At 41.1% G+C, this 144,179-nt stretch overlaps 1 long non-coding RNA gene across 2 annotated transcripts; it reads right to left on the bottom strand.

Moving 5' to 3' along the window:
• Nucleotides 1-41,697: 41,697 nt before the first annotated feature.
• On the bottom strand, nt 41,698-96,184 carry LOC142740878 (uncharacterized). Of its 2 annotated transcripts, none has more exons than XR_012880904.1 (3): nt 96,082-96,184; nt 48,706-48,755; nt 41,698-41,784 (listed from the first exon to the last, which is right to left on the bottom strand). It is a non-coding gene; the product is annotated as an uncharacterized LOC142740878 (long non-coding RNA). The 2 variants fall into 2 exon arrangements; XR_012880903.1 differs by lacking the exon at nt 96,082-96,184 and adding an exon at nt 86,148-86,204.
• Between the last annotated feature and the right edge of the window lie 47,995 nt (nt 96,185-144,179).

The raw sequence follows: 144,179 nt of genomic DNA, 5'->3' as shown, positions 1-144,179 counted from the left end.
CCATATGGTAAAGAAATGGATGGGTGCAAGCCTAAGGATAAAGACTATATCCTACGTAATACTATGCAAAAAATAGGCAGCACTCCTGGGTATCAAAGCGAAAAAATTGAGAACTTTAATCCATAAGCGACGTTTTGGGCATAACTGACTATTTTTTGCTTTTGTAAATATATATATATATATATATATATATATACATATGCATATATGTACATACACACACACACACACACACACACACATACACACATACATATGTATATAAATATATATATATAAATATATATATACATATGTATGTGTGTGTATATATATATATATATATATGTATATATATATATATATACAGTGAAGGAAATAAGTATTTGATCCCTTGCTGATTTTGTAAGTCTGCCCACTGTCAAAGTCATGAACAGTCTAGAATTTTTAGGCTAGGTTAATTTTACCAGTGAGAGATAGATTATATTAAAAACAAAACAGAAAATCACATAGTCAGAATTATATATATTTATTTGCATTGTGCACAGAGAAATAAGTATTTGATCCCTTTGCCAAACAAGACTTAACCCGTTAGTGACCGCCAATACGCCTTTTAACGGCGGCCACTAATGGGCTTTATTCTGATGCATACGCCTTTTCACGGCGCTGCATCAGGATAAAGTAAACAGAGCAGGGAGTGTCAAATCTCCCTGCTCTCAGCTGCTAGAGGCAGCTGAGGGCTGGGAGCGTCCCTGCTCTGCCGGGTGAGATCGATATTAGTATCGATCTCACCCGTTTAACCCTTCAGATGCGGTGCGCAATAGCGTGCACCGCATCTGAGTGGTTTTGGAGAGAGGGAGGGAGCTCCCTCTCTCTCCCACCTACACCCGGCGATACGATCGCCGAGTGTCTGTGTCTCTAATTACAATAGCGATCGGAGAATCGCATATTATAGTCCCCTAGTGGGACTAGTAAAAAAGTAAAAAAAAAAGTTTAATAAAGTTAATGAAAAAAAAAATTTGAAAAAAAATGAAAAACCCAGCTTTTCCCCTTACACAATGCTTTACTATTAAAAAACCAAAATAAAGTAAAAAAGTTACACATATTTGGTATCGCCGCGTCCGTAACGACCCCGACTATAAATCTATAACATTATTTAACCCGCACGGTGAACGCCGTAAAAAATGTAATAAAAAAACTATGGAAAAATTGCTGTTTTATGTGAATCCTGACTTTAAAAAAATGTTATAAAAAGTGATCAAAAAGTCGCATCTACTCAAAAATGGTACCAATAAAAACTAAAAGTCGTCCCACAAAAAAAAAGCCCTCATACAACCGCATCGGCGAAAAAATGAAAACGTTACGGCTCTTCAAAAAAGGAGGCACAAAAACAAATAATTTTGAAAAAAAAGTGTTTTTACTGTGTAAAAATAGTAAAACATACAAAAACTATACAAATTTGGTATCGTTGCAATCGTAACAACCCGCTGAATAAAGTTATGGTGTTATTTATATCACACGGTAAATGCCGTTGATTTAAGACGCGAAAAAGAGTGGCGAAATTTCAGGTTTTTTTCTATTCCCCCCCAAAAAAAAGTTAATAAAAGTTAATCAATAAATAATATGTCCCCCAAAACGGTGCTATTAAAAAGTACAACTTGTCCCGCAAAAAAACAAGACCTTATACAGCTATGTCGACTCAAAAATAAAAGAGTTATAGCTCTTGGAATGCGACGATGGAAAAACGTAAAAAATGGCTTGGTCATTAAGGTCTAAAATAGGCTGGTCATTAAGGGGTTAATACTTGGTGGCAAAACCCTTGTTGGCAAGCACAGCAGTCAGACGTTTTTTGTAGTTGATGATGAGGTGTGCCCACATGTTAGATGGAATTTTGGCCCACTCCTCTTTGCAGATCATCTGTAAATCATTAAGATTTCGAGGCTGTCGCTTGGCAACTCGGATCTTCAGCTCCCTCCATAAGTTTTTGATGGGATTAAGGTCTGGAGACTGGCTAGGCCACTCCATGACCTTAATGTGCTTATTTTTGAGCCACTGCTTTGTTGCCTTGGCTGAATGTTTCGGGTCATTGTCGTGCTGGAAGACCCAGCCACGAGCCATTTTTAATGTCCTGGTGGAGGGAAGGAGGTTGTCACTCAGGATTTGAAGGTACATGGCTCCATCCATTCTCCGATTGATGCGGTGAAGTAGTCCTGCGCCCTTAGCAGAGAAACACCCCCAAAACATAATGTTTCCACCTACATGCTTGACAATGGGGACGGTGTTCTTTGGGTCATAGGCAGCATTTATCTTCCTCCACACACGGCGAGTTGAGTTAATGCCAAAGAGCTAAATTTTAGTCTCATCTGACCACAGCACCTTCTCCCAATCACTCTCAGAATCATCCAGATGTTCATTTGCAAACTTCAGATGGGCCTGTACATGTGCCTTCTTGAGCAGGGGGACCTTGCGGGCACTGCAGGATTTGAATCCATTACGGTGTAATGTGTTACCAATGGTTTTCTTGGTGACTGTGGTCCCAGCTGCCTTGAGATCATTAACAAGTTCTCCCCGTGTAGTTTTCGGCTGAGCTCTCACCTTCCTCAGGGTCAAGGATACCCCACGAGGTGAGATTTTGCATGGAGCCCCAGATCGATGTTGATTGACAGTCATTTTGTATGTCTTCCATTTTCTTACTATTGCACCAACAGTTGTCTCCTTCTCACCCAGCGTCTTACTTATGGTTTTGTAGCCCATTCCAGCCTTGTGCAGGTCTATGATCTTGTCCCTGACATCCTTAGAAAGCTCTTTGGTCTTGCCCATGTTGTAGAGGTTAGAGTCAGACTGATTAATTGAGTCTGTGGACAGGAGTCTTTTATACAGGTGACCATGTAAGACTGCTGTCTTTAATGCAGGCACCAAGTTGATTTGGAGCGTGTAACTGGTCTGGAGGAGGCTGAACTCTTAATGGTTGGTAGGGGATCAAATACTTATTTCTCTGTGCACAATGCAAATAAATATATATAATTTTGACTATGTGATTTTCTGTTTTTTTTTTTTATATAATCTATCTCTCACTGGTAAAATTAACCTAGCCTTAAAATTCTAGACTGTTCATGACTTTGACAGTGGGCAAACTTACAAAATCAGCAAGGGATCAAATACTTATTTCCTTCACTGTATATATAAAAGTAGAAAACAGCAGCACTCACAGAAAAGACTATTGCACGGGTGCCCAGCAAAGCGTCCTGATCCAGGGACGAAATATCATGTATAGGAAGAGAAAATTTGCAGCACTCCAGTGTGAAGAAAATGGTGGTTTATTCAGCCAAACAAAAAGCGACGTTTCAATCCAACAATAGGATCTTTATCAAGCATAGTGACACATCAAATACTGCAAACATATACAGGGTTGAGATTAATTTGCATAACTAATCTCATTAGAATACAAATAAAGTGCATAGTGCAAAAAATCATTGTCAACAAATAGTATAAGGTATCAATAAAAACGTCAGTTTGATACATAAGGTACAATTGTGCATATTAGATATCGTGAACAACAATATACAATACAAAATTTATTAAAATCAAGTGATTAGGACATAATCACATATGCCTCAGTTGTGTTGGAGTAACATCTCGTAGATCCGTTCACCAATCACAAAGTTTGAAGGAGAAAATTATTATTTGAAATAAAAATCATTATTTCTAACCTTGTCAATGTCTTGACTATATTTTCTAGTCATTTTGCAACTCATTTGATAAATATAAGTGAGTTTTCATGGAAAACACAAAATTGTCTGGGTGACCCCAAACTTTTGAACGGTAGTGTATATTTATACATACATGTACACATATACACATTCATACATATACATACACCTATACATTTATGCGCATATATATATTTTATTTTTCTAAAAAATATTAACTGTATGACCTGTCAGGTCACTCACAGGGGAAGGGGGGCACCCACTACTGTATCCGCATTCTTAGGATGTGGATACAATTAAAAGCGCGGGCAACTCAAGAGAGTAATCAGTTCCCTGCCTCGCCACTCGCTGGTTACTAGCTGGTTACTAGAGATTATTTACTTACTTTCGAAAGTAGGTGAATGACCACTAATAACTCCTAGTGCAGGGACTAGTTTGTATCTGAAGTAGTCCCCTACCTAGGTTCATTTAGTGGCATACGACCCCGGGATGCACCAACATTTTGGCACATCACGGGTGATCCTGAGCCCCTTACAAGCTTCAGAAAACTAAGCAGTGACAGCTCTAAACTGTTATTAATGAGTTTACATCAGTTGGTGCCCGGTTACCCCATTGGCCTACTTGATTGGCCTTATTGGTTCATTGGCCTACTTTTAAGAGAACACCCCATGTCAGTTTTTTTAAGAAAAAATTTCTGAAAAAAACAACCTTTTGGTCCCCCCATCTTTTATAACCAGCCAGATACAACAGTGAAGCAGCAGCCTAGCATTAGCAGGATGGAAGGGCCACAGTGTTTGGACCATCCCTGCTTAACAATACCAGCCTGAGTCCTCCACAGTGCCTGACCATCAATTCAGATGGTCGGGTACTGGATTGTACCCAACTCTTTCCGTTACCCCCGGTGGCAGTGGGTACCGGGGTAATAATGGGTGGTTAGTGTTAGACTTTTTTACTAAGCCCCGCCTCAGTAACAAACCAAAAGAGACCCAGATAGGAGCATAGAAACCAGAAAAGTTGTCATGTATAAATTAAAAAAATTATTTTATTTAGACTTCTTTAAAAACAACATGAATGTAAGACAAATGTAAATATAAAAAGTATCCAAGATAACGTCAACACAAGAGAAGTACAACACTGCCATTGATAGTAAGTAATAATGAATAGAACTGACTGAAAATACATAATTAATCCTAGTATGATGCAAAGAACCCAAAAAGAAAAAGAAACCTATATCTTGTACTACAATAGTGGTTAATTAAGTCAATAGCCTAAATTCAAATACAGATAAAACTGTATATTAGTATGAGTGTAAGAAAAGAAATGTAACATCCCAAACAAATGGATGGTAACTATTCAATGCAGTACAAAAGATGTTTTGTATCAAACGTAAGACTTTGCAGGGGGCGGAGCCTGACCGCGGAGAGTGATGGCAGCTTAGTCTCTCGGCTCCTCACACACATCCGGGATCACTAAAATAGCAAGGCACGAACTCGAGAATGGTGAAGATTGGTAAGCCTGATACCAGGGAACACTCAGGGACGCCAAAAACCCACAAAGGTCAGGCAGACCTGGACAAATTCTTAAAAATGAAGCCGTCCCAGAAAGCCAAAATGGCGCCGCCCGCGACTATAGAACCCAGACAGGAAGATGACTCGGATGAGGATAGCGATCAGGAGTCCGTCGCTGCCTCCACATCCTCACGCCAGGAGAAAGCTCCGATCTCCCGAGCATACCTAAAGAAAACTATAGTACAGGCTCTAACGCCGATGATGAAGGAACTTGCAGATATCAAGGCGGACGTCCGCCATATTGGAAACCGTGTGGAGCACCTGGAGTCCGTGGTCACTGACTCGGTCAATTACAAGCGGTGGCCAGGAAAATATTTGCCTATATGTTGGGACCGGAACGTGCTTCCGCAATTGTGATCGAGCGGATCCACAGGGCACTACGCCCTGCACCGAGGGCGTCGGAACCCCCAAGAGATGTGGTATGTGGCTTACTCAGCTTCGTAGATACCTCGGCTATCCTACAAGCAAAACAGAGCATGTGCGGACATCGTGCTGCCCTAGAAAAGATTCACAAAAAATCAGCAGCACAGGACGCCCACGCCCACGTTGAACTTGGCACCCTGAGAGTGCAACTAAAAGATTTATTGAACCTGAAAATGGCCAAAAATCTGATGTACTATAGACAGAAGATATATGCACATGGGGACAAGGGGGGCAGACTCATGACGGCCCTTATTAAAAAACAAAAGGAAAAATCTTTTATTTCAAGAATTAAGGGAACTGATGGGATAATACGCACCTCCACGTCCGACATAGCTAAAGAATTCATGTCATTCTATTCCTCCCTTTATAACATCAAGGAGGTCGAAACTAGAACTCAGTCTGATCAGAGGGACACACGAGTATTTGACTTTTTATGGTCACTCCAATTACCAACCCTCTCCTCAGAAGAGGCGGACACTCTCATGCGCCCCATTACAGTAGAAGAAGTGAAGAGTGTCATCTCCTCCTTCCCACCTGGTAAAAGCCCAGGTCCGGATGGCTTCTCTCTCACCTACTATAGAAAATTTCTAGACTCTTTGTTGCCACACATAACTCGCATGTGTAACGCACTCTTAGAAGGCACCCTCTTCTCGAAACAATCCTTAGAAGCGTTCATCACCATAATACCGAAGGAGGGGAAAGATGCCTCCCTCTGTACTAGCTACAGGCCGATATCCTTATTGAATATCGACTTGAAGATATGGGCCAAACTTTTAGCACTAAGAATTGGGGCCTTATTGCCTAAACTGGTTAACCTGGATCAGATGGGGTTTGTGCGAGGAAGGGAGGGCAAACATAACGCGAGAAGACTGATAAACTCTATTCACTATGCTAAACACTTTAAACTACCTTTGATACTAATGGGCACAGATGCTGAGAAAGCGTTCGATAGAGTGGCCTGGGATTTCATGAAACACGTGCTAGCTAAATTTCTATTCCCACCTCAGTTTATAATGGCAATTTTCTCACTTTATACAGAACTGCATGCACGGATACGGGTCAACGGGGTCCTATCCCCGTCCTTCACTATCACGAATGGTACTAGACAGGGATGCCCACTGTCCCCCACCCTCTTTATTCTGACTTTGGAGACCCTTCTGCAAAAAATTAGATCAGACTCTCTAATAAGAGGGCTACAGATAGGAGAGCATACACATCTAGTGGCAGCTTTTGTAGATGACATACTCCTCATGGTTATTAACCCGCACCAAGCCCTGCCACAGCTCCAACATATTTTTGCTGAGTATGGAGGGGTCTCCAACTTCAAGATCAATTATAGCAAATCCGAAATACTTAACATTTCCCTTCCTCCCTCTCTGGCACAAGAACTACAACGAGACTCACTCTTCTCATGGCCCTCTCACTCTATTACATACCTAGGCGTCCAAATACCAGGTCAATTACAAGATCTATATAAGCTTAACTACCAACCGATATTAAAGAAATTGTCGACACAACTTACTTCTTATCACATACCCTTCATGTCCTGGATGGGTAGTAAAAACCTTTTACAGACATACATATTGCCGATACTATACCAAAGACCTTATTTACACTTGTGCGGCGTCTTGTTTCCTCCTTCTTGTGGAATCAGCGCAGGCCCCGCTTGTCTTATAAATTATTATCGCAAAAACGGGATAAAGGCGGTTTGGGGCTGCCGGATGTGGAGGTGTATTATAGAGCAATTCATCTACAGAGATGGTTGGATTTGGTATCGCCTGGGTTAATGGACTGGTGTATAGCACCGGAGACAGCACCTTTGGGTAGGGAATCTTTGCGAATGTTGTGGCTACCCGACCAGGGGGACCTAAAATCCATTACAAACCCTCTTCTAAGGGGAACACTTTCGGTGTGGAGATCTCACAAAGTCATGACTGTGCCTCCCCTAACGCCCTCGCCGATTATGCCTGCCTCCCTGTTCCCTTATAATGTCGCGTGTAAGGACCCCCCTCCAGACGATATATGGGATTTGTTCTGTCATATGACCATTTCGGACTTATTAGAAGCTAATACGGTTCCCTCTCCGACTAAAATTAGATCACTGGTCTCACCGGGCTCCCTCAATTTCCTTCAAATGAACCATGTGCAACATGTTTGCACGAACTTCCTATCTTCTCAAAAAGGCAATAGGGACCTAGGCGACTTAGAGAAAATGCTCCTCGCCAAGTCGGTGACTAAATGCAAATTATTTAGATTATATCCTATGCTACTGAGCTTAGGCACACCTGGGACCCCAACTTTTCTAGTGTCCTGGGAAATGGAATTAAACAAGAAGTTCACAGACCAGGAACAGAAATGGATCTTGAGACACTCCCACGGATTTTCTAGGTGTGTCAAGCTTCAGGAGAGCCATTATAAATTGCTAACAAGGTGGTACAAGACGCCGGAGCGCATGTACCACTTGGGTCTATCGGTCTCCAAGTTGTGCTGGCGTTGTCAGGGAGCTGTGGGAACATTGTCTCACATCTGGTGGTATTGCCCGCTGGTCACAGACTTCTGGAAAAAGGGATCTATGGAGATTAATAAGATTTGTGGGTCTGATATACACCCCTCCATGGAATTGATAGCTCTGGCATTGCCCTCAAAGACATTTAAACCCTCTAAAGCGCATCCAGCAGCTCACCTGATAGCGGCAGCCAAATACTTAATCCCCCTTTGCTGGCTTCAGACTGCCTCCCCATCCAAAATACAATGGTTGGATAAGGTTCATCAGATTTGTAGTTTGGAGGAGTTGACCAGTTGGCAAGACCACACTCATACACAATTTTTAAACACTTGGAAACCATGGCTACACTATAGAACCGGTGTATATTGAATATGCATAAACTTGCTTATGAGATGCAGAGACTACTGTATACTTTTCAATGCAATGAGACTGATAGGTGATGTCTGACAAATAACTGTAGGATGCATAATCTTGTTACCCACTTCCCCCCTCCTCCCTTAGTTTTTCTCCTCCCCTATTGTGCCATGGCTTCTCTAACAATGAAACTGTACCTATATGTACCTGAAATGCTTGTTTTTTCTCGATGATGTATGTATATTCAAAGCTATTGGCCTGCATGTATGTTTTAAACCCATGTTACACATGGGCGCAGTTATGTTACTATCTCTGTATGTTTGTTCTTTTCTTTTTGAAAATAAAAAACAGATTTGACAAAAAAACAAAACATAAGACTTTGCATCAAACAGAAAAAGGTGAAACAAACAATAAATCAGCTGTAAGCTAGAGTCAGTTCATGTATGGACTTACTTAGAAATGTTACTAGATAGTTCTGCATATGTACTGTGCCTCGATGCACGTTTCACTAGGTGTTCCTCAGGAGGCGTTGCTAAGGCAACAGTAATAAAGTTTAAAAATACACAGACACACAGAAAAAATATTTTATCAAAATAAAACCCCCCACAACCTTCGTTAACCATTTTTTTTTTTTTTAAAAAGCCGTCATCGAAGGAGTCCTCGAATCCGTAGTAGTCCAACAACCGAACCTGTAACTTAACACAAACACAAAATAACATTAGTAATAAAAAAGCAAAACAATGCTAAGGCCCCATTCACATCACGTTATTAGCCTATGTTTATCGTGTATGTCGAAAAAGCTACCGACGTACACAATAAACGTGTTAATAGGACTCAATTATCCCAACGAAACCCAATAGGGTGTCATTTTTGCCTCCGTCTGGCTGGTATATGTCGGTATACCTTTTTTTTAGGGATGGAATAGCGTACTAGACTGCGCTAATCCATCCTGAGGGATCCCACAATAAAACTTATAATACATGAAAGCCTATGGGTGATGGATGGCAATGTATGGCATATGGCACTATAAGGACAGTGATGTCAGGGGCTTCCCCAGAGCTGGAGTCCTGGAGTAGAGCCTATACTAGTGCTCTGCCTGGGACGTTAGCTCTGCTCCTGACATTATTATTCATTTATGAACAGTGATGTCAGGGGCTTCCCCAGAACCAGAGCTCCAGAACAGAGCCTACACTAGCACTCTGTCCGGGACTCCAGCCCTGCTCCTGACATCACTATCCATATATGGACAGTGATGTCAGGGGCTTCCCCAGAGCCGGGATACCCAGGCAAAGCGCTAGTATAGGATCTGCCCTATAGTCCGATCCTGGGAAAGCTCCTGGCATCACTGTCCATGTATGGACAGTGATGTCGGGAGCAGTGCTGTGAATGGGGGCTTAGAGAGATGAGGCTCGGAAGCACGCACGTTAACGTAGTGCCTTCCCCTCAGCAACTGTTCTTCATAGAATCCATAGCCAGCATCGGATGTTGATGGCTACAGATTATAACTGAGAACGAGCTGGGACTGCAGAAGTAAAAGAGACGTAGGAGCAGCAAGAGAGGCAAGAAGACTACAGCCTAGCAGGCTTGCAATAAGGTAAATATTATACATTGAAAAGTTTTATTATTTTGTTAAAAGGAACACATATAAAAAAGTTTTTTTAATCTTTTACAGGTACACTTTAATGATCATTGTGTATTTGATAATTACTGTGACATTTACTAACGACACTTAGTAGATGTCAGTGGAAAATAAAGATGTTGGTTCTTTTTAGTTGCAAATTTACACTGTTCTACTAGCATATTAAGCCTCAAAATCACTGAAAACCACTTACTACTTGTTATTTCTAGCACTGAAAGCCAGTGACCACATGACTCTGATGTTGTTATGGGAGAATAACAATCTGCAGACCTTTATATATAAATAATCATCACTAAATCAAAGGAACAAATGCATAAAGGGAAAAGTGAAATTGGTTCCCCACACAAATATTTTCATTTGAGGAATGTTAAAATGCAGAACATAAAAGTGCTGCATGTCTCTTTTTGCTGTGACCTTGTAACATTTAACCTGTGAGCTAAAAGGCAGAAATGGTATAAAAAATAATATGTTTTTCCCATTACCGACCATCACACCTTGCACATTTTTTACATAAACCACAGACTCCATCTCAATATGTATTGCCTCATTTGCACAATACCCTAGGTTGTGCTATATTGGGCTTTGCTTTAGTCAGCATACAAATAATGGATTCAGAACCAGTAAAAAAAAAAAGACCTTTCCAACTAAACAAAAGATTAGCAAACTGAGTTTGTAAATGAGCCTGGATTTCACATTTACTTCTGTTCATGCCAAAATGATCTAGTTTCAACCTCAACCTTTGCTGAAGAGGCAAATTTGTTTTATTTTATAGCTTACTATGTTTTTTTTTCTCTGTAACAATGGATGCCGTTGAAAGTATGTTTATAATTCTTTCGTTCCACTGGGCACGTTTCAATTTACTTTAATACAGCAATAGAAATACACTTAAAAGAGAGGAGGGAAACACATGTAGGACAAGCAGCAAGACCATTAAAATGCAGAGGGGAAAAGGTCTACGCCTCATAGTGGTTACTATCTAATTAGGTGAACGTGAAATAGAAACATAAAATGAATATGTGGTATTTAATGAAGCACCAGGTTTCGTCGTACTACCACTTAATGGAAGGTTGCATTGAACAAGCTGGAATTTGGAATATAGTTGTCTTTCTAAAAATTGAGTTTCATCCTGGAAAACCATTAAGTAAGAGGTAGACGCTGCAGACAGCAAGCATCACATGTAGTTCGAAATTGCATCTCGCAAAGTAACCACCATTATTTGGCTCATCATAAATAATTCTCTACTATGGTTCTTTACTCCAAGTTTTACATTGAATTAACTGTAGTCTTAGTTATTTGCTTTGCTTATGTCTAGTATAGTTGAATATGTTTATAATACATCACTTTATCCTTGTGCTCAGAACAATTCATGAGCATCCTCAAGGGCTCCCTCTTTGTATAACCTTCTGTGTTAAGGCTCCTTGACTTCCCAATCATGCCCATAGAGAGACATATTACAAATCAGAAGCCGTCTCATTGTGAAAAGATTACATTGCCAAGCTGTTGTATTGTGAGGTAAATAATATCATATTAGACCTCAGAAAAAGAAGCAACAGAAAATGTAGTCACCTCCTAAAATGGTATAGCTAAACATAATACATAATTCAGCTATTACTTTACTTTCCAGCTTTTTCTCTATGTATATTCTATTGTGATATAATGCAATATATAACATTTAATAGAGCCTACTGTTAAATTGGCTTGAGCCTTTGCATAGTCCATGTAACAGGTAGATGACTTCCTTGTGAGAAACTCTGCAGATTAACCTGAAAAAACGGCTCCATTACGCCTACAATTATCTGCCCATTGCTTTCAATGGGTTTTATGGTGTTCTGTTCCCACGAGGTATTATTTTACGCGTCGCTGTCAAAATACGGCGCGTAAAAATACGCCCGCGAAAAAGAAGTGCATGTCACTTCTTGGGACGTTTTTGGAGCCGTTTTTTATTGACTCCATTGAAAAACAGCTCCAATAACGTCCGTAAAATACACCACGAAAAAATGCTGCAATAATGAAGCTCAAGCTCCTAGCAAAAATGCTCACTACATTATAGAGACATCAAACTCTTGTGAGCCTCAGACTGTTAGGGCCGATTTCAGACTGAAATTAGTTAGATCGGTAAAAGCTCACGTTGCCTTATTACATATATTTAACAAACATTTTATATAACTTTCTGAGGTAACTTTATGAGTGAAAGGTCCTTTTTAAGCTGTCACCAAAGAGATGCATGTCCCATAGCATATATATATATGGCTCAGAGAACTTTTGGTACTTGAAAACATGGTTTAACCCCACCCCATGTAAATTAATGGGATGCAGCGCTGGTCCTTGTGCCTGCAGCCCATTAATTTACATGTTCTCCTAACAGAGCGCACAGGCATTCCCCTATGCCAGTCATCTCTCAGTGCTGGCTACTACTAGCAGCCTTAGTACTGAGAGAGAAGCCATCAGAAACGGATCATAGCGGTGATCCCGCCGATTAACTCCTTAAATGCGCCAGTCAATAGTGACCACCAGCATCTAAGGGGTTACAACACCATCGACACCACCGCAAAGCGATCGTGGGATGCTGATGGTTGCTATTGCAACCGAAAGCCTAACAAAGGCTTCCGGGTCTGCCATCTACGAATGGCGATTAGGCCCTGGCAAAGGCTGGACCTAATAGGCTGCCTGTCAGTGTGAAACTGACAGGTATAATATGCTGCAATGTATACAGTGAAGGAAATAAGTATTTGATCCCTTGCTGATTTTGTAAGTTTGCCCACTGTCAAGACATGAACAGTCTAGAATTTTTATGCTAGGTTAATTTTACCAGCGAGAGATAGATTATAAAAAATAAAAAAAGAAAAAAAAGAAAATCACATAGTCAAAATTATATATATTTATTTGCATTGTGCACAGAGAAATAAGTATTTGATCCCCTACCAACCATTAAGAGTTCAGCCTCCTCCAGACCAGTTACACGCTCCAGATCAACTTGGTGCCTGCATTAAAGACAGCTGTCTTAAATGGTCACCTGTATAAAAGACTCCTGTCCACAGACTCAATTAATCAGTCTGACTCTAACCTCTACAACATGGGCAAGACCAAAGAGCTTTCTAAGGATGTCAGGGACAAGATCATAGACCTGCACAAGGCTGGAATGGGCTACAAAACCATAAGTAAGACGCTGGGTGAGAAAGAGACAACTATTGGTGCAATAGTAAGAAAATGGAAGACATACAAAAGGACTGTCAATCGACATCGATCTGGGGCTCCATGCAAAATCTCACCTCGTGGGGTATCCTTGATCCTGAGGAAGGTGAGAGCTCAACCGAAAACTACACGGGGGGAACTTGTTAATGATCTCAAGGCAGCTGGGACCACAGTCACCAAGAAAAGCATTGGTAACACATTACGCCGTAATGGATTCAAATCCTGAAGTGCCCGCAAGGTCCCCCTGCTCAAGAAAGCACATGTACAGGCCCGTCTGAAGTTTGCAAATGAACATCTGGATGATTCTGAGAGTGATTGGGAGAAGGTGCTGTGGTCAGATGAAACTAAAATTGAGCTCTTTGGCATTAACTCAACTCGCTGTGTTTGGAGGAAGAGAAATGCTGCCTATGACCCAAAGAACACCGTCCCCACTGTCAAGCATGGAGGTGGAAACATTATGTTTTGGGGGTGTTTCTCTGCTAAGGGCACAGGACTACTTCACCGCATCAATTGGAGAATGGATGGAGCCATGTACCGTCAAATCCTGAGTGACAACCTCCTTCCCTCCACCAGGACATTAAAAATGGCTCGTGGCTGCGTCTTCCAGCACGACAATGACCCGAAACATACAGCCAAGGCAACAAAGGAGTGTCTCAAAAAGAAGCACTTTAAGGTCATGGAGTGGCCTAGCCAGTCTCCAGACTTTAATCCCATCGAAAATTTATGGAGGGAGCTGAAGATCCGAGTTGCCAAGCGACAGCCTCGAAATCTTAATGATTTACAGATGATCTGCAAAGAGGAGTGGGCCAAAATTCCATCTAACATGTGTGCAAACCTCATCATCAACTACAAAAAACATCTGACTGCTGTGTTTGCCAACAAGGGTTTTGCCACCAAGTATTAAGTCTTGTTTGCCAAAGGGATCAAATACTTATTTCTCTGTGCACAATGCAAATAAATATATATAATTTTGACAATGTGATTTTCTGTTTTTTTTTTAAAATATATAATCTATCTCTCACTGGTAAAATTAACCTAGCCTAAAAATTCTAGACTGTTCATGTCTTTGACAGTGGGCAAACTTACAAAATCAGCAAGGGATCAAATACTTATTTTCTTCACTGTAAGTATTGCAGGGTATTATAACAGTGATCAGTTAGTTGGAACTTCAAGTCCCTAGTAGGACTAAAAAAAAAGTTTAAAAAAATGTTGTACAAAAATAAAAAATGTAACGTTTCATATAATAAAATAAAAAATCTCACTTTTTGCCTTATCAAGTCCTTTTTATAATTAGAAAATGTGTTGGGGAAATATATGACATGCTAAATACTACATGTGCTTACGAAAAAATTATGGCATATAAAGATCACAGATACCCGCAGTATGTAGAGATCTGGAAGAATTGGCATCTTTTTCCTCAAAATTGTATATCACTGTAATGCATGTCTTGTTTTGAAACCGATATATTTAACCCCTTAGCGCACCAGGACGCACCGGTACGTCCTGCATTGAAGTGCTTTAAGGCACAGGGACGTACCGGCGCGTCCTGGCTAAAAACTGTCACCCTGTCAAAGGACAAGGTGACAGAACTGTGCCGTCAACTGTTTATGACAGTTGACCGTCACAGTAAGACGGCAGGGTACCATTCACAGCGGTCTCCTGCCGGCGATCGCTGTGATTGGTCAGTCAAAGCAGACTGACCAATCACAGCTCCATGACGTGTGTATGTGATGGCGCTGGCTCACAAGCTGAGCCAGCGCTATCACCGCCGGGAATCAGCTGTCCGACGCCCCTCTGCAATGGCCAGGACCGGAGCTAGGCTCCGATCCGGCCGATTAACCCCTTCGATGCATCGATCAACGTGATCGATGCATCGAAGTGTCTTGTAGCCTGTCGGCAACCACGATGGTTGCCACGAGCGCGGGTGTCAGCTGTGTGTCACAGCTGACATCGTGCCCTAACGGCCAGGACCGGATCAAGGCTCCGATCCGGCCGATTAACCCCTTAGATGCAGCTATCGCTGCATCTAAGTGATTAGATCGTACCCTATGGTTGCTAATGACAACCATCGGCACCCGCGGGTGTTCCGATGGTTGCTATGGCAACCATAGCCTAACAATCGCTTTCTAGTACGGAAGCCTATTAGGCCCCGCCGGGAGGCAAAGCCTAATAGGCTTGCTGTCAGTTAATAGCTGACAGCTCTAATACATTGCACTATGTAGGTAGTGCAGTGTATTAGAATAGCGATCAGGGCTTCATGCCTTCAAGTTCCCTAGTGGGACAAAAAAAAAAGTTAAAACAAGTTCATAAAAATGTTGTAAAAAAGTTAAAAAAAACAAGTTTCATGTTAAAAAACACTATAACAGCCTTTTTTCCTATAATAAGTCTTTTATTATAGGAAAAACCAAAAAACATAAAAAAAAGTACACATGTGGTATCACCGCGTCCGTAACAACCCAAACTATAAAAATATCATGCTATTTTACCCGTACGGTGAACACCGTAAAAAAAATTTAATAAAAAAACTATTCCAGAATCGCTGTTTGTTAGTCGCTACCCCTCACAAAACAGAATAAAAAAAGGGATCTAAAAGTTGCATGTACCCCAAAATTATACCATTAAAAAACGTGTTGTTTTTTCTCCTATTACCCTTTGTGGGAAAAAAATTGGGTGCAAAACTAAATATTTTTGGGAAAAAAAATAATTTTTCATTTTCACTGCCTCATTCTAATACAATCTATGAAACACCTGTGGGATCAAAATGCTCGGTACACCCCTAGATGATTACCCTGAGGGGTAAAGTTTCCAAAATGGAGTCACTTCTCAGGGGTTTCTACTGTACGGGTACCTCAGGGGCTCTGCAAATGCGACATGGCGCCCAAAAAACAATCAACCAAAATCTACATGCCAAGTAGCACTCCTGCCATTCTGAGCCCTGCGGTGTATTCAAGCAGCAGTTTATAACCACATATGGGGTATTGCCGTACTCGGGAGAAATTGCTTTACAATTGTTGGGGCGCTTTTTCTCCTTTATTCCTTGTGAAAATGAAAATAATTCAACATTTTAGTGGAAAGAATGTAGATTTTCATTTTCAATGCATAATCCCGAGGGGTATAGTTTCCCAAATGGGATCACTTTTGCCGGGTTTGCACTATTTTGCCCCCTCAGTGGCTTTGCAAATGTCACATTGGGCCGCAAACCATTCCAGCAAAACTTGAGCTCCAAAAGTCAAATGGCGCATATGGGGTATTTCTGTGCTCAGAATAGTTTGCTTTACAAATATTGGGGTGTTTTTTCTCCTTTATCTGTTGTAAAAATGAAAAAATCTGAGCTAAAACTACATTTTATTAGAAAAAATGTAGATTTTCAATTTCACAGCATAATTCCCAAAAATTCAGCAAAACCCGTGTAGGGTCAAAATGCAAACTATACCCCTAGAAAAATTCCTTGAGGGGTGTCGTTTCCAAAATGGGGTCACTTTTGGGGCGTTTCCACTGTTATGGTCTCTCCAGGGCTTTGCAAACACGACATGGCACCGAAAACCAATGCAGCAAAATCTGCGCTCCAAAATCCAAATGGCCCTCGTTCCCTTCTGAGCCCTGCCGTGGGTCCAAACAGCAGTTTATTACCACATATGGGGTATTGCCGTAATCGGGAGACATTGCTTTACAAATGTTGGGGTGTTTTTTCTCCTCTATTCCTTGTAAAAACTAAAACATCGTATGTTTTTTCAGAAAAAAAGTAGATTTTCATTTTCACAGACCAGTTCCAATAAATTTAGCAAAAAACCTGTGGGCTAAAAATGCTAACTATAACTCTTGAAAAATTCCTTGAGGGGTGTAGTTTCCAAAATGGGGTCACTTTTGGGGGGTTTCCACTGTTTTGGACACAAGACCTCTTCAAACCTGACATGGTGCCTAAAATATATTCTAATAAAATAGAGGCCCCAAAATCCACCAGGTGCTCCTTTGCTTCTGAGGCCAGTATTTCAGTCCATTACCACATTAGGGCCACATGTGGGATATTTCTAAAAACTGCAGAATCTGGGCAATAAATATTGAGTTGCATTTCTCTGGTAAAACCTTCTGTGTTACAGAAAAAACTGTATTACAAATGATGATAAAATTCCAGTCATTGACACAAGGCCTCAATCTAACACCAGGATTTATGAGCCACTACATGGACACACGTCACCTCCCCCATCAGACTGACTCCAGATGCCTTAACTCCTAAGTCATCACCCCTATAACCTCAGTTTTATTGCCCCGGCTTATCTTAATGATGTATCACCTCATGTACTAATTGTCTTTGTGTAACATCTAAATGTTGTGCTTTTTTCTAAGTCATTCATTTGTAAACTGCCTGAAGAAGGGGCCTCTGTGCTCTGAAAGCTTGCATATAGAACTTTTATGGTTAGCCAATAAAGGTATCATACCTATTATACTTTTGTCTTTTTTGACACAAAAGTATTTAACATTTCGTAAAAAAAAATTGAAATTTGTAAATTTCTCCTCTACTTTGCTTTATTTCCTGTGAAATGCCTAAAGGGTTAAAATAATTTCTGAATGTGGTTTTCAATACTTTGAGGGGTGCAGTTTTTAAAATGGGGTGTTTTATAGGGGGTTTCTAATATATAAGGCCCTCAAAGTCACTTCAGAACTGAACTGGTCCCTGAAAAAATAGCCTTTTGAAATTTTCTTGGACTGACTCCAGATGCCTTAACTCCTAAGTCATCACCCCTATAACCTCCGTTTTATTGCCCCGGCTTATCTTAATGATGTATCACCTCATGTACTTATTGTCGTTGTGTAACATCTAAATGTTGTGCATTTTTCTAAGTCATTCATTTGTAAACTGCCTGAAGAAGGGGCCTCTGTGCTCTGAAAGCTTGCATATAGAACTTTTATGGTTAGCCAATAAAGGTATCATACCTATTATACTTTTGTCTTTTTTGACACAAAAGTATTTAACATTTCATATTGTCTCTGGCTAACACGGTACTACACTATTTTTTACTGTACTTCGTGAAATTTTCTTGAAAATGCGAGAAATTGCAGCTAAAGTTCTAAGCCTTGTGAGGCCATAGAAAAATAAAAGCACGTTCAAAAAACGATGCAAACATAAAGTAGACATATGGGAAATGTTAACTAGTAAATATTTTGTGCGGTATTACGATCTGTTTTACAAGCAGAATCATTACAATTTAGAAAAATGCAGATTTTTGCAAATTTTCTCAAAATTTTGGTGTTTTTTACAAATAAATATTGAATTTAACGACGAAATTTTTCCAGTATCATAAAGTACAACATGTCACGAGAAAACTATCTCAGAATCGCTTAGATAGGCAAAAGCATTCTGGAGTTATTACCACATAAAGTGACACATGTCAGATTTTCAAAAATCGGCTGTGTCCACAAGGCCAAAATAGGCTGTGTCCTTAAGGGGTTAAACCTGAAACTCTCTATTTTTGTTTTTTTGTATATATGTTTTTGCCCTATTTTCAGGGCATTTTGTGTGTGTTGACCACATGCAACATGTTTTAATGTATTTTCTCTCTCCGCATGGTTAGTACTATGTATAAATGTGGGGGTGCCTAGAATGATTCTGAGTTGCCAATTTACGACACTATGCTAGTTCTATGTACTAAGTATATTATGTGCTATACTGCATTTTGTACAACCATGCGTTTGTGGTTATTGTGTATTATATTTGTCATTTTGAAAATTTTTCAATAAAAATACTGATGGTATAATTAGAAAATGAAAAAAATTAAATCAACTATGCATAACAGCTGTAACTATAAAAATATTATGTTATTTATTACGTGTGGTGAGCGGCGTAAAAATAAATAATAAAAAACAATACAGAATCGCTATTTTTTTAGTCACTTAACCTCCCAAAAAATGGAATATAAAAGGATCAAAAAGTTGAATGTACCCAAAAATGGTACCAATAAAAACTACAATTCGTTTCACAAAAAAACAAGCCCTCACAAAGCTTTCTTGATATAAAATTATAAAAGTTATGGCTCTTGGAATATAGTAACACAAAAATTAAATGATTTTTAAAAAAGTGATTTTATCGCACAAACACCATAAAACATAAATATATACATACGATATTGTCGTAATCGCATCGACACGCAGAATAAATTAAATATGTAATTTATACTGCAAGGTGAACGCAGTAAAAAAAAATGATAAAATACTATAGCAGAATTGTTGTATTTTGGTCACCATGCCTATCAAATAAACAGAATAAATAGTGATCAAAAACATGCATGTACCCTAAAATGGTACCAATAGAAACGACAGATTGTCTTGCAAAAAATAAGCCATTACACCGCTCCGTCGCAGAAAAAAAAAAGTTATGGCTCTCAGAATATGGCGACACAAAATGTGCAGTGTGTGTTCCAAAAGGGGGATTAGATTGGGCACCATTTATCAGTGCGACACTGGCCACACATCTGTGAAATATTATTTATTTACCCCATTATTAAACCACCTTATTATGCCCTGATGTACTCCGCACAGCTTACATATGCCCCCACATTATAACAGTAAGACCCCAAACATAACTACCACCAAGCAAAATCCGTTCTACAATAGCCAAATAGGCCCTCTCACTTCTGAGCCCTACAGTGTGCCCAAACAGTGGTTTAATGCCACATATATGACATTACTCTGTCTGGGAGAACCCACTTAACAGGTTATGTGGTCTTTGTCTTCAGTGGCACAAACTGGGCACAACATATTGTGCTCTAAAAAGGAAAATCGCAGGAAAATCCACTGCACATTATTTTCTAGTAGAATAGTATTGAGTCAAAATACTCACTGCACCCCTTAATAAATGCCTTGAGGAGTATAGTTTCCAAAATGGGGGTCACTTCTTTAGGGTTTATTTTACTATTTGACCTCAGAGCCCTGCAATTGTGGGCCAATGCTGTGTAAAATCACCAATTAGACCTCAAATGCACACAGCGCTCTTTCGCTCCTGAGCCCTCTCATATGTCCAGGCAAATTATAAATGCCTTGAGTGGAGTAGTTTCCTAAATGGGTTCACCTCTCTGGGTTTTCCACTATGCCTTGGTACTTCAGGGGCTTTGCAAATGCAACATGGCGCCCAAACAGCAATCCAGCAAAATCTGCGCTCTAAAAGCCAAATGGCGCTCCTTCCCTTCTGAGCTCTGCCGTGTGCCAAAACAGCAATTTAGGGCCACACATGGGGTATTGACATACTCGGGAGAAATTGAGTAACAAACTGTGTGGTGTTTTTTCTCCTATTACCTCTTGTAAAAATAAAAATACAACATACTTTTGGAAAAGATGTAATTTTTCATTTTCACTGCCTAATTCTAATAAAATCTATGAAACACCTGTGGGGTAAAAATGTTCACTACCCCCTAAATAAATGCCCTGAGGGGTGTAATTTCCAAAATGGAGTCACTTCTCAGGGGTTTCTACAGTACTAGTACCTCAGGGGCTCTGCAAATGCGACATGGCACCCAAAAAAACAATCCAGCAAAATTTGCATGCCAAACAGAGCTCCTGCTTTTCTGAGCCCTGCCATGTATCCAAACAGCAGTTTCTGACCACATATGGTCATTGGGAGAAGTTACTTTACAAATGTAGGGGTTCTTTTTCTCTTTAACCCTTGTAAAAATGAAACAATTTTACATTTTACTGTAAAAAATAATTTTCACGGCCGAATTCCAATACATTTTGCAAAAAACCTGTGGGGTTTAACCCCTTAATAACGAAGGTATTTTAAACCTTAATGACCAAGCAATTTTTAAAGATCTATAACTTTTTTATTTTTGCGTCGACATAGCTGTATAAGGACTTTTTTTGCGGGACAAGTTGTATTTTATAATAGCACCATTTTGGGGTACATATAATTTATTGATTAACTTTTTAATAACTTTTTTAGTGGGGTACTGGAAAAAAACCTGAAATTTCGCCAGTTGTTTTGCATCTTAATTTTACACCGTTTACCGTGTGATATAAATAACATAATAACTTTATTCAGCAGGTCGTTACAATTGCGGCGATACCAAATTTATATGGATTTTTTTATGATTTAGTACTTTTACATTGTAAAAACAATTTTTTTTTCAAAATTATTTGCTTTTGTGTCGCCATATTTATAGAGCCATAACTTTTTTAATTTGTAGACCGATGCAGTTGTATGAGGGTTTTTTTTTTGCGGGATGTCTTGTAGTTTGTATTGGTACTATTTTGGAGTAGATATGATTTAGTTTGATCACTTTTTATCAAATACTTTTGAAGGCAGGATGAACAGAAAACAGCAATTCTGGCATTGTTTTGTATTATATTTTTTACGGCGTTCACCGTGCGAGTTAAATAATGTAATCATTTTATAGATGGGTTCGTTACGGACGTGGCGATACCAAATATGAGCAATTTTTTACTTTTTTTCATAAAGTATTTTGTAAGGGGAAAAAGTGTTTTTTTTTATTTATTTTTTTACTTGGGACATTTGTTTATTTATTTCAAACTTTATTTAACTTTTTTTTAACTTTATTTTTAGTCCCACTAGGGGACTTTACTGTGCAGACTTCTGATCGCTATTATAATACACTGTAATACTTCTGTATTGCAGTGTATTATTGCCGGTCAGTGTAAAACTGACAGGCACCTGTTAGGCCATGCCTCTGGCATAGCCAAACAGGCAATCACTAAAGGCAGACCTGGGGGTCTTTGTTAGGCCCCCTGGCTGCCACAGAACCCATCAGCACCCCGCGATGCACGCGGGGATGCTAGTGGGATGAGAGAGGGAGCCCCCTCCCTCTAAAATCACTCATATGCGGCGCTCACTATTCAGGGGTTAAATATGATCGGAGACCACTGCTAGTGGTCTCTGATCGTTGCCCTGAAGCCCGAGGCTGTTACTAACAGCCCGGGTTTCAACAGCACCCCGCACGATGCGGGGAAAGTTCTTCTGAAGTGCCGACGTGGAAACACGTCGCTTCAGAAGAACTACCCTGAACGGCCGACGTAAAAACACTATACGCCGGTCGTTAAGGGGGTAAATGCTCACTATTCTCCTAGTTAGATTCCTTGGGTGTGTAGTTTCCCTAATGGAGTCACTTTTGGGCATCTCCACTGTTTTGGTCCCTCAGGGCTTTGTAAATGCGACACAGCACCGAACAACCATTGTAGCAAAATTTGAGCTCCAAAAGCCAAACAACGCTCCTTACCTTCTGAGCCCTGCAGTGTTATCAAACAGCAGTTTATGACCGCATATGGGGTATTATCGAATATTGGGGTGCTTTTTCTCTTTTATTGTTCGTGAAAATGTGAGCTAAAACGACTTTTTGCATGGAAAAAATTTATTTTACGGCTTAATTCCAAGAAATTCAGCAAAACACCTGTGGGGTTATAATGCTCACTGCACCCTTAGGTGAATTCCTTGTGCGGTGTAATTTCTCAAATGGTGTTTTTTTGTGTGGTTTCCATTGTTTTGATACCACAAGCCCTCTTCAAACCTGACATGGTGCCTAAAATATAATCTAATAAAAAGAAGGCCCCAAATCCTCTAGGTGCTCCTTTGCTTCTGAGGCCTGTGTTTGAGCCCAGTAGCACACTAGGGCCACATGTGGGATATTTCTAAAAACTTCAGAATCTGGGCAATAAATATTGAGTTGTATTTCTCATGTCAAATCTTCTGTGTGAAAGATTTTTTTTTTATTAAAATGGAATTTCTTCAAAAAACAAAAATGTGTATATTACTTTGCTTTAATTCCTGTGAAAGGCCTAAAGGGATAAGAAACTTTCTAAATGCTGTTTTGAGGGGGGTGCAGTTTTTAAAATGGTGTGTTTTATTGGGTTTCTAAAACATAGGCCCCTCAAAGCCACTTTAGAACTGGTTCCTAAAATAAAAGGCTTTAGAAATGTACTTAAAAATTTGAGAAATTGCTACTAAAGTTCTAAGCCTTGTAACGTCCTAGAAAAATAAAACACATTTTCAAAAAACTATGCCTACATAAAGTAGACATATGGGAAATGTGAACTAGTAACTATTTTGTGTGGTATTACTATCTGTCTTACAAGATACATTGACATTTTCTCTAAATGTAGGTGGTTTTCACAAATAAAAACTGAATGTATCGTCCAAATTTTACCACTAACATAAAGTACAATATATCACGAGAAAATAATATCAGAATCGCTTGGATAAATAAAAGCATTCGAAGTTATTACCACATAAAAGTTATTACCACATAAAGTGACACGTCAGATTTGAAGAAATTGGTCTGGTCCTTAAGGTCAGAACAGGCAACGTCGTCAAGGGGTTAAACTAGTGCCCTGAGCACTGAAGTGTTGGGTGCATGTGCTTGTGAGTACCTCAGACAGCATGGTAGTGTGGAAACTGTGGTTGGCATTTGTTGGACATGCTGTGGCTGGCCTCTGTTATGGACATTATGTTGTTTTCTGCTGGGGCCACTGTGTCTTGCAAAAGTTAGGGACACTATTGTGGCACTTGTGGGGGTATTTTGGCAGGCAATTCTGGGGTATGTGGCTGGCACTGTTATGGAAATTTTTGTGCCTACCACTGTTATAAAAGGGCACTGCAACTGTCAGTGTTATGTGGAACTACGACCGTAACCAGAGTTTTAGTACCAAACAATACATTTGGTGACACAGTACCAGTCATAATAAACCAGTAGATGAAATAAACTAGCAGTTTAGTCCATAAAAAAGCTTGATCAGAATGTTAAATCAACTATAAATTGCACCATGATCTGCAGTGGAAATTGCTTTCACTAGAGACTAAACGCCATTCAGAGATCTAAGATCCTGGCCATCGTACATCATTCTTTAGGACTGCCCATCTAAGTGAGGAACATGAGAGACTATACCCTTTCCTCACATGTGGCAGATCCCCCCTGCAACAGCTCCGTATACCACATGAGAAGGAAGGAGGGTGTATTTCACCTATTTTTGCCTCAGTTTTGCAGAGTATGCACTAGCTAAGAAAAAAAACTAGAAATAAAGACAACATAGGTATGATCATAAGATACAGACATCTGGAATGGTACAGATATAGCAGACATGAATTTGTCATTCAAGTTCTTATATTTGCCACTTGACTTTATGAGTCAAAATAAATTTTTCTGCAGCACTATGTAAAAGTAAAAATAACACATTATAATTTAAGTACCAAATCTTAGAGGGGAAAGTATTTTGTTGTTGAGTTGTTTTTTTTTGTTTATTTTACATAAAATTTACAAAATTGTGGAATTTCTGCTTGACGACCATCTTCATTCTCCTTAGTGAATCAAAAGTGATGTCACGTCCTTTCCTAAAGAGCGTTCTAATATTTCTTTATGTTATGTAACTTATAGAAATCAGGGTTCCCTACATCATTCCCATAAATACCCTAATGTTCACAAATGTCATTCGCATCAGGTCTACGCAGTTGGAATAGAAGTTGCTTTTTAATGCTACCCCAGAGTCAATTAAAATACAGTAATGCTGACATTTGCAGCATACTGGATGATCAAAGTAAAGAATGCCCGTACAGCTTCTGACATAAAAGCAGTGTGTTTGGCTGTGGAGTGACATAGTGTAACAGGTCAGGTAATTATCTAAAAAAATCTATGATGTATCTGTTGCAATTGCTTATCTTGTTTCCATTATCCAAGCTATCAAACAGAACAGCACTCTCACTTCTCCTGATGGATCGTAAAGCTGGTGACACCCTCTCTCTCCCGATGCAGATGGCATCTTAGAATCCGCTGAATTAATTTGACAATAAATAGATGATAACAGTTGCTGTCTTCTATTTTTTGTGGCTTGGTTTTAATTGCACCAGGACAGGTTTTAACACTTCTGGGAATTGCTCAGAAGCTGGTTGTACGATTAGCAATTCCCCCCTCTCTCTCAACCTGTCTCTACTTTGTTCCTATGTTATTTGCATGATAATTGCCGGATGAAAATACATTTTATTTTTCCCTCAACCTTCCATCCAAATCTTTGTGCATTAGTTATGTAGATTAAGGTTTGTTTTTCCATTTTGCCTTGATGTGTTTATTAATTTGATGAAGGATTTTGACAGAAACGTCTGCATGCTGAGGCTACATTGAGGCTAAGGCCATGGGTATAGTCTAACTGGCTACATATTTTCTGCTTCACTAACATTATAATTGGCTTAATGGCTTTTCTGTTATGTACATTGGCTTTCTTCTTCCTATCTAAAGCAGACTAATTACAGCTTTTTACATTAAAATCGGATGGATTTCAATTTATCTCCTCGAAATTATCACAATAATTACAGTAATAAATTAGGCATATGGATGCCATTAATCACGCCAATTTAAACCCTGGCCTCATAGCAGCAGAGCACAGAATGTGTTTTCTGAATGTGCATTCAAATGTATGCGATGCTGGTGTGAGGGATTTCAATTCCCCAAGCAACTTAGTGAATATATGGGCGCCTAGGGCTGTGGGTGCATTGAAAAAAATATTGATTTGCAACAGCAGTGTTTATTTTTATTCCTCTTTATCCTAGGACTTAAGAATAGAAAGAAAAAAAAACAACAATATTACTTTATTTTTTCACAGTTTTGTAAATAGTATTTTCTTCTCAAGACAAAAAATAGGCCTTTTTTCATATTTTAATAAATAGTGTATATGTAAAACGACTTATGATACAGCAAATTGGAATCTAATATGAATATAAATGTAACAGTCTCCTGGAATGTTATTCCAGCTATTTATAACTGAAGATCTGTGACACAAACACCCGCTGCGTCTAGGTCAATGTTGAAACATCCGTTTCCTAATAAAGAAGAGATACAGGTAGTATAAATGCATCAGAAATCAAGCAACAGTTACATAATTGGGGCAGACTTACAGGGACCATATCTGATGATTTTCATTTAATGTCTTTGAAGACTAGCTCCTAAGTCACATCGCTATTTACTCTGCTTACTTTATATTGTCAGTTTTTATTTTATCTTTTATCATGGACCAATAAGTATGTGTACTAGGCAATTTTAATAAATCATAAGAAATAAAAATTTTGAGTAACACTTATAGAGTCATATGGCAAGGCACTGCCGATAGCAATGTCTGCACCCTATGTCAGAATGGGGTGCTTTGGGTCCACCATATATCTATACATGCATGTCCACTTTTAAGCAGCGGAATTACTGTTTGTGGATTTTGTGGTCTAGTTGCTGCAGATCTCTGTTGCAGATTTCAGCACAGAATTTCACATTGCATTTAAGTCTGTGATGAAATTCTGCATCCAAATTCCGCAACACATACAGAAAACGCTGTGGAAAATAATCTGTGTGGAATTTGTTACCATGAATATGATTTTTTTTTCCACTTGTAGGGACATATGGTGTAAATTTCCACAACAGATTTTTCCACTCCGAAAATTATGGCAAGTGTGAATTCATCATACTAGGTTATTTGTGAATAAGTCTATAATAAGAGGCCGTAATGACGTGATTGGTTCCAAAATCAGTTCCAAATGGGTTTGTCTTCTGCTGGAACTTTGAGATAAACGCCCCCTAAATACGCCTATAAAAAAAAAGGTAGCTGAACGCCCACAAACATCTGCCAATTGAATTCAATGGGAACAACTGTGTTTCACTCAGACGGGGCGTTTCTTTACGCCACCGTTTTTAAAAAAACGGCGCGTAAAAAATCGCCCCGTAAAAAATAGAAGAAGCATGTCACTCCTTGGGCCGTTTTTGGAGCTGTTTTTCATTGTGTCAATAGAAAAACAGCTAAAAAAAAACGGCTCCAAATAGAGCCTCAAAAAAACATTTTCAGCTTCAAAAATGGCTGAACATGAGAGGCTGTTTTGCCTGAAAACAGCTCCATCATTTTCAGCAGTTTTTGACTTTGCATGTGAACATACCCTTAATTTGAAGCTTCTTTTGAGGCGTTTTTTGAGGCGTTTTTCATAGTGTTTAATGGAAAATCAGCTCCAAAGATCGCCTCAAGAAGTGACATGCTACTTCTTTTTACGTAGCGTCTTTTTATGTTCCGTTTTTTAAAACCGCAGTGTAAAAAGACGCCCCATATGAACTAAATGGCATTCTTCCCATTGACTTGACTTGATATTTTCAAGTGTATTTTGTGGCAATTACACACCGAAATACGCCTGAAAACACAGCGTGTGAACATAACCTTTGGGTCCAACAGATATTTCTTAACCTTAAGGCCAGATTTACACGAGCGTGTGCGTAAAAGGTACTTAACAGCTCCGTGTGTCAGCCCCGTATGATGCTTGGCTGCGTCATTTTCGCGCAGCCGTCATCAATATGACACTCTGTTTGTATGTTTGTAAACAGAAAAGCACGTGGTGCTTTTCTGTTTTCATTCATACTTTTAACTGCTGTTGCGCGAATCACGCGCGTCACATGGAAGTGCTTCCGTGTGCTGCGCGTGATTTTGACGCACCCATTGATTTCAATGGGTGCGTGATGCACAAACAACACACAAATATAGGACATGTCGTGAGTTTTACGCAGCGGACACACGCTGCGTAAAAATCACTGACAGTCTGCACGGCCCCATAGACTAACATGTGCGAGCGCGTGAAAATCACACGTGTTGCACGGACGTATTACACGTTCGTCTAAATAAGCCCTAAATGCGACATTGCATATTTATAATGGCCAGAAAAGGCAGGATATTTGTACGTTAGGTTATTTATATATCAGAGTGTGGTATAATTTATTATGCACTGTCTCTTTAACATTTGCTGTTGTGCAGTTTTGTTCCCCTAGGTGGGGTAATACTGGAAGAGTGGTCAGTCCAGCCTGACTGTTTACTTGTACGCGTAAGGATTTTTGGCTTACTGGCAATATAAATTGTAGGCGATAGGATGTACAACCCACACGTCATTTTTTGTTCCCACACCATAACAGTGCCAGGACGACCCAGTGTGGCTATTTGATTATTGTAATTGATACCTTCCTTCTCTCATATGGTTGTGACATTTTACAGAGTGTAAAGGTCCTTTTGCACTGGTAGATATATGCCGGTAAATGAGTGCCGATCGACGCTAGTTCCCGTTCATCAGCCTGTGTAACATGCCCAGCGGTCAGCTGACAAATGATTTTGTATGTCGGCTGATTGAATCTTTTATGCGGGCATTAAAATCATTGGTTGTTGGCAGGACTTCTCCCTGTGTAAACAGGAATGTGCTGCCAACAATAATGAAACTAAATGTATGTAATGACGGGGTAGGGAGACAGACAGGTGAGCCCTAATCTACCCGCCACTCAGTCCCTGCCTACTTGCAACGGCCCGTCCTAGTCGACGGCATACAACTGGGCGATGGTCCCTACTCTCACTATGTGCATGACAGACAGACAGTCAAGGGTACAAAGAAGCTAAGGGAAAAGGGGCAGATGCCCACGGCAACACCGTGAGCTACAAGAGTAGTGAACGAGCCGAGTTAAACCAGGAGTGTACGAGGTACCAAACGCAGAGCAAGAGAGTAGTCAGTAAAGCCAGGGTCAATATGAAGCAGAGCACAAATAGTACAAGCAGCAGCAGCAGAGCCAGGAAACAAACAGAATTACAGGCAAAGGAGAAGCAGGAAATGAAGGTATAAATAGACAGAGGGCGGGAGCTAGCTACGTCTGGTCAGGCTGTGATAGGCTCTCCCACTCCTCAGCCTCCCAGCCTGAGTGGTAGACGAAAGAGTCACTCTATCAGACTTAGGAGCAGGTGCAGACTGACTAACCACGGGCGTCGACACAGAAGCTGTGTCTGGCAGATCCTTTACAGTACCCCCCCTTTTATGAGGGGCCACTGGACCCTTTCTAGGTGGACCTGGCTTATTGGGGAACCGAAGATCGAACCTCTTGAGCAATACCCCAGCGTGAACATCCCGGGCGGGTACCCAAGTCCTCTCCTCAGGCCCGTATCCTCTCCAATGGACCAGGTACTGGAGGGAGCCTTGGACCGTCCTGCTGTCCACAATCTTGGCCACCTTGAATTCTACCCCTTCAGGGGTGAGAACAGGGACCGGAGGTTTCCTCGAGGGAGCCAAGGACGGGGAGCAGCGTTTCAGGAGGGAGGCATGAAACACGTTGTGTATTCGAAAAGACGGGGGTAACTACAGTTGGAAGGAGACAGGGTTAAGGAATTCAATGACCTTGTACGGCCCTATATACCGGGGAGCAAATTTCTTGGACGGGACTTTAAGGCGCAAATTTTTAGAAGACAGCCACACCAGATCCCCGACCACAAACAAGGGGTTAGCAGAATGTCTTCTATCTGCCTGAGTCTTTTGTATGCTCTGGGACGCCTCTAGGTTCTTCTGAATCTGGGCCCAGACTGTGCACAGTTCCCGATGAACGAAATCTACCTCGAGATTGTTGGAACCACCAGGTGAAACGGAGGAGAATCGTGGATTAAACCCAAAATTACAGAAAAAGGGGGAGACCCCTGACGAGTTACTGACCCGGTTATTAAGGGAAAATTCAGCGAGGGAAATGAAGGAGACCCAATCATATTGACAGTCAGAGATAAAACACCTTAAATATTGTTCTAGAGACTGATTAGTCCTCTCAGTTTGGCCATTAGTTTCAGGATGGAAGGCCGAGGAGAAGGACAGATCAATCTCCAACTTCTTACAGAAGGCTCTCCAAAACAATGAAACAAATTGTACCCCTCTGTCAGAAACAATATTGACAGGAACCCCATGGAGACGCAGGATGTGTTTGACAAACAAGGTAGCTAACGTCTTAGCATTGGGTAGTTTCTTGAAAGGCACAAAGTGGCACATCTTACTGAAGCGGTCTACTACAACCCACACCACCGACTTGCCTTGAGATGGAGGTAGATCGGTGATAAAATCCATGGAGATTTGGGTCCAAGGTCTCTGGGGAATGGGCAAAGAACATAGTAAGCCCGCTGGTCGGGACCTGGGAGTCTTGGACCTAGCTCAAATTTCACAAGCGGCGACGTAGGCCTTAACGTCTTTAGGCAACCCAGGCCACCAATAGTTTCTGGCAATGAGGTGCTTGGTACCCAGGATGCCTGGATGGCCAGATAGTGCGGAGTCATGATTCTCCCTGAGTACCCTTAGCCGGAATTGCAGGGGAACAAACAGCTTGTTTTCAGGAAGGTTCGCGGGAGCTGAACCTTGATCAGCCGCAATTTCGGAGACTAAGTCAGAATCAACAGAGGAAATGATTATACCTGGGGCAAAACACAAGCAGGATCTTCCTCCGAAGGAGGGCTGGCCATGAAGCTACGCGACAGTGCATCAGCTTTAATATTTTTAGACCCAGCCCTATAGGTGACCAAAAAGTTTAATCTAGTAAAAAATAACGCCCATCGAGCTTGTCTCGGGTTTAGCCTCCGGGCAGATTCTAGGAAAACCAGATTCTTGTGGTCGGTAAGGACCATTACCTGGTGCCTAGCCCCCTCCAGGAAGTGGCGCCACTCTTCAAATACCCATTTAATGCCTAAGAGTTTGCTGTTGCCAATGTCATAGTTACTCTCAGTGGGTGAGAACTTCCTGGAGAAGTAGGCACAGGGACGGAGATGGGTGAATGACCTGGTACCCTGGGACAAGACAGCACCCACTCCCACCTCGGAGGCGTCAACCTCCACGATGAACGGCTCCATTTGGTTTGGCTGAATCAGCACTGGGGCCGAGATAAAGCACTTCTTAAGGACCTCAAAAGCCTGGAGGCTTAGCGATGACCGAGAAGTTAGCAATAAATCTCCTGTAATAATTAGCAAACCCCAGGAAGCACTGTAACGCCTTCAGGGAGGCAGGTCGGACCCATTCCGCCACAGCCTGGACCTTGGCGGGGTCCATGCGGAATTCATGAGGAGTGAGGATTTGACCCAAAAATGGTATCTCTTGCACCCCAAACACAAATTTTTCGGATTTAGCAAACAGTTTTCTTTTCCCGAAGGACCTGGAGCACCCTCCTGACATGCTCAATGTGGGAGGACCAGTCCTTGGAAAACACCAGTATGTCATCAAGGTACACTACAAGAAATACCCCCAGGTAGTCTCTTAAAATCTCATTTATAAAATTCTGGAAGACCGCGGGAGCATTACGCAACCCAAAGGGCATGACGAGGTATTCTAAATGACCTTCGGGCGTGTTAAACGCAGTCTTCCACTCATCCCCCTCTTTGATGCGGATAAGGTTATAAGCCCCCCGTAGATCAAACTTAGAGAAACATTGGGCCCCCTGAACCTGATTGAAGAGATTAGGAATCAAAGGAAGGGGATACTGGTTCCTTATAGTGACCTTATTCAAGTTTCGGTTATCGATGCATGGCCTAAGACCACCATCCTTCTTCCCTACGAAGAAGAAGCCAGCACCTACCGGAGAAGTAGAGGGGTGAATGTAACCCTTGGCCATGCATTCCTGGATATACTCTCTCATGGCTTCACGTTCGGGACAAGAGAGATTAAATATCCTACCCTTAGGGAGCTTAGCTCCTGGTACCAAATTGATTGCGCAATCGTACTCTCTATGAGGAGGTAACACTTTGGAGGCCTTTTTAGAAAAAACATCAGCGAAGTCCTGAATAAACTCAGGTAGAGTGTTCACCTCCTCAGGGAGAGAAATAAAATTAACAGCAAAAAAAATGACGTCATGCATTCATTACCCCATTTGGTAAGGTCTCCAGTATTCCAGTTAAACGTGGGATTATGCATCTGCAACCAGGGTAGGCCTAAAACCAAATCGGACGATAATCCCTTCATCACCAGTACAGAGCACTGCTCCAAATGCATGGAGCAAAGAAGGAGTTCAAAAACAGGGGTATGCTGCGTAAAATAACCATTAGCAAGAGGAGTGGAGTCGATACCCAGTACCGGGACAGGTTTAGGCAATTCAATCAATGGTATAGCTAGAGACATAGCAAATTCCACAGACATAATATTAGCAGAAGACCCTTAATCCACGAAGGCATTGCCGGTAGCAGACCTACCACCAAAAGAGACCTGAAAGGGAAGCAAGATCTTATTAGGTTTCATATTCACGGGAAATACCTGTGCGCCCAAGCGACCTCCCCGATGGTCACTTAGGCGCGGAAGTTCTTCCTGCTGCTTATTCTTACGCCCAGGACAGTTGGGAGAAGACATAGCACTATCTGCCTGGACACACATAGAGGGAAAATAGGAGGTTTCCCAGTCCCCAGCTACAGGATCAAGATGTGTCGACGCCCGTGGTTAGTCAGTCTGCACCTGCTCCTAAGTCTGATAGAGTGACTCCTTCTTCTACCACTCAGGCTGGGAGGCTGAGGAGTGGGAGAGCCTATCACAGCCTGTCCAGACAGAGCTAGCTCCTGCCCTCTGTCTATTTATACCTTCATTTCCTGCTGCTCCTTTTCCTGTGATTCTGTTTGTTTCCTGGCTCTGCTGCTGCTGCTTGTACTATTTGTCCTCTGCTTCATATTGACCCTGTCTTTACTGACTACTCTCTTGCTCTGCGTTTGGTACCTCGTACACTCCTGGTTTTACTCGGCTCGTTCACTACTCTTGTGGCCCACGGTGTTGCCGTGGGCATCTGCCCCTTTTCCCTTAGCTTCTTTTTACCCGTGTCTGTCTGTCTGTCGTGCACATAGTGAGAGTAGGGACCATCGCCCTGTTGTACGCCGTCGCCTAGAACGGGCCGTTGCAAGTAGGCAGGGACTGAGTGGCGGGTAGATTAGGGCTCACCTGTCTTCCTCTCTACGCCGTCATTACATATACATCCACTTACATTATTGATACGCTCCATTCCCCCTCTATCACTGTCCACTGTTCCTAGTTCTATCTGTATAGAAAATGTATGTGAAGACATAATGTCCATGTGAATGTTTTTTTGCAATTTCTGTGGGAATCCGTGAGGAAAATATGTGGCGTGCTCCATGGCATGAAGTTTTACTGAGTTTTTCTCTCCTAGAAGCATTGCTGCTAGGAGAGAATATGGTGCCTCATGGAGGCACCATACAGCGGCACACAGAGTTTATATGGGTGTGTACTATGAACCCATAGGTACTCTGTGTTCTGAAATACAGGGTCTGTGCACTAGGCACAAGACATCTGTCTTGTATCCCCATACATAGCACCATACAAACTGAAGAAGATTAATATTTGTATGGTATTAACTAGTTTTGAAGAAATAACTAAGCAATAATTGTCATGGAAGTAGAAGTGCTCTTCTACTTCTTTTTATTTTTGATTAACACCTGTTTGCTGTTTTTTTGTAACTTGGATAATGGATAGCAAGATTGGAGGTTTTCTTCAGTGCACAGTTTGCCATATGTATGCACGACTGGAGCCGGAGTTCCAGGGTGAATATCTCTGTGGCAGATGTGAGCATGTTGTTCACCTGGAATCTCGTATTAGAGATCTGGAGGAGCAGAATGCAACACTGAGGAGGATAGACAATTTTGAGCGGAGCTTGCTGCTCACAGAGCATGCAGTTAGTGGGTTACAACTGGAGGGTGAAGACATGGGTGAGCAGGATCAGGTAAGTAGCTGGGTTAATGTAGTTAGGGGCAGTAGAAAGGGGTCAAAGACAAGGAAGGCCGATCCGGTTTCTGACATTCCAGGCAAAATTGCCAAGTTGGGTGATGATGCGGGGGTGTCAGTCTCAGAAATGGCAGCCCTAGTGGATACTGATCTCCCTAACAGCCGGGAGAACAGCCCAGCTAGTAGTCGGCGGGATGGTAATGCAGGTAAGCCAAGACAATTGATAGTCGTAGGGGATTCTATAATCAGGAAGACGGATAGAATAATTTGTCGCCAAGACCACCTCAACCGAATGGTTTGCTGTCTCCCTGGTGCCAGGGTTCGGCATGTGGTGGAACGGGTGGACAAATTGCTGGGAGGGGCTGGTGATGATCCAGCTGTCGTGGTCCATGTCGGTACCAACGACAGAATAAATGGTAGGTGGAGGAGCCTTAAGAATAATTTTAAAGAACTAGGCTACAAGCTGAAGGGAAGGACCTCCAAAGTAGTATTCTCAGGAATACTGCCTGTGCCATGCGCATCACAGGAAAGACAGCGGGAGCTCAGGGAGTTAAATGCATGGCTGAAGTCTTGGTGTAGAGGAGAAGGATTTGGGTTCCTAGAGCACTGGGCTGACTTTTCATTGGGGTACAAACTGTATTCTGCAGATGATTTGCACCTAAATGGAAGGGGGTCCGCTGTGCTGGGGGAGAGAATTCTAGCTGGGGTGGCGGAGTATTTAAACTAGGGCTGAGGAGGGAGGTCAATGTAGAAAAAAAAGGGGTAGCCAGGTTAGAGAGGGGTCAGACTATATTGGTGGGGGGAGAAACAGAATGTGGGGAGAGGACTAGACAACAGGATAAGGAGATCCTTTCGTTACAAAACATCAGTGTAAATAAAAAGGCCCGATTAATGTCAAATCACATTTCTGATAATAAAAGTGAAAAACTGACAGGAAAGTTAAAGTGTATGTTCACAAATGCCAGAAGTCTAGCAAGCAAAATGGGGGAGCTGGAGGCCTTGATACTGGAAGAAAATATAGATATAGTTGGTGTTGCTGAAACATGGCTGGACTCTTCACATGACTGGGCTGTAAATCTACAGGGTTTTACACTTTTTCGGAAAGACAGGACAAATAGGAAAGGTGGTGGTGTATGTCTGTATGTGAGAAATGATATGAAGGCGAGTGTGAAAGAGACAATAGTGGGTGAATACTGTGAGGAGGTTGAAACCTTGTGGGTGGAACTAGAAAGGGAGGTAAACACTGAAAAAATTACTTTTGGTGTAATCTATAGACCCCCCAATATAACTGAGGAGATGGAAGTTCAGCTATATAAACAGATTGAGCGGGCTGCACAGGCGGGTACTGTAGTGATAATGGGAGATTTTCATTTCCGGGATATTAATTGGTGTCATGGTTCGGCTTCAACTGCAAAGGGGAGACATTTCCTCAACCTGTTGCAGGAAAATTTTATGGGCCAGTTTGTGGAAGACCCGACTAGAGGTGAAGCTCTGTTGGATCTGGTCATTTCTAATAATGCAGATCTTGTTGGGAATGTCAATGTTCGTGAAAACCTCGGTAACAGTGATCATAATATAGTTACATTTTACCTATACTGTAAAAAACAAACACAGGCTGGGAGGGCAAAAACATTTAATTTTAAGAAAGCCAATTTCCCCAGGATGAGGGCTGCAATTCAGGATATAGACTGGGAAGAACTAATGTCAAATAATGGAACAAATGATAAATGGGAGATTTTCAAATCTACTTTGAGTTATTATAGTGCAAAATTTATTCCTACAGGTAACAAGTATAAACGACTCAAATTAAACCCCACATGGCTTACACATTCTGTGAAAGGGGCAATACATGACAAAAAAAGGGCATTTAAAAAATACAAATCTGAGGGTACAGCTGTAGCCTTTGTAAAATATAAGGAGCTTAATAAAATCTGTAAAAATGTAATAAAATTAGCAAAAATACAAAATGAAAGGCAGGTGGCCAAGGATAGTAAAACAAATCCCAAAAAATTCTTCAAGCATATAAATGCAAAAAAGCCCAGGTCTGAACATGTGGGACCCCTAGATAATGGTAATGGGGAGTTGATCACAGGGGATCAAGAGAAGGCAGAGTTACTAAATGGGTTCTTTAGCTCTGCATATACAACTGAAGAAGGAGCAGCTGATGTAGCCGGTGCCAGTGCTGTTAATATATCAGTTGATATACTGAATTGGATGAATGTAGAGATGGTCCAAGCTAAATTAAATAAAATAAATGTGCACAAGGCCCCGGGACCAGATGGGTTACACCCTAGAGTTCTTAAAGAGCTTAGTCCAGTTATTTCTGTCCCCCTTTTCATAATATTCAGAGAATCTCTAGTGACTGGTATAGTGCCAAGGGACTGGCGCAGGGCAAATGTGGTGCCTATTTTCAAAAAGGGCTCTATGTCTTCCCCGGGTAATTATAGACCAGTAAGCTTAACATCCATCGTGGGGAAAATGTTTGAGGGGCTATTGAGGGACTATATACAGGATTATGTGACAATAAATAGCATTATAAGTGACAGCCAGCACGGTTTTACTAAGGACAGAAGTTGTCAAACTAACCTAATCTGTTTTTATGAAGAGGTGAGCAGAAGTCTAGACAGAGGGGCCGCTGTGGATTTAGTGTTTTTGGACTTTGCAAAGGCATTTGACACTGTCCCCCATAGACGCCTAATGGGTAAATTACGGACTATAGGTTTAGAAAATATAGTTTGTAATTGGATTGAGAATTGGCTCAAGGACCGTATCCAGAGAGTTGTGGTCAATGATTCCTACTCTGAATGGTCACCGGTTATAAGTGGTGTACCCCAGGGTTCAGTGCTGGGACCCCTACTATTCAACTTATTTATTAATGATATAGAGGATGGGATTAATAGCACTATTTCTATTTTTGCAGATGACACCAAGCTATGCAATATAGTTCAGACTATGGAAGATGTTCATGAATTACAGGCAGATTTAAACAAACTAAGTGTTTGGGCGTCCACTTGGCAGATGAAGTTTAATGTAGATAAATGTAAAGTTATGCATCTGGGTACCAACAACCTGCATGCATCATATGTCCTAGGGGGAGCTACACTGGCGGATTCACTTGTTGAGAAGGATCTGGGTGTACTTGTAAATCATAAACTCAATAACAGCATGCAGTGTCAATCAGCTGCTTCAAAGGCCAGCAGGATATTGTCGTGTATTAAAAGAGGCATGGACTCGCGGGACAGGGATGTAATATTACCACTTTACAAAGCATTAGTGAAGCCTCATCTAGAATATGCAGTCCAGTTCTGGGCTCCAGTTCATAGAAAGGATGCCCTGGAGTTGGAAAAAATACAAAGAAGAGCAACGAAGCTAATTAGGGGCATGGAGAATTTAAGTTATGAGGAAAGATTGAAAGAATTAAACCTATTTAGCCTTGAAAAAAGACGACTAAGGGGGGACATGATTAACTTATATAAATATATTAATGGCACATACAAAAAATATGGTCAAATCCTGTTCCTTGTAAAACCCCCTCAAAAAACAAGGGGGCACTCCCTCCGTCTGGAGAAAAAAAGGTTCAAGCTGCAGAGACGACAAGGCTTCTTTACAGTGAGAACTGTGAATCTATGGAGTAGTCTACCGCAGGAGCTGGTCACAGCATGGACAGTAGATGGCTTTAAAAAAGGGTTAGATAATTTCCTAGAACAAAAAAATATTAGCTCCTATGTGTAGAAATTTTTCCTTCCCTTTTCCCTTCCCTTGGTTGAACTTGATGGACATGTGTCTTTTTTCAGCCGTACTAACTATGTAACTATGTAACTATGTAACTATGGCAATTTCTTGCTTTTTCAATACATAAGCATTAATGAAAATATATAGTCCTGTATAGCAGCAGGAAAAATCCCTATCTGTCCTGAAATAAAAGAGTTTTAGAATGAAAAAGATTCAGTTATTGTAGATAAAACCAATAGAAAACAAAATACGAAAAAAATGGTCTGGCTACCAGGTGTACATATTTAAATTGGTCATCTGACAGCACAAGGGTTAAGCTTTGTCCAACGGCAATTCAATAAAATATATTTAATAAAAATATGTGTTAATTGCAATTAATATTGTAACATTTTCATGAAGGATTGGACCCAGTTGTTAAATATGTATGGTTGTAAGTTGTGGGAATTGTGCATAGGGATACAACATTAAACAACATGAGGCATAAACATTTATTATTCTATTTGTGGATTTCAGTTTCTGCAGGAGATTCCCAACATACAATTCTGATCTCTGTTTCTTCTTAGATCTAGTGTGTATTTTATTTTTATTTTTTTCCTTATCTCACTCTGTAGGAAGATACATTGAACTAGTGCATTTATATCATAACAATATTTAATGCATGCTAGACCAGATTTAGGAAAAGACTAGGAAAATCCCAGTGGTGTTGTACAACTGCATCTTGAAAAAAAATCTTACAAATATGACTACATGCACAGTTGGCTAACTGTTAAAAGATTGATTACAACTTAATAATTTAGGCTGAATTCACACACAGCGTTTTGCTGTGGTTTTTTTGGTGCCATTTTTGTTGGCTTTTCTCATGGCATTATTTTTAGGTAACAAACGCTGCGGCCATATGTTACTTTAAAGTCTATTGTGATTGAAAGAGCTACATATAAAGTGTTTTGGTTTATAGGATTTTTGTAGCGTTTTAAGGGTCAGTGGCATTTTTTTCAAAACGCAGCATGCTCTGGGTATGGCATATTTTCTGGCATTTTTTCCAAAAGCTTCTCTATAGGACTTAAAAATGGCAGGAAAAACGCATTTACAAAATGACACTAAATTTATGCTTTTAAAGACTAATGTAAAATCTGATAAAAAATACTTCACATTTAAAAAAATGCTTGCGTTTTTACATGCATGTTTTCATACAGTTTAAAATACCAGTAAAAAAAAAACAGAGTGAAGACATTGATGCTAAAATAGTCAGTCACAAATGCTCTAAGGTTGTCTGAGATTAGAAAAAAAAACCTTTGCTTTTTTCTCCCAGAAACAGAGGCACTCTTGCTTATGGGTTTTATCTGATATTGCAACTCAACCCTATTCAAGTGAATAGGGGCTGACCTATAATACAAGAATTCCACACACCATCCATGGAGAAGAATAGGGCTGTTTCTTGGCTATTTTTCTAATTTCATAAAAACACCTTAACCTTAGAGAGGTGGAGATCTACCATAGTAACTTGGGAACGCTTGAGTATCTACTTGGTACAAAGTTGTGATAGGACCATGAGGGGAATGATTCTTAAAGGGATTGTGTCGCGAATGAAACCTTTTTTTTTTTTTTTAAGTAAGCTACTTATTTCTATTATATTTTTTACGTTTTTTGCTGTATTTTTTTTCTCTTCCAGTATTAAAAATGTAATAATAATTTGACATGTTTTCCTATGTTGGCCACCTGAGGGAGCACTTCCCAGAATTACAGCAAGGTGAATAAGGCAAAGCAACCTGAGTCACAGCTGCCGCAAATGTGGGAGGGAATCTCACCCCCTCCTACAAGCCTGGAAAAGGTGTCTTCAAATTTCTAAGCAGTGTCCGGCTGCCATTTTCGGTGTGATTGTTGAAATGCAGCTCGCAGAAGCTATAGGACCAAAAGGTTAAGGGTATTTTCACACGCTTAGGGAAAATAGCTCCTGATTTTCTTAAATTTTTTAATCAAACTTGCATTTTTGGCTGCGTTTCTTACGGCCGTTTTTGGAGCTGTTTTTCTATAGAGTCAATGACAAACGGCTCCAAAAACGTCCCAAGAAGTGACAAGCAGTTCTTTTGGCGGGCGTCTTTTTAGGTGCCGTTTTTGGAAAATGGCCGCGCAAAAAAACGCCCTGTCGGAACAGAACGCCGTATTCAATGGGCAGATGTTTGGAGGCGTTCTGTTTCTGATTTTTTCAGCCATTTTTCGGGAAGTTTACAGCCCGAAAAATTGCTGAAAACACTGCGTGTGAACATACCCGTAGAATGATGAAAGTGAAGTGAATGACTTTTCAGTTGACAGGTTCACACGGCGTGTATTTGACACGTTTTTTTGCGCATTTTACATGCCCCTCCTGCTAAATGTCTTTATCCCTCCATCCTGCTGACAGTCTCCTCCAGGATCACCACCCAATACTGCTGACAGTTTCCTCCAGCGTCACCATACAATCCTGCCGACAGTCTCCTCCAGGATCACCACCCAATACTGCTGACAGTCTCCTCCAGCGTCACCATACAATCTGCTGACAGTCTCCTCCAGCAATACCGCCCAATACTGCTGACAGTCTCCTCCAGCGTCACCATACAATCCCGCTGACAGTCTCCTCCAGCATCACCGCCCAATACTGCTAACAGTCTCCTCCAGTGTCACCATACAATCCTGCTGACAGTCTCCTCCAGCATCACTGTCAGCAAGATTGTATGGTGACGCTGGAGGAGACTGTTAGCAGTATTGGGTGGTGATGCTGGAGGAGAATGTAAGCAAGATTGGGTGGTGATGATGGAGGAGGCTGTCAGCAGGATTGTTTGGTGATGTTGGAGAAGACTGTCAGCAGGATTGTATGGTGACGCTAGAGGAGACTGTCAGCAAGATTGGGTGGTGATGCTGGAGGAGACTGTCAGCAGGATTGTATGGTGACGCTGGAGGAGACTGTCAGCAAGATTGGGGGGTGATAATGGAGGAGACTGTCAGCAGGATTGGGTGGGGACGCATAACCATACAATCTTGCTGACAGTCTCCTCCTGAATCACAACCCAATACTGCTCACAGTCTTCTCCAGCGTCCCCTTACAATCTTGCTGACAGTCTCCTCCATCGTCCCCAAACAATCTTGATGACAGTCTCCTCCACAGTAGAGGAGACTGTTACACCACTCTGTGATAGGAATAACCATCTGCTGCTGACAGCCTCCTCCCCGACCTCCTGCTGATGGATACCTCACCTCCTCACCCGATCACATTCCGCACACTGTCCACACTGACAATACATCTCACACTCAGCACTGCTACATACATACACACACACTCAGCTGTACTACACAGACACACACACACACACCCTCAGCTCTACTACATCTGACAAGCTTAGCTCCGCACACCGTCCACACTGAGAATACATATAGCGACAGGGGGGGGGGCTGCCCGTCGTGGGGGCCCGTCAGGTGGGGGGCCCGCCGGGTGGGGGGCCTGCCAGGTGGGGGGCCCACCAGGTTGGGGGTCCGCCGGTTGGGGGGGGCCCGTCGGGGGTCACAACAGCGGGGGTCTGTGAAAGAGAGAGAGGGACAGACAGAGACACACACCTTACATGCAGTGCAGCTGGTCTTCATAATGGCACCTGCTATCTCCTTACAAACCGGTTTCTCTGCTGTGTGACTCTGACCTGCATCTGCGCAGTACAGCGCTAGATAGCAGAAGCAATGAACGGCTCACGTTCATTGTGCCCTATGCCCTGTAGCTGCCATATTCCATCTGTGTATGTGTCGTTAATCGACACATACAGAGATGAAAAAAAAATGGCAGCCCCCATAGAGAAGTAAAAGTATGAATACATTAAAAAGTAGAAAGTGACAACACAAATAAATAAAAAAATTGTTAACATTATATTAAAAGCAATATAATAAAAAAAAAAAATCATGACACCTTCCCTTTAAGTTATCACGCTAGGGTCTTAAATTACATGGTCTCTTAAAATACATGGTTCCTGGATAGAGATTAATTAAAATTTAGAACTACAGAACATACAGGAGAATACAGCACTGATCAGATGCAGTCACAGACAAAATGTAGAACAAGCATATCCAGTGACTCACAGGTGACCTCTTCTCTGATTGTAGGTGTTCTCTTTACTCATGCTCTCCATTCAGCCCAGACCGCCATAAACGCTTATTCCAGCAACAATTCATCTCTGCAGATATTAAACTCAATCAGTAATAATGCCAACATAATGCCCACAAAATAATTGTACCAATCAGAGTGCCCTCATACTTAAACCTTGCAGCTTTTAATGAACGGAAAGTGGGACATACCTGGTCACAGCTATTTTTATTTTTTTTGTTAAAATATACATCTAATCACTTTGAATCCCCACCCATGAAGTTGAAGTTTGGATGGAAACACAAAAATAACAATGGATCACTGTTTTCTTCAGTAAAATAGATTTTGAATGGAGCGGTAGGATGCATGCTCGACCACCGCTCCATTCAAACTCCTCCTAGCCGAGATCTTACAGTGGAGGGAATAGGGAAACTGAGTCCCCAGTTCTGGCGATCATTGGTGTTCCAGCGGTCATACATTCACTATCTAGAATATATCATTTATCTGTTGAATAGGTGAAAAATTATTTACACCGGAATACCCCTTTAAAGTTGCTGCTTGGTAGATGGGTGAGGGGATAGTACCATAAGATGGGAGGGTTTGGATGCTAGTACACTCACCGTTACAGGGGTGTTAGTGGCTGCCACTCAACTAGTTATATTGGCGTTAATGGCTGGCAATAATGATTATGGGGCATCAGTGACTGGCACACACCCTTCTTCATGGGCATCAATAGCTGGCACATCTTGCTATGTGGCCATCTTTGGCAGGTAATGTATAAGGGGATCATTAGCTGGTGCCACCACCTAGGGGGGAAATCAGTGGCTACTGCGCACATTATTACAAGAGAAATCAGTGGCTGGCACTTACCATTGTGAGGTCATCTGTGAGTCACTTTCAAGAACTTTATAAATAGTTTTAAGAGTCAAGTGTGGGTAGCATCAGTGTGCATAACCTTGCTCAATTATATAGAATCTATTGAGCTGGGAGATGTGTGAAATCCCGTACCCTTCCCAGACTCCACTATACTAGCATCAGTAGGTCGACGCCATGTGCCTAGGACCTGGCACTCTATGGCAACTAGCAAGCCAGGCAGTCAGCACTGCATAATAATCTGTAATCTGCAGTCTTGACTAGTTGAAATTTACTGGCTGCACCCTTCCAACTCTGGTTGCCTACAGATCAGGGGCGTAACTAGGAAAGACTAGGCCCCATAGCAAACTTTTGACTGGGCACCCCCATCCCTAGGGTGCCACACACAGCCCCCCTTATAAAGAGTGCACCCCTGTAGATTATGCCATACAGCTGGCCCTGTAGATTCTGCCATACAGCCCCTCCTGTAGATTGTGCCATACAGCCCCCCTCTAGATTCTGCCATACAGCCCCCCATAGACAGTGCTATACAGCCCCTCCTGTAGACAATGTCACCTCCTTGTAGACAGTGTCATACAGTGCCCCTTGTAGATAGTGCCCCCACGTCCCCCTTGTAGATAGTGCCATACAGCCCCCTGTAGATAGTTCCCCCACCTCCCCCTCGTAGATAGTGCCATCCAGCCCCCCTGTAGATATTGCCCCCCCATTGTACATAGTGTCCTCACCTCCTCCTTGTAGATAGTACCATACAGCCCCGCTACATATAGCACCCCCACCTCCCCCTTGTAGATAGTGCCATACAGCCCCCCTGTAGATAGTGCCCCCTTCCTCCCCCTTGTAGATAGTGCCAAACAGCACCCCAGTAGATAGCACCTTACAGTACCCCTGTAGATAGAGCCATATAGCCCCCCTGTAGATAGTGCCATACAGCCCCCCTTGTAGATAGTGCCAAACAGCCCCCTGTAGATAGTGCCATAAAGCCCCTCTGTAGATAGTGTCATACAGCCCCCTGTAGATAGCCCTCCACCTCCCCCTTGTAGATAGTGCCAAACAGCCCTCTGTAGATAGTGCCACACAGCCCCCCTGTAGATGGTGCCATACAGCCCCCCTGTAGATTGTGCCATATAGCCCCCCTGTAGATAGCGCCCCCACCTCCCCCTTGTAGATAGTGCCAAACAGCCCCCCCTGTGGATAGCGCCAGGAAGCCCCCCTGTAGATAGCGCCATACAGCCCCATATAGATAGTGCCATACAGCCCCCTTGTGGATAATGCCAAACAGCCCCCCATGTAGATTGCGCCATACAGCCCCCTGTAGATAGCGCAAATACAGATCCCCTATAGATTGCGCCCCACCTTCTCCCTGTAGATAGTGTCATACAGACCCCCTGTAGGTAGCGCAATACACCCCCCTGTAGATAGCGCCATACAGCCCCCAAACAAATAAAACAAAGATATGTTATACTCACCTAGGCGCTGTTCTCGCAATAAACAGAGCTGCTCCAAAGCATCAACATCAACGGGATCATTGCATAGACCGGCGTTATCCAGTGATGTCATCATGCCGGCTCGCGCAGGGATCCTGTGCCTGTGCCTGATAGACTGCAGGCCGAAAATGGCCTGTAGCCTAGTAAATGGCAGAGTAGGTAGATACCTCCCTTCTTTCCCATAGTTTTCAATAGTATCTTCGTCCTAAGGACTATTGAATGTGGCGTTGCTACCGCTGTAGCCCTCAAAGCGGGCAGCATGGTTCCCCTCATGCCACGGGCACCGTAGCATCCGCTATAGCTACTACAGCGGCGGTTACGCCACTGCTACAGATGTAGCAAAGTTTATTTTGACTATGATAACTTGCTGCAGCGTGATATCACACAACAAAAGCCATTGAAAGTCATTGAAAAAGTCAAGTGAAAGTTTCTTGCCATTGTGTATTTAATGTGGTAAGAGTCAGATAAAAATGTCTACATCTGTACCTCTTATTAAAATCTTATAAAATTGCTCTTTTTCTATATAAAAAAAATTCCATTGAGGACATCCTTATTTTAGATTGTTCATCTTCCTATTGGAAATGGATTATAGGTTATCTAACTGTTTCTGCCAATCAGTGATTTCTGGCATGGGAACTGAAATGGTTAAAGGGAATGTGTTGCCAGAAAAACATGTTTGTTTTTTTTTAATTAAACATTTAGTGTGTAGGTGATTAAACATTGTTCAAATTTTTTTATTTTTTTTCACGAGTCAGGAAATATTATAAATTAGATTCTAATTTATAATATTTCCCATTGCTGGTCACTAGATGGAGCTATTCCCAAAATTGCAGCATTGCAAAATTGGGTAAAAAGCCCTCGCTCTAGTGAGCTCTCAGCATCCCCCCCCCCCCTCCTTTATACTGGCTAGTGCCGGGATAAACGAGGGGTTTGAACGGTCTAACCTCCTACACTGTGTGTCGCCATTTTTTGAGCTAACACACAGTGTAGTAGGTTTACATACAGTAGTAAACGTACACAAACACGAACATACATTGAAATCTCTTACCTGCTCCTGCCGCCGCGGCTCCCTCCGGCCCGTCCGCTCCGTCTGATGCCGCTGGTCCAAGTGCACAAGTCCGGAAGCCGCGACCGGAAGTAGTAATCTTACTGTCCGGCCGCGACTTCCGGTCCACAGGAAAATGGCGCCGGACGGCGCCAATTTCAAATTGGACTGTGTGGGAGCGGCGCATGCGCAGTTCCCACACAGACGGCGTACACAGAAGTGGATGGGACGGGACCCGTTCGCAGTCCCTATGGGACTGTGGTTGCCGTATTCCATGTCTGTATGTGTCGTTAATCGACACATACAGAAATGGAACAAAAAATGGCAGCCCCCATAGGGAAGAAAAAGTGTAAAAATAAGAAAAAGTAAAACACAAACACACAGATAAATATAAACGTTTTTAATAAAGCACTAACATCTTTAACATATTAAAAAAAAAATTGTGATGACACTGTTCCTTTAAGCTTAATGTGCTGAAATCAATGGATGTCCTTGTTTAACATGGTTATTTTCAAGGTCCTCCATGCCAAGGGCCACATTGGATGCAGGTCCCAGGTCCCTAAACAAACCTGAAGTCAGACATAAGTACTGCATTATTTTATTCTATTATATATAGTAAAGTATTGCATACATAAGAAGATTATATATTGGATAACGTATACCCTACTGCAAATTTTTAAAATGTTAGTCATCAGGGATTTCTTTGACCATATAAAAGCAAGATGCCGCTGGCAAAGTGCCATTACACAGGTCATAGAACTCCAAAGTGACTTTTAATAATCTTTTTATAATACAGACCTCAACTAATAAGGAGTAAAGGGGGATTTCTGTCAACTTTGACTGAAATTAACTGTATAAAACATTCTGCAGCTGCTGAAGAACCCCTTGTTAAATAGAGAGGGAGCCCTACATATCAGTCGATCGGCGGTTGGCACAGAAGAAGAAAATTCCTACAAAAATAATCTGTGATAGATTTCTTCTTCAGGAAGAGATATGTAATTCCTACTGTATGTAGGGCCACCCATCACTTTATAGTTGTGAGCTTCTAATATCAGAATGGGATGTTTATACAAATAAAATTTTACATTGTGTATTATATTTTAATTAATATTTGCTGCTAAGTTGTTACATTTACAATTTCTATGGCCAGCAAAACATCATTGATGCCACAAAAAAATATGAATATGTTAAAAGTTTCCATAGATAATGTATATATCCATCAGTGAAAAAGGATTGCCATTCATTTACAGATTACTAATACATTGTAAATTAATTCACATCATGATAAAAATGAACGTGTGTATAAAAACATACGATTAAAATGGTTCATGACCCAGTTTACTGACAAGGGTCCAAGGTGTAAATATCACCATGTAAAACGCAAATAAGACTACCCCAATGTCAAGCATGAATACCCTTTAATAGATTATAATACAAGAATAGTATTAGATGTCTCACTAGAGACATATCTAATGTATCAATTTGGTGCTTCTGGTAGAAAAGTCTCATAGTAATGTTGCATGTGCTCCTTAGGCAAGTCATACTTTCCATTGTTCTGTTTCCATTTTTCTTCATCATTGTGTAACATTGCAGAGCTGGAAATGTGAAATTAAACATCCTATTGTAGAGGGAAGGTGTCCAGTTATATTCGATCACTTGCCATAGTAAAAAAAGGAACAATCCATTTTCCCTTATAGAAGGGAACAGTCGGTAAGAGGTTTGAAATGATTGTGAGGATACAATTTGCCTTAAGAGTGCCTGAGGATCAAGACAACCTGACTTTCCACGGAATGAGTCTGTCAGCTGGCATCTTGCAGTAATTGCTTCCCATGGCAGGACCTTACCAGCCAAGAGGGGACTGCTCTCGTCAACCCAAGAATCAATTTCAACAGCAGCTGAATGATAATTGTTTTTTAAAGCTTAGGGAACTTGTTGCCAAGTCTGAACGGGGACCAAATGGTTATTGCCTGATTGGCACTGATTATTCAAGGATTTGGGCATTTGAAAAGGGAACATGAAGAATAGCTTCCTATTAAAGAGACTCATATTTTACATTTCGATAATATTTCCCTTTATCAGACAAAATGCGTGGATAGTTTCTTGTCATTGCAGCTGAGCAGTTACATGACATCTTTGTGTGATAAGATGACCACAGGAAATACATTTTTAATTCTTCTGCACATTTATACGTCTGTATTTTTTTATATATGTTTACGCAGCCCCTAAATACGATAGTGACAGATTTACTACTGTATATAGTTGACATATAGTCCTACTGTATATAGTTGACATATAGTCCTTCAAATTGTTTCCTAAATAATCTCCTGATACTACTCTACTGTAAATCTGCAGACACTCAACACATTCTATACAACACACGCCAAATTGTTAAATATTTTGAAAAACAAATCCTCATTTACAGGGTAAAAAGTAAAATAATAGTTTGGTGATTTCTGCTCCTCTCTCATAGAAATTGCTCCAATAATTTCTTCTGCTTAAAGTTTAACTCCAGACAAAAAAATTTGTTTTAGGCCTCATTTACACGAGCGTATTATACGCGCGTGCGACGCGCGTGCTTTTCACGCGTGTCGTACGCACCTATAATAGTCTATGGGGCTGTTTAGACGATGCGTGAATTTTGCGCTGCGTGAGTGCGTTGCGTAAAACTCACGACATGTTCTATATTCTTGCGTTTTTCACGCAACACGCACCCATTGACTTCAATGGGTGCGTGAAAACAACGCATGCCACACTGACGGTCCTGCGTTGCATGCGCGAAAATCACGCAAGAGCTGTCAAACTCCTGAATGTAAACAGAAAAGCACCACGTGCTTTTCTGGTTACAAACATCCAAACGGAGTGTCAAATTCGAGATGAGCGCACCGAACTTCACCGGGTTCGGCCAAACTCGTTTTGACCGAAACCGGTAAAAAATGTTCGGGTACGCGACGTCAGGAGACAGTCACTGTCCACGGTGCTGAAAGCGTTAAACTGGTTCAGCACCATGGACAGTGACTTCCGCTCCGAAAATCCATGAACCTGTAAAAAAAAAAAAAGTTCTGACTTACCGATAACTCCGGTCCGACCTCCCGGGATGACAGTTAAGTCCAAGTGACAGCTGCAGCCAATCACAGGCCAAGCACAGGCTGCAGCCAATCATAGGCTGCAGCGGTCTCATGGACTGCGGCGTCATCCTGGGAGGTGGGGCCGGATGACAAGAGTGGGACGCAACACCAAGGCAACGGCCGGGAGCCCGGACTGGGGGAAGCAGGAAGTTCTTGGTAAGTATGAAAGTCTTTTTTTATTCACAGGTTGGTGTATATTGTGTTCGGCATTCACTGTCGAGGGTGCTGAAAGAGTTACTACCGATCAGTTAGCTCTTTCAGCACCTTGGACAGTGACGGGCGTCGACTAGCCTCATCTCTATGATGGCGGCTGCGCGAAAATCACGCAGCCGCGCATCATACACGGATGACACACGGAGCTGCCAAGTGCCTTTTGCGTGCGCAAAACGCAGCGTTTTTTGCGCGCGCAAAACGCACACGCTCGTGTAAATGAGGCCTTAAGCTGTACCCATGCACCATAACATTTTCAAAAAAGCTTTACTTACATGCATGCTGCCATTTTAGAAATTCCCCATTGTTCTCTAGTAGGCTGCCACTAAATCATGAAAAAAAAAAACACGTAAAAGTCAACGAGGAAAAATCACACTGGAAAGATTAGGCCACAGTTTAAAAAAATGCAGCATGTTCTAAAAAAAACAAAAATATACTTTTATCTGAGATAGGTCAACTGTCATAGAGGGAATACCTGTTTTTAAACACATCAAATATTAATTTGTAATTCTGTTACAATGCCTCCCCAGTTACATGCCTCCCCAATGCTGAGTCGTTATGTCGGTGGCGAATTAAATAGACCAAAGGCCCTTGACTGTTCCGTAAACTTGGGCACGCTTTCCCCACCTCTACCTTGCCACGCAGTGTCCACAGTAAACACCACATTTGTGTGCTGGCCTTGATAGCTGGGTGTTATTAATCCCCTTGTCAAGGACTGTATCCCTACATACTCGCAGTCTTCAATCATCGCTGACAGTATTGGGTTCACACGACCTATTTTCAGACGTATTGGAGGCGTTTTACGCCTCGAATTACGTCTGAAAAAACACCTCCAATACGTCGGTAAACATCTGTCCATTACTTTCAATGGGCTTTACGATGTACTGTGCCGACGACCTGTCATTTTACATGTCGCTGTCAAAAGACGGCTCGTAAAATTACAGCCTCGTCAAAAGAAGTGCAGGACACTTCTTGGGACGTTTTTGGAGCCGTTTTCTCATAGACTCCAATGAAAACAGCTCCAAAAACGGCCGTAAAAAACGCAGCGAAAACGCCGCAAAAAACGCGAGTTGCTTAAAAAAATTGTCTGAAAATCAGGGGCTGTTTTCCCTTGAAAACAGCTCTGTATTTTCAGACGTTTTTGGTCACTACGTGTGAACATACCCTTAGACTGTGTTGGGACACATCCTCTTGACAAGGGGAATAGTAATATCCAGTAGTCAATTAGGCCTGGGCTACACATGGATTTTTTTTGTGGAACACAATAATATACTATATCAGACACACACATCCAGAGAAGTGACAGTGACTCACAGGTGATGTATTCTCTGATTGTAGATGTTCTCTTTCCTTTTCTTTTCTATCCGGCCCAAACCGCCTTGACGACTTCTCCTGATGACTGCTGATTTTGCTACTGAAACATCTTTGGCCTCTCACTTCTGCAGCCATTTCCAGCCTCTATAGCAAATAAATTCAGATGCCAGACCAGATCCCAAAATTAATTCAGAATCCAGACTCCTACATTAATAAAGACCCCATACCAGACCCCTAAATATATTGATCAGACCTTAGAATAAATACAGGCCCAAGAATAAACACAGATGCCACACTTAAACTATCACAGTCCCTAGACCAGACCCCCTAAACAAATAGAGAACCCAGAAAAGACTCCCTAAATAAATAAAAACCCCTTAAATACAGACCAATACCAGACCCCAAAATAACTTCAGATGCCAGACCCCCTAAATACACATGCCAGATCACCTAAATTATTGCAGACCCAGATGATACCCCTAAATACAGACCCCAGACCAAACCCCCTAAAGTAATATAGACCCCAAACCACCTAAACTAATACCAAATCCAGACCATAACCCCTAAATACAGATCCCAAACTAGACTCCCTAAACTAATACAGACCCTAGACCTGCCAAACTATTAAAGTCCCCAGATCAAACCCCCTGAACAAATGCAGACCCCAGAAAAGATTCCCTAAACAACTACGGACCTCAGGCGACCTCAATACAGACCCAGACCAGACACCTATGTAATTTCAGATGCCAGACAAAACACTCTAAATACAAACCCTAGACCACACCTCCTAAACTAATACAGACCCAGACCACCTCAACTCATACCGACCCCAGATCAGAACCCCTTAAAGGAGATCCCAAACCAGAACCGCTAAACTAATACTGACAAAAGACCAGAATCCTTAAATACAGACTCCCATACACTTACACAACAGCTCATATGCTACTCCTGTGGAGCCTTGCTGCTCTGCCCTCTAGCTTCAGGACCTTTTCTGTGGAAGTCCTTTTGCAGGTCCTGCACAAAATAGCTTTGTTGTTGCGATTTTTGCAATAAGGGTATGTGCACACACACTAATTACGTCCGTAATTGACGGACGTATTTCGGCCGCAAGTACCGGACCGAACTCAGTGCAGGGAGCCGGGCTCCTAGCATCATAGTTATCCCCCCCGTACTGTAATCATGTTTTCAGTACGGGACAGTAGTTCCACGGAGAGGCAGGGACTCCTAGCGTCGTACATAACTATGATGCTAGGAGCCCGGCTCCCTGCACTGAGTTCGGTCCGGTACTTGCGGCCGAAATACGTCCGTCAATTACGGACGTAATTAGTGTGTGTGCACATACCCTAATTCAGAGCAGAAAATGTGCCAAATATGCATTCTGCATCAAATTTTTTGGCCGCCCAAACCACCCATATGGAAATTCACTACTGCATTCTGTCCCTGTTGCACAACGATTTTTTCTAGGCTATGCTTTGTTGTAATGCAACAGAAAGACTACTACTGGGCTGCTTCTAATGATGTCATGGCTTGCAATTTAGACCAAGTAAAGATTCTCATTCATTGGCCGAGTATCAGTTTGCCATTCTTGGACAATGCCTCTTGATTTTCTTGATTCCCTATTAACTCCCTGAGTTCTGACACTGCTCTGTTCCTGGGCTCTGCCTACTGCCTTGTCCTTTGGATGGACGTTCTTAGGTGTATCTTCTGGATTTGACTCCTGGCCTGAACACTAAATCTGCCTTTATTTGCTCCTTCTCAATTGTCTTCTGGGTCTAACTCACAGCTCCATCTGACTACTCTCCAGTTTTCTTTCCGTCATCATTGCTGGCAACCGATAACTAATTTGAGTACCTGTGGCCTAGAGATCTGACCGGTTAATTCCAAATTTGCTTGCAGGGATCCCTAGTGCAGCATGGGAGGATCCCTAAGGGTTTTTCCCACGAGAGACTTTTATGACACATCCACAGGATATGTCATAAATTTCAGATAGATGCGGGTCCCACCCCTGTCTCATAGAACTTAATGTACTTACGGACACAGCTACGCTGCTTCTGTAACTGCCGTTCACTACTATTGGAGTTACGGAAACACTGTAGCTCAGCGAGTTACGCTGTTTACGTAACTCACGACCATATAACCTTTTTCATGGTCAGAAAAAACACCTCATTCAGCCACAACACACAGCGGCTGAACAGGGTTTAGGGGGCCCCGTTCTGGAGATAGGTGCTGGTCCCAGAGGTGGGACCCGCATCTATCTGACATTTATGACATATCCTGTGGACGTGTCATAAATGTCTCTCGTGGGAAAACCCCTTTAAGGTTCATCATTGTCACTGACATTCACTAGAAGACTAGAAGCACTGGCAAATTTGCTATATAAGCTTGTTGGACTTCCCATTTCAAAACCATGGGCATTAAAATAGATTTTTTTTGTGGCTATGACAGCCCTCACTCTTCTGGTAAGGCTTTCCACTAGATTTTGGTGTGTGTCTATGGAAATCTCTGCCCAATCCAAAAGAGCATTTGTGAGGTCAGGCACGGATGTTAAGAGAGAAAGTCTACCCTGCAATTGACGTTCCAATTCATCCTAAATGTGTTCGATAGGGTTGAGGTGAGGGCCATGTGCAAGCCACTCAGATGCCTCCACACTAAACTTGTCAAACCATGTCTTTATGACACAGTGACACAGTGATACTGGAAAAGGTAAGGATATTCCCTAATCTGTTGTCACAAAGTTGGAAGCATACAATTGTCTAAAATGTCTTTGTTTGCTGCAGCATTAACAATACCCTTCAGTGGAAATAAAGTGGCTACCCAAAACCCTGAAAAACAGTCTCAGACTATCATCCCTCCTCCACCAAATTTTACAGTAGACAATATACATTCCGTCTGGTTATGTTCTCCTTGCCGATTCATCACGCATGGTCCCCAACCTCTTTTTAACCAAGGACCAGTTTCATGCAAGACAACTTTTCCACGGAGCGGCGGGGGGGGGTGGCAGGTTTCGGGGTTTCGGGTCAAGTTCACACAATGTGTAAATACTGCGGATTTCCTCAACGGAATTCATTGCGGAAGATCCACAGAATAATACAGTAGCAGCAAAGTGGATGAGATAGAACAAATCTCATCCACACGCTGCGTAAATACTGAGCGGAAAAAACACTCAGAAATTGTTATACGGTGCAGAGTTTTATTCCACAGCATGTCAATTGTATTTGCGTAAACGCTGCTTATTTGTTGCGGGTTTTCCCCATTTAATTCAATGGGAGGTAAAACCCATAACAAATAGCAGTTGCTGCTTTTATTGCGGCGGAATCACAGCGATTCCGCCGCAAAAGACGCAACTCAGAGAAAAAAATCTTATACTTACTCAGAAGTCTCTTTCTTCCTCCAGGCCGGCCTCCTGGGATGACGATTCATCCCATGTGACCGCTACAGCCAATCACAGGCTGTAGCAGCGATCACATGGGATAAAACGTCATCCCAGGAGGCCAGCCTGGATGACGTCAAAGGGGCCGAACTCCTGTGATGCCGCTTCATCCCATATGACTGCCGCTGCAGCAGTCTCCTGGGGTAAAACATCATAGCATGCTAGCAGGCCGGCTGAATGATCAGCAGTTTTCCGCAGAGGACATTCTGGGCGAAAAACTACACCACAATTTGGTGCGGTTTTTTACCCGGAATTCCCTGCAGCAGCTGGGACGGATACCAGATACCATGGCTCGGTACCAAATGATCCACGGGCCAGTATTGGTCCGCGGCCCGGTGGTTGGGGATCACTGCTTTAGAGAGCACATTTCTATTGCTCCAGAATCTAGTGGTGGCATGCTTTACACCACTCCAGTGGACACTTGTCATTGCACATGGGAATCTTGGAGTTGTGTACAGTTGTTCAACCATGGAAATCAATCTCATGAAGCTCCCGATATAAAGTTATTGTGCTAATTTCACTTCTAGAGGCAGTTTGGAACTCTGTAGTGAGTGATGCAACAGAATATAGGAAATTTTCATGAGCCACACACTGTAGCCCTCGGCGGCCATGCTATGTGAGTTTGTGTGGTTTACCGCTTCATGGCTGAGCTGTTGTTACTCGTAGAGTCTTACACTTCACAGCAATACCACTTACAGTTGATTGGGGCAGATTTATCAAATCAAAAATTTAATGAACTGACTTGTGATAAATATGTCAACCTATGACAGTGTCCAATTTAATGCCACTGAGTTTTTCAGTACAACCAATAATAGGAACAATTTTTGTCTATGGAAATTGCATTGCTGTGTGCTGGATTTTATGTATCTGTTTGCAATGAATGTGGCTAATACACCTGAACTTAATAATTAGGAAGGGTTTCCACCTACTATAGGCCTTATAGTGTATATGCAGACACACCACCTGAAATGCTAAATTTTTCTGTTGATGCAGTCGTATAATGGCTTGTTGTTGTTGTTGTTTTTATTGGCACCAGTTTGGGGTACATATAATTTATTAATGAACGCTCTTAAAAAAAATTGTGGTGGAATGGAAAAAAATGCAATTCTCTCATAGTTTTTTTTACCTTTATTTTTTTTAGATGTTTAACAAGTGGTATAAATGACATGTTAACTTTATTCTACAGGTCAGTACAAATACACCAATACCAAATCTGTACAGCTTTTTATGTTTTAGTACTTTTGCACAGTAAACACAGGTTTTATGATAAAAAAAAAAACTATCATTTTTGTGTTGCAGGATTCCGAGCATCCTAACTTTTTCATTATTTTATAGATATAGCTGTATGGTAGCTTCATTTTTGCTGGATCAGTTTACGTTTTTATTGGTACCATTTTTTGGGTACATATCATTTATTGAATAAGTTAGATCATTTTGGGGGAGTATTAGGCTAAAAGAGGTAAATCTACTGTTTTTGTTTGCTTTTATATGCCATGCGTTATAAATATTTTGTTAACTCTATACTATGTGTCCTTATGATTGCGATGGTACCCTATATGTATTTTTTCATTGTTTACTATTTTGAAACCAAAAACATTTTTTTCATAAAAAATTGATTTCTTTGTCCCACTAGGCAACACAGTTTTCCAAAGCATTATTGCCTATCAGTGTATAACAAACAAGCAAAATATTATGCAACACATCTAGCATGGCCTAATAGGCAGATACCTATGGTAGACCCAAAGGCCCGCATTTGGCATTGTAAACCATCGATGTCCCGCAACACGAGGGAGTCCCCTTTATCTGTCCAGCTTTTTAGATACCAAGGTCACTATTGACCACGGAATCTAAGGGGTTAACGTCCGTAATCAGAGGTTTCTCTGATCCCGGCCATTACAGCAGAAGACCATCTGTCACTCACGGCCGGGCTTCTGCTGTTAGTCACGCGGGAACAGCTCCTGTGCCTGAGCGGTCACCATGACGTACATGTACATCATGGAGGCTTTAGTTAAGGCAGTACATAACATACATGTAAGTCATGAAGACTTAAAGGGAATGTGTCGCTAGAAATTTATTTTATTTTTTTCAGTTAAACAATTAGTATTTAAGTGATAACACATTGTTTTAATTTTTTCACAAGTCAGGAAATATTATAAATTAGATTCTAATTGATAACATTTCCATGCGCTGGCCACTAGAGCGAGCAGTTCCCAAAATTGCAGCATGGTCACTGTGGTAAAGCAACCTCATTGATGTATGCTTCAAATTTGGGGTGGACACACTCTCCTCTAGTATCCTCACACAATCCTCCCTCCCTTCTTCTGGCTAGTGCCAGGAGAAGGAAGGGTTTGAATGTCTTCAAACTTCCTACACTGTGTGCCGCCATTTTCTGTGTGAACGCACAGTGCTAGGAGGATTAGATACAGGGCTCAGCAGACAGTATCACACGAACATACACGAACATAATACACACTAATATAATACACACGAACATAATACACACGAACATACACGAACATAAATTATCTGCTCCGGCCGCCACCTCCGCTGGTCTACGCTCCACTTCCTTACGCCTTAGCTTCGTTGAACATATAGCCGGAAGTCGTCATCTTACTGTCCAACAGCAGCTTCCAGTCCACATGAAAATGGCGCCGGATTTCGCTCTACGAACTAGCTTTGTTTTGGTCTTTGTGGGAGCGGCGCATGCGCATACGCAACTGAGAATGGAACGGCTCCCGTTCACATTCTCTATGGGGTTGTATGTGCCGTATTCCATCTCTGTATGTGTCGTTAATCGACACATACAGAGATGAAAAAAGAATTGCAGCCCCCATAGAGAAGTAAAAGTGAGAAAACATTAAAAAGTAAAACATGAGAACACAATTAAATAACATTTTTGAAAATATTATATTAAAAGCATTATGATGAAAAAAAATAAATCATGACACCTTGCCTTTAAGGATTTAAGCAAACTATTAATGAATATTCTAACATTTCTTTATGTAAGTTAAATGAGCTTAAGTGTCAGATATTTCCATTCAATCTGCCGGAGCAGCAGCAGGAAAAAACAAAAAACAAGAATACGTTTTGAATGAATATGGCTGGCTTATTTAGGTATTCATATTGCGCCAGGTGCAGAACTGTGCAACACTTTGATAGTAACTAAAGAAGATTTACCTAACTTTTGTAAAGGTAAGTCATCATTAATAGCTAAAATCACTGCAATAAAGATATTTGTTCTTAGTAGTGATAGTGACATGGTGGACGGAGGATTAGCATGTACCCTGGGCCCAAAAAGAGCAAGGTATGGAATTTTGAAGGAACTGCTGCTCTTATATAAGTTAGCCCTCCCACACCTCCTGTAGTTATTGTACGATTATTGACTCGGAATGTGGAATTATTTTCATGTGGAGGAACACTAGGCTAAACTGGAGCTTATTATAAGATAATGTTATTTACAATATGTTATCCCCTACTTTGTTCCATAAGATATAATTTGTAAAATGTATTCAGTCACTTGCAGATATATCAATTTATTCACAATTATGCTCCTCTGGGAAATTAAGAATTAAGTATGACATAAATGCTTCAGATATGAAGAATTAATAACTGCTATCCAAAATATAATGTCTTTCTGAGGAGTAATTTGAAAGTTAAAGGGGGTATTTTTTTACTATGTATAGAGAGATAACCGCTAAAACATTAAATGCAAAACGTCCATATATGAGAGAGTGGGAACGAGATCTGAAGCAGGAATACTCATTGATGAGCTGGCATGGGGCCGTAGGGCAGTTGATTCAAATACTTATTGTATTAATCACATTTAGACTGTGGGGATAGTATAACTAAGGTGGTATCATTATCCTGCCAGATTGGGAAAATTTGTACCAAATCAGTCCATGCTCTGTTGAAAGAGTTGTGTGGGGGTGGGGGACTTACTACAAAGCTGGTGGAACTGCAATGGAGTTAAATCGTTTTGGTTAGATATTTTCTCATTAATTTCAAGAATCCGTAAGAAGTCCATCACCTCAACTTCGCAACTGGTTCTGCTCAACGTTAGATCCAAGGTTATTTGATTGTAGATATAATCTTATGTGCTGCCTGAAAGGAAATACTTCCAAGAAAAGATTCCAAGGGAGAGAGCCGTGATCTATAGAGTTGATACATACTTGCAGTGCAGAAATTAGTTGGGAAGGGAGAGCTATAACAAGGAAGTAAGTCATTATAGCAGGTTTTGTTTAAGGGATACAACCTATTGGCATGCAAAGTGATTTTTAGGACTGATATATATTGTTGGTATGAATCTTGGCTAGGTGGGTAAGCTATGATAAGAGAGAAAGTCATCATAATGATGACATCTATGCTGGAAAGATGACTTCTTGTTTAATGGATATACTCTATTAGTCTCTTCACTCATACATTGGTGGGTATTAATATATATAAGAAAAAAAAAAAAAATATATATATATATATATATATATATATATATATATATATACAGTGAAGGAAATAAGTATTTAATCCCTTGCTGATTTTGTAAGTTTGCCCACTGTCAAAGACATGAACAGTCTAGAATTTTTAGGCTAGGTTAATTTTACCAGTGAGAGATAGATTATATAAAAAAAAAAAAAGAAAATCACATAGTCAAAATTATATATATTTATTTGCATTGTGCACAGAGAAATAAGTATTTGATCCCCTACCAACTATTAAGAGTTCAGCCTCCTCCAGACCAGTTACATGCTCCAAATCAACTTGGTGCCTGCAGTAAAGACAGCTGTCTTAAATGGTCACCTGTATAAAAGACTCCTGTCCACAGACTCAATTAATCAGTCTGACTCTCACCTCTACAACATGGGCAAGACCAAAGAGCTTTCTAAGGATGTCAGGGACAAGATCATAGACCTGCACAAGGCTGGAATGGGCTACAAAACCATAAGTAAGACGCTTGGTGAGAAGGAGACAACTGTTGGTGCAATAGTAAGAAAATGGAAGACATACAAATGACTGTCAATCGACATCGATCTGGGGCTCCATGCAAAATCTCACCTCGTGGGGTATCCTTGATCCTGAGGAAGGTGAGAGCTCAGCCGAAAACTACATGGGGGGAACTTGTTAATGATCTCAAGGCAGCTGGGACCACAGTCACCAAGAAAACCAGTGGTAACACATTACGCCTTAATGGATTAAAATCCTACAGTGCCCGCAAGGTCCCCCTGCTCAAGAAGGCACATGTACAGGCCCGTCTGAAGTTTGCAAATGAACATCTGGATGATTCTGAGAGTGATTGGGAGAAGGTGCTGTGGTCAGATGAGACTAAAATTGAGCTCTTTGGCATTAACTCTACTCGCTGTGTTTGGAGGAAGAGAAATGCTGCCTATGACCCAAAGAACACCGTCCCCACTGTCAAGCATGGAGGTGGAAACATTATGTTTTGGGGGTGTTTCCCTGCTAAGGGCACAGGACTACTTCACCGCATCAATGGTAGAATGGATGGAGCCATGTACCATCAAATCCTGAGTGAAAACCTCCTTCCCTCCACCAGGACATTAAAAATGGCTCGTGGCTGGGTCTTCCAGCACGACAATGACCCAAAACATACAGCCAAGGCAGCAAAGGAGTGGCTCAAAAAGAAGCATATTAAGGTCATGGAGTGGCCTAGCCAGTCTCCAGACCTTAATCCCATCGAAAACTTATGGAGGGAGCTGAAGATCCGAGTTGCCAAGCGACAGCCTCGAAATCTTAATGATTTACAGATGATCTGCAAAGAGGGGTGGGCCAAAATTCCATCTAACATGTGTGCAAACCTCATCATCAACTACAAAAAACGTCTGACTACTGTGCTTGCCAACAAGGGTTTTGCCACCAAGTATTAAGTCTTGTTTGCCAAAGGGATCAAATACTTATTTCTCTGTGCACAATGCAAATAAATATATATAATTTTGACAATGTGATTTTCTTTTAATATAATCTATCTCTCACTGGTAAAATTAACCTAGCCTAAAAATTCTAGACTGTCCATATCTTTGACAGTGGGCAAACTTACAAAATCAGCAAGGGATCAAATACTTATTTCCTTCACTGTATATTGATTTTATATATATATATATATATATATATATATATATATATATATATATATATATATATTGATTATATATATATATAAATATATATATATATATTGATTATATATATATATATATATATATATATATATATATATATATATATATATATATATATATATATATATATATATAATAAACTCATATGTTGTATAGTTTCATTACACACAGAGTGATCTATTTCCAGCATTGTTTTCTTTTAATGTTGAAGATTATGGCTAACGGTTAATGAAAATCCAAAATTTAGTCTCTCAGAAAATTATAATATTAAATAAGCCCAATTTCAAAAATGATTTTTAATACCGAAATGTAGGCCTAGTGAAAAGAATGTGCAGTATATGCCCCCGATACTTGGTTGGGGCTCCTTTTGCATGAATTACTGCATCAATGCGGCGTGGCATGGGGACGATCAGCCTGTGGCGCTGCTGAGGTGTTATGGAATCCCGGTGGCTTTGATAGCGGCCTTCAGCTCATCTGCATTGTTGGGTCTGGTGTCTCTCATCTTCCGCTTGACAATACCCCATAGATTCTTTATCGTTTTAGGTGAGGCGAGTTTGCTGGCCAATCAAGCACAGTGATATTGTGGTTATTAAACCAGGTATTGGTACTTTTGGCAGTGTGGGCAGGTGCCAAAAAATGAAAATAAAATGAAATGAAAATGAAATCAGCATCTCCATAAAGCTTGTCAGCAAAGGGAAGCATGAAGGGCTCTAAAATTTCCTGGTAGACGGCTGCGTTGACTCTGGACTTGATATGGGTCCCTGCCCACGCTGTCAAAAGTACCAATACTTGGTTTAATAACCACAATATCACTGGGCTTTATTGGCCAGCAAACTCGCCTGACCTAAACCGATTCATTAACTGTTAGCCATAATCATCAACATTAAAAGAAAAAAAATGCTGGAAATAGATCACTCTGTGTGTAATGAATATATAATATATGAGTTTCACTATTTTAATTGAATTACGGAGATAAATTCACTTTTTGATGTATTCTAATTCATTCAGAAGGACCAGTATATATATATATATATATATATATATATATATATATATATATATATATATATATATATATATATATATATATAAATAATGTTCTCTGTATTTATACCTGTGTGTTACTATCACTGTTTGCTTGAAAATGCCTCCATTGAGGAAGTGAAACGTCGCATTTGTTGGGTGAATAAACTTCACGTTTTCTTTGAGTGCTGCTTCCGTGCTCTTATTCTCTTGTTATATACTATATGGGGAGAAGTCACTCCTACTTATTGAAGCTTAGCGCCGACCATTGACTTGGTATTTTTGCACTAGTGCTGCTCCTACCTGTTTTACAATTGTGTATATATATATATATATATATATATATATATATATATATATATATATATATATATATATAATAAACATATATATATTAATATTAGTGGTAGTAATTGTATAATTTGTTTTTCTTCCCCTACTTTTTTTTAACCTCTCTATACTTTAATAAAAATAAATATATAAACTCTGTAGTGTAGGGGCAGTTTAGTAAGTTTCCGTAGTGCAAAAGTTGATGCATAACAAGTTAATTAGTTAATAAAATAATTTCATGTTCTATAGATAGTTGTAGTTCACTGCAGGAAGGAGTTAATTAGTGTAAGTCTCTAGTAGTTTAGCATTTTCTACAGAGTAGTGGGGGTGCTCACTTTCCAGAAAGTACCTGCAGTATATACACTAAAGTATTCCAGCCAATACTGCTGGTGAAAGTTCATCCCATGTAGTGGCACAACAGACTTTACACCTAATCAGTCATGTCACACTGCATTATTGGCATAACCATGGCATCATAATGCTGACTCCACATGATCATGCAGTAGGGTAGAGCTGGTGTGGGGAGAGTAATTGCACTGGCAAATCCTCACATGGTTGATAGCTATAGAGACTGCTTGTTGACATATTTGAGTTGACTGTGTACATATTATTGAAGATAGTTTTAGGTAAATATAGAAGTAGCTGTTATAGAGCACTGGTTTACTCATATCCAAACCTTTCTCACTACAACAGATCAGGGATATGGCCAAATTGTGAATCTAAATATGTTAAAATTACAGATAGATACAGTGAAGATGCATTTTAATACAGTAACTTGTTGAATTAAGTTAACTCAGTTGCTTTATCTATAGACATTTGTAAAGACAGCACAATGAGTTTGTTACATAAGATTTCCACTCAAAGTGTAAAAAAATCCATATATTAGTAATTCAGTAGTTAGAGCAGTAGCCAAAGTTTGTTAATATTGTGCCTTTAACCCCTTCCCTCTTTAGCCACTTTTGACCTTCCTGACAGAGCCTCATTTTTCAAATCTGACATGTTTCACTTTATGTGGTAATAACGTCGGAATGCTTTTACCTATCCAAGCGATTCTGAGACTGTTTTCTCGTGACACATTGGACTTTATGGTACTGGCAAAATTTGCTCGATATGTTCAGTATTTAATTGTGAAGAACACCAAAATTTAGCGAAAAATTGCAAAAATTAGCATTTTTTTCAAATGTATCTGCTTGTAAGACAGGCAGTTATAACACACAAAATTGTTGCTAACTAACATCCCTCATATGTCTACTTTAGATTGGAATCGTTTTTTGAACATTCTTTTATTTTTCTAGGACGTTACAAGGCTTTGAACTTTAGCAGCAATTTCTCACATTTTCAAGAAAATTTCAAAAGGCTATTTTTACAGGGGCCAGTTCAGTTGTGAAGTGGCTTTGAGGGCCTTATATATTAGAAACCCCCAAAAAGTCACCATATTTTAAAAACGTCACCCCTCAAAGTATTCAAAACAGCATTTAGAAAATTTCTTAACCATTTAGACTTTTCACAGGAATTAAAGCAAAGTAGAGGTAAAATTTACAAATTTCATATTTTTTTGAAGAAATTATTTTTTAATCCAATTTTCTTTATAACACAGAAAGTTTTACCACAGAAATGCAACTCAATATTTATTGCCCAGGTTCTGCAGTTTTATGAAATATCCCACATGTGGCCGTAGTGTGCTACTGGACCGAATCACCGGCCTCAGAAGCAAAGGAGTACCTAGAGGATTTTGGGGCCTTATTTTTATTACAATATATTTTAGGCACCACGTCAGGTTTGAATGGCTCTTGCGGTGCCAAAACAGTGGAAATCCATCAAAAGTGACCCCATTTCGGAAACTACACACGTCAAGGAAATTATCTAGCGGTATAGTGAGCATTTTGACTGCACAGGTTTTTTACAGAAATTATTGGAATTAGGCTGTGAAAATTAAAATCTACATTTTTTCATAGAAAATGTAGGTTTAGCGATTGTTTTTTTCTCATTTCCACAAGGACTAAAGCAGAAAAAGCACCACCAAATTTGTAAAGCAATTTCTCCCGAGTAAAATAATACCACACATGTGGTAATAAATGGCTGTTTGGACACACGGCAGGGCTTAGAAGGGATGGAGCACCATTTGGCTTTTGGAGTTCACATTTAGCAGGAATGGTTTGCGGAGGCCATGTCACATTTACAAAGCCCCTGAGGGGACAAAACAGTGGAAGCCCCCCACAAGTGACCCCATTTTGGAAACTACACCCATTGAGGAAATTATCTAGGGGTATAGTGAGAGTTTTGACCCCACAGGTTTTTTGCAGAAATTATTGGAAGTAGGCCCTGAAAATAAAAATGTACATATTTTTCAAAGAAAATGTAGGTTTAGCTAATTTTTTCTAATTTCTACAAGGACAGAAGAAGAAAAAGAAATTTCTCCCGAGTAAAACAATACCCCACATGTGGTAATAAACGGCTGTTTGGACACACGGCAGGGCTTAGAAGGGAAAGAGCGCTATTTGGCTTTTGGAGATCACATTTAGCAGGAATGGTTTGCGGAGGCCATGTCACATTTACAAAGCCCCTGAGGGGACAAAACAATGAAAATGCACAAAAAGTGACTTCATTTAGGAAACTACACCCCTTGAGGAAATCATCTAGGGGTGTAGTAAGCATTTTGACCCCATAGATGTTTCATAGCATTTATTAGAATTGGGCAGTGAAAATAAAAACAATGATTTTTCTTCAATAAGACGTAGTTTTAGCGCAAAATTTTTCATTTTCTCAACAAATAAAGGAAAAAAATAACCCAACATTTGTAAAGCAATTTCTCCCGAGTACGGCAATACCCCATATGTGGTCATGAACTGCTGTTTGGGAACACGGCAGGGCTCAGAAGGGAAGGAGCGCCAATTGGAGTGCAGATTTTTCTGGATTGGTTTCTGGGCGCCTGTGAGACCAAATCAGTGGAAACCCCCAAGAAGTGACCCCATTTTTTAAACTACACCCCTCAATGCATTTACCTAGTGGTGTAGTAAGCATGTTAACCCTGCAGGTGTTTTGTAGAAATTAGTGTGCACTCGATGTTGCAGAGTGAAAATGGGATTTTTTCCATAGATATGCCAATAAGTGGTGCCCAGCTTGTGCCACCCGTAATGACAGGGTAGGGAGACAGACAGGTGAGCCCTAATCTACCCGCCACTCACTCCCTGCCTACTTGCAACGACCCGTCCTAAGCGACGGGGTACAACTGGGCGACGGTCCCTATGCTCAGTAAGTGCAAGACAGACAAACAGACAAGGGTACACAGAAGCTAGGGAAACGGGGCAGCTGCCCACGGAGACACCGTGAGCAACAAGAGTAGTGAATGAGCCAAGTCAAACCAGGAGAGAACGAGGTACAAAACGCTGTGCAGGAGAGTGGTCAGAAAGCTAAGGTCAATAACAAGCAGAGGATGAGTAGTACAAGCAGCAGCAGCAAGCCAGGAAACAAGCATATAAGACCCACAGGCAAAGGAGGAACAGGAAAGGCAGGTATAAATAGACAGTGGGCGGGAGCTAGCTCTGTCTGGCCAGGCTGTGATAGGCTCTCCCACTCCTAAGCCTGCCATCCTGAGTGGTGGAAGATGGAGTCAGTCTCACAGACAAAGGAGCAGGTGCAGACTGATTGCCCACGGGCGTCGACACAGAAGCTGTGTCTGGCAAATCCTTTACACCACCATAACAAGACAGCTCTCTAATTATTATGCTGTGTTTCCCGGATTTAGAAACACCCTACATGTGGCCGTAATCTTTTGCCTGGACATTCGACCAGGCTCAGGAGTGAAAGAGCACCATGTAAAATTGAGGCATAATTTGGCGATTTACAAAGTATTGGTTCACAATTGTAGAGGTTCTGATGTGAAATAATAAAAGAAACCCCTGAGAAGTGACCCCATTTGGAAACTACACCCCTCAATGCATTTATTAAGGGGTGTAGTGAGCATTTTCACCCCACAGGTCTTTTCCATAAATGAATGCACTGCGGATGGTGCAAATTAAAAATTTATATTTTTCCCTAGATATGGAATTTTTGCCTAGCTTATGCCACTGGAGACACACACCCAAAAAATTGTTAAAAGGGTTCTCCCAGGTATGACGATGCCATATATGTGGAAGGAAACTGCTGTTTTGGCACGCTGTAGGGTTCAGACCGGAGGGAGCGCCATTTGGATTTTGGAGAGCGGATTTTGCTTGGTAGTAGATTTGTTTGAGTATTGCTGGTGTTTCCATTTATAATGTGGGGGTACATGTAAGCTGGGCAGAGTACATCAGGGGCATAGTCAGGTGGTATAATAATGGGGTAAAAAAACAATAAAATGATCCATAGATGTGTGTTACGCTGTGAAGCAATCCTTTCTGCACAGGCCGGTGTCGCACTGATATATGGCGTCCTTTCTTATACCCCTTTTGATCCACACTCCGCACCTTTGCAGTTTGGGGAATTTTGCTGGGAAAGTGTTGTCCTGGTATAATACGGGCACCGTCGCTTCCAGCGGATATGTTTGGGCCCTCCCCTTCCTGGTTCCCTAATTTTAGGTCCTTGATAAATTGCCTCTTGAAACAGAAGAAATGTTCCCCTCGGGCCGGCACAACTGCATATTTTTTATTTCCTGACTAATTGGAGTCATAACTAATTTTATTTTTTCATAGACATAGTGGTATAAGGGCTGTTTTTTTGCGGGATGAGCTGTAGTTATTATTGGTACCATTTTGGGGTACATGCGACTTTTTGATCACCTTATAACCTATTTTTTGGGAGGCCTGGTAAACAAAAAAACGCAATTCTGGCATAGTTTTTTTTGTTTTTTTTATAGAGTGTTCACCATGCATTATAAATTACATGTTATCTTTATTCTGCGGGTGAGTACGATTCCGGCAATACCTAATTTATAGAACTTTTTTATGTTTTACTACTTTTTGCACAATAAAATTACATTTGTAAAAAGAATGTAGTTTTTTCTGTCGCCAAGTTGTGAGTACCATAACTATTTAACTTTTTGGTTGACGGAGCTGTATGAGGGCTTGTTTTTTGCGAGACGAGCTATAGTTTTTATAGGTACCATTTTTGGATACGTGCCACTTTTTGATAAGTTTAGTTAGTATAGTTTTTTTACGCTGTTCACCGCGTGCAATAAATAATATAATATTCTGATACCTCAGGTCGTTACGGTCGCGCGATACCAAATACGTAAGGTTTATTTATTTATTTTTCATAATAAAGGACTTGATAAGAGAAAAAGGGCGATTGTGTTTTATTTTATTACTTGAAACTTTTATTGTTTTCAAACTTTGATTTTTTTCACTTTTTTTTACACTTTTTTATACTTTTTTGACACTTATTTTCAAGTCCCAATAGGGGACTTGAAGGTCCAACTGTCTGTTGTTTTTTTTCTAATACATTGCACTACCTACATAGTGCAATGTATTAGATCTGTCAGTTATTTACTGACAGCAAGCCGACTAGGCTTCGCCTTCCGGCAAGTCCTAATCGGCTCCCATAATGGCAGAGCAGGAGGCCATAGTGTCTCCTGTTGCTATAGCGGCAGTCGCCAGTCCTGATTGCCTGTCAGGGCTGGCGATCTGCTAGCAACCGCAAAGATGCAGCGATCGCTTTCGATTGCTGCATCGAAGGGATTAATGGCAGGGAGCTGTAACATACAGCTGACTTCCACCGCTGATGATGCCGGATCAGCTCCTGAGCCGGCGCCATCTTGCTGGCAGCTACGGAAGCTTCTGAGCTGGTGCCAAACATTTGGCGTATGGATACACCAATTTGCGGAAGTCATGGCTTTCCATGGCGAACCCATACGGCCAGGGCCGCCATCAGGGGGGTATTAGGGGTACTGATGTGAGGGGCCCGGCCAAACCTAATTGAAAGGGGGGCCCGGCAACTGCCGCGACTTGCCTTTGGTAGAAAAAAACAGGCCCCTGCAAAAGGGCTCGTTTTTTTCACCAAAAGAATGTCGTGAGCTGCGGGCCCCCCATCTCGTCATGGGGGCCGTCAAACATTGCCCGCACGCGCCTGCAAACTCCCGTGCGTGCACACTCGCGAGCGTCCGCGAGCCAACGCCCGCACTCACGACCGCCCGCACACGCGAAAGCCCGGAAGTGCGCACCCGCGAACGAAGCGCGCGCAGCCGCAGACACACATGGACACAACTTAACTGGAGCCTGGCTGGAGGTGAAGGACTGGACGTCTGGACCGAAGACATCGCCTAACGAGGACTGGAGTGCGAGCCAGCAGCACTTCTGACACAGTGAGTAAAGTGTCTCAAAGTGCTGTATGGCCCTGTTCACACAGAGTATTTTGCAGGCAGAAAAAAAATCTTGACGCAGATTTTGACCTGCCCACACTATCTTGCCGCGTTTTTTTGCTGCGTTTTTTGCCCGCGGCGATTGTGGACAGCAGACAAAAAATGCAGCGAAAAATGCATTTTCTGCCTCCCATTGGTTTCGATGGGAGGTCAGAGGCGGAACCGTGGCAAGAAAGGACGTGCTGCTTTTTCTTTTTTCCACGACTGGCTCCCATTGATTTCAGATTAAATCAATGGGAGGCGGTTTTGGAAGTTGTTTGGTGCTGATTCTGACGCAGTGTCTGAGTCAATATCAAGGCCCGAAAACTCTGTGAACTGGGCCTTATTGTTAAGGCTTATTCAGACGAACGTAATACGTCCGTGCAACGCGCGTGATTTTCACGCACCTCGCACGGACCTATGTTACTCTATTGGGCCGTGCAGACTGTCAGTAATTTTCATGCAGCGTGAGTCCGCTGCGTAAAGCTCACGACACGTCCTATATTTGTGCGCTGTTCGCGCATCACGCACCCATTGAAAATCACGCCCAGCACTTCCGCAGCAGTATAAACTATGAATGAAACATACAAACAGAGTGTCATAATGATGGCGGCTGCGCGAAAATCACGCAGCCGCGCATCATACGCTGCTGCCACACGGAGCTGTTATGGACCTTTTGCTTGCACAAAACGACACGTTTTTTGCGCGTGCAAAAAGCACACGCTTGTGTAAATCCGTCCTTAGGATAGCAACACACTAGGCATGAACACTGCAAATTTTATGCAACACTTTTTATTGCGGAAAATCCGCAGCGTATTACAGTCGCAGCAGAGTGGATGAGATTTGAACTAATCTCATTCACACGCTGCAAAAAAAATGGACCTGCAGTGTGGCTTTTTAAGCTGCAGCATGTCAATTTATTCTGTGGAATCGCTGCTTCTCTGTTGCGGAAATGCTGCGGTTCTGCCGCAAAAATCACAAATGAGAAAAAAAAGGTACTTTTTTAAATTTATAAAAAAGTTTAGACTTACCCCGGCCATAGTCCTGGTGACGCGATCCTCTATTCTTAGCGCAGCCCGGCCTCCTGTCATGACGTTTCATCCCATGTGACTGCTGCACTACAGGACTACGTGGCGTTTTGCGCATGCAAAAGGTCCATAACAGCTCCGTGTGGCAGCAGCGTATGATGCGCGGCTGCGTGATTTTCGCGCAGCCGCCATCATTATGACACTCTGTTTGTATGTTTGTAAACAGAAAAGCACGTGGTGCTTTTCTGTTTTTATTCATAGTTTATACTGCTGCGGAAGTGCTGGGCGTGATTTTTCACGCACCCATTGACTTCAATGGGTGCGTGATGCGCGAACAGCGCACAAATATAGGACATGTCGTGAGCTTTACGCAGCGGATTCACACTGCATGAAAATCACTGATAGTCTGCACGGCCCCATAGAGTAACATAGGTCCGTGCGAGGCGCGTGAAAATCACGCGCGTTGCACGGACGTATTACACGTTCGTCTGAATAAGCCCTAACAATAAGGCCCAGTTCCCAGAGTTTTTGGGCCTTGATATTGACTCGGACACTGCGTCAGAATCAGCACCAAACAACTTCCAAAACTGCCTCCTATTGATTTAATCTGAAATAAATGGGAGCCAGTCGCGGAAAAAAGAAAAAGCAGCACGTCCTTTCTTGCCGCTGTTCCGCCTCTGACCTCCCATCGAAATCAATGGGAGGCAGAAAATTCATTTTTCGCTGCGTTTTTTGTCTGCTGTCCTCAATCGCCGCAGGCAAAAAACGCGGCAAGATAGTGTGGGCAGGTCAAAATCTGCCTCAAAATTCGATGCACGGGAGTTTGCGGGTGCGCGCGATCGGTCGCACGGGCGGTGTTTGGCGGCCCCCATGACGAGAGGGGGGGCCCGCAGCTCACGACATTCTTTTGATGAAAAAAACGGGCCCCATTGCAGGGGCCTGTTTTTTTTCTACCAAAGGCAAGTCGCGGCAGTTGCCGGGCCCCCCTTTCAATTAGGTTTGGCCGGGCCCCTCACATCAGTACCCCTAATACCCCCCTGATGGCGGCCCTGGGTAGCATGATATAGTGCTGGACGGAGTACCGTTAACAGGCGGTGCCACAGTAGGGGGGCCCAGAAAATGTAGCTGTATTGTAAAGGATCTGCCAGGCACAGCTTCTGTGCCCACACCCATAGGTAATCAGTCTGCACCTGCTTCTATGTCTGTGAGACTGACTCCATCTTCCACCACTCAGGATGGCAGGCTTAGGAGTGGGGGAGCCTATCACATCTTGGCCAGACGGAGCTAGCTCCCGCCCCTGTCTATTTATACCTGCCTTTCCTGTTCCTCCTTGCTTGTGATTCTTCTCTGTTGGTTTCCTGGCCCTGCTGCATCTTCTTGACTACTCATCCTCTGCTTGTGATTGACCTTGGCTTTTCTGACCACTCTTCTGCTCTGCGTATTTGTACCTCGCTCATCTCCTGGTTTGACTCGGCTTGTTCACCTCGCTTGTTGCTCACGGTGTTCCGTGGGCAACTTCCCCATTTCACTTGCTTCTTTGTACCCTTGTCTGTTTGTCTGTCGTGCACCTATTGAGTGTAGGGACCGTCGCCCAGTTGTACCCCGTCGCCTAGGGCGGGTCGTTGCAAGTAGGCAGGAACTGAGTGGCGGGTAGATTAGGGCTCACTTGTCTGTTTCCCTATACCCTCCATTACATGTATGGGGCCCTGAAATTCCTGATGGCGGCCCTGCATACGGCAAATGTCGGGAAGGGGTTAATTACAGAGATATTGCCTTATTGATGTTTTGTTGTGGTAGGCATTTTTGCAACACTGACAACAAGAAATGCAGCCATATTGGTTGTCACTTTTGAATTAAACTTGCTGCACCTAATGGCAAAACTGTTTCTTTCCAATGAATACAAGAAGCTAATAGAATAACTGTATATCACCAGTTGCTGAGAAGCTAATTCTAAAGTGACAACCAATATGGCTGCATTTCTTTTGTCACTGCTGCAAAAAATTGTGCCATTACAAAGTAGAAAAATTACAATAAACATATGTAAACAAATATAATTAACACTTTATGGCCATATTGCATGAGGAATGTGCGTGCATTGTTGATGAACCTCTACATTTTCTGTTTCATTTAGACCAGACGGTAGACAGCAGGGTGTACAACCAATGTTCACACTAAGTCTTGGCAGCTCCTGGGCGAGGCACTTAGGGAGCAGGGTGAGTCTCCATCAATGGTGGGCGATCTGATGACCAAAAGTAATACCCCCGGTAAAGGCTAATATGGCGACTAAATAAGAGAATAATAAAACGTATTTTAAATAACTTTTTTAAATACTATAATATTACAGGTCTAGCAGTAAAATAGTTATAAACACCAATTATATGCATCAATGAAAGAATCCCTCATTACACCACTGCCCCTATAGATCACGCCACACACACCCCCTGTAGATAGCAACGCACGCACACACCCAGTAGATAGTGCCACACAGACCCCCCTGTAGATAGCGCCACCCAGCCCTTGTAGAGAGCGCCACACAGCCCCTGTAGAGAGTGCCACACAGCCCCTATAGAGGGCGCCACACAGACCCCCTGTAGATAGTGACACACACATCCCCCTGTAGACACCTTCACCCCCCCTGTAGATAGCGACACACACACAACCCACCATGTAGATAGCGCCACAAGCAGACCCCTGCAGATAGCACCACACGCAAACCCCCCCTATAGATAGCGCCACACAGACCCCCCTGTAGATAGTGCCACACAGACCCCCATGTAGATAGTGCCACACAGACCCCCCTGTGGTGCCACACAGACCGCCTTGTATTGCCTCACAGACCCCCCTGTAGATAGTGCCAAACAGACCCCCCTGTAAATATTGCCACACAGACCCCCCTGTAGATAGTGCCACACAGACCCCCTGTAGATAGTGCCACATAGACCCCCCTGTTGATAGTGCCCAAGCAGGGTATATAGGGGCAGCATGATATATAGGGGGCAGCAGGGTATATAGGAGGCAGCAGGGTATATAGGGGCAGCAGGGTATATAGGAGACAGCACAGATATATTCATTTTATCTGTTCTACTTTAATATTGAATACACACTCTTACACAGAGACAAACACATGCAGAGACAGAGACACACACACACACACACACACACACAGAAACATAAACACATACAAACACAGAGACACATACTGTATACACAGAAACACACACACACTGTAACATAAACACATACAAACACAGAGACACATACTGTATACACACAGAGACACACTGTATACACACAGACACACATACACACAGATACACACACACATACATACATACATACATACATACATACATACATACATACATACATACATACAAACATGCATGCATACATACATACATACATACATACATACATAAATACATACACTCACCATCTCTCCTTGCTGACAGGATGACAGACTTCTTGCAGGATGGGCTGGGGGCGGAGCTTCCTCCTCTGCTTCTCGGCTCTTATTTACTCTGTGTGTGTGTAGAGGCAGAGCCCAGTGGCGCCCCTACATGCTGGGAGGGTGCAGCGCCCTGCCTGCAGCCTATAGTATTCATTAGTATGTGCGTCCTGAGGATGCACATACAAGTGAATGTGGCTGTCGCTAGCACCGGAGCCCCCTCCAATGCTAGCGACGCCACTGCATTCGCCCACCGCCCATGACAGTGCGCGGGGTTTAAAGTTTAGTGAGCAGGCGGATCGTTGAAGGTGCACGGCCGCGCAGCCGTGCACCTTATAGGGAACACTGTGTACAACCACCACTCATGTTCCTCAAACCATTCCTAAACGATTTTCGTCGTTTGCCAGAGGACATTATCCTACTGCAAGAAGCCACTGCCATTAAGGAATACCACTGCCATGAAAGTGTGCATTTGATCTGCACCAACGTTAAAGATAAGTGGTAGGTGTCAAAGTAACAACCACATGAATGCCAGGACCCAAGGTTTCACAGACTAACATTGACAAGAGGATCACATTGCCTCCGCCGGCTGGCCTCCTTCTCATAGTTCAGCCTGGTGCCATCTCCTTGCCCGGTAAGTGATGCACATTGTTATATGTCATCCATGTTATCTATCTGTCTATCTATCTATCTATCTATCTATCTATCTATCTATCTATCTATCTATCTATCTATCTATCTATCTATCTATCTATCTATCTATCTATCTATCTATCTAAATATCTATCCATCCCTTCATTCCATGTTGATCCTACACGTAAGAGTCAACCAACTGTACTAACAACATTACAGTTTTTATTGGTCTTTTTCAAATGTGCAAACACATTTTTTTTTTGTCTTTCTATATAAATGCACAGGCATTTCTTTACATAGTAGCTTGGTGATAATCTGCTATCTATTCGAAGTAGGTACAGTTTTCATCACAGCCATTATCATTTCATATTTTGCTCATGATTAATATTTTCTATTGATCCCTATAACTATTTTTATTTCTAACACAAATTGTTAAGATTAAAAGACTTCATTTAGGCTATAAAGATCCTCTGCTTAATCCTGACCAAGGTTTCATGTAAACAAAATGTTTGCAACAAATGATCGGATCCATTGTATTATGTTACAAATGAAAATTAAATTACACTACCTATGCTGTACCAGAGTTGAATCTTAAATTTCTTACGGAAATGGAATGTTTGCTGCAAGTCTTCATTGGACCTGATGAGAGCCTCATTATTTTTGTACCAGCAGTACACACTCGGTATAGCATAATCAAAGCCTGGGGGTACGTATTAATTATCTTTTTGAATAGTGATGAAATTTTAAAAAGATCTCCTTAAGGCTCACATCATCAGCAGATGAAGCAAAGCTTTGCACAGCTTGCGACCAGTGGTTCACATGTGTTTTTACATCTGTTCAGGATATTTCAATTTGAAGAGCAACAAGCCGAGTTCGGGATTAAAAGAAAATGCATAAAAAAAGAGATACAGAGATATGTCTGCAACAAACATGCATCACCTTCTATTTCATCCACATGACTAGCACGAACACACTGATTTCTTTCTTCAATATATTCACAGCTAGTCCCAGTATTCGAATAGTAAAGAAATCTTTAACATTTGCAACATGCGTGGCCTATTGTCTAGCTTAATGCCACAGATGATTAGCAGTTCACCTGTTATTTTTACTCCCACTCGTCAAATTCCTCAATTGGTTTATTCTGTGCCACATCTGCTCAAATTTTTAGTTTGGCTATTTTTTATGCAAAACATTCAAGTTTTAGCTGCTACCCAGAGAACAGGGGAATAAAAGCTACATTTGAAGCTCTGTCTCTCTATAGTATGTGTCAACATACATTTATAGATTTATTTTTCATTACATTTTGCTTTGAATACCATCAAATTGACTTTGTTTTCTACTTCTATTATTTGGCATTTGGAATAAAATAAATATTAAAGAGATGTGCTCTCAATATCTTAACTGACACATACGAGCATTTGCACCCGTAATATAAACTGTATGCACTCCAACTGATGGCTACAAGTTTAAGTACTTAAATTTTGATTTGTGTGTGTGTGTGTGTGTGTGTGTGTGCGCGCGCTTGCGTGCACAGCACTAGAACCAAGCTCCAGAAACAAGCAGCAGAACTAAGCACCAGAACCAAGCTCAGTACATATATACAACACCAGAACCAAGCTCGGTATATATATACGGCACCAGAACAAAGTTCAGTACATAAATACAGCACCAAAACAAAGCTCAGTACATATATACAGAACCAGAATTAAGCTCAGTACATAAATACAGCACCAGAACAAAGCTCAGTACATATATACAGTAGCAGAATTAAGCTCATTACATAAATACAGCACCAGAACAAAGCTCAGTACATAAATACAGCACCAGAACCAAGCTCAGTACAAATATAGTGTACCAGAACCAAGATCAGTATATAAATATAGCTCCAGAACCAAGCTCAGTACATTGGTCAGGATTTGCTGGGAGTTGGTGTTTCACAAAAAAAAATGATACCGCCCATCATCTCGCTGTAGATCATACAGTGACTATAGTACTGATTAGTTAGAGACAGAATAAATATTTACATTTAGTGACTCATAGGTGACGTCTTCTAAGATTCTAGTCATTCCTTTTCTGTCTTCTTCTCCATCTTGTCGAGACCTCTATAATGAGTTCTCCTGGCCACGGCCCATTTGTGCAGTTTGCTTCTGAGATGTCTTCAGCTTCTCCCTTTTCAAGCATTTCTGCACCTATAAATAAAGATAAAATTCTTATGGTCCCACACACTATGCCCCTAAATATAACAGTACCATACACTGTTTCCCTGAATATAATAATACCATACAATGGTGTCACACATTGTAAAGTAAAGCACCACACACAAACACACACACACACACACACACACACACACACACACACACACACACACAGTGCCTCCTCTAGATAATTCCCCAATAGAGCCCACTGCAGATAGTGCCCCTCATAGATCCCCCTGTAGATAGTGCCCTATAAAATCCCCTGTAAATAGTGCCCCCCATAGTGTCCTCTGTAGATATTGCACCTCATAGAGCCCCCTGTAGATAATACCCCACATAGATCCCCTGTAGATAGTGGCCCACATTGGTCCCCCTGTAGATAGTGCCCCCCATATACAGTGACGTCCATAGAGACTACTGTAGATAGTGCCCCCATATGGCCCCTTGTAGATAGTGCCCCCATAGAGCCCCTTGTAGATAAAGCCCCCTGTAGATGGTCTCCTGTAGATAGTGTCCCCATATAGCCCCCTGTGGATAGAGCCCCTGTAGATAGAGCCCCCTGTAGATAGAGCCACTCACACTATTCACTGAAAAAATATATACTTTACATACTCACCTGATCCCATTCCTGCTCCATCCTCTAGCAAAAGAGACCTGGTCTCTTCTCTTCAGGTCTGCTGTAGCTGAACAACATCATTAAAAGCCACTGCATGGCAGGGCAAGGAACTAATGATCCATTCAATTGTATCCGTGTCCTATAGACGCCGATACAATTGTAGTGCAGGAGGGGGTGACAGCGGACGGTTTCAGTGACGCCACTGCTCCCTCAACCGTTGGGGCCCCAGGTGGTTGTACCACCCACCCAGTGCTAGAGATTGCAGTGGGTGTCATAGATACATGCCTGCATTAGGTGAAAGATATATCTGAGTAAAACAGAGTTCCAGTATAGAGAAATAGGTTTGACCACAATCTGTGAGTGTGGGTGGAGGTACTGTATAAGGATGAGGTGACCAGAAATGCAAAACCAAATATGAGGGCTTTGCCCAGACTAAAGCATAATGTAAAAGAGCAGAAACCCATTAAATATGTAACGCCAATGGCCACGGACCATCGGGATTACTCAGCTCCCGACAGCCGCAGCCATGGATCTGTGAGAGAGAGCTGGCCCGCATCTTCTCCTCAGGAGAGGCCAGCGCTCACTTCCGCTTCACTCTGTTGTGTCCCGTAGAGTGCAAGTGCACGCTCATGCCCGGCCTTAAAGGACCAGTGTGTGCACCTGAAAAATGTGTTTAATTAGCCCATGATCACATTGGTATATAAGAAGGGCCCTGCCCCTTTGTTCATTACCTGAGCGTTGTTGTGTTTACCCGTGTTAGTCTTTGCAAATGGTCCCTTAGTGTTTTCCAGTTCCCACTGTTCCCGTACCTGTATCCTGTATCCCGTGCTACATTATTCCTGTGCCATAGAGAGTTGGAGTCGTGTTGTGCCGTATACTACGCCTGCTGCGCTATACCGTGCCTCGTGTCTGCCTGCTGCCAAGGTCCCATCCGAGCCTAACCATTGTTACTGTCTGAATTACCAGAGGTACCCATATTCGAACTATAGAGATTGACTTGGTATCCTGTTGGCCAGCTGCTATCCCGCTCCGGCGGTACGGCCCAGTGGGTCCACACACTCATCGTGACAGAATACAAGTACTTACATATACTTAAATATATAAAGGATGGCTTTAAAGTGTCTCCTCTCTTAAATCCAATTCTGTTTTTGGCGTGAAAAATGTATGCAACATCTTCATCAAATCTGCAGTGTCTGAACAAGACCTTGTCGTTTAAATATTTGTATGGGTTTTTTTTATTACATGTCACATACTGTTTGGTACATTAACATGGGCTTAATTTTAACAGACACACCAGAGTGCACATAACAGTGTTCATGAGGTCACCCCCAATATTTTCAAAAATATCCTATAAATGCCTCCAGCTGCATTTCTCTACAAGTAGGAACATGATCCCTTTCTATGTGACTCAGTTGTCTGCTCTCTAAATGTTAACTAATGTTGCTTACAATTATGCTGTAAACCCATATTCTTATCTCTGCCATTAAATGTCCCAAGCACCAGCTATAACAGGAGACCTGGTTTGCCTTGCCTAATGTTGCCTCTTAGGGTATGTGCACACACACTAATTACGTCCGTAATTGACGGACGTATTTCGGCACAAAGTCCCGGACCGAACACAGTGCAGGGAGCTGGGCTCCTAGCATCATACTTATGTACGATGCTAGGAGTCCCTGCCTCGCTGCAGGACAACTGTCCCGTACTGTAATCATGTTTTCAGTACGGGACAGTAGTTCCACGGAGAGGCAGGAACTCCTAGCATCGTACATAAGTATGATGCTAGGAGCCCGGCTCCCTGCACTGTGTTCGGTCCGGTACTTGCGGCCGAAATACGTCCGTCAATTACGGACGTAATTAGTGTGTGTGCACATACCCTTAAATTCTAGGGTGCATGAGAATAAATTATTTACAGGAAACTGGGACAGGAGACAAAGTTTGATATGATGACTCTAGGCACTGGATGTCAAGTGCCTAGGGCAGAGCTTACTAAGGCCTCATGCACACAACCGTATTTTTTCCCACCCGTAAATACTGGCGTAAATACGGGTCCGGTGTCACACGTATTCCACCCGTTTTGCACCAGTATTTACGAACCCGTGCCCATAAATATGGGTCTGGTGTCACCCGTATTCCACCCGTATTTACGGGCACGTTTTTGGCGGCAAAATAGCACTGCACTAATCGGCAGCCCCTTCTCTCTATCAGTGCAGGATAGAGAGAAGGGACTGCCCTTTCTGTAATAAAAGTTAAAGAAATTCATACTTACCCGGCCGTTGTCTTGGCGACGCGTCCCTCTCTTCACATCCAGCCCGACATCCCTGGATGACGCGGCAGTCCATGTGACCGCTGCAGCCTGTGATTGACCTGTGATTGGCTGCAGCGGTCACATGGCCTGAAACGTCATCCAGGACGTCGGGCCGGATGTCGAGAGGGACGCGTCACCAAGGCAACGGGCGGGAGACCGGACTGGAGGAAGCAGGAAGTTCTCGGTAAGTATGAACGTCTTTTATTTTTATTTTTTACAGGTTTATTCTGATCGGTAGTCACTGTCCAGGGTGCTGAAAGAGTTACTGCCGATCAGTTAACTCTTTCAGCTCCCTGGACAGTGACTATTTACTGACGTCGCTTAGCAACGCTGCCGTAATGACGGGTGCACACATGTAGCCACCCGTCATTACGAGAGCTCCATAGACTTCTATGGACTGTCCGTGCCGTTATTACGGCCTGAAATAGGACATGTTCTATCTTTTTCAACGGCACGGGCACCTTCCCGTGAGAAAACGGGAAGGCACCCGTCGCCAATAGAAGTCTATGAGCCCGTTATTACGGGTCGTAATTACGACCCGTAATAACGGGAGTTTTTACGGTCGTGTGCATGGGGCCTAAGGGGTGGCATTGAATGGTAAAAAAAACTTTTTTGTACTTTTTTTTTTTTTTTTTTTTTAAACTGCTTCCCCACCTCTCACTCGGATCCTGTGGGGGTTTTGTAATCCATTTGATGGCAAGTGCAAGGAAGCTGTTTGCGCCCTGCCCTACCATTCACTCTGTAGGCTGTGTTGTCCTGCACTGACTGGTATGATGTTATGATGTTATCATGCCAGCATGAGGCTGCAGACTAGCAATATGAAAGATGGGGTGAACCTGGACTGCTCGTATGAACAGAGATAGGTAAGTGATTTGAATTGCCACTATTTATTGGGAGGGGGCATCTTCCATATGGAACAGCTGTACATGGGGCTCTAAGAGGGGCCAGATTTTAGATGTTTCACTAACTATATGGCATTCCTTTATATGTGGCACTTAGTGGAGTACTATACATGGCACAATTTTACATGGTGAATTAAGGGGGACACTACCTATAAGGCTAAATTTTATATGGTGCACCTAGGCAGTGCAACATACTTGCGGGATCTAATTTGGGGCACTTTGTGGCACACTATCTAGCACTATTTGTTTGAGGGTACTTCGGGATGCAGTATTTATATTTAGGCACTATGTGAATTATGTTATTTATTATGGAGCACTATCTGTATGGAGATATTAACTATGAGGCCCTTTCTTTTACTATATTTTACTATAGTACAACATTGGGGGGCACTGGGCAGGAAAACAAGCACAGGATGGAACTACTAAATGGGCAGCAGGATGGGGAATTTGCGTTGCTATTGAGGGTGAGATTGTGCTTGAAAAGCAAGGAGTCATAGATGTCTATGCAGCAAACTGCAGACAGCAAGTTGGAAGAAGTCGTTATGGTGTTCTGGGGCAGATGAAGAAGGAAAGGGAAATTGAGGGACTACAATCAGAGAAGACGTCACCTGTGAGTAACTGGATGTAATTGTGATCTATTTTGTTTGTGACTTTTATTAGTACTCTATCTATTTTTCCAGTCTGTAGTGTAATAATACTCTACAAACGCCCGTGTGGTATCTGACCACTATATGGTCACTGTATTAAAAGTATTGTGAAGTTTAGAAAACCCATTTCAATATTTGCTACTAGGGAATTCTCAGTTTATCCCCTGTATAAACTCCTGTAGAATCCTCTGTTCAGAATGCTCATCTTATTGGCCAGAGTGGAAAGCGGTTACAAGAAATGTCTGACGCTCTGTAGCGTCTGTCCTCTATTACAGGGATAGCACATTGATTTGAATGGACACAGTGTAATGCTTAGTTTCCCCTGCAGAGGCACTTACACATACTGCCATGTTTTCACATAGATTACAGTTTATTGCTGGGGGTCTCTGCAGGGGGAAACTTTGTGATCAGATTCTTGTCACTGGACCTTTCTAACAAGTAGGGTTTGTCCAAAACAGACAACTATTTAAGTTGCTTCAGTTTGTTGGCAATATTAACTTACAGTATGGTGGTAATAGTCACTTAGATTATGGTGGTAATATTGGTGTTCATGGTTTTTCTTCAGCAACAATATGGTGGTTTTTTTCAGTCACTGTGTGGCAGTATTACCCTATCACTGTAAAAATATTAAAGCCATACTTTTACTAAATACCAGTCCCTGTGTGGTGCTATTGCTCAGCCACGTTATGGTGTTATCATTAAGTAACCATATTTAGGGGTATTCCATCCAATAACACTTATCAGCTATCCACTGAAGTGAAGCTCTCAGCTATTTCTGTCACTTCAATAGAGTTTGAATAGAGAAGCAGTATCACTCGTTGCCATGGGTAAAAGGGGCGATTTATCAGAGTTGCAAAAAGGGATGATTATTGGCTTTCGGGCCAAGGGTGGCAGTATTTCTCAAACAGCGCAGTTTGTGAACTGTTCGCGTGCTGCTGGGGTAAAAGTGTATTGTGATTGGACAGATGGCATCATTAAGAATAACCGGTGTGGAAACTGCAGAGCTCCACGTGCTATTGATGTGAGAGGTGAACGTGACTCTGAAGGTGCGCGAGGGCCGTACCACACACTACAGTGGAGAAATCGTGAAAAAAAAAACAGGGGGCTACCAGACGTGTGTCTAAAACAACAGTTCAGTTATCCCTGCTGCGTATGGTGCCCCGAAGCAGACGGATGGTCACTGCTCCTCTGCTAATAAAGGTGCATCGGGAAAAAAAAGGCATCGAATGGATGGACGTTGGCGTGTCTGGCGAGAAACATCAGAGAACAAACACCAAACATCCATTGCTGGAAGAACACAAGCTGGTGGCGGCAGCGTTATGGTCTGGGGAATTTTTTCGTGGCATTCTCTGGGCTCACTCATCCATGTGGAAGGCTCTCTGAACCAATTTGGGTATGAATCCATCGCTGCAGAGCACGTCCACCAATACATGCTGTTTGTCTTCCCTGGGGCAGATGGAATCTTCCAGCAAGACAATGCGACATGTCACACGGCTAGAAATGTCCGACAGTGGTAGGAAGAGCACGTCCAAGACATCCAAGTATTTCCCTGGCCCCCTAATTTGCCAGACTTGAACCCAATTGAGCATTTGGGGGACGACTTCGATCATCTTGTTTGCTCTTTGGATCCTTTCCCACGCAGTCTCCAGCAAATGTGGGATGCACCACAGTCAGCATGACTCCAGATACCGGAGACAACCTACCAGCACTTTATTGAATCACTCCCAGCCCGTCTAGCTGCTTTCCGGGCTGCACACTGCGGTTACTCTGGATATTAGCTTGTGGTTATAATAATGTTACTCGACTGTGTTGTATGTGACAAATAGAGTGGAGAGCAGAATTCTCCTTTTCTATGTCCAATGTGTAGAAGACATAGCAGTTAGACTCCGCTTACTATCTCAGAGACAACTGAGAATTAGAGAGGAGCCTCAAAAGATCAAAAGATCATGTACACACATATGACAGCTTATTCGCAAAAGTCACCTGAAAAGTTTGGTACGCTTTGAGGGTAATTTGATCCAGTCACTCGCAAATACGTCAAATAGGAAGACTGTACTCCTTTTAAATGATGCAAGTAACATAAGTTTACTTGTCTACAGATAGCCCCCTCCCTGCATCACACAATAGAGTATCTATTCGTTTGCCAGGTTAATATAGCCTATTTGTAGAAAGGATTGCTCGATGCCTGTTTTGTAGCCTGTGAATACGTGTAGAGACAAAGCAGAGGAGACTGCAAACTATACAATTAAGCGAACTATACATGAGTATAACTACAGTTTGAGAAAAGTCCATCACGACATTTGATGCTTAGAAAATAATATTATTGGTGCTTTTTATAATAATTTTTCAGGTCAAAGCTGATCTGCACCCAATGTGCAAGTAGCTACATTAAGATATATTAAAGGGGTTTTCTCATCTTGGAAATTTATGGCATATTCCCATTATATGCCATAAATGTCAGGGAGATGTGGTTCCCACCTCTGGGACATACACCTATCTCTAGAGCAAGCCCCTTAAACCCCGTTTTACCTTGCTCGACTCCCGCTGCTTCCTGCCCACTTCCTCTTGAGGTGGCCTGGAGCTACGGAAACAGCCAAGCTCGCTGAGCTATACTGTTTCTGTTACTACCATACAAGTGAATGGGAGTTATGTAGCTCGCCGTGCTACACTGTTTCTGTAACTCCCATTCATTTCTATTGGAGTTCTGGAAACAGTGTAGCTCAGCAAGGTCAGCTTTTTCCTTAACTCCTGACTACCTCATCAGGATGTCAACGGGATGCAGCAGGAGCCAAACAAGGTAGAACAGGGTTCAGGGTGTCCCATACTAGAGATAGGTGTGGGTTCCAGCAGCGGGACCCACATCTATCCAACATTTATGGCATAGCCTGTGGATATGCAATACATGTCCAAGATGGGAAAACCCCCTTTAACTACATAAAGTCCATGTATTAAAATTCTCACAGCTGAAAATTATTGCAATAGAATACAGTCTAGGTAATCTTCTTTGAGCTAAAGAGCCTGGGCTCCAGGCTGATAGCACTTTGTTGCACTTATACATTGTAGCAAGCCCTCAGACACATTGGGTTGTTAACCTATGGCCTTAAGAATGTAAGAATGTTTTTACAGATAGCAAGTAGAGATCCTGAAAATAGTGGGTAAATTAAACACAAAATGGCATCGAATTTCATTATACAATAATTAAGCTTTATTTATATAGTATGGAAAAGTTTATTGTAGGTTTATTATGGGATTATCTGCTTTTCTGTCACGAGATTTCAACATGTCCCATGTATATTTTTATTTAACTGATCATTGCAATCGAAATTTTGCAACCTATAAAATGTCTATATTTCAAACTGACCTTATCCCCTTAACGATAAGCGATGGATATATCTGTCACAATTGGGGGCTAGTTCCCACATCATAATGGATATACCCGTCGCTCGTATCTCGTGGGTGCTGCCACTGTACCCATAAGATCAGCGGCTGGAGTATTGCTTTTACATACAGCCAGGCTCCTGCCGCAAGTGCCGGAATCGAAGAGTACTCTGATTTCAGCAATTTAACCCATTAGATGCTGCAGTCAATGGCGACTGCAGCATCTAAGGTGTTTGACAGAGGGAGGGAGCTCCCTCTTTCACCCCATCGGCACACACGCGACGCTATTGCGGGACGCCTATGGGTTTTTATGGCAGCCGTGGGCCTAATAACAGTAAAAAAAAAAAAGATTACAGTAAGGCTGGATTCACGAGACCATGTTACGTCCGTAATGGACGGAACGTATTTTGGACGCTAATCCCGGACCGAACACACTGCAGGGAGTTGGGCTCCTAGCATCATAGTTATGTACGATGCTAGGAGTCCCTGCCTCGCTGCAGGACAACTGTCCCGTACTGTAATCATGTTTTCAGTACGGGACAGTTGTCCTGCACTAGGCAGGGACTCCTAGCATCGTACATAACTATGATGCTAGGAGCCCGGCTCCCTGCACTGTGTTCGGTCCAGGACTTCCGGCCGAAATACGTTCCGTCCATTACGGACGTAACATGGTCGTGTGAATCCAGCCTAAAAATAAAAATGGTTTATTTAGTAAAAGTGTAAAAAAAATACACATATATTATATCCCTGTGATCATAACGACTCGAACAATGAAGTTAACACTGGGTGAACTGCGTACAAAAAAACCTGCAAAAACACCTGCAAAATTTTTGTTTTTTTCATGTGCCTTCCAAAAAAAAACAAATAAAACTTAATCAATAAGTCCCATGTATCCCAAAATAGTACCAATGAAAACTACACCTTGTCCCACAAAAAACAAGCCCATATATGGCCACATCAACAGAAAAATAAAAATGTTACGGCTTGTGAAATGCGGAGATGCAAAAACAAATATTTTTTTTAAAAGGGTTTTCTGTGCAAACATAGTAAAACATAAAAAAAACCTATACATATTTAGTATCGCCACAATCATACCGACCCACAGAATAAAGGTAACATGTTATTTACTTTGTATAGTGAACGGCGTGAATTTAAAACGCAAAAAAAACAATACTGGAATAGCTGGTTTTATTTTAATTCCCTCCCAAAAAAAAGTTAATAAAAGGTAATAAATATATTAAAATATACAACTGGTCCGACAAGAAACAAGCCCTCATACGGCTATGTTGACGGAAAATAAGAACGTTAGAACTCTTAGAAATACAACGGTGAAAGGATGAAAAATAGTGCTTGGTCATTAACGTGCAAAAAGGTCTGGTCATAAAGGGGTTAATGTAAAAAGAAATTAATCTAAACATCAGAAATAGAAGACTAAGATGATTTAATACATCAGAGAAATGTGTCATTTATTATAGGTATAATGTACAACTGTACCGTACTTTTATCTATATCTTTCACCAGTGCTGCTTAGAACATGTAATTCAATTCAAGTCAAAGACTGTATTGTCACATCTCAAGCGCTTATTAGACATATTCTTTGGGAGTTTGACAATTACTGAGAATTATTTTACCTCTACTAATCATTTGTCACTATGGCCACATTGGGAAAACAGAACAATACAAGAAAATTATCTCTAATTTAACAGGAAAGTTTCAGTACATGAGAATACCCAACAGACACTTCCCATAATTTATTTTCTATTACATAGCCAAATCATTTTGCAGTGTAATAGCATTAAATACTCCATCCTCATACGAGCTCCACAAAAGGCAATGGTCACATGTTTTAAGTCAATATTTAAAAAATGAAGATTATAATTAGAGATGCTTTGCCCTCACAGTAATTAGATATTATCAAGAAAATGCATAGATTATGCTTATATTAGGATTCAAACAACCTTAGGGTTTGGGGTAATTGCCTTTTATACAATGTACATTTTTTGCTGTACTGCACACTTTGTCAAATCTACTTTCCTCTTCTTTCCAAGCTGTTTATAATGTTACACAATGTTTTTTACTCTAATTATAACTACCTTCTTTGCTTATAGCATGGTTGGTGTCATTCCTTGGATACTTCCAGTGTTGTAATAGCCTAATATATAGCATTATGTTTGCTTTGAACATTGCTCACAATTTTAATTAGCTTATTTGAAATGCATCTACAAAACTTGATTTGTTTTTCCTAAGGGACTTGTTAAAACATACAGACTAAAACAGTAATTTGTTATTTTTCATTTTAAAGGAGTTGTACATTAAATATGAAGCCTTTTTTTTTTGCACTCGAAAGAGCTAAACAAATCACTGGTTTTGTTGAACTTCTATGGGACTTTATTCCCTTTTGTGATATAACAATGCAATCAGGTTAAAAAATCGAAACAAGGGTCAGACGACATATGATACCGTTGCTTGGGTCATTATACCTGTGGTCGGGACTTTCTGACACAATATTGGGCACAAAAATGTGCCCGTATTACACTCGTCTGAAACTAGCCTAAGAATGTTGGGACAGTACACAATGGTGGAACATTTTCTCAATGTATTATTTGAATACTTGTTGATGTGATCAAAGTCCATAACTAGGAATCGATAGTAAATTAAAAAAATCAACCTATTTAAAGCTCTGCCTCAAAAATCACTCTCTAATGTATACATTAACATATTGACTAAGGCTAGCTTCAGATGAGTGTATTGCAAGCGCATTTAGGTGCCCATATTACGACCACAAATCCTGGCCTAACCGCAGGTGATCTATGATGCTGTTAGTGCAAATCATTAGACCTGCGGTCAGGGGTGAACCTAGCCCCTCTGCTGCCTGAGGCGAACTATAAAAAGGCGCCCCCCCCAATCTATCAGAGTTTTCTCATTACTACCTTTACACATCAAACACGCAATATATAAAAAAAAATAAAATAGGAAAACAGTTGTTGTTTATTTGTAAAGTGCTGTTTAATGTATAGAGAAGATTTAAAGAACTCTTTTTACTGTATTACTTTAGTATCATAGATCAGCAACGCAGCATTAACACTGAAAATGGTTTAACATCTTCTATGCCCCCTTTTTATTACCTAATTGACTTATGATTTTTAACCGAGTTCAGTGGCCCGGCGTGGTCGGCATGATGCAGTGACGTCATTGTGCCGGGCAGTTGACGTCATCAGCGTGCTCCCGATCTCTTGTAGGCCTCAGGCCTAAACCAGGCTGTGGCCTACAAGAGCAAACGGCGGAGCAGGGGTTTCTATTGTGGCAAATTATTATTTTTTTTACATTTTATACTGCTAACTTTTTTTTGGTAGGTTCCGCTGGACCGTTTGGACTACGTCGTAGATTCATTGGACTACTTCAATGATCTACTTTTAAAAAAAAAAAATTGTGAAAGAGGGTTGCATGGGGGAGTTTTGATTTCAATAAAAAAAAATTATTATGTCTGTTTTTTTTTAATACTTTAGTATGGCCTTAGTAATGGCAGCTGTCTGATTGACAGCGTTCAATTACTAAGGCTGGGGCTTAGCATTAGCCAGTAAAAAGGCTATCACTAACCCCTATTATTACCCCGGTTCCCACTGCCGCCAGGGATACCGGGAAGAGTCGAGTACGATTCAGTACCTGGCCATCTGAAACGACTGTTAGGCCGCAGGCTGGTTGTAAAGGATTTGCCAGGCACTACGTCTGTGGATACTCCCAGGATTAATCAATCGACACCTGAGGCCGGACCTCTTAGACTGACTCCGGCTCCCACCAATCAGGGTGGCAGGCTCAGGAGTGGGAGAGCCTATCGCGGCCTGGTCAGGCGGAGTTAGCCCCTTCTTAGTAATGGACGCTCTCGATCAGACAGCAGCCATTACTAAGGCGGTAATGAAGTATTAAAAAACAGAGAGTAAAGTAATTTATTTTATTGAAATGACAACTCTTCCACACAATCCACTTTAACCATTTTATAAAAAAAAAGAAAAGAAAAAAAGCTTACATCAGCGAAGTAGTCCAACGAATCTACGACGTAGTCCAAATGGTCCAGCGGAACCTGCAAAACAAAAATTAGCAGTATGAAAAATAAAAATAAATTTGGCTGCCCCCACAGACATATGAATAAATAGCTACCTTCGGAAACATATTAAAATAATTAGAAAAATTAGGCCCATAAAATAAAACATATCAAATAAAAAAATAATAATTATAACACCTTTCTTTTAAAGAGAACCTTTCATCTCCCCATACATGTACAGCTGAGTGCAGCATGTAATGGGGAGGGCCGCACAAACTCTGGGGCACTTTACATATTTTTCCTAGCCTCCTTCGTTATTTAGATATCGGTGCTGTAATATTTGGTGCCCGATATTTAAATAACCCCCTGAACTGTCAATGGGGAGGTAATTGGCAAGGGGGCGTGTAACATCGCTGTGACACTGTCCAATCAGCTACAGACAGTTTCAGAGCAAGAGCTGGACAGAGAGCGCGTGCGCGCGAGCGCGCAGCTCCGCCACCACTAAGGAACAGAAGAAGAGTGTGAATTCTTCTTCTTCTGTTTCATGGCATCGGAGCTGTGCGCGCACGCACGCTCTCACTCTTTAGCTCTCGGCAGACAAGGACGAAAAGACTGATCTCTCACCTGAGATCACAGTCTTGTACTTGCCTGCCGAGAGCTGAAGAGTGAGAGCGTGCGTGCGCACATGCTCTCCTCTCTCCAGCTCTTGCTGTTGACATTGTCTGTAGCTGATTGGACAGTGTCACAGCGATGTTACACGCCCCCTTGCCGATTACCGCCCCATTGGTAGTTCATGGGGTTATTTAAATATCGGCGCCAAACATTACGGCACCGATATCTAAGTAAGGAAAGAGGGTAGGAAAAAAAAATGTAAAGTGCCCCAGAGTTTGTGCAGCCCTGACCATTACATGCTGCACTCAGCTGCACATGTATGGGCAGGTGAAAGGTTCTCTTTAAAGTGTAACAACTTTTTTAAAAACTTTTGACATGTAAGAAGTTTTGATCAGTTTTGATCAGTGGGGTCCGAACACTGAGACCCCCCACTAGTCGCTAAAACAAAGCAACAGAAGTGCTCGGGTGAGCGGTGTGCCGCTTCAATTCTGTTTGGCTTTCCTTGGAGCAGTGTACGGGCTCAATAGTCTAGGAGTCCGTACACCGCTCACTCGGCTGAAAGTCGATCATAAATGAAGCGGCACAGCGCTCACCCGAGCACTTCTGCTGCTTCGTTTTAGCGATCGGTGGGAGCCTCAGTGCTTGGTCCCCCACCGATGAAAACTTCGGACATGCCACTATGATATATAAAGATATCTATTACTGCGATTGGTGCAAGTTTTAATTACTTTTTATTGAAAATGATTTGTACTTTTTGAGATACAGCTGTTTTGTATCCTGTATACAGAGCGGCTGTATATAGCGCTGAGACCTGAATCCATTAGATCGCCTATTACCGATCACATCTAAGTTATGAACTTAGATGTGAATGGTAACAGCTCGATCCTGCAGGACCCGCTGACCTGACGGATACAGGATACAGCGCTATATACATTATATAATATATTTATTTTAATTAGCGGGGGCAGGTTTATGGGGAAGGATTAGGGCCTGTTCACATCAGCGTTGGCTTTCCGTTCCGGGGTTCCGTGGGAGGTTTCCGCAACGGAAAGTCAAACTGAAACCACAGCTTCCGTTTCAGTCACCATTGAAATCAATGGTGACGGAAACATTGCTAATGGTTTCCGTTCGTCACCATTCCGCAGGTTTCCATTTTTGTGACGGAATCAATAGCGCAGTCGACTGCGCTAATGGTGACGGAAACGGAAGCTGTGGTTTCAGTTTGACTTTCCGTTGCGGGGTTACCTCCAACGGAACCCCAGAATGGAAAGCCAACGCTGATGTGAACAGGCCCTAAGGCTTCTTTCACACTAGCATTAATATACGTTTACCTCTCTTCCGTCAGAGGAAGAGAGGATCGATACGTTAAACGGAAACCAACGGTTCCATTAGAATTACCATTGCTTTCAATGGTAATTCTTTTGTATCAGTTGCTTTCCGTTTGTCTCTGTTCGCTAAGTTTATCCCCCCACCATAGAGCCCTGACTAGTTACTATACTGAAAGGTTAGAGGGGTCTGAGCATCTGACTGACTGCTCTAAAGGGGGGGGCAGAATCCCCCCCTATAGAGCTCTCTGCAGTAAGTCAGACCCTCCCCCACCCACACTAATCCTTTCATTATAGTGATGTGAGGGCTCTATGGGGTGGATTATTCCAGCCCCATAGAGCCCTCTGCTGTCGGTAAAATGCCCAGACCTCCCCTTGCAGTATACTCACGTCACGGGTCCCGGTCCCAGCAAGGCAGGAACTTACCTCTGCTGCTCGTCGCTCCTCCTGCAGACTTGCTCCTCTCTCTCTGCCTGCATGTGCTGTGTGCAGCGTCAGAGAGGAGGAGGAGGAGTATTACAGACGTTCAGCACGTCTCTCCCCGGTCCAGTCCGTCCCGGGCTGAAAATGCCGCCCCTCCCGTTTTGGTAGGTGGTGCCGCCTGAGGCCGTCGGCTAACCTGGCCTCATGGCAGATGCGGCACTGCCTGCGGTCAGGACAGCATTTGTGGCCCGAACACAGGCTTAGAAATGTGGCTATATTATAGTCTTCTGAAGCCGGCCTTCCTCTTCAGTTTACTCATTAAACCTATTATACATTTACAACTGTATATACCCTATCATATTGAAGCTAATTGATACATCACTACAAATAAATCTCTAAAAGAAACCCTAAGGACATGTTCACACAGGGTGAATATGCTGCGTAAAAGTACACAGCGTATAAGTCTTGGAACCCGCAGGGGACTCTAGAAGAAAAACTTCACAAAATTGTGGTGCAGTTTTTTGGGCGGAACTTCCGTTTAAAATAAAAACAACTTACACTCACTCTAGTCTCCGTAGTCATGGCAACACATCCCTCTGTTATACTTGCAGTCCGGCATACTGTTTCCACAGGGAGATGCGCTGCCGACAACAATAATATTTTCTGCTGCTTAAACGATACAATCAGCCGATGAATGAGCATTCATATGAACGCCGATCATTGGCCCATATAAAAGGACTTTAACACTTTGTAATATGAATTTTACTAAAGGGATTTTATTTGATAAGAAAAGGAATCTTTTTTTCTAGAAACATCACCACTCGTGTACATGGGTTGTGCCTCCTTTATGGGGCTGACCTGCAATACCCATGACACAGCCCGTGGAAATGAGTGGTGCTGTTTCTAGAAAAAATATATAATTCTATATTAACAAAAACGTTATAACATGGTGAGTCTTCCAATTGATTCAGTAGAACTTTTGCTACAATGACTATGGTTTCACTTATGTCTTTTGAGCTACTTTAGGATTGGAGCACTCCAAGTAAAACGTATACACTGTTAGGCTTTATTCAGACGAACGTAAAATACGAGCGTGCAACGCGCGTGATTTTTACGCACTTTGCCCGGACCTATATTAGTCTATGGGGCCGTGCAGACATGTGCGTGGTTTTTGCGCAGCGTTGCTCCGTTGCCAAAAAGGCACGACATGTCCGTTGATTCAGCGTTTTCAACGCATCACGCACCCATTGAAGTCAATGGGTGCGTGAAAACAACGCAGGGCACACGGAAGCACCTCCGTACGCACAGCGTTTTTCACGCAACACTTGTTAAGTCTATGTAAATGAGTTGAGCAGACTAGACAAAACAACTACAAACCAGGAAGTGGCTTTTCACTTTCTGAGCACATGCGCACAGTTTAAACTGACATCTGCAGCAATAGTAGTTTTTTTACCTGTAAAACCACCCAAAAACAACAAACACGGGCCAAAGTGTGAGGTAACGTGAAATCTTGATGCGAACATGTGCTCACAGCAAGCAGGTGTTGGAGAAGGTGTCTTTTTGTAGGCTGCCCTCTCCATTACTCCACCCTCCGTTGTTTTGACGCGCGTAAAAAACGCATGCCATACGCGTGTTAAATACGCTATCACGCTGCCCAAACAGATGCCACACGCAACTCCAACGCAACCGAAACGGCGCGTTTTTCACGCGCGCAAAAACGCAACGTTCGTGTGAATCCAGCCTTATATCGAGTGCAGGTCCTGTGTGGAGGTGCATGACACAAGGATTTTTTTTGGGTCTCTTTTTGATGTTTTTTGTGTCTCCGTGTTATGTACCACCCACTAGGCGTAATGCAATGTATAAGTTTTGAATTGAGTCTTCCTTCAAAGACATTACAATTTTACATTTATTGTATGATGAAAAGTCATGTGATGTAATATAACATTTTTATATTTGTACGGCCTTGTTCACATCTGTTTCTCATTTAATGAAAGAAATAGCGCAGCATGCAGCGCTATTTTCTGCCAGCAAAATTATAAGTCAGGGGAGAAACTGTCGGGCGCTGCTGGTGTCTGCCATGTGACAGATTTGTCTTTCTTCTATGACAGAGCAGAAAAATGGAATTCGCTTCTTTATTATGAAACTATTTTTATAGACAAAATTGAAAATATACATTTAAACATTAAAACATTTAACACATTTAGAACAAAAGCTCAAAAGGGGATATTAAATCTCAACAGAAAACATATTTTTTTTAATATGTAAAATATTGTATAACGTGGACATATATGACACCACGTTCTTTGATTTGATCTTTATTTGCTACTCATTGCATCAATTACTACCGTGTAAATAGGTACAATTTGCAATGAACGTACAAAGTAATGTAATTTTGTCTGTCAATTATTCTATCATTTAATATAGGATGTGAATGGGTATGCAGTAACATAAAGACAGACACCAACTTATTAAGTGTAAGGTAACATCACTTGACAATCACTGAATTATTTGTATTCCTACTGAGGCAATGATGCTATTCATATTCTGTGTCTCTGGAGTCATCTCTGCTCCTCTTTTCTTATTTTACCCTCTAGCCCCATGTCTGGTGTGTCTTCTATTTAAATCTCGAATTATTAGACCTGTGAAGGTTTTTATTACTTATGAGATATCTCAGGAAAAAAATGTAATTACCATTTTAGTATTTAGAATTGTCATTACTTGGAAAGATGCCTTATTTTTTACAGATAAATGTTTTTTTTAAAGGGAATTCCAACAAAACTTTTCTTTATATAGTAATGAATATACCTATACCCAATTGTTTGTTTTCTGTCTTTTTCATTTTTATTTTTTTTTGTCTTCTGCAATCCATTTAGCCAATCCAACTCTTCAGTAGTGTAGCAAAATCTATTATCTCTGCATGGCCTCCTACATACACAGACAAGGATACAGACTGGGAGGTGATAATCCATGTCTGTATATTCCTATTTAGGTTATCATATATATTAGTTTTTTGTATGAACAGCAGACAAAGGCTGCCTATCAAACAAGCAAAAAAGTCCCTGTTCTATAGTTAGAATTATCCCAATTTTACAGGAAGCTATTGCAATAATAGGTAAATATATGAGGAGGAGGAGAGCTCCCAACCCTGTTCTAGTGATCGGTGGGGGTTCCAGCTGTGGGGCCCCAGCCATCAGACATTTATCACCTATCCTAGGGATAGGTGATAAATATCCTTCACGGGACAACCACTTTAAAACATTAAAGATGGCAGTATCTTTATATAATTAGGATAGATACCCCAAACCCTTAATAATTGATTATGATCAAATGAAAGGTGACAAGCTTGTTGGGCACATGGCACATGGTGTGTGTGTGTGGGGGGGGGGGAGATATTTGCATTGGGACCTAGGAGCTTCAAGATACGCCTGATGAGAATCGTTGGTAAAATGTAATTTAACTTTTAAAAAAGGAAGGGCAGGACCACTGCAGTCCGATAAATTTACTATAATTTATGCTAGAAAAGTGGCATCACAGTCCTTTAATAATTTAATTATAGACTTAAAGTATTTAATATTGAAACATAAGTATAAGATCCATTAACAGCATGTAACCTACTGCTTTATAATTTCCATGTAGAAACATGCTATTTTTTTATACTGCATGAGTAAAACAAACGTAAAAAATAAATTAAAAAAACAGCAAAAAAGTATACGTTTTGCTAACTATGTTAACTGTGTTAATAAAAGGTAACTCATTAGTGGGAAACACCGTTGTAGAAAGTGTTGTGTTGCTGCACTTGCTAGTTTTTAGTTACAAATAAGGATTATTTTGTATTGAGATAAAAAATTTGTTATTTCTTTTAACTTCAAGAATACATTTCTAGCATTACATGTTGAAGGGTTGGTAAAGAAATGCTGGCTTTCTTTAAGAACCTAAAAGATGATTTTCTTTTTTGGCCACTTGAAAACCGGATCCTTTAGGTAAAACTAGTGATGGAAACTACTACTATGAAATTGTTTTAATAAGTTCCTGGTAATAGCAGTGTAAGCCAAGAAAGCACTTAGTGGCCATAAGGCTCTTATGTCTCTCCTATTTTCAAGCAATTGCAAATAGGAGAGACATTGTCTGAACCAGTTCTTATGCCAAAAACAGAAATAATCTAATTGAGGAAGGGGTCTTATACTGCTCAAATAAACACATTTCAACTTAAACATAGATTCCACTATCACAAGGCCATTATACAACAAAAACTCAAACCAATTCATATGGGGGCATTGCACACAATTGCCTTTACCTGGCTGAATGGAGTGCAAACATGAAAGAGCAGTGATAGTGTCTTATTCAAAGTCGCAGTTTTACTACACAAAATACTGTAATTTAACTGAAAAGGACATTTTAAGCAGCAGGAGACCTCCAAATATCCACTACACTACACAAGCTTGGAGAATTTAAAGAGGCTCTGTCACCAGTTTATCAATTCCCTATCTCCTACATAATCTAATAGGCACTTTACTGCTGATAACTACAATGTGATTTGTTTTTAAAAACTTTTATTATTTGCAAAGTTATGAGCATTTTTATAAATATGCTAATGTGGCTCTAATAGCCAAATAGGAGGTGACTATGTATGACGCTGTCCAATCAGCATACAGTTTCTCCTTCCCTGCCTAGCATCACAGCATGATCATATAGTATACAGCTTCCATTCCCGACTGTGTTTACAACTGGCAATATTTCCAGTTGGGTCACAACTGTGATCCTGGTGTAATATGAAAGATTAGAATCTCACCTTTCATATGCCACCAGAACCACTGTTCTAGGTGGTCCACAGCCCGAGATGTAGCTGTTTTAATTGATCCCCCTTCCCTCCAGCTTCACTCTTTCATACTGTGTGAAGCTTCATGCTGATAGGACAGCGTCAGAGGCTGTGAGGAAGCTCCACCTCAGGAGAATCGCTGCTGTTACCTCCCAGTTGTCTAATAAATGCTAATTTACATATTTAGGGTCAATTTACACGATGCGTATTACGTGTGGTTTTGCCGCATGTATTTTCATGCGTAAAATCCGCAGCGTAAGGCTGGGTTCACACGTGGCGGAATTTCACTTAAATTCCGCTGCGGACAATCCGCAGCGTTAATCCGCAGCGGAGCCGTTTGTCCATTGACTTACACTTTAATTTAGCAGTGTTCGTTTAGACGAGGCGTAAAATTCCGCTGCGGAGCATAGGCTGCGGAGCGGAATTTGGTGTCCGCAGCATGCTCTGTCTGTTGCGGAGCAGTGGCGGACTCATGGCGGAATTTCTCCATTGACTTCAATGGAGATTCTAATTTCCGCAATGAAGTCCGCAGCTGTCATGCACATGTTATGTGTGCTGCGGATCCGTCTTGCTTTTTTAACTTGACATTTCTTCATTCTGGCTGGACCTATGTATTTCTAGGTCTACAGCCAGACTGAGGAAGTCAATGGGGCTCCCGTAATGACGGGAGCGTTGCTAGGAGACGTCAGTAAATAGTCACTGTCCAGGGTGCTGAAAGAGTTAAGCGATCGGCAGTAACTGTTTCTGCACCCGGGACAGTGACTACCGATCCCAATATACATGTATCTGTAAAAAAAAATGAAGTTCATACTTACCGAGAACTCCCTGCTTCTGTCTCCAGTCCAGCCTCCCAGGATGACGTTTCAGTCTAAGTGACGGCTGCAGCCAATCACAGGCTAATAACAGGCTGCAGCGGTCACATGGACTGCCGCGTCATCCAGGGAGATCGGGCTGGATGCCGAAGGAGGGACGCGTCACCAAGACAAGGGGCGGTAAGTATGAATTTCTTTGACTTTCACAAGGGAAAGTGCTGTCCCTTCTCTCTATCCTGCACTGAATAGGGAGAAGGGAAGTACTTTTACCGCAGTCCGCAGCAGCTAGTCCGCATCAATTTACTGCACATTTTGTGCAGATCCGCAGCAGAATCTGCAACGCAGATTCTGTGCGGCATTGATGCGGACAGTTCCGGAGGAAATCCGCCACGTGTGGTCATGCCCTAATACAGTACTAGCAAAGTAAAAGAAATCTCATATACACGGTGCAGATTTTATTCTGCACTTAAATTGACCTGCGGTGCATATTTTAAAATCCGCAGCATGTTAATTTATCCTGTGTTTCCTCTTGCGAATTGTATCTAAATAGTTTTACAGAAAAACGCACCAAAATCCGCAGCATAAAACCTATTTCCGCTTTAAAATTTAAAAACGCATCAAAAGATGCAACATGTGTATTTAGGCTTAGAAAAAATCTCATAACCTTTTACAGCACCTATTAGATTAGCTAGGAGATATGGCATTACTAAACTAGTGACAGATCCTCTTTAAAGATTTTTTGAGATTGTGAGCTGTGTTGATTGTTATAGATATAGTACACAAAATTGTTTATGACTGCAAGTAGGGAGGTTTAATTTATATTAAGTAATTTAACAATGTAACTAAAAATTACAAATTGTCACTAGTCATGTAATTGTAGCAAAAAAACAAAAAACGCATTTTGACCGTTGCTTGTGAAACAAGCCTTATGGTAAGATTAATCATTCTTTTTTAAATTCCCTGTTAGATATGTCAAATATATCTGGACAATATGGTAAAATGTTCCCTCTCTCAGTCTGTATGTGGGCTTGTTTGCATATTTAATCAACTTCTGACAACGTTAATAGGCTCCTGTCACACCACAAGAAATCAAGATGTCTTAGAAGGGTTGGCCAGCTTCTGATAAATAACTTTCAGCTCTCGTGAAATAAAAAGTAAAAAAATTGATGCCACTAAGGGTATAAATCCTCTATCTGCAAACATTGCTGGGGGGCACATGTAAACAGTTGCAGTGGAACGTAATGTGGTCACGTGATGCATCATGTTACCGCTTTGTTCATAGCGTCCCTGCTTGCGCATGTGCGTACGTATAGATTGCTCTGCACAAGACATTCTATTTGTAGCAGAGGAATCTATGGAAGCAGCGATCGTGTGATATATCATGTAGCCACCGCCTATATTACTGCTCCCGCAACTGATTCCATGCGTCCATGAGTTCTTCCTTCCTCTGTCTTACCAATTTGCTATTGTGCTTTCCTACACTACACTTCAATACACAATGCCAGGGGCATACATAGCAGAGATCAAATGAGCCCATCATTATGTGTCTAGTGTTTCTTTACCAACCTCTCATATGATAAAAATGCAGTCCCTTTCAAGAGGGGAGTAATGTACATGTTGTCACCACCCAGTAGCAAAGGAGATTAGACCAACCAAACCATAAGTATAGCATGTTGCTACATTTCAATCATTTGGTCCCTACATATACACATTGTTTGGTTAAGCCTTTCTTGCCCTTTTAATAAATGGTTACTAAGACTGAGGCTATGTTCATACAGGGCGGATACGCTGCATAAAAGCACACAGCGTAACCGCCCTCGGCGCCGCAGGGAATTTCTGGCTGAAAAACTGCACCAAATTATGGTGCAGTTTTTTGGCAGGAATGTCTGCTGCAGATAACTGCACATAGAAAAAAAAATCTTCATACTTACATAGACATGGCGACGCGTCTCTCTGCCGTCCTGCAGCCTGGCCGCCTGGGATGACGTGTCTGCTATCTGTTGCAGGTTTTACCTCCCATTGAATACAATAGGGAAAAACCTGCAACAAATAAGAAGCGATTACGCAAATACACATGCTGAGGATTAAAAACGCACCGCAGGTCAATTTCTGAGCATTTTTTCCATTTATCATTTACGCAGCTTGTGGATGAGATTTGTTCTAATCTCATTCACTCTGTTGCTACTGTATGCTGCCGATTTTCCGCAAACAAAATCTGTTGCGGAAAATACGCAATTTTTACGCTACGTGTGAAATCACACTGAAGGTTGTAGAGAAAACTCTGACTTTTATAGGTAGCATTTCCAAAATCAGTAATACATCAAGTCTAATCATTCATTATAATCAGCGACTGCATTATGTAACGTGCAATTAGCCTAATGCCGAAATTGAAATACTTCATTGGGTTAAAGTGGACACTTGGTAACGTTATAATGACTTCACGGGACAGAAGAAGACTATAAGAAGCAGTTTTCTTTTGTTGTCAGATACCATTAATTCATTATCGAGATTCTTCGTGATCCCTAGGTCAGTAAGAAGGTGCAAAAAAAACACTAAAGTGTAAAAAAAAATTTTTTCAAAATGTATTACAAATTTTAATTTGTTTAAGTGTCACAGTGATTCAAACATTCGTGTTTTCAGAAATAAAGCAAATGTACGGTGTACACATGTCCCTGGATGTAGCCATTGCATCCAGAATGAAAACATCCTTTGTTTATTTCCTTTCTTTATTTCATGACTAGACATCTTTATTTATTAAATAATAGTTTATGAACAAAAGTGTAAACCCCTCCCCCAGAAATGCCTCTTGCTACTGCCGCCTGTAATTCATCACATGATTTACCCCACAGTACTCTATTCCCTACCTATTAGGTTCTTGCATCTCCTTAAGGCCTTATTCACACGAACGTGTGCATTTTGCACACGTAAAAAACGCAGCGTTTTTCTTGCATTGCAGTTCCGTGTGACATCCATGTACAGTGCGTGTTTGCGTTTTTTATGCGCGTATGTCATCCATATGTCACGCGTTTTTTACGTCAGCAAAATAAACTGAAAGAGGTGGTTTTTCTTCCTCATCATTTCTTTAGCAACTGTTTCGTGAAAAACGCATGGCACACGGATGTTTGTCCATGTGCTGTCTGTGATTTTCACGCACCCATTGACTTCAATGAGTGTGTGATGCTCAAAAAACGCATAAGTATAGGACATGCAGTGAGTTTCACACAGCGGACACACGCTGCGTGAAAAACACTGAATGTCTGAATGGCCCCATTGAAGGTCCGTGTGACGTCCGTTGTTTTAACGCGCGTAACACGGATGTGAAATACGCTCGTCTAAATAAGGCCTAAGGAGGAACGAATAAAATGTAAGGGCAGTTGTAATATAGTTGAGCTGCCTGCAGATTCAAAAGACTCATGTAATATTCTTGAATATTTTCTTCTGTCTCGTAATGCGGTTCAATATTGGGAAGGGGCATAGTAGCATAGATTGGCTCCACCCATATAGAGCAGGCTATCCGTTTTCTATCCTCCATCCAATCTTATCATTCTTTATGAATTATATCAGAGTGCAGTCGTGAATACTACCCCACTGTTTTACTTTTACTGCCTATATGTCCATAATTTAATGTTACCTGTTCTTCTCAAAACTTAAGGCGGTTGTCTCATCAAAGATGTTGGTGGCACATGGCTAGGATATGCCACCAATGTGCAATCGGTAGGGGTCTGCCTGATGTTGTCCTCAACAATCAGAGATTTGTGGCATATTCGAGCAACATTCCATTAATGTCTTTGACAAGACAACTCCTTTAAGTGTTGTAGAAAAAGTATTAAAGAGGTTTTCCCACAATGCAAAGTTTTTGTTTTGTTTTTTGAAAAAAAAACATGTACCTTCCTAAATCCTTAAAACCAATCAATACAGTAAATCATGATCACCACTTACATACTATTTTTATACTCCTCCTTCAGTCCGTGATTTCTCCATTCACTTTGTGCCATTTGGAGGGGAAAGTGGGCAGTCCAGCTCAAGCTCCCACGTGAACATAGTTTTCGTTGTTGAACACTACAGTTTCAAGAATCCTTCTAGAGGATGTGGGGAATATACTTTGCCTGCTTGACTGAAATGACACACAGTCGAGTGATGCAGAGAGAGAAGGAGGAGCTACAGCTATAGTATAGATGATCACCCAGTATAGATGACGCTGCTATTGCGCATATGCGGGATGCCTGCACTGCCATAGACATATTACCCCATAGAAAGAGAGCAGTGACAAAAAGCACATGCTTGTATTCAACTACGTAGAACAGCTGGAGGACGTAACTAGGGGAAACAAAGTAATAACAAACATAGAAGTAGGGGTATATTTGGTGGCTATAAGTGGTAAACTATAGGGCTTTATATCATTTTAAGTTTTAATCTGTATTAATTTTAGTGAAAGTATGTAGCTACCATTATTGGTCAAACAATATATTTATAGTTATATTTGTTGAGCTGCATGACCCAAATAACATAGTTACATAATTAGTTACAACGTTGAAAAAAGACACAGGTCCATCAAGTCCAACCTATAATCCTACGGTGTTAATCCAGAGGAAGGCAAAAACCATGATGAGGTGGAGGCCAATTGCCTCTTTAGGGGAAAAATTCCTCCTCGACTCCAAATAAGGCAGTCAGAAAAAATCTCTGGATCAAATTCCCATCTCCAGAAAATAGTACCAAAAATTTGTAATAATATATTTTTCAAGAAAGGCATTCAGGCCCTCCTTGTACTTGCTCAATGAACCAACCATAACAATATGCTATGGCAGTGAGTTCCAAAGTCTCACTTCCATAATAGTAAAGGATCCCCATATATGATGATGGTGAAACCTTCTTTCCTCTAGGCGTAGAGAATGCCCGCCTGTCATGGTTACTGGCCTAGGTGTAAAAAGATCATTCATAAGATCAAATATATATTTGTACATTGTAATTAGATCGCCCCTAAGATGTATTTTTTCTAAACTGAACAGCCTCAAGTTTCATAACCATACTTGATACTGCCATCCACAAATTCCCTTAATTAACTTAGTCGCCTTCCTTTGCACCAGGTCTAGTTCAACTATGTTCTTCTTATACACAGGTGCTAAAAATTGTACACAATATTCCATGGGTGGTAGCGATTTATAAAGAGGCAAAACTATATTCTTTTCATGTGCATCTAAGACTCTTTTGATGCATCCCATAATTCTATTTGCCTTGCAGCAACTGCCTGACACTGGTTGCTTAAGTTAAGTTTACTGTTCACCGATATCCTCAAGTCTTTTTCAGTGGCAGTTTTACCCAGTATTTTACTATTTAATGCATAATTATAGAATTTGTTTCCTCGGCCCAAGTGCATAACCTTACATTTATCCACATTAAACTTAATTTGCCATTTCTCTAACTCTTGCCTCCAGCTTCACCAAATCCTGCACAATAATATATTATCCTTATCTGTGTTGATTACTTTACAGTGCTTAGTATCATCTTCAAATATTAAAATTATACTCTGTAAACCCTTTACAAGGTAATTGATAAACATATTAAAAAGAAGAGGCACTAATACTGACCCCTGTGGGACCCCATTGGTTACTGCGACCTAATCTGAGGATGTACCATTAATAACCACCCTCTGTTTTCTATCACTAAGCCAGTTGTTGACCCAACAACACATATTTTCCCTCCAACCCAGCATTCTTATTTTATGTACCAATCTTTTATGCGGCACAGTATCAAACGCATTTGCAAAGTCTAGATACACCACATCCACAGCCTCACCCAGGTCCAGTATAGCGCTTACCTCCTGATAGAAGCTAATCAGATTAGTTTGATAGGACCGATCCCTCATAAATCCATGCTGATGCTGGGTTAGAAGTTTATTTGTATTGAGATACTCCAGGATAGCATCTCTTAGAAAACCCTTAAATATTTTTACCCACAATGGAGGTTAAACTTATGGGCCATTCGTTTCTGAGCTCGCAGTACTGTGGCCCATATCCTGTCATGATAGAATGCTTAACCCCTTCCCGACATTTGACGTACATGTACGTCATGGAAAGTACTGACTTCCCGCATCTTGCCGTACATGTACGTCAAACGTTTGGCACCGGCTCAGAAGCTGAGCCGGTCCCATCATCACCGGATCTCAGCTGTATCTTACAGCTGACATCCGACTGTAACGGCGGGGACCGAAATTAGCTTCGATCCCCGCCATTAACCCCTTAAGTGCAGCGCTCAAACGCGATCGCTGCACTTAAGGTGTTTGCAGCTCATCGGAACCCCAGTAATGAAATTGCCGGGGTTCCGGTGGCTGCAATGGCAACCAGAGGCCTAATACTGGCCTCCCGGTCTGCCTAGCACCGAAGCCGGTCAAGATCCGCCCAGCGGCGGAGCCTGATCGGCTTCCGTAGCTGCCGGCAAGATGGCGCCGGGTCAGGAGCTGATCCGGCGTCATCAGCGGTGGAAGTCAGCTGTACTGTACAGCTGACATCCACCTGTAACGGCAGGAACCGGAGCTAGCTCCGATCCCTGCCATTAACCCCTTCGATGCAGCAATCGAAAGCGATTGCTGCATCGTAGCGGTTACAAGCAGATCGCCAGCCCTGACAGGCAATCGGGACTGGCGACTGCTGTTATGGCAACAGGAGACACAATGGTCTCCTGCTCTGCCATTACGGAAGCCGATTTAGGCCCCGCCGGGAGGCGAAGCCTAAACGGCTTGCTGTCAGTGAATGACTGACAGATCTAATACATTGCACTACATAGGTAGTGCAATGTATTAGAAAAAAAAAAATCTGACCGTTGGACCTTCAAGTCCCCTAGTGGGACTTGAGAAAAAGTGTAAAAAAAGTATAAAAAAGTGTAAAAAAAAGTGCAAAAAATAAAAGTTTGAAAACAATAAAAGTTTCAAGTAATCAAATAACACACAATCCCCCTTTTACTCTTATCAAGTCCTTTATTATTGAAAAATAATAATAAACCATATGTATTTGGTATCGCCACGACCGTAACGACCGGAGGTATCAAAATATTATATTATTTATTGCACGCGGTGAACAGCGTAAAAAAAACCCGTAAAAAACGTTACCAGAGTTTCTGTTTTTTAGTCACTTTGCCCTACAAATATTACAATAAAAAGTGATCAAAAAGTCGCACGTATCCAAAAATGGTACCTATAAAAACTATAGCTCGTCCCGCAAAAAACAAGCCCTCATACAACTCCGTCGACAAAAAAATTAAAACGTTATGGTTCTCACAACTTGGCGACAGAAAAAATACATTCTTTTTACAAAAGTAATTTTATTGTGCAAAAAGTTGTAAAACATAAAAAAGTTCTATAAATGAGGTATCGCCGGAATCGTACTGACCCGCAGAATAAAGGTAACATGTAGTTTATAATGCGTGGTGAACTCTGTATAAAAAAAAACCAAAAAAAGCTGTGCCAGAATTGCGTTTTTTGGTTTACCTGGCATCCCAAAAAATAGGATAAAAGGTGATCAAAAAGTCACATGTACCCCAAAATGGTACCAATAATAACTACAGCTCGTCCCGCAACAAACCAGCCCTCATACCGCTACGTCTATGAAAAATAAAATTAGTTATGGCTCCAATAAGTCAGGAAATAAAAAAATATGCAGTTGTGCCCGAGGAGAACATTTCTTCTGTTTCAAGAGGCGATTTATCAAGGACCTAAAATTAGGGAACCAGGAAGGGAGGGCCCAATCATATCCGATGGAAGCGACGGTGCCCGTATTATACCAGGATAATACTTTCCCAGCAAAATTCCCCAAACTACAAAGGCGCGGAGTGTGGACCAAAAGGGGGATAAGAAATGACACCATTTATCAGTGCGACACCGGCCTGTGCAGAAAGGATTGCTTCACAGCGTAACACACATCTATGGATTATTTTTATTTTTTTATACCACCTGACTATGCCCCTTATATACTCCGCCCCGCTTACATGTACCCCCACATTATAAAACACCAGCAATACTCAAACAAATATAGTACCAAGCAAAATCCGCTCTCCAAAAGCCAAATGGTGCTCCCTCGGCCCTGAACCCTACAGCGTGCCCAAACAGCAGTTTCCTTCAACATATATGGCACCGTCATACCCGTGAGAACCCTTTTAACAATTTTTGTGGTGTGTGTCTCCAGCGTCATAAGCTGGGCATGACATATTTGCCACTGAATGGCATATCTAGGGAAAAATATAAATTTTTAATTTGCACCATCCGCAGCGCATTCATTTATGGAAAAGACCTGTGGGGTGAAAATGCTCACTACACCCCTTAATAAATGCATTGAGGGGTGCAGTTCCATAGTGGGGGTCACTTATCAGGGGTTTCTTTTTATTATTTCACATCTGAGCCTCTGCAGTTGTGAACCAATACTTTGTAAATCGCCAAATTAGGCCTCCACTCCGCATGGTACTCTTCACTTCTGAGCCCTGTCATATGTCCAGACAAAAGATTAGGGCCACATGTAGGGTGTTTCTAAAACCGGGAAACACCGCATAATAATTAGAGAGCTGTCTTGTTATGGTGGCACAAGCCGGGCACCACATATTGGCATATCTATGGAAAAAAATCCCATTTTCACTCTGCAACATTGAGCGCACACTAATTTCTACAAAACATCTGCAGGGTTAAAATGCTTACTACACCCCTTGGTAAATGCATTGAGGGGTGTAGTTTACAAAATGGGGTCACTTCTGGGGGTTTCCACTGTTTTGGGCCCACAGGTGCCCAGAAACCAATCCAGCAACATCTGCACTCCAAATGGCGGTCCTTCCCTTCTGAGCCCTGCCGTTTGCCCAAACAGCAGTTTATGACCACATATGGGGTATTGCCGTACTCGGGAGAAATAGCTTTACAAATGTTGGGTTCTTTTTTTCCTTTATTTGTTGAGAAAATGAAAAAATTTGCGCTAAAGCTACGTCTTATTGAAGAAAAAGGACTGTTTTTATTTTCACTGCCTAATTCTAATAAATTCTATGAAACATCTGTGGGGTCAAAATGCTCACTACACCCCTAGATGCATTCTTCAAGAGGTGTAGTTTCCTAAATGGAGTCCCTTTTTGGGCGTTTTCATTGTTTTGTCCCCTCAGGGGCTTTGCAAATGTGACCTGGCCTCCGCAAATCATTCCTGCTAAATGTGATCTCAAAAAGTCAAATAGTGCTCTTTCCCTTCTAAGCCCTGCCGTGTGTCCAAACAGCCGTTTATTACCACATGTGGGGTATTGTTTTACTCGGGAGAAATTGCTTTACAAATTTTGTGGTGCTTTTTCTCCTTTAGTCCTTCTGGAAATGAGAAAAAATTAGCTAAACCTACATTTTCTTTGAAAAAATGTAGATTATTATTTTCAGGGCCTACTTCCAATAATTTCTGCAAAAAAACTGTGGTGTCAAATCGCTCACTATACCCCTAGATAATTTCCTCAATGGGTGTTGTTTCCAAAATGGGGTCACTTGTGGGGGGTTTCCACTGTTTTGTCCCCTCAGGGGCTTTGTAAATGTAACATGGCCTCCGCAAACCATTCCTGCTAAATTTGAGTTCCAAAAGCCAAATGGCGCTCTTTCCCTTCTCAGCCTCGCCGTGTGTCCAAACAGCCGTTTATTACCACATGTGGGGTATTGTTTTACTCGGGAGAAATTTCTTTACAAATTTTATGGTGATTTTTCTCCTTTAGTCCTTGTGGAAATGAAAAAAAATTAGCTAAACCTACATTTTATTTGAAAAAATGTAGATTTTCATTTTCACAGCCTACTTGCAAAAATTTCTGCAAAAAACCTGTGGGGTCAAAATGCTCACTATACCCCTAGATAATTTCCTCAAGGGGTATAGTTTCCAAAATGGGGTCACTTGTTTGGGGTTTTCACTGTTTTGTCCCCTCAGGGGCTTTGTAAATGTGACATGGCCTCCGCAAACCATTCCTGCTAAATGTGAACTCCAAAAGCCAAATGGCGCTCTTTCCCTTCTCAGCCACGCCGTGTCTCCAAACAACCGTTTATTACCACATGTGAGGTATTGTTTTACTCGGGAGAAATTGCTTTACAAATTTTGCGGTGCTTTTTCTCCTTTTTTCTCCTTGTGGAAAAGAGAAAAAAAATCGCTAAACCTACATTTTCTTTGAAGAAATGTTGATTTTAATTTTCACGGCCTACTTCCAATAATTTCTGTAAAAAACCTGTGCGGTGAAAATGCTCACTACACCCCTAGATAATTTCCTTGAGGTGTCTAGTTTCCCAGATGGGGTCACTTTTGGGGGATTTTGACTGTTTTGGCACCGCAAGAGCCCTTCAAACCTGACATGGTGCCTAAAATATATTCTAACAAAAATAAGGCCCCAAAATCCACTAGGTGCTCCTTTGCTTCTGAGGCCGGTGTTTCAGTCCAGTAGTACGCTACGGCCACATGTGGGATATTTCCTAAAACTGCAAAAACTGGGCAACAAATATTGAGTTGCATTTCTCTGGTAAAACCTTCTGTGTTATAAAAAAAATTGTATTAAAAATGTATTTCTGCAGAAAAATATGAAATTTGTAAATTTCACCTCTACTTTGCTTTAATTCCTGTGAAATGTTTAAAGGGTTAAGACATTTTCTAAATGCTGTTTTGAATACTTTGAGGGGTGAAGTTTTTAAAATGGGGTGACTTTTTTGGGGTTTCTAATATATAAGGCCCTCAAAACCACTTCACAACTGAACTGGCCCCTGTAAAAATAGCCTTTTGAAATTTTCTTGAAAATGTGAGAAATTGCTGCTAAAGTTCTAAGCCTTGTGAGGTCATAGAAAAATAAAAGGATGTTCAAAAAACGATGCCAATCTAAAGTAGACATATGGGGGATGTTAATTAGCAACAATTTTGTGTATTATAACTGCCTGTCTTACAAGCAGATACATTTAAATTGAGAAAAATGCTAATTTTTGCAATTTTTCGCTAAATTTTGGTGTTTTTCACAATTAAATACTGAACATATCGAGCAAATTTTGCCAGTAACATAAAGTCCAATGTGTCACGAGAAAACAATCTCAGAATCGCTTGGATAGGTGAAAGCATTCCGGAGTTATTACCACATAAAGTGACACATGTCAGATTTGAAAAATGAGGCTCTGTCAGGAAGGTCAAAAGTGGCTAAAGAGGGAAGGGGTTAAATATTAGAAATAAGGGTCTGATTATCACGATACTTAATTCCTGCAGAACTTGGAGGTGTGTGTCTCCTGGACCCGGTGATTTGTCTATTTTAGTGTTTTTTAAGGCGGCGCTGCACTTCTTGCTGGGTTAATCAAGTGACATTTAATGGAGAATTTACTTTATCCCTAATCATGTCGTCTGACATTGGATTTTCCTGTGTAAATACAGTAAAGAAAAGACATTTAATAGATTTTCCTCCTCCACAATTACATCCAGATTATTTTTGAGAGGGCCGACACTTTCAGTTTTGACTTTCTTATTGTTTATGTAGTTTAATTATATAATTGGGTTATATTTACTTTCTTTAGCATTCTTTGGTATATAGGATACAGAACAGCTGTATCACAAAAAGTAAAAATTATTTTTAATAAAAACTAATTTCAAAGTTGCACAAAACCCATTGAACTCTTTATTTTAAAAAAATTGCTTTCGAAGTTTTACATAGCCTTTAAGTAGGTGGTTTCTATTGCACAGATATAATTTTGAGACAAGATAGATGCTGATTTTGGTGACTAGTTACTAAGCCATATTTTTGCCATACTGTCTATGTAAGATATAGTGATAGGTGTAGTAGGTCTGCTATATCTGAATATTTTATTGATAAAATTTTTACTGCAATACTAAGGTCTTCTAAGAATATGCATGTATGGATTTGAATTTACTAAGAAAAATATGTTAGCATAGTATTAAGAATAATGTAAATTTCACTTTTAAATTAAAATATATGAATTTCAATGACCAGAAATATTCATTATATTAAATACTCTAAGTGTTATAAAAAGGGCTAGCTACAAACAGAGGAAAAAAATGTTACACAAAGAGCTTGAAGATATTTGCTGCCATCTGCTGGGAAAGTTGTGATCTTACAATAGCTTATAAATGTTAACAATTCATTTAAAGATTTAGTGAAAATTATTCTCAAATGACACATGTACGTACACAACATTATATTTACTGTGATAGATACTGCAAAATAATGTACCAACAGCCAATCATAGTGTAGGCTTTTGTCTACAATTAATATACAGTATACATGACTATTTCCTAAATAAACCTTAGTACTGTACATTCTTCATTGTTTATTCTTGATTTTCTAGTAAATGTCTGCCGTATATGCCATAAGTAATGTTATAATTTTTAATGTTATTTTATTTTATAAATGCATAAAAAGTAATTTACTATAAACCGTTTAACATATCCAAGCAAAAAGTACAATACAGTCATCCCCTCCTTTTACAAGTTTTGATCTAATAAAGACCATTTTATATGTCTGTCTAAAAAAAACATTTGGAGCAACTTGGAGGCCCCTCGGAAATCCATGTCCTAAGAATAGCTGTCTACCAAAATATAATAACATAAGAAAAGATTATATTTCATTGAGCCAGTAAGTGAAAAAAACACAAATAAAGTAACAAAGTTTCAAAGACAGTCAATAAAATAGAAGACATAGATGCTCACTAAAAGAGGGTTCCCTGCTTTGGACATCATCTGGCATCAAGTGTTTCATTTGCCTGCTGCACCATCAAAGTAAAAATTAAAGGCTATGTACACCTTTGAAATCAGTGTGTTTGGTGCGACATTCTGAATACTTTTTATTAAAATATATTTTTACTTTTTGAGATACAGCTTCTTTGTATTCTGTATACAGAGCAGCTGTATAGTTTGCTAAGACCTGAATCCATCAGGTCAGCGGCACTGACTGGTTCAGTGACTGCAGGTTCTGCGTGTCCCTGAGACGCAGGATCCACCTGTTATAGATCACATCTAAGTTATGAACATAGATGTGATGGATAACAGCTCGATCCTGCATGTCAGAGACATACAGGACCCGCTTTCACTGAACCCGTCAGTCCCGCTGACCTGACAGACTTGGGTCTCAGCGCTAGATACAGCTGCTCTGTATACAGAATACAAAGCAGCTATATCTGAAAAAGTACAAATAATTTTTTTAATAAATGTAATTACAAAGTTGCACCAAACACACTGATAATACGCATAATATACGTTACCTCAAGCAAACAATGATTACCCGTGGCCACCAATGTTTGTCTGTTCTACCCAGCCGTCTATGCTCTTGCCCCTTCACTAAAAAAAAATTCTACCTTGATGATTATCACCCATGTGCAGATGTTGCTAAGGGAGATACATTTAGACTGGCAAACTAAGCAAAAGACCCATAATACTACGTGGCCGAATTATCAGATAATGAATCCCATATAGAAAAATCACGACCAAATATTGAAAATATACAAAAACTTTCTTTATTACATAACACATAAAATATACAAGAAAATTAATGGAGCAAGAAAAACTGAGCAGTAAATCATCAAGGTAAACAGACAGTGTCAAGGTCCTTCAAAGGAACTACAAGTATAATCAGACTAGTCGGCACACAAGAAGTAACACACAATGGTAATTGTAAACTAGTAATAGCAGATACGCGTTACACCTAACGTACATAAAGTAAAGCTGACATAGAATATATACATACACGTATAGGTGTTAACAACAAATGAAGACCAAGATCGGACCACCACTGCTGACCTGACGCCTGAAACTAAAATAGTGTCTTTATTTTCGGCTCTATAGTGACATCAAACCTTGCACAATGTACACATTTTTGCCATCGGTATTGAACGGAGAATTAGAAAATTAAGTTTTGGGGTAGACCAATATAAAAAAAATCTGGTGAAATTTTACATTAGGCCTTAAAGAGGATCTGTCACTAGTTTTGTAATGTCCAATCTCCTAGCTAATCTAATAGTCGCTGTCACGTTGACAATGCTAGCGAACATTGTGTCCCAAAATGTTCATTATTTTAAAAGTCATGAGCTTTTTTTTATATAAATATGCAAATTAGGCTATACTTGACAAGTGGGTGTCAACACCAGTGATTCTTCTGAGGTGGAGCTACCTCACCGCCTCTGACGCTGTTCTATCAGCATGAAGCCTCTTCACACAGTGTGAGAGACTGAGGATGGAGGGAAAGGAGATCACTTAAAACAGCTATATCTCGGGCTGTGAAACAACCGGAGGTATTACCAGTTGAAAACACAGTCGGGAATGTAAGCTTTATACTGTATGATCAGGCTGTGTTGTTGGGCAGGGAAGAGGAGAACTCTATGCTGATTAGACAGCAACATACAGAAAATATTACACCGTCCATAGTGAAAAGAAAGAGTAACCTCCCATTTGGCAAGTATAGCCAAATTAGTATATTTAGAAAAAAGCTCATAACTAGAGATGAGCGAACTTATCAAAAGTTCGGTTCGGCTAGTTCGCCGAATTTCACAAAAAAGTTCGGTTCGGACCGAACTAGTTCTGACCGAACCTGTCACTTACGTGCGCCGAGCATGCTACTGTCCAGGGTGCTGATAGAGTTAATGGGCTGCACTAACTCTTTCAGCAACCTTCACAGTACATGCTCGGCGCGCGGAAAATACCATTTAAATGTAATAAAAAAATAAAAATTATACGTTCGTACTTACTTTCCTCCTGTCCGGCCTCCAGCGATGACGTTTCATCCCTTTCGCCGCTGCAGCCAATCACAGGCTGTAGTGGCGGTCACGCACGTCAGGATGACGCTTCATCCCACGTGACCGCCTCTGCAGCCAATCACAGGCTGCAGCGGCGACATGAATGAAACGTCATCGCTGGAGGCCGGACAGGAGGAAAGTAAGTATGAACGTATTATTATTATTTTTTGGCATGTATGTATGTTGGCATGTATGTATGTATGTATATCTGTGCATGTATGTTTGCATGTATGTTGGCATGTATGTATATATGTGCATGTTTGTATGTATATTTGCATGTATATATTTGCATGTATGTATTTTTGCATGTATGTTGTCATGTATGTATGTATGTATGTAGTCATGTATGTATATATGTGCATGTGTGTATGTATATTTGTATGTATGTTTGCATGTATGTTTGCATGAATGTATGTATATTTGCATGTGTGTATATATATATATATATATGTATGTATGTTGTCATGTATGTATGTATGTTGTCATGTATGTATATATGTGCATGTATGTTGGTATGTATATATGTGCATGTGTGTATGTATGTATATTTGCATGTATGTATGTTGTCATGTATGTATGTATATATGTGCATGTATGTTTGCATGTATGTTGGCATGTATGTATACATGTGCATGTTTGTATGTATATTTGCATGTATATATGTTTGCATGTGTGTATGTATGTTTGCATGTATGTATGTTTGCATGTATGTATGTTGTCATGTATGTTTGTATGTATGTTGTCATGTATGTATGTATATATGTGCATGTATGTATGTTTGCATGTTTTTATTTTTGCATGTATGTTTGCATGTATGTTTATATATGTGCATGTATGTAATTATGTTTGCATGTATTTATGTTTGCATGTATATTTGTGCATGCTTGTATATATGTATGTATGTATCTTTGCATGTTTGTTTGTATGTATGTATGTTTTCATGTGTGTGTGTATGCATGTATGTATGATAGTTTGCATGTATATATGTCTGTATGGCCATGTATGATACTGTCTGCTGGCGCCCTGTATCTAAGTCAACTTCGCGGCAGGCTTCTATACATGGTATAACAGTCAGTATCACACATTAAACTGAATCTAAGCCTACAACATGTTTTATTTCATTATTTTATTTTTTTACAGGTTTGGTGTTTGGACTACGTCGGTTTCGAGGACTACTTCGATGACGGTTTTTTTTCTACAATAAAATGGTTAATGAGGGTTGTGTTGGGGGTGCTTTATTTCAATAAAATATTTTATCTATATCTTTGTCTTTTTCTTTTCAAATTTTATTATTACCACTTTAGTAATGGCCGCTGTCTGAGTGACAACATCCATTACTAATGCGAGGCTTAGTGTTAGCCGGTGCAGAGGCTAACACTAACCACCATTATTACCCCGGTACCCAAAACCACCAGGGGTGCCGGGAAGAGCCAGGTACCATCCAGTACCCGACCATCTGTTGTGATGGTCGGGCCCTGGGGCGGCCGCAGGCTGGTATTATGAGGCTGGGAAGGGCCAAAAACAGTGGACCTTCCCACCCTTGTAATGCTAGGCTGCTGCTGCTGTGTTGTATCTGGCTGGTTATAAAAGTGGGGGGGGACCCCACGTCATTTTTTTAAATTATTTATTTATTTACATTTTTTTTTTAAAAAAGACATGGGGTTCCACCCAATTTATCATAACCAGCCACATACAACACAGTGTTATTAGCCTGGGAATGGACAAAACCAGTGGCCCTTCCCACCCATGTAATGCCAGACTGCTGCGGCCTTGTATATGGCTGGTTATTAAAAATGTGGGGGACCCGTCTATTGCTAAATTTGTTAAATTCCAAAAAAAAACGACGTGGGGGTCCCCCCCATTTTTATAACCAGCCCGATACAACACAGCAGCAGCAGCCTAGCATTACAAGGGTGGGAAGGTCCACTGATTTTGGCCCTTCCCAGCCTCATAATACCAGCCTACGGCCGCCCCAGTACCCGACCATCACAACAGATGGTTGGGTACTGGATCGTACCAAGCTCTTCCCGGCACCCCTGGTGGTGGTGGGTACCGGGGTAATAATGGGTGGTTAGTGCTAGCCTCTGCACCGGCTAACACTAAGTACCGCCTTAATAATGGACGCTGTCAATCAGCCAACTGCCATTATCTAGGCACTAATAAAGTTTGAAAAAAAAAACACAAAGACAATTCTTTTTTATTGAAATAAGAAATCCCCAACAAAACCCTCGTTAACCATTTTATTAAAATTTGAAAAAACGCAGATCTACGCAGTAGTCCAACGAATCGTAGATGTAGTCCAATCGGTACATCAAAATCTGCAACAACATAAAAAAACAGTTATCAATGTGAACAATACCAATACTTCTACTCACCTACACACATATATACACGCACACACAAACAAACAACCATACACAGACACACACATATATACACAAACACAACAAGATATACACACACACATAAACAGACAAACACACACATATACACGAACTCACACATATACAAACAAAAACACACATATCCAAACACACACACACACAGTTATACACACATACACGAACACATATACAAACAAAAACACACATACCCAAACACACATATACACAAACACATATACACAAACACACCCATATATACACACAAACACACACCCATATACACAAACACATATACACAAACACACCCATATATACACACAAACACACACCCATATACACACATATACACATATACAAAAACACACACAAACATCTACACACAAACATATACACAAATACACCCATATATACACAAACATATACACAAAACACATATACACAAACACACCCATATATACACACACACATATAAAAACAAAAACAGACAAAGTCACATACCCAAACACACATATATACACAAACACACACATACACAAACACGGTTTCTTTTAAATGCTGCTGGGGAACCCGCTCGATCCACTATATACGGCTGCGCTACAGTGCAGCATTTAAAAGAAACAGGATCCTGACCTGTCCATAGAGTTTAAGGCAGCACAGAGTATTTCAGGAGATGAGCGTGCAGATTCAGTGCTGCTGCGAACTCTGCTCTTACCATTACGTAGCTCTCAGTCTGTTACCTCTCCTCCACTCCTGTCCTCCAGAACACCTTCACATGATTGGCAAGTCACCACGTAATGGTAAGAGCAGAGTTCACAGCAGCACAGAGTATTTCAGGAGATGAGCGTGCGGATCTTGTGCGGGGTGGTGACTTGCCAATCACGTGAAGGTGTTATTGAGGACAGGAGTGGAGGAGAGGTAACAGACTGAGCTACGTAATGGTAAGAGCAGAGTTCACAGCAGCACTGAATCTGCACGCTCCTCTCCTGAAATACTCTGTGCTGCTGTGAACTCTGTTCTTACCATTACGTAGCTCAGTCTGTTACATCTCCTCCACTCCTGTCCTCTATAACACGTTCACATGATTGGCAAGTCACCACCACGCACAAGATCCGCACGCTCATCTCCTGAAATACTCTGTGCTGCTGTGAACTCTGCTCTTACCATTACGTGGTGACTTGCCAATCATGTGAAGGTGTTCTTGAGGACAGGAGTGGAGGAGAGATAACAGACTGAGAGCTACGTAATGGTAAGAGCAGAGTTCACAACAGCACTGAATCTGCACGCTCATCTCCTGAAATACTCTGTGCTGCCTTAAACTCTGTGGACAGGTCAGGATCCTGTTTCTTTTAAATGCTGCACTGTAGCGTAGCCTTATATAGTGGATCGAGCGGGTTCCCTAGCAGCATTTAAAAGAAACAGGATCCTGACCTGTCCACAGAGTTTAAGGCAGCACAGATTATTTCAGGAGATGAGCACGGGCAGCCGTTCGTTTTTCCGAGCCGTGCTCCCATCATGCACACGACCGTAAAAACACCCGTTATTGCGGGTCGTAATTACGACCCGCAATAACGGGCTCATAGACTTCTGTTACCCACGGGTACCTTTCCGTATTCTCACGGGAAGGTGCCCGTGCCGTTAAAAAAATAGAACATGTTCTATTTTACGGGCCGTGCTGCTATAATTATAATGACAGCACGGTTCGCAAAAGCGGCCAGCTGCCCGTGGCCGGCCGGCCGTGCTCGTACTTACGAGTCGTAATTACGAGCACGGCCCGTAAAATAAAAAAATAGAACATGTTCTATCTTTTTAACGGCACGGGCACCTTCCCGTGAGAAAACGGGAAGGTACCCGTGGCTAACAGAAGTCTATGGGCCCGCTATTTCGGGTCGTAATTACGACCCGTGATAACGGGTGTTTTTATGGTCGTGTGCATGAGGCCCCGTAATGATGGGTGGCTACAGGTGTGCACCCGTCATTACGGCAGCGTTGCTAGGCGACGTCAGTAAGGGTATGTGCACACACACTAATTACGTCCGTAATTGACGGACGTATTTCGGCCGCAAGTACCGGACCGAACACCCTGCAGGGAGCCGGGCTCCTAGCATCATATTTATGTACGATGCTAGGAGTCCCTGCCTCTCCGTGGAACTACTGTCCCGTACTGAAAACATGATTACAGTACGGGACAGTTGTCCTGCAGAGAGGCAGGGACTCCTAGCATCGTACATAAGTATGATGCTAGGAGCCCGGCTCCCTGCACTGTGTTCGGTCCGGTACTTGCGGCCGAAATACGTCCGTCATTTACGGACGTAATTAGTGTGTGTGCACATACACTAAATAGTCACTGTTCAGGGTGCTGAAAGAGTTAACTGATCGGCAGTAACTGTTTCAGTACCCTGGACAGTGACTACCGATCACAGTACCTGTAAAAAAAAAGACGTTCATACTTACCGAGAACTTTCTGCTTCCTCCAGTCCGGTCTCCTGGCCGTTGCCTTGGTGACGCGTCCCTCTCGACATCCGGCCCGACATTCCTTGATGACGATGCAGCCTTGTGAGCGCTGCAGCCAATCACAGGCTGCCGCGGCCTCTGCAGCCAATCACAGGCTGCAGAGGCCTCTGCAGCCAATCACAGGCTGCCGCGTCAGAAAAGGTCGGACTGGAGGAAGAAGAGGGACTCGTCAACAAGACAACGACCGGGTACGTATGAAATGCTTTTTATTTTATTTTTAATCAGCAGCCTCTTTTCTCTATCAGTGATTGATAGAGATAAGTGGCTCCCGATTTGTATAATGTTTTTGACCGGGTTCGGTCAAAACGGGTTCGGCCGAACCCGGTGAAGTTCGGATTCGCTGCGAACCGAACTTTACCGGAAGTTCGGACCGAAACCGGGTTCGGTTGTCCCGGTTCGCTCATCTCTACTCATAACTTTACAAATAATAAATGTTTTTGAAAACAAATTACTCTGTTATCAGCATCATAGCGCCTATATAGCCACAACCCTGCTCTAACTGTGGACATCAGAGAAACCTCTGATTCCATTGAATGCCACGATCAACGCTGATCGCAGAATTTAACCCCTTCCCGCCGCAGCCCTTTTTCAGATTTTCATTTTTGTTTTTTCCTCCCCACCTTCCAAAAGCCATAACTTCTTTACTTTTCCGTCGATATAGTCCTATGAGGGCTTGATTTTTGCGGGACGAGTAGTTTTGTAGTTTTTCGTAGCACCATTTATCTTGCCATATAATGTACTAGGAAACGGGGAAAAATAGTATTTGTCGGGTAGAAAATGAAAAAAACAGCGATTCCTCCATGGTTTTTTGCGCACCGTTTTTACAGAATTCACTGTGCAATTAAAACAACATGTTAACTTTATTCTGTGGGTCAATACGATTACGGCGATACCAAATATATATTGTTTTTTTCTATATTTTACTACTTTTACAAGTAAAAACCTAAGTGTAAAAAGGAAAATTTATTTTGTGTCGCCAAATTCCGAGAGCCATAACTTTTTTATTTTTACGTCGATTAAGTGGTATGAGGGCTTATTTTTTGCGGGATAAGCTGTAGTTTAATAATACCATCTTGGTGTATATGCGACGTTTTGATCACTTTTTATTTCATTTTTCGTGGGAGATTAGGTGAACAAAAAATAGAGATTCTGGCGTTTACAATTTTTTTTTTACGGCGTTCACGGTGCGGGTTAAATAATGATATACTGTAGTAGTTCAGACTTTTACGGACGCGGCGATACCAATTATGTTTATTTATTTTTGTACAATGCTCTAGGGGGAAAATGGGAAAAGGGGGTGTTTTTTGAACTTTTAATTATTAATTTTTTTTTACATAAAAAAAACAACTTTATTTAACTAATTTTTACTTTTTTTATTAGTCCCCCTAGGGGACTTCAACCACCGATCGTTGGATCGCTTGCATGATATACTGCAACACTAATGTATTGCAGTATATCGTGATTCTGACAGATAGCGGACCTGGGGGCCTTCATTAGGCCCCCAGACAGCCATAGCAACAATCATCCCCCCGCGATTGGGTTGCGGGGGGCGCGATGAGCTGTTAGAGGGGGTCGCCCCCCTCTTTCTAATGATTTAAATGCAGCGGTCGCTACTGACCTCAGCATTTAACGAGTTAAACGTGCGGGATCACGCTCGAGTGCGATGCCGCTTGTTACTCTGAGGTATCGGCTGTATGGATACGTCAAATGTCGGGAAAGGGTTAAAGGGAGAGAATGAATGGGTACCTCACTTTGATCACGTCACAGGGAATCGCTGTGATTCAAACGAGGAACATTGAAGGACCCCCAGTTTGTCTGAACATATTTCCGGTTGTTAGGGCATATTTACACTACCGTTCAAAAGTTTGGGGTCACCCAGACAATTTTGTGTTTTCCATGAAAACTCACACTTATATTTATCAAATGAGTTGCAAAATGACTAGAAAATATAGTCAAGACATTGACAAGGTTAGAAATAATGATTTTTATTTGAAATAATAATTTTCTCCTTCAAACTTTGCTTTCGTCAAAGAATGCTCCATTTGCAGCAATTACAACATTGCAGACCTTTGGCATTCTAGCTGTTAATTTGCTGAGGTAATCGGGAGAAATTTCACCCTATGCTTCCAGAAGCCCCTCCCACAAGTTGAATTAGCTTGATGGGCACTTCTTGCGTACCATACGGTCAAGCTGCTCCCACAACAGCTCTATGGGGTTGAGATCTGGTGACTGCACTGGCCACTACATTACAGATAGAATACCAGCTGCCTGCTTCTTCCCTAAATAGTTCTTGCATAATTTGGAGGTGTGCTTTGGGTCATTGTCCTGTTGTAGGATGAAATTGGCTCCAATCAAGCGCTGTCCACATTGTATGGCATGGCGTTGCAAAATGGAGTGGTGGCCTTCCTTATTCAAAATCCCTTTTACCTTGTACAAATCTCCCACTTTACCAGCACCAAAGCAACCCCAGACCATCACATTACCTCCACCATGCTTGACAGATGGCGTCAGGCACTCTTCCAGCATCTTTTCAGTTGTTCTGCGTCTCACAAATGTTCTTCTGTGTGATCCAAACACCTCAAACTTCGATTCGTCTGTCCATAACACTTTTTTCCAATCTTCCTCGGTCCAATGTCTGTGTGCTTTTACCCATATTAATATTTTCCTTTTAATAGCCAGTCTCAGATATGGCTTTTTCTTTGCCACTCTGCCCTGAAGGCCAGCATCCCGGAGTCGCCTCTTCACTGTAGACATTGACACTGGCGTTTTGCAGGTACTATTTAATGAAGCTGCCAGTTGAGGACCTGTGAGGTGACATGTGTCTACTTCTCAAAATGTCCTTGTCTTGTTGCTCAGTTGTGCAGCGGGGCCTCCCACTTCTCTTTCTACTCTGGTTAGAGCCTGTTTGTGCTGTCCTCTGAAGGGGGTAGTACACACCGTTGTAGGAAATCTTCAGTTTCTTGGCAATTTCTCGCATGGAATAGCCTTCATTTCTAAGAACAAGAATAGACTGTCGAGTTTCACATGAAAGCTCTCTTTTTCTAGCCATTTTGAGAGTTTAATCGAACCTACAAATGTAATGCTCCAGATTCTCAACTAGCTCAAAGGAAGGTCAGTTTTATAGCTCCTCTAAACAGCAAAACTGTTTACAGCGGTGCTAACATAATTGCACAAGGGTTTTCAAGTGTTTTCTAATTATCCCTTAGCCTTCTAACACAGTTAGCAAACACAATGTACCATTAGAATACTGGAGTGATGGTTGCTGGAAATGGGCCTCTATACACCTATGTAGATATTGCATTAAAAACCAGACGTTTGCAGCTAGAATAGTCATTTAGCACATTAATAATTTATAGAGTGTATTTCTGATTAATTTAATGTTATCTTCATTGAAAAAAACTGTGCTTTCTTGCAAAAATAAGGACATTTCTAAGTGACCCTAAACTTTTGAACGGTAGTGTAGGTATACCTTAATAACTGCCTGTAAAGTAACATTACACAGGCTAATGTACTGGCATATAGATATACTGTATGTCAGTAGATTAAAGTTTAAAAATAAAAATCTAAATAAAAAATCCCCCTATGAGATAAAAAAAATGTAATTAATAAAAAAAAGCAATGTTGAATAAAATGAAATTAGGAAAATTAAGATCACACAAATGTCCATTTTTTTGCAATAAATAAACTTTATTAAGTATAAGTCCCAAAACATAAAATAATATATACATATTTGGTATCATCACGACTGTTACAGCCTGCACAATAAATTCATAGCATAATTTATGATGATCGGTGTATGATTTATTTTAAAAAAATGGCAGTGGAACTAGTTTTTTTTCTGGATTTTTGCCAAAATTGTAATGTTCATATATCAAATAATAGTGTATATGTACCAAAAAATGGCACCTACATAATGTACTACTCGTCCCACAAATAAAGTCTCATACAGCTACGTCGAAAAAGTGTTTTTAAAAGTTTTGAGCACGAGGATGCAAAGTGGAAAAATCAAAAAATTGTTCTGGTCCTCAAAGCAAAAATTGGCCCAGTCCTTAAGGGGTTAACAATGACGTCAGTTATTATTTCCTGACGCAATATAATATTTGCACATACACTGGTGATCAGTGGTATATGCTTGCAGACCCTGAGGCATTTTCAATGTAGCCTATTTTGTGAAGATCATTATTTCACAAAATGAGATGATTCGTAGATGCTGCTGTAACAGTTGTGTACATTAGACATCCCCTGTTGCTTGCATGTGCACAAGCTATTATATCAAGGAATTGCATCATATAAAATTACTTAAAGGGGTTGAACATGTATCACCTATAAACAGGGTAGATGATAAATGTCTGATTGCTGGAGACCCCACCGCTTGGACCCTCACTGATCATTAGAATCGGGTTCTTGAGCCCCCGCTCCTCCTCACTGCACGACATTGGCTGTACTTGTCAGCCACATAGACTCTAAATAGAGCAGCAAGCGCATGCTCAACCACAGCTCCATTCGAACTACTCCTCACTGCAGTCATGCAATGAGCAGGATTCAAAAGCTTTGGTCCCCTGTTCTGTGATTGGTGGGGGTCCCTGCAGTCTGTGTATTTAAAAATAAAATTGAATTTACTGCAGAAAACATCCATTTGTAACTTTACACAGTCCAAATAGAGCAAGGTAGGAGCTGCGCAGCAGGGAGGGTAATGGGTGCTGAACCTCAAGGATCTGGACCATGGATCCAACCAGACACAGTCATGCAAAGTTCCACGGAACGTATCCAGAAGAAAGAGAGGTAGCCCACCAGCATGAGCACAAAATAGATGTGTTTATTGAATAAACACCTCTATTTTGTACTCATGCTGGTGTGCGGCCTCTCTTTCTTCTGGATATGTTGCGGGGGACTTTGCACAATTGTAACTTTAGATCTTTTATGAAAATGAGCCGACTTGACACAGAAGTCCCCATCAGGCCACACCAGCACATTCCCAACATTCTGTCAGCTAGTGACATTTCCATTAAATCATAGTGACCACTGAAGTCTCACAAGATTGCGTGACCCTAGCAAGCAAAATTCAAGAATGCTTTTCCTCTTACTTACTAAGTTAAAAGTCCTTTTCCAAATAGTGATAGGTTCGCTTTAATGAGGACCTTTCTGCTCTCCTGATATGTCTACTTTAGTAAATACATGTCTCCTCAGGAAATAACAATGTGCATCAGCTTTTCTTTGAACTCTGCTATTCCTCTGTTATTCCTCCTGTAATTCATCCTTCAAAGTGAGTAGGGACAAATCCCATTAAAGGGGTATTCCCGGAATAGACAATTATATCCTATCTACAGGATAGATGATAATAGTCTGATCACTGGGGGCCCCACTGCTGGGACCCCACCAATCACAAGAACAGGGGTCCCGAACCCCTGTTTCTCCAAACTGCTCGACCAGAGTGAGGAGAACATTGAATGGAGCTGCAATAGCTCGCTGCTCCATTTAATGTCTATGCGACTGGCAGAAATAGCTGAGAGCTGTACTCGGATGTTTGCATCATTCCCATATAGTATTGACCGTCACACTATTTAATAGCCTCCTCACTTTGGTCGAGCAGTGAAGAGGGACAGGGAGTTCGGGACGCTTTTATGGAAATACCCCTTAAATATGATGTGTCCCTACTCACTTTGGCACTATCCAATCAGTAATGCTTCGGCATTGTTATTTCATCGGAAGTAAAAATATTTACTTAAAGAGAACCTATCACCTCTCTTGACATGTCAGTTTTAGTAAAAAAAAACAAAACATGTTTGCATGAAGTAACAATTCTGGAGTATCTTTTCTTAGAACTCCACCCAGTGCCTTTCCTCTGTTATTCCTTCTAGAAGTTTTAACAATGTCCAATCAGTGCTGTAAGACTGTGTTGGAACAAAACTTTTTTTTAAAGAGGAATGGTAAGACCTAGTAGTTAATTTATTCATATATTTCTAGGTGGAATAGCAGAGCAATGGCACAATGCAGAGTTCTAAGAAAATATGTTCCAGTATTGTTTTATCATGGGGAAATGCCGTAATTCAATGGCTAAGAGGTGTGTCCCATTACCGATATAGTGTATCTCTCCAGTGCTGAGAACAGACACTTTATGTTTGGGGTTGTAGTGCCACATGGTGGTCACTGCTTGATTTTATCTCATTAAAGGACGCAGATACACTTGAATCCAATGCTGAAGCAAGGAGCCATGAGCTCCCTGCATCAGAATTCAACTATAGAATCCTGGGCCAGAGCAGCACAAGCTCTCTGGCCGGGGACTCCTGTTCTGTGAAAGCCCCTGACGTCATCGTTTATATATGGACAGATCCTCTTAAGCTGTTTTCATTAGGTGAATAAGAAAGCCAAGGGAAAATCAAATTCCTTGTGGCTACTTGTCACATGTCAACAGGTTGCAGACTGTTTTACAGCAGCCTAGCTTGTACTCAAAAGTCAGATTATAGAGTGCTGGTGCGCTGTATAGCATTCTACAGTATTATTGGATGGGCTCCAAGGGCAACTATGGGGCAGTTGTTTAATCCACTCCCTTCTCTTTCTGCTGATCTCTCAGCTAATGACATCGCTATAAGAGCTTCTTCTACAGTCTGAGACATGCCCTCACCTCCTCCACTGCCTTGTCAGCGATGTGTTGAGCAGCGCCAGCGTCATCAGCACTCGTTAATCTGAAGTAGAGAGGGCGTGTCCCAGACTTCCAAAGTAGCTCTCCTCAGCAAAGTCTGAGACATCTTGGAGTGCGGAAGATGACGGACCAGAATACAGGAGCAGAGGCTGGATTATTTCCAGTGTATAATTAAATTATTTTTTTTGGACTGAATGCTCACTTCAATAAGAGCTGGTAAAAAAAAAAAAACAATACACTGCAATACATAATTATTTTAGTGTTTTAATCGCTTGTTCAAGTCCCTTAGGGGAACAAAGAACTTTTTTTTTTTTTTTTTTTTTTAACCCCTTCCCTCTTTGGCCGCTTTTGACCTTCCTGACAGAGCCTCATTTTTCAAATCTGACATGTTTCACTTTATGTGGTAATAACTCCGGGATGCTTTTACCTATCCAAGTGATTCTGAGATTGTTTTCTCGTGACACATTGGACTTTATGTTACTGGCAAAATTTGCCCGATACATTCAGTATTTAATTGTGAAAAACACCAAAATTCAGCGAAAAATTGCAAAAATTAGCATTTTTCTCAATTTAAATGTATCTGCTTGTAAGACAGGCAGTTATACCACACAAAAATGTTGCTAACTAACATCCCCCATATGTCTACTTTAGATTGGCATCGTTTTTTGAACATCCTTTTATTTTTCTATGACCTCACAAGGCTTAGAACTTTAGCAGCAATTTCTCACATTTTCAAGAAAATTTCAAAATGCTATTTTTACAGGGGCCAGTTCAGTTGTGAAGTGGGTTTGAGGTCCTTAGATATTAGAAACCCCCAATAAGTCACCCCATTTTAAAAAATGCACCCCTCAAAGTATTCAAAACAGCATTTAGAAAGTTTCTTAACCCTTTAGACATTGCGCAGGAATTAAGGCAACGTAGAGGTGAAATTTACAAAGTTCATTATTTTTTTCCAGAAATTCATTTTGAATCCATTTTTTTTGTACCACAGAATGTTTTACCCAAGAAATGCAACTCAATATTTATTGCCCAGGTTCTGCAGTTTTAGGAAATATCCCACATGTGGCTCTAGTGTGCTACTGGACTGAAGCACCGGCCTCAGAAGCAAAGGAGCACCTGGTGGATTTTGGGTCTCCTTTTTATTAGAATATATTTTAGGCACCATGTCAGCTTTGAACAGGTCTTGTGGAACTAAAAAAGTGGAAACCCCCCAAAAGTGACCCCATTTGGGAAACTACACCCCTCGAGGAATTTATCTAGGGGTGTAGCAAGCATTTTGACCGGCCAGTTTTTTTGCAAAAATGTTTGGAACTAGGCCATGAAAATGAAAATCTAAATTTTTTCAAATAAAATGTAGGTTTAGCTAATTTTTTTTCATTTCCAAAAGAACTAAAGTAGAAAAAGCACCACAACATTTGTAGAGCAATTTCTCCCGAGTAAAACAATACCCCACATGTGGTAATAAAAGGCTGTTTGGACACACGGCGAGGCTGAGAAGGGAAAGAGCGCCATTTGGCTTTTGGAACTCAAATTTAGCAGGAATGGTTTGCGGAGGCCATGTCACATTTACAAAGCCCCTGAGGGGACAAAACAGTGGAAACCCCCAACAAGTGACCCCATTTTGGAAACTACACCCCATGAGGAAATTATCTAGGAGTACAGTGAGCAGTTTGACCCCACAGGTGTTTTACAGAACTTATTGGAAGTAGGCCGTAAAAATGAAAATCTACATTTTTTGAAATAAAATGTAGGTTTAGGTTTTTTTTTTCATTTCCACAAGGACTGAAGGAGAAAAAGCACCATAAAATTAGTAAAGCAACTTCTCCCGAGTAAAACAATGCCCCACATGTGGTCATAAACGGCTGTTTGGACACACGGTAGGGCTCAGAATGGAACTAGCACCATTTGGATTTTGGATAGTGTCTGGGCGCCATGTCACATTTGCTGAGCCCCTGTAGTACTAGTACAGTGGAAACACCCCAAAATTGACTCCATTTGGGAAACTGCACCCCCTGAGGAATCATCTAGGGGTATAGTGAAAATTTTGATCCCAAAGGTTTTTTGCTGAATTAAGCCATGAAAATGAAAAATAATTTTTTTTTCCAACAAGATGTCGTTTTAGATCAACATTTTTCATTTTTACAAGGAATAGAGAAGAAAAAGCACCCCAACATTTGTAAAGTAATTTCTCCCGAGTACGGTAACACCCTATATGTTCCTATAATAGAAGAAAAGGAGCGGTATTTATCTTTTGGAGCGTAGATTTTGCTGGAATGGTTTGTGGACGCCATGTTGCATTTGCAAAACCCCTGATGTACCAAACAAAAGTGACCCCGTTTTAGAAACTACACCCCTAATGGCATTTATCAAGGGATGTAGTGAGAATTTAGACTCCACAGGTGTTTTTCAGAAATGAATACGCAGTGGATGGTGCAAAGTGAAAATTGCAATTTTTCCACTGATCTGCCTATTCACCACACAAGATGTTGTACCCCTGGAGAATGTTACCCCATAAATTGTTAAGCGGGTTCTCCCGGGTATGGTAATGCCTTACTTGTGCCCATAAATTGCTGTTTGGGCACACTGTAGGGCTAAGAAGGGAAAGACCGCCATTTTGAGCATGGATTTTGCTTGGTAGTTTTGTTTGAGTTTTGCTGGTATTCAGTTTATAATGTGGGGGCATATGTAATCTGTGCGGAGTATATCAGGGGTATATGTAATCTGTGCGGAGTACATCAGGGCATAATAAGAGGGTATAATAATGGGGTAAATAATACAATTATCCATAGATGTGTGTTACGCTGTGAAGCGATCTGTTATGCACAGGCCGGTGTCACACTGATAAACGGTTTTCTTTCTTATCCCCCTTCTGTAACGCTCTGCACCTTTTGGGGACTTTTTCTCCTTCGTAGTTTGGGAAATATTACTGGGAAAGTTTTGCGCTGGTATAATACGGGCGCCCTCGCTTCCAGCGGATGTGCTATGTCCCTTCCCTTTCGTAGTTCCTAAATACTAGGGCCCTGAAACTGCAGGAATGTTCCCCTCCGGCCTGCGCATTGAGATGTTATTTCATCACCGCATTACTAGTGCCGTAACTTTTTTCTTTTTCAGTTGATTGGGCGGTGTGCAGGCTTGTTTTTTGCGAGACGGGCTGTAGATTTTATTGGTACCATTTTGGAACACATACGACTTTTTGATCACTTTTTATTTCATTTTTTGGTAAAGGAAATTACCAAAAACAAGCAATTCTGGAATCGTTTTTTATTGGTTTTTTTTTATCGGCATCCACAGTGCGCCCTAAATTACATGTTAGCTTTATTCTGCGGGTCGATACGATTACGGCGATACCAAATTTATATAGTTTTTTTTATGTATTGCGACTTTTGCACAATAAAATCACTTTTTTTATAAAATCATTTGTTTTCTGTGTCGCCATATTCTAAGACACATAACGTTAATATTTTTGCGTGCACAAAGCGGTGTCAGGGATTATTTTTTGCGGGACGGATTGCCGTTTTTATTGGTACAATTTTGGAGTAAATGTGACTTTTTGATCACTTTTTATAGCATTTTTTGGAAGGAGATGTGACCTAAAAACAAAGATTCTGGCGTTGTTTTTCATGGTTTTTTTTTACGGCGTTTACCGTGCGGGATAAATTACATAATAGTTTTGTAGTTTGGGTCGTTACGGACGCGGCGATACCAATTATGTATAGTTTTTTTAATTTTTACGGTTTTTCCCATAATAAAAGACTTACTATGGGAAAAAAGTCAGTTTAGCTTTATTTTTATTTGAAATGTGTGTGTTTTTATTGTTTTACCACATTTTTATTAACTTTTTTTTACTTTTCTGACTTGTCCCACTAGGGGACATGAGGGCCTGATGCCCCGATCGCTACTCTAATACACTGCACTACATACGTAGTGCAGTGTATTAGCGCTGTCAGTTATTCACTGACAGCAAGCCTATGAGGACACGCCGAAGGCGGGTCCTCATCGGCTCCCGTACAAGGCAGACTCGGACGCCATTTTCTGGCGTCCGATTGCCACAGCAACCCAGCGATTGCATCACTGGGTTGCCGATCGGGTGAAAACCTATCAGATGCTGCGTTCTATTGAGCGCAGCATCTGAGGGGTTAATCTGCCGGATCGGAGAGTAGCTCCGGTCCTGGCAGTTACAGGAGGGTGCCAGCTGTATAATACAGCTGTCACCCCGCGGTGATGGTGCCGGCTCTGCTTCTGAGCCCGCACAATCACTGCGCCGTACATGTACGGCGCTTTGCGGGAAGCACCTCCCGACAGCGCCGTACATGTACGGCGCATGTCGGGAAGGGGTTAAAAAGGCTAAATACATTTTTTTGTAAAAAAAAACAAAACCCTATTTCCATTTTTCCCCTAAAGTAATATAAAGAAAAAAACAACATAATTGGTGTCACCATGTCCATACAAGTCTGAACTATTTCCTAATATAATATTATTTTGCCCGCAGGTTATACACTGTAAAAAAAATTAAATAGAAAAACAGCAAAAGTTATGTTTTTTAGTCATCTTAGCTCCCCAAAAAATAGAAAAGAAAATAATCTTTTCAGTCATATCTTCGCCAAAAAAACTTCAACTTGCCCTGCAAAGAACATCACTCCTTCGACAGAAAAATACCACTTTTTTTTTAAAAGTTTTTATCTTTGCAGTTTTGTCATAGTAATACATCAATTTTGAAGAGTAAAACAACAAAGCATAAAAAGTATCTCCTGTTATGGCCTAGAGTTCAAAATTACAATGGCACAGAAACAAATAAAAGGACAAAAGACTGGAATAGTAGCAATAACAAAAAAAATACAAAAGTTATGGCTCTAAGAATATGGCGAAACTAAATATTATTTTTTTAAGAAATAGCTTTTGCATTGTAAAAGCAGTACGTCATAAACCGTAAAAACAAAACCCAAAGAACAATGTAGAAATGCTGTTTTTTGTCTTATTCCACCCTACAAATTATTATTTTTTTGCATTGGGTGTTATGATTGCTTGAGATTCTTACCTCTTCTCAACAAGTCTGGATTACATTTAAACTGTTAGGAAGCCACCTGTGTAACCCCAAGTATAATGTTTGAAGAGGACTTACTAAACTGTACCAGAGGATTGATGTTTATTGCATGCTTAAGTTTACTGAGAGCGTGAAACACTTCTTACGTGTTGGTTGGGGCCTGGGTAGAGGGACGGCACTGGGTTGGAGCCTACATGGTTCATAGTTGTATCTGGACTGCCGCAGGGCAGTTACCTATCCGTCTAGTCTCTAAAAACACTGTGTGGGATTGGGGTTGCACCTGTAGGTCATTAGTCAACTGGCCACCAAAGAAAATGACTTGTGACGATTTGTCCAAAGTAGGAACTCCCATGGAATTTGAGTTCTCAAACCTCAGCCTCTACCCAGTCAACACAGCGACTGCTTCCTATATACCAAATAAAGCCTTTGAAAACTGATGTGGTGTCGTTTTCTCCATTTACATATAGAAGCTATGAAACTACAAAACCACCTACAGAAATTCTTCTTCTTTGTACTGTTGTTATTCCTCTGATTCCTCCTCTTTATTATATTTATTTATTGTAAGTCTACGTGTAACTTTTCTTATGTGTACTGCTAGGAATTTATGAAAGTCTTCTGTTTTTGCTCATTCATTCTACCTAACCTTATTCTTGGTAATTTTATTTCACATTATGTATGGGAAATGTCTTATTTGCCAAGATGGAATTAGATATGAATGTTTAACTACTACCATCTAACAGGTCATAAAATACTTTAATTCACAAGGTTTCTATCTTGTTAGTTGTATAATGTGTTATTCATTGAATATTTATATAGAAAATATTTTGTGTACTTAGATATGTTCATAGATATAGAAAGATGTATTTATTTTTGCAATATTTATTTTTCTCTTTACTTAAATAATGCAGGTTATTAATTCTACAAAAGTTATTTCATATATTTGTATATTAAATACGTACAATATGCTTATATTGTTCCAAATATAAGCATGTACATATTTATTAGATTGCATGTTATTCCGTTAAATCAGTTTAATGAGGGTAATATAAAATGCATACTTGTTTGAAAAAGTCATTTTGAATAATTGTTAAATCCTGTGTAGGCCTCTTAATAGGAAGCTCTGTTTCCCTTTAAAAGCAAAATGTCTATTATATTCTTCAGTGGAAATTTTACACATTATATTTCTTCTTTCATATTTAACATTTGGCAGTTTAATTTCCCTTTTGAACGTAAAGGAAGTTGTACATCTGCTAAAATTTCGAAATAGTAAGTTGTGAAAAAGTAAGAACGTAACAATAGAACCAAAAATAAAACCTTCAGTTATTTACAAAATAATGTAATTTTTTTTACAAAATAGATTTTTTTAAACTATCACATAATAAATTGATTCTTACAAATTTAAGAATTTACAAATGTATTATTTTTTTAATGCTAAATTTCATTGAAATAGAATTAGTAATATTGCTTTATGTTGTAATCGTCATAATAATATTATAATAGTAATGTTTAAATTATGGCATACACATTGTATTTACATGTATACAGCTGAACATGTTTACTATTGGTAATTGGTTAAACATTTTTTTATGAAAATTATAATTTCAAAAAGGGTTTGCATGCAATTGTTTATAAATTATAATTAAAGGTGGGGGAAATACATTTACTGAATTGATAAAAAGTTTTGTATATTCACTATGTATATTAAAAAGATCAAAAAAATCTATCAGATGAAAATAAAAGTTCCTTTATACATTATCTGAAACAGGTTCCATACTGTACCAGCTTCTCAGGATCCCAGAGGGAAGTGGGATGCCCACTTTACATGTTATTGTGATTAAGTGCAGTAGAGGCCTGGCCAGTAGTAAGCTGCAAGAAATTTAGGAGGGATGGGCTAGACTTTGCCACGTTGTGATGGGAGTGGGGATTTTAGGTGGGGGCATGGCTTTGTCTCAGCGGGATTCTGGATGCTGGTGGACAGCACTGTGTAAGTGATGTGTGTCTGATGCATTTGTTGCACATGGCTAATGTATATGTGGCATGCGTCTGATGTGTGTGCTTGGCATGTCAGATAGGTTTGCTGTGCACATGTGGTGCTGTGCACGTCCGTTGCATGTGCTGTGCTTGTTAATGTGTTTGTGGTGTGCGGCTGATTTGTGTTGCATGTGCTGCACTTATCCAATGTGTGTGCTGTGCATGTCTGATGTGTGTGTGGCATATGTCTGATGTGTATGCAATGCTTGTCTAATGCCTGTGATGCCCTTATTAGATGTGAGTGTGGCATACGTCCAGTGAGTGGGCTATGAGTGTGCAGCATGTATACAACGTGTGTCCGATATATGTACGAGTGTTTTGTGTACAACTTGTGTATATAGAGTGTATCACTGATGGGAGAGGGGCCCATACACAGTTCTAGCATAAGGACACTGCTGTCAGTGTCCGCCCTATCCATTCTATTTGTAATGGTTTAATAGGTGCGGTTTGCAATATTTTTGGGAAAGTACTAAAATATAAACAAAACAAAAAAAAACAACATTATAAAATTATATATTTAAAGGGATTGTCCGGACATTTTATATTGATGGCCTACCCTTGATAACCTCTCTTGACATGTCTATTTCAGTAAATACATGTATTCCCCATGATAAAACAGAATTTACGGACGTAATTTGGAGCTGTTCTTCATTGGAGTCAATGAAAAACGGCTCCAATTACGTCCCAAGAAGTGTCCTGCACTTCTTTTGACGAGGCTCTAATTTTACGCGCCGTCTTTTGACAGCGACGCGTAAAATGACAGGTCGTCAGCATAGTACATCGTAAAGCCCATTGAAAGTAATGGGCAGATGTTTGCCGACGTATTGGAGCCGTTTTTTCAGACGTAATTCGAGGCGTAAAACGCCTCCATTACGTCTGAAAATAGGTTGTGTGAACCCAGCCTTATACTGCATCAGCAAGGTACAGTTATGTATATACAGTATACATATATCGGAGACAGCGTATCATAAGACTAAGACCCCTTATAGCTTCGCCACAGTATAGGATTACATACAGTAGCTCAGCAGCTGGTATTACACACATGATAGGATTAGATACAGAAGTCCAGCAGACAGTACGACGCGCGTTAGAATTAGATACAGATCCCAGCCGACAGTATCACACATGATAGGATTAGATGCAGATCCCAGCGGACAGTATCACACATGATAGGATTAGATGCGGATCCCAGCGGACAGTATCACACATGATGGACTTAGATATAAGGCCCAGTAGACAGTATACCACATTATTTGATTAGCTATAGGGACCAGCAAACAATATTGTCATACTTGTACTCTTTGCACCTGAACCTTGTCCTCTTCATCTCCTGAGCAGCACGGGACCTGATGCCATTCAGCATCATGAAGTTGTGCGCGGTGCACATAAAGTTGTGAAGTCGTGACGTCAGGACTCAGCGTAGCGGCCAGACCCGACTTAGGTGGGTAAGTATAATGTTAATGTAGTAACAGGGGCCTGTGTAGTTTACTACATAGATCCCAGTTACTACAGTAACTGTAAAGAGGCATGGTGCAGGAGGGCCGTTGGTCCCCTGGCTACGGGGCCTGATTGGAATTATGATTTCTGCGACCCCTATAGCTAGTTTGGTACAGATGTGACCTTCGAAGAAACGTATGTAATTTATGTTCAGGCAAGGGCAGACACAAACACAAAAAGACTCCTCAAGACAGAAGAGCGGGTCCCTTAACCTCTAGCAGATGATTTATAGGAAACAAAATTCTCATTCTAATTAGAAAAAAAGTAATTATTGTGTATGGATGCTACAGGAAAGACATATACATTTACACACCATACAATATGCAATTCATTACCTTTCGTCATATAACAATATATCCTGAGATGTATGCACAAGATGACCAGCTTTAACTGGTTCCCGACCGCTGGCTGTGTTTTTATGGCCAGCGGTCAGGGTCCTTAAAACCCGAGCCATAGACTTATTACGGCTCAGGTTTTAACTTGCTGCCCGAGCGATCGGGCAGCTGCATGTCGGGTCTCCGGCTGTCAGTGACTGCCGGGGACCCTGAGGAGAGGATAGAAGCAGCTTTCGCTGCTTCTGTCTTCTCTGATCACGTGTACACATCGCTCAATGAACGCTGTGTATAGAAATAGGGGCAGCGGCCGCGCCGCTGTCTCTTTTGCTCCCGGTTTTCGTGTGACTGTCACTAATGGCACCTGGCGATCATGTGACCAGACTGCTGCTGGGTCTTGCTAGACCCAGCACAGCTCTATTAATGACAATCGTCACTATGAGAGGGCTGATTTCCCCTGTAACTGGATCTGCTGTGCAGTTCCAGTTACAGTGGAAAAGATGGTGTAAAAGAAAGAAAAAAAATATATAAAGTTCCCCAAAGGTCTTTTTTGACCTTTGAGGGACAGACCATAGTAATAAAAAAATAGTAAAGTAAAGTGCAAATTTTTTTTTATAATAAATACACATAAAATACCCGCGCCAAAAAAATACGTTCCCCTCCCGCCAATCATTGTTGTAACGCTAGGGCTGACCCAATTACCCTAATATAGACATGTAATATATTAAAATTTACGGTAGACAATGACGATCACAAATAAAAGGTCTATTTTTGGGTAAAACTATGTTATTACCAAAAACAATAACTGAAACGTAAAAAAGCGTATTTTTTTTTTCAAACTTTATGAATAAAATAGCAATAAGGATGTGTATCAAAACGAAAAAAAAAAGAAACCTGCATTGTCTATGGAAAAAAAACATCGCAAAAATCACGTCATTAGCCCAACAAATAAAATATTTTCAAATTACCACATTGTTACTACCAAAAATTGGCCACTGCATGTGGGCATGGTTTCATTCTTATTCCACAGCATGAGAGTACAACCTTACTTGTTCACTGATTATGTGGATGATAGAGGTTTATTTTCTTGGTGTTTTTGCTGAGGTATACATTTTAAGTGTGGGAGAAGAGCAGATGTGGCTCTGTATGTTCTGATCAGATATTACATTAGAGTTAAGTAGAAGGGAAACTGTGTGGTGTGATTAAGAATGGTAGATGAATAATATAGATAAAACAAACGACTGCTACATTCATTAGGCAGCATAAAATAAGTTAGATATGCACTGAAATGTACAATTTATCCAGAGTGCTGAAGAAAAAATCTTAAAAATGTAATACTTTTTGGAGATGCTCTGACCAAGTCATCTTGTCATCACAATTTGCCCCTTGGCAAAGTCGCTCAGATCCTTATGCTTGCCAATTTCCTGCTTCCAGCGAATCATCTTCAAGTAATGTTTGTTCACTTGCTGCTTAATATATCCCACCTCTTGACAGCAGACATTGCAACAAGATAATCAATATTATTCACTTCACCAGTCAGTGGTTTCAATGTTATTGCTGAAAGGTATATATTTATATATATTTCATGCCTCCCAATCGTCCCAGATCCAGCGGGACAGTCCCGCATTTCATATGTCCTCGGTCCTCAGGACGCAGAAACACTTGACTCCAAGGGTGGAGCTCCACCTAATAATGTGTAGGTCGCCCCCTGTGCCGCCAAAAGAGCTCTGATCCATTGAGACATGGATTCCACAAGACTTCTAAAAGTGTCCTGTGGTATCTGCCACCAAAACATTAGTAGCAGTGGAGCCTCCATAGATCAGACTTTTTTTTTTTTTAGCACATCCCACAGATGCTCTATGGGATTGAGGAATTTGGAGGCCATCAAGACTTTAAACTCTTGTCATGTTCCTCAAACCTTTCCCAAAAAATTTTCACAGTGTGGTAGGAAATTACAATTAGGGAATACTGTTGCTATGAAGGGGTGTTCTTGGTCTGCAACAATGTTTAGGTAGGTGGTACATGTCAAAGTAACATCCACATAAATACCAGGATCCAAGGTTTCCCAGCAGAACATTGCCCAAACCATTACACTGCTTCCATCAGCTTGATTTCATACCATAGTGCATCCTAGTACCAGCTCTTTCCCAGGCAAGTGACGCACACACACCCAGCCATTCTCATGATGTAAAAGAAAATGTGACCAGGCCACCTTCTTCCATTTACCCTTGCCCTTTGTAGGTGCTTTCTGCGGTGGACAGGGGTTAGCATGGACACTGTGGCCGGTCTGCAGCTACGCATCCCAAAACACAGCAAGCTGCGATGCACTGTGTTCCTTTATATCATAGCCACCATTAATTTTTTCTACAGTAGATCTTCTGTGGGATTGGATCGGCAGTGCTCCCCATGTGCATTATTATGAGTCTTGGGTGCCCATGACCCTGTAGCGGGTTTATTGGTTGTCCTTCTTTGGATTACTTTTGGTCGGTTCTGCATACTGCATACTGCATACAGCATTCTGGCTTGGAGATGCTCTGACCCAGTCATGTGGCCATCACAATTTGGCTCTTGCCAAAGTCGCTCAGATACTTACGCTTGCCCATTTCTACTTCTAACAAATCAACTTCAAAAACTCACTGGCCATTTGCTGCCTAATATATCCTACCTCTTGAAAGGTGCCATTGTGACTAAAAAAGAAATGTTATTCATTTCCCCAGTCAGTGGTTTTAATGTTATGGCTAAACGGAGTGTATATATACTGTATATAAGATCAAAATTAGTAGCATCATTGCATTATTTTGCAATTATTGTGATATATCATTGCACCTCTATATCTATTGTACATCTACATTTCCATTCGTAGTGTCACTGTTTCACTGCTCTTTCATTTATTTGGCCGACAGTTGCAAATACGATGTTGTGTAAATTTTCTGTTGCAAAATCTATTGACGAGAGAGAGAAAATGTTTTTGTGCTGTCCTTATGGCATGTATTAAATTCACTCACATATTTTAGCAATTTTTCTTGCACCAGGTGCAGATGCTACAGCTTGACTTGAAATTTACTTCTTCGTCCAATTTATAATAGTGCATACACCATTACCTCACGTGCCTTCATTGATCCAAAAGTTTAAGTCTTGGCTCGAGAGGTCTCTAGCAAGCTTAATTTCCATATGTATGTATTTGCATTATGTGACTTCCATTGTCATGTATGGTGGCTTACACACATATATTGATGGCAACATTATATTTCTATAGATCTTTTGTTCTTACCGTGGGTTCATTTAAAATTATTATTGTAACTATCAACAGGTACGCAACATTTCGTGTGACTGCCGGTTTAAATATGTTAGATTGCAGGTGATGTGAAATATTGTATGCATATTGAAAAAGTCAACTCATTATTTAATATGAAGCAAGAGAAGTAATAGATACAACATATTTGTTCTTAAGTTATACTTGCCAGCTGGTGTCCTCATAAGAATTGCTGTCTCAACAACTTCTTCAAGGGTACCTACATAGTCCACATATATGCAATGATGAGCTTGAAGATTCTTTCTGATTTTTCTTGTTACTCCATCTAGACAAATAGAGATAAGAATGCTTTTTTTTTTATCCTCTCTTCGTATTAATTATAAAGGTACAATTTGAAAATTCTCTGTTGCAACATTAGAGGGTGTAGTGACAAACTGTAGGGATTAGCAATTTTTTATTTGTTTAGACAATATAATCCAGACATTTGTTGACGAAACATGTGACTAAAGATAGAACTGGAGGGTTTACAAAAACTTGGATAGTAATGTTATATCACTCACCTTATTCCTCTTATTTTTGGGGGTTTCAGTTATGTGTCATGAGGATGTTAAGGTAATTATTGAGGACGTATGTATTTACAAAGAGGGAAAGTACATATTTTCATGTGGAGAATTTGATGACTTAAGTATTTATTGGCAGCCATTTACATCCCTCCATTTAAGGTGTAGGAGAGACGTTTTTTCTTTAAAAAAATCTGAATTTCCTTTGTTGTGGAAGTCAATGGCTCAAAATATATTAGACTGAAATTTAGACGAGTTTTCCAACAGACACTCACACCAGGAACTTTATCCAGAATCCCAATCAGGAGATTTCATTCTGATATATATCGAGAGAGGAATAAAACCCTCGAGACGTTGCTTGTATGCTCAAAATACTCCTCTAAGGTTTATTGCCAAACTCACAATAATATCATTCAAAAGGGGTGTAGACTTGAGGTTAACCAATCAGAGGTAATCTGACGAATAACTCTGATTCAGCCAATAGCATATAATGAGAATATTTCAGATTTAAATCAATTAGAAACATGCATTACACTTTAAAATATAATATTATAATTTCATTATATGCTGACGTCGGATTTGCAGGTGGCTAATTTCTCTTGGCAAGGATATAATAGATTGTTCTTCTAAGATGGGGAAGTTTTACTCCCATACATTTGTGAATGTGTCTCCCCTTCTTATCTCACTCCCTCCCCTTTCCTTCTTTCCACAAGCTTTGCATAAGAACCAAGGCCAAAGATAACTAACTTAGTAACATACAATATCAGCAGTAGTATACTTGTCTTATGATTATTTAAAAACAACAAATTGATTCTTTAAAACACAAAAAAAATAAAATATATATATATATATATTGTAACACCCATGGCCGCGGGCCGTCAGGTTTACTCACCTCCTGATTGCCGCAGCCATGGATCAGTCAGCGCTAGCCCGCTTCTTCTCCACAAGAGACTCCAGCGCTCACTTCTGCTTCACTCTGCTGTGTCCCGTAGGGTGCACACCCGTGCCCGGTCTTAAAGGGCCAGCATGCACACCTGAATTAGATACCCAAATTAGCCCATGAGCACCATGGACTATAAGAAGGGTCCTGCCCCATCCTGCATTGCCTGAGCGTTGTTGTAATATACCTATGTTCGTCTCTGCAAATGGTCCATTTATTGTTTCCCAGTTCCCAGTGTTCCCGTTCCTGCTACCTGTATCCTGTATACCGTGCTATCTTGGTTCAAGTGCCATTTAGAGTTGGAGTCGTGTTGTGCTGTGTACTACGTCTTCCTGGTTATACCACGCCTGGTGTCTGCCTGCTGCCAAAATCCCATTCAAGCCTGTCTTTACTACTGTCAGAAGTTACCACAGGTACACCTATCCGAACTATAGACTTTGACTTGTACCCTGTTGGCCAGCTGCTATACCGTAAAGGCGGTACGGCCCAGTGGGTCCACGCACCCAACGTGACATATATATAATGAAACAGGGGAGAAAGGCTTTGCAGGTGGGATATGAACTATATCTCTTCATAATTCGGCATCCTGCTTGATAATTTACAATGTAATTTAATACAGAGAATATAAGCAAATTGACCATCCATCCCAAACCCCCCTTTTTCTCATATGAAATTACAGAAATTACATATTATGATTATAAACCTCAAACAATATATCAATAGGGCCACAACTAATAATATAATGCCCTCACCAATCTCAGGTTTGGGTATAGGGTCCCATCAGTGCATTGACAAGTCCTGTATATTTCCATCCTCTTCTGTCTTCTGCTCTTCACTGACTGTCGCCTTTAAGGTAACCCACACAATTATGGAGTCAGACTGTACGGTGGTGTCCAGCGGAGGATTTATTATTACCCACCTCCTGGTCACTTATCTTCCACTGTAGAACACTTGGATGTTGCTTACTGGTTCACTCAGGTCTTTGGCCTTTGCTTTACTTTAACAATTGCTGATGTCAGCAGGACTTGGTTTGGTCCTTCTCATCTGTCAGTCACCGTCTCTTGTTAGTATACATCACCGGGCTGTACACATCACCTTATACTGTGAGCCTGGGGTGTATTCCCTTGTAAGCGGATTAGTTGAGTTTTATTATGACTGCCACAAAACCCTCCGCTCATCTGTCCTCTTCCATCGGCAAGTTGCTTGTCTGCATGGTTGCTTCGAATCGTGACACTGCCGTCAGTTCATGACAAACGCGTTGTATTGGCTCAGGCGGTGCCTGCCGCATCTCAGTGATGGAGTTCAGCATGTTAAAGTCTTTTAGTTCAAGTTTACTGGCACTTGCTGGGAACCCAACACTTATCAATTGTTAAAATAAATACTCATTTGGTGATAACAACATCTTCATACTCTATAAAAGTTATTCTAAGTACATACAATAACAATGACAGGCCCTTAACCCCTTAAGGACGCAGCCTAGTTTGGGCTTTAAGGCTCAGAGCCCATTTTTCAAATCTGACATATTTCACTTTATGTGGTAATAACGTCGGAATGCTTAAACTTATCCAAGCGATTCTGAGATTGTTTTCTCGTGACACATTGGGCTTCATGTTCGTGGTAAAATTTGGTCGATATATTCAGTGTTTATTGGTGAAAAATTGCAAAATTTAGAGAAAATGTTAAAAAAATAGCATTTTTCAGAATTTAAATGCATCTGCTTGTAAAACAGACGGTTATACCACCCAAAATAGTTACTAGTGCACATTTCCCATATGTCTACTTTAGATTGGCATCGTTTTTTGAACATTCTTTTATTTTTCTTGGACGTTACAAGGCTTAGAACATAAACAGCAATTTATCATATTTTTAAGAAAATTTCAAAAGCCTTTTTTTTAAGGTACCTCTTGAGTTCTGAAGTGGGTTTGAGGAGCCTATGTATTAGAAACTCTGATAAAACACCCCATTTTAAAAACTAGACCCCTCAAAGTATTCAAAACAGCATTTAGAAAGTTTTTTAACCCTTCAGGCATTTTACAGGAATTAAAGCAAAGTGGAGGTGAAATTTGCAAATTTCATTTTTCTTGCTGAATTTCAATTTTATTCACATTTTTTTCTGTAACACAGAAGGTTTTACCAGGGAAACACTACTAAATATGTATTGTCCAGATTCTGCAGTTTTTAGAAATGTCCCACATGTGGCTCTAGTGCGCTCGTGGACTAAAACACAAGCCCCAGAAGCAAAGAAGCACCTAGTGCATTTTGAGGCCTCTTTTTTTATTAGAATATATTTTAGGCAGCATGCCAGGTTTGAAAAGGTGTTGAGGTGCCAAAACAGTAGGAATCCCCCAATATTGACCCCATTTTGGAAACTACACCCCTCAAGGAATTCATTTATGGTGGTTGTTACAATTTTGACCGCAAAGTTTTTTCACAGCACGTATTTGAATTGGGCTGTGAAATGAAAAAAATGAATTTTTTTTCAAATAAAATGTCATTTGTGATCAAAATTTCTTATTTTCACAGGGAACAAAATACCCCATTTTGTTGCCCAATTTGTCCTTAGTGCGGCAATACCCCATTTGTGGTGATAAACTGCCGTTTGTGCCCATGGGAGGGCTCAGAAGGAAAGGAGCGCTATGTGTCTGTTGGAGTCCAGATTTTTCTGGATTGGTTTTCGGGTGCCATGTCGCATTTGCAGAGCCCCAGAGGTATCAAAGCAATAGAAACCAACCACAAATGACCCCATTTTGGAAACTACACCCCTCAAGGAATTCATTTATGGGTGTTGTGACCATTTTGACCCCATAGTTTTTTCACAGAACTTATTTGAATTGGGCTGGGAATTAAAACAAACTTATTTTTTTCAAATAATATGTCGTTTTGGCTGAAAATTTCTTATTTTCACAAGAAACAAAATACCGCATTCTGTTGCGCAATTTGTTCTGAGTGCCGCAATATCCCTTTTGTGGTGATAAACTGCCGTTTGAGCCCATGGGAGGGCTCAGAAGGAAAGGACCACCATTTGGCCTACTGGGGATTTTCTAGTGCGAAGTCATGTATGCAGAAGCCCCTGAGGTACCAGTACAGTTGAAACCCGCAAGAAGTGACCCCATTTTAAAAACTACACCCTTAAGGCATTCATCTAGAGGTGTAGTGAGCATTTTGACCGGAGACCTACACCCCATAAACTGTAATGTGGGTTCTCCTGGGTATGGAAATACCCTACATGTGGCTGTTATCAGCTGCCTGGGCACACAGCAGGGCCCAGAGGGGAAAGACGAGGGGGGATAATCTGTGCGGAGTGCATCAGGGTAAGTAAAATTGGGGTAAATTATAAACCAAGGGATGTATGATAAATTTTAAAACACTCTTTCATACAGAGCTCTGATTATTCGGGACACGTGTCACATTGATATATTGTGTCCTCCCTTATCGCCCTCTTATAGCAGACTTTGCACCTCTTTTGACTTTTTCCCTTCTTTCCAGTTTGGGGAACTTCTCCTGGAAAGTGTTGCCGCCCTGGTACGATGCGTGTGGCCCCGCTTCCAGAAGTACTGGGTGCCCCCCCTTCTTGGTCCCTAAAGATTAAGTTCTTGATAATCACCTCTTGAAATTCCAGGAAAGTTCCCCTCTGGCCTGCAAATTGACGTAGCACGTATGCATTGTACAAAGCCATCTGTATGATGTGCCCGGCCAGCTTCTTATACCACACCGCATGGCGCTGTAGGGCTTCAGGACTTGATCTGACAAGTCCATCCTTCCCTTGTACCTATTGTAGTCCAGGATGCAGTCTAGTTTGGGCGTGGCCTTTCCTTCATATATCCTAAATTTGTAGGTATACCCTGATCCACTCTCGCACAGCTTATACATCTTCACGCCATACCTTGCCCTCTTACCCGGCAGGTACTCGCGGAATTGAACCCTCCCTTTAAAATGTACCAGGGACTCATCAATAGAAATACACTTCTCGGGGGTGAATGCTTGGGAAGACCGGGCACTGAAACGGTCTAATAGGGGTCTCCGTTTATACAAACGGTCAAAACTGGGGTCATCTCGGGGTGGGCACGGCTCATTATCAGTATAATGTAAGAAGCGAAGTATTGCCTAGTTTATTTATTTTTTTAGGTTCCAGTTCAGTTCTGAAGTTGCTTTGAGGGGCCCATATATTAGCCCCTATCAAACACCCCATTTTAGAAACTAGACCCCTCAAAGTATTCACAACAGCATTTAGAAAGTTTATGAACCCTTTATGTGTTTCACAGAAATTTAGAGCAAATTAGAGGTGAAATGTACATTTTTTTTTTTGTCAGAAAATCCTCTTTATACCATTTTTTTTATAACACAAAAGGATTTATCAGATAAACGCAACTTAATACGTATTGCCCAGATTCTGCAGTTTTGAGAAATATCCCACATGTGGCCCTAGTGCGGTAATGGACTGAAGCACCGGCCTCCGAAGCAAAGGCGCAACTAGTGGATTTTGAGGCCTCTTTTTTATTAGGCACCATGTCCGGTTTGAAGAGGTCTTGTGGTGCCAAAACAGTGGAAACCCCCCAAAATTGACCCCATTTTGGAAACTAGACCCCTTGAGGAATCCATTGTAGTTTTCTTCGGGTGCATGCGGCTTTTTGATCAGTTTTTATTATATTTTTAGGTGGCGTGGTGACTAAAAAACAGCAATTCTACTATTGTTTTTTATTCTATTTTTTTTTACAGCGTTCACCGTGCGCTATAAATGACATATTCACTTTATTCTGCGGGGCGATACGATTATGGCGATACCAGATGTTTATAGTTTTTTTTATGTCTTATGGTGTTTGCACAATAAAATAAGTTTTGTAAAAAATCATTCACTTTTTGTGTTACCTTATCCTAAGCGCCAGAACTTTTTTATTTTTCAATCAATAAAGCCGTGCGAGGACTTATTTTTTGCGTAACGAACTGTAGATTCCATCAGTACAATTTTTAGGTACATGCGACTTTTTGATCTCTTTTTGTTCCATTTTTTGGGAGGTGAAGTGACCAAACAATTGTGATTGTGGTACGGTTTATTATTATTTTCTTTTACGGCGTTCACCGTGCGGGCTAAATAACGAAATAATTTTGTAGTTCAGGCCGTTACGGATGCGGCGATACCAATTATGTATAGTTTATTTGTTTGTTTATATATTTTTATTAATAATAAATGACTGATAAGGTAAAAAGGGGCATTTTTACTTTTAATACTTTTAAAACTTTTATTTTCTTATTTTTACACATCTTTTTTTTACTTTTTTTTAACTTTATTACTTTGTCCCACTTGGGGACTTGAGGGCAGGAGGCCCTGATTGCAATTCTAATACACTGCACTACATGCGTAGTGCAGTGTATTAGAACTGTCAGCTACTCACTGACAGCAAGCATAGTGGGTCCTGACTTCGTCAGGACCCACTAGGCTTCCGTCTATGGCATAGCCGGACGCCATTGTTTGGTGTCCGGTTGCCATAGTCACCATCGCCGGCCGCTATCGTGTAGCAGGCCGGCGATGGCATCTTAACCCCTAAAAAGCTGCGATCTCTATAGAACGCGGCTTTTAAGGGGTTAATCAGCGGGGACACAGCGATCGGACCCTGCTGTAGGAGCTGTGACAGCTGCTGTACGAGACAGCAGCTGTCACAGCTCCTGTATGTGTCGGGAGGACGGCCAAAACGGCCGTTACTCCCGAGATGTACTATTAGGTCATGGAGCGCGAACGATACAGCTGCCATGACCTAGTAGTACGTCCAGGAGCGGGAAGGGGTTAAACTAAATTTAAAAAAAAACACCTATATATAAGAAAAATATCTCTGTCCCACTGGACAGGGCACCTAGAAAATGTGTAGTTACTGGGTACATTTTAATTTGCACTTGGTGTTACTCTTTTCAGCGGGATTTGTACCTTGATCTGAGCTGATTACTTGAAACAGCTCCTACCCACAAAAAATATTCACAGATACTATATGTTTTATCTGACAAGTGTCTCAAACCAATTTTTTTCTTACCTACTCTTCAATTCGATTCAAATCAACATATATAACTTGTTTTACTTAAGAAGGCCTCTCCAGGTTTCTTCTCTTTGTGGGAGGCAGGTATGATAAGGTTGGCAGCGGTCTGCCAGGACTGTTCTGTAGGCAAATAAAACAGCTCTAACAGAATTTAGCTGCAACAGCTGTAAAACCTGGGACATACCAATTAGATCTTACCAAATCGATCCTTGCAGTCTTGGGGCATATGTGAGGCCACATACTATCAATGCAAGTGCCATCAAGAGTGCCTTGGATGCTACCAGTTTACCTTCCTTTATCCGTCTACAATCTGTTAGAATGTGGTTTTCACGCCTTCTGCTCCTAGTTGGAAACTTCCTGTGAGAAACATACAATATTTTCATTGCATAATCATTAATTGATCTTAATCAGGTAATTCAATTGAAGTAAAACATTAACAATGACATCTTTACGTTATACATTTACATTGGGCAATAACTAAAAGTGATACATACAAACTGATCTTTCTTCTTTATATATACTGCTCAGAATTTTATTATTAAACAGCTGGTTCAATCCTCAGCAAAACTAATATTGTGCATTGGGAATCTACTTGCACTGAGAAGTTTTATCATTAATAAGTTATAACACTGACACATGCCTCCAATAGTCCAATTCTAATGCACGCTAATCTGGAACTTTACATAAAACTTAACCTCAGTATTTAATATTCCCACAACACTTCTTGAATACAGTTATCAAATAAACTAGCTTTGGGATAGCATCTAGGCAGTTGCTGATATCTTAGTCATTGTACAAACACCAGTTAAAGACTTGGGATAAAACCTATTCCCCTGTCACTACACACAAATTCTGCAGGGGGGAAAAAACTGGCCAGGCTTCAGGCCACAATGAGAACAGGTCTACACATACGAGCACATTTTTAGACACATCTACCTCGGGTAGTTGTATATTCTGCAGTCGCTGGAACGGATAATCTGGCCGGGGTGCACTTTCATAGGTACCTTTGCTGTTTTACCTGTGTCATGCCGTGCCCATATCATGCAGGCTACTTCAAACCTAGTGGTGGCATTATTGAATCCAGGGACAAGCCAATTTGCTGATACCTGGCTGCACATACTCTTCTTGCCAGGTGTGTCATCTCTTGCACTCTCATTTGGCTTACCCGATGATCCAACAAAGTTCCTACTACCAATGGGCCCATAATCGTGGACGATGCCAAAAGCGTACCTAGAGTCAGTGTAATGTCTGCCGTCTTACCTTTTGCCAGGTTACAAGCCTCAGCGAGCAACTCCAGATCCACTTCTTGAGATGAACAAGAAGATTGGACTGGTTTCTGGATGATTTACCTCATGCCTCATATCCTGTCTTGTACATACTGTATATGATGAAGTATTTCTACATTACAAATTTACTTTGGAAACCCATATTGCACACAGATAAACTATTTCAAGTAGGCGGAGTCTTATTTTTCCACATTCATCTGATAATCCAGAACACTGGTAAATCCCACCTCCATCAGGTCCTGTAGATGCCTGACTAACACCACAAACAAAAATTATTTTACTAATAACTGGCATAAAACTAACAATGTTCAGGTAATTTCACCTCCTTCCCATCTAAATCTGTAAAGACTCATCTGAGAGTGACGTCACCTCGGCCTCCTGTACAGATTTGCTGGAGGGGAGTGATCTCTTACACAATACCTCATATTGGGTGGTGACTACAGCACAGCATACCCAGTGCCATATTTACTGTTCTGGAAGGATTTGGAACCATCTACACAGAAAAACACTGGGTTACTCTCATACACATTTTAATCTAGGTTACTCATTGAGGTCTTATACACATTTTGTAGACCTCCTAGAACCAAATTCATTAATTCAAAACAAAACGAAATTGTGCTTTGACACTAAGAAGTATCAGTCTCATCCTACGCCCTCCTTTTTGGACTCTGCGGAAGTAATATAGCAGGGTTCAAAAACTACGTATCTCAACATAGTGAGGTTGGGCACTCTATCTGGGGGCACTTGTTTGGCCCCCCGAGATACGCAATAGCCTAGAACAAAAGTAACTTTCTCTTGACAAAACGAAATTTTTATTATTTACATACCTTGCAACCATTTACTTTTAAAACATGATATATTTTCAAATATAACATTTAGGCAGTACTATAGCACTTGCCTGCATTTGTAAAAACGAAACTAACAATTGTAATTCTTTTATCCAATAAAAGAGAGAATAATATATCTACTAATATTAATTAATATTAAACCAATAAACTGTGTGCAGGAGTAGGGAACAGTAGGGGTACATAAATTTTCAAAACTCCGTGTCCCACAATATCTGTAATGTTATTAATTGGAATTAACGTCAAAAACATTACAACATTAAATCATAGCTTATCACAACACATGAACATTCCAAAAAGTCCATATTGTATCTTTGTTTCTTCATACAGCTGTAAAATTTTACTCAATCTGTACTTACGGACAATAGTGCATATGTAGAGATAAGACACAGTCATTTACACAGAGGAGAGAAAACTGATTACATTTATAACTCTAATTATTTAACCACATAAACGAGACACTAAAAATTTTACACAGTGCTGCTGTTAAGAATAAAACCATGCAATATAGATCTAAAAATCAATGCTATATTGTGTCCACTAGTTTCATCAAACTTCACACTGCACACGTTACATCACACACATGTCTCACACATCACACACATGTCAAATGACACCCGTTCACATTACACTCCCCCCATTCTGAATAACATTAGTCACTGCAATGTACCCGACTGCTCCATATTCTTCACTCTTCCTATCAAAATTGACACCTGTATTCAAAGTTTTATTTTCTCACATCAACTTACTTGTAACCACCTGTAATCACTTACTTTGTCATTTTAAAGTACGCCCAGTTAACGGAGTTAACTCGTGGCCATCCACCATCCCTTATTTAACTTTCCACAAACCATTCTATATATCACATGCAAACAACCATCTTTACGGCTGCCAGCCTTTTCAACAATTTTTTACAGTGTGTTATTTTGCCTTCACATTCTTTCAATGTCACAAGATCCAACTCCCATTACTCTTTAACATTTTTTACAATTACAGCCTCAGCTCCTTTTGCTCATTCTACTATAATGATGACCGGGACCCATGTCCCAAGGCTGTCCCACATTTTTGTCACAATTTCTCCTGACCCCATGGTCAGAGAGCAGAAGGGTGATCTCCAGTAAAATCCCCCACCTCCTGGCAAACGGGCCTCAACTGCCGGCAGATATATCAGATCAGTCTATCTCCTAGACTGTCTTACTAATACGATATCAAAAGTCATTCCCCCAAACATTCTAGCAGTGGGGTATCCTTTTCTCTGATCCCTCACTGTTTTGGACATCAAGAACAGACAAAATGCTGCCAATCATTAACCGCTTCCCGACCGCCCACTGTATATTCACGTCGGCACTTGCTGGGCTCTGTGCAGTGCCGACGTGAATTCACGGTGGGTGTTAAAAGCACGATCCGGGTGTCTCAGAGTAGCGCTGACACCCGGATCGCGCTGTTATCACCTGCCTCTGTTCCCGGAGATATGATCGGGACCTGATTAGTTCAGGTCCCGGTCTTGTGATCGCAGGGAAAGTGTGTTGTAGCAACGAACTGGAAAGTTTGTTGCTATAACAAACTGGAAAGTTTGTTGCTACAACAAACATTCCCGGGGACCGATTGCCATGCACAGCAGCCTATGAGAACCAGCCGGATGCTGGTTCTCATAAGCTTCCTGTCAGTGTGACTCTCAGCGTCACACTGACAGTTTATAATACGTTACACTACCTAGGTAGTGTAATGTATTATAGCAGCGATCAGTGCTGCCAGGCTTCAAGTAAAAAGTAAAAAATAAAGTAATAAAAAAGTTTTATAAAAGTGTAAAAACAAGTTATAAAAGTTACAAAAAGAAATAATGCTTTTTTTCCTATAATAAGTCTTTTATTATAGGAAAAAAATGAAAATGTTAAAAAAAGTACACATATTTGGTATCACCGCGTTCGTAACGACCC

Source organism: Rhinoderma darwinii, chromosome 2, assembly GCF_050947455.1.
Source record: "Rhinoderma darwinii isolate aRhiDar2 chromosome 2, aRhiDar2.hap1, whole genome shotgun sequence".
NCBI classification, from domain to species: domain Eukaryota; kingdom Metazoa; phylum Chordata; class Amphibia; order Anura; family Rhinodermatidae; genus Rhinoderma; species Rhinoderma darwinii.
This window is presented reverse-complemented; position numbering and strand designations above follow the sequence as displayed.